General features: G+C 45.6%; 15 protein-coding genes and 1 long non-coding RNA gene across 32 annotated transcripts; 11 read left to right on the top strand and 5 right to left on the bottom strand.

Moving 5' to 3' along the window:
• Positions 1–2,169: 2,169 nt before the first annotated feature.
• Positions 2,170–8,543, top strand: sav1 (salvador family WW domain containing protein 1). Of its 2 annotated transcripts, none has more exons than XM_069160541.1 (5): positions 2,170–2,643; positions 3,542–4,129; positions 5,594–5,864; positions 5,972–6,127; positions 7,077–8,543. In XM_069160541.1, the coding sequence occupies exons 1-5, from the start codon at positions 2,550–2,552 to the stop codon at positions 7,279–7,281; spliced, it is 1,314 nt and encodes a 437-aa protein (XP_069016642.1). In that variant the 5' UTR covers positions 2,170–2,549; the 3' UTR covers positions 7,282–8,543. The 2 variants fall into 2 exon arrangements, with proteins under 2 accessions (XP_069016642.1, XP_069016643.1); XM_069160542.1 differs by having other exon boundaries at positions 2,575–2,665.
• Positions 8,544–8,985: 442 nt separating this feature from the next.
• Positions 8,986–18,155, bottom strand: atl1 (atlastin GTPase 1). Of its 2 annotated transcripts, none has more exons than XM_069160539.1 (14): positions 17,903–18,155; positions 16,247–16,497; positions 15,587–15,721; positions 14,669–14,773; positions 14,297–14,347; positions 14,109–14,165; positions 13,818–13,910; positions 13,601–13,739; positions 13,009–13,136; positions 12,783–12,839; positions 12,084–12,155; positions 11,207–11,638; positions 10,187–10,201; positions 8,986–10,093 (listed from the first exon to the last, which is right to left on the bottom strand). In XM_069160539.1, the coding sequence occupies exons 1-14, from the start codon at positions 17,937–17,939 to the stop codon at positions 9,980–9,982; spliced, it is 1,686 nt and encodes a 561-aa protein (XP_069016640.1). In that variant the 5' UTR covers positions 17,940–18,155; the 3' UTR covers positions 8,986–9,979. The 2 variants fall into 2 exon arrangements, with proteins under 2 accessions (XP_069016640.1, XP_069016641.1); XM_069160540.1 differs by having other exon boundaries at positions 17,909–18,153.
• Positions 18,156–19,127: 972 nt separating this feature from the next.
• Positions 19,128–44,514, top strand: map4k5 (mitogen-activated protein kinase kinase kinase kinase 5). Of its 5 annotated transcripts, XM_069160533.1 has the most exons (35): positions 19,129–19,533; positions 19,810–20,045; positions 23,650–23,707; positions 26,160–26,250; positions 27,467–27,531; positions 27,685–27,740; positions 27,824–27,871; positions 28,767–28,809; positions 28,887–28,959; positions 29,389–29,520; positions 29,803–29,865; positions 29,975–30,056; positions 30,643–30,759; positions 31,285–31,363; positions 32,429–32,494; positions 33,408–33,466; positions 33,867–33,934; positions 34,612–34,656; positions 34,745–34,787; positions 35,482–35,692; positions 35,780–35,803; positions 35,885–35,970; positions 36,211–36,252; positions 36,376–36,460; positions 36,583–36,662; positions 37,643–37,703; positions 38,945–39,059; positions 39,243–39,301; positions 39,593–39,696; positions 39,850–40,027; positions 40,330–40,398; positions 40,486–40,578; positions 40,789–40,859; positions 42,271–42,326; positions 43,727–44,514. In XM_069160533.1, exons 2-35 carry the CDS (start codon positions 19,938–19,940, stop codon positions 43,812–43,814), a joined length of 2,718 nt encoding a protein of 905 aa, XP_069016634.1. In that variant the 5' UTR covers positions 19,129–19,533; positions 19,810–19,937; the 3' UTR covers positions 43,815–44,514. The 5 variants fall into 5 exon arrangements, with proteins under 5 accessions (XP_069016637.1, XP_069016634.1, XP_069016636.1 ...); XM_069160536.1 differs by lacking the exons at positions 42,271–42,326; positions 43,727–44,514 and adding an exon at positions 41,489–42,263 and having other exon boundaries at positions 19,128–19,533; XM_069160535.1 differs by lacking the exon at positions 32,429–32,494.
• Positions 44,515–45,616: 1,102 nt separating this feature from the next.
• cdkl1 (cyclin dependent kinase like 1 (CDC2 related kinase)) lies at positions 45,617–52,425 on the top strand. Its single transcript, XM_069160531.1, has 10 exons — positions 45,617–45,714; positions 46,576–46,744; positions 48,161–48,282; positions 50,250–50,322; positions 50,576–50,666; positions 50,840–51,040; positions 51,546–51,628; positions 51,718–51,774; positions 51,986–52,147; positions 52,249–52,425. Exons 2-10 carry the CDS (start codon positions 46,577–46,579, stop codon positions 52,348–52,350), a joined length of 1,059 nt encoding a protein of 352 aa, XP_069016632.1. The 5' UTR covers positions 45,617–45,714; position 46,576; the 3' UTR covers positions 52,351–52,425.
• Positions 52,426–52,945: 520 nt separating this feature from the next.
• dmac2l (distal membrane arm assembly component 2 like) lies at positions 52,946–55,865 on the bottom strand. Its single transcript, XM_069160532.1, has 5 exons — positions 55,724–55,865; positions 55,527–55,636; positions 54,437–54,645; positions 53,287–53,458; positions 52,946–53,198 (listed from the first exon to the last, which is right to left on the bottom strand). Exons 1-5 carry the CDS (start codon positions 55,778–55,780, stop codon positions 53,084–53,086), a joined length of 663 nt encoding a protein of 220 aa, XP_069016633.1. The 5' UTR covers positions 55,781–55,865; the 3' UTR covers positions 52,946–53,083.
• A 104-nt stretch (positions 55,866–55,969) lies between these two features.
• l2hgdh (L-2-hydroxyglutarate dehydrogenase) lies at positions 55,970–64,714 on the top strand. Of its 3 annotated transcripts, XR_011178840.1 has the most exons (11): positions 55,970–56,170; positions 57,411–57,526; positions 59,423–59,574; positions 59,963–60,094; positions 60,185–60,347; positions 60,449–60,483; positions 60,602–60,769; positions 60,910–61,067; positions 61,162–61,293; positions 61,829–62,880; positions 63,525–63,616. XR_011178840.1 is itself a non-coding variant. In XM_069160554.1 (10 exons), exons 1-10 carry the CDS (start codon positions 56,085–56,087, stop codon positions 63,718–63,720), a joined length of 1,338 nt encoding a protein of 445 aa, XP_069016655.1. In that variant the 5' UTR covers positions 55,970–56,084; the 3' UTR covers positions 63,721–64,714. The 3 variants fall into 3 exon arrangements, 2 of the variants coding, with proteins under 2 accessions (XP_069016655.1, XP_069016656.1); XM_069160554.1 differs by lacking the exon at positions 61,829–62,880 and having other exon boundaries at positions 63,525–64,714; XM_069160555.1 differs by lacking the exons at positions 55,970–56,170; positions 57,411–57,526; positions 61,829–62,880 and having other exon boundaries at positions 59,493–59,574; positions 59,854–60,094; positions 63,525–64,714.
• Positions 64,715–65,951: 1,237 nt separating this feature from the next.
• Positions 65,952–83,286, top strand: sos2 (son of sevenless homolog 2 (Drosophila)). Its single transcript, XM_069160527.1, is given in 24 exon segments — positions 65,952–66,811; positions 72,570–72,695; positions 72,790–72,921; positions 73,015–73,179; positions 73,284–73,490; positions 75,264–75,407; positions 75,783–75,893; positions 76,447–76,545; positions 76,973–77,100; positions 77,352–78,007; positions 78,105–78,186; positions 78,276–78,398; positions 78,603–78,715; positions 79,150–79,372; positions 79,467–79,586; positions 79,664–79,826; positions 79,953–80,070; positions 80,171–80,343; positions 80,429–80,545; positions 80,677–80,941; positions 81,183–81,224; positions 81,318–81,418; positions 81,646–81,804; positions 81,806–83,286. Coding segments are annotated over 24 exon segments (3,999 nt in total). The 5' UTR covers positions 65,952–66,727; the 3' UTR covers positions 82,154–83,286.
• A 915-nt stretch (positions 83,287–84,201) lies between these two features.
• LOC138204952 (rho guanine nucleotide exchange factor 33) lies at positions 84,202–89,963 on the bottom strand. Of its 3 annotated transcripts, none has more exons than XM_069160529.1 (15): positions 89,770–89,963; positions 89,346–89,466; positions 89,049–89,093; positions 88,767–88,931; positions 88,492–88,592; positions 88,253–88,413; positions 88,023–88,143; positions 87,796–87,934; positions 87,611–87,709; positions 87,421–87,510; positions 87,182–87,324; positions 86,377–86,523; positions 85,555–86,191; positions 85,145–85,236; positions 84,202–85,074 (listed from the first exon to the last, which is right to left on the bottom strand). In XM_069160529.1, exons 3-15 carry the CDS (start codon positions 89,088–89,090, stop codon positions 84,951–84,953), a joined length of 2,061 nt encoding a protein of 686 aa, XP_069016630.1. In that variant the 5' UTR covers positions 89,091–89,093; positions 89,346–89,466; positions 89,770–89,963; the 3' UTR covers positions 84,202–84,950. The 3 variants fall into 3 exon arrangements, with proteins under 3 accessions (XP_069016630.1, XP_069016629.1, XP_069016631.1); XM_069160528.1 differs by having other exon boundaries at positions 89,346–89,463; XM_069160530.1 differs by having other exon boundaries at positions 85,555–86,188; positions 89,346–89,463.
• Positions 89,964–90,654: 691 nt separating this feature from the next.
• On the top strand, positions 90,655–93,797 carry cdkn3 (cyclin dependent kinase inhibitor 3). The gene is made up of 8 exons (XM_069160464.1): positions 90,655–90,707; positions 91,483–91,573; positions 91,684–91,739; positions 91,850–91,894; positions 92,360–92,582; positions 92,846–92,877; positions 92,975–93,078; positions 93,495–93,797. The coding sequence occupies exons 2-8, from the start codon at positions 91,494–91,496 to the stop codon at positions 93,582–93,584; spliced, it is 630 nt and encodes a 209-aa protein (XP_069016565.1). The 5' UTR covers positions 90,655–90,707; positions 91,483–91,493; the 3' UTR covers positions 93,585–93,797.
• A 793-nt stretch (positions 93,798–94,590) lies between these two features.
• On the top strand, positions 94,591–96,322 carry LOC138204950 (uncharacterized). Its single transcript, XR_011178839.1, has 3 exons — positions 94,591–95,038; positions 95,366–95,598; positions 95,786–96,322. It is a non-coding gene; the product is annotated as an uncharacterized lncRNA (long non-coding RNA).
• cnih1 (cornichon family member 1) lies at positions 96,320–101,816 on the bottom strand. 2 transcript variants are annotated; one of them, XM_069160525.1, is made up of 6 exons: positions 101,637–101,816; positions 100,553–100,621; positions 100,218–100,265; positions 98,029–98,141; positions 97,768–97,911; positions 96,320–97,302 (listed from the first exon to the last, which is right to left on the bottom strand). In XM_069160525.1, the coding sequence occupies exons 1-6, from the start codon at positions 101,715–101,717 to the stop codon at positions 97,275–97,277; spliced, it is 483 nt and encodes a 160-aa protein (XP_069016626.1). In that variant the 5' UTR covers positions 101,718–101,816; the 3' UTR covers positions 96,320–97,274. The 2 variants fall into 2 exon arrangements, with proteins under 2 accessions (XP_069016626.1, XP_069016627.1); XM_069160526.1 differs by lacking the exon at positions 100,218–100,265 and having other exon boundaries at positions 101,637–101,813.
• A 1,280-nt stretch (positions 101,817–103,096) lies between these two features.
• gmfb (glia maturation factor, beta) lies at positions 103,097–109,226 on the bottom strand. Of its 2 annotated transcripts, none has more exons than XM_069160522.1 (7): positions 109,126–109,226; positions 106,990–107,086; positions 106,794–106,843; positions 106,044–106,093; positions 105,832–105,914; positions 105,656–105,732; positions 103,097–105,094 (listed from the first exon to the last, which is right to left on the bottom strand). In XM_069160522.1, the coding sequence occupies exons 1-7, from the start codon at positions 109,126–109,128 to the stop codon at positions 105,023–105,025; spliced, it is 432 nt and encodes a 143-aa protein (XP_069016623.1). In that variant the 5' UTR covers positions 109,129–109,226; the 3' UTR covers positions 103,097–105,022. The 2 variants fall into 2 exon arrangements, with proteins under 2 accessions (XP_069016623.1, XP_069016624.1); XM_069160523.1 differs by having other exon boundaries at positions 105,656–105,729; positions 109,126–109,224.
• lgals3a (lectin, galactoside binding soluble 3a) lies at positions 108,962–113,949 on the top strand. 3 transcript variants are annotated; one of them, XM_069160520.1, is made up of 6 exons: positions 108,962–109,096; positions 110,818–110,835; positions 111,029–111,739; positions 112,664–112,752; positions 112,924–113,080; positions 113,301–113,949. In XM_069160520.1, the coding sequence occupies exons 2-6, from the start codon at positions 110,821–110,823 to the stop codon at positions 113,454–113,456; spliced, it is 1,128 nt and encodes a 375-aa protein (XP_069016621.1). In that variant the 5' UTR covers positions 108,962–109,096; positions 110,818–110,820; the 3' UTR covers positions 113,457–113,949. The 3 variants fall into 3 exon arrangements, with proteins under 3 accessions (XP_069016621.1, XP_069016620.1, XP_069016622.1); XM_069160519.1 differs by lacking the exon at positions 108,962–109,096 and adding an exon at positions 109,242–110,477; XM_069160521.1 differs by lacking the exons at positions 108,962–109,096; positions 112,664–112,752; positions 112,924–113,080; positions 113,301–113,949 and adding exons at positions 109,242–110,477; positions 112,060–112,656.
• A 1,471-nt stretch (positions 113,950–115,420) lies between these two features.
• On the top strand, positions 115,421–118,344 carry synj2bp (synaptojanin 2 binding protein). 2 transcript variants are annotated; one of them, XM_069160514.1, is made up of 5 exons: positions 115,421–115,598; positions 116,091–116,227; positions 116,511–116,606; positions 116,955–117,082; positions 117,267–118,344. In XM_069160514.1, exons 1-5 carry the CDS (start codon positions 115,535–115,537, stop codon positions 117,268–117,270), a joined length of 429 nt encoding a protein of 142 aa, XP_069016615.1. In that variant the 5' UTR covers positions 115,421–115,534; the 3' UTR covers positions 117,271–118,344. The 2 variants fall into 2 exon arrangements, with proteins under 2 accessions (XP_069016615.1, XP_069016617.1); XM_069160516.1 differs by having other exon boundaries at positions 117,205–118,344.
• A 1,078-nt stretch (positions 118,345–119,422) lies between these two features.
• On the top strand, positions 119,423–128,265 carry LOC138204943 (deubiquitinase DESI2). The gene is made up of 6 exons (XM_069160513.1): positions 119,423–119,839; positions 120,034–120,372; positions 121,724–121,796; positions 125,877–125,970; positions 126,038–126,179; positions 126,323–128,265. The coding sequence occupies exons 2-6, from the start codon at positions 120,334–120,336 to the stop codon at positions 126,557–126,559; spliced, it is 585 nt and encodes a 194-aa protein (XP_069016614.1). The 5' UTR covers positions 119,423–119,839; positions 120,034–120,333; the 3' UTR covers positions 126,560–128,265.
• A 526-nt stretch (positions 128,266–128,791) lies between these two features.
• Positions 128,792–133,792, top strand: srsf5a (serine and arginine rich splicing factor 5a). 2 transcript variants are annotated; one of them, XM_069160512.1, is made up of 8 exons: positions 128,792–128,905; positions 130,004–130,134; positions 130,231–130,301; positions 130,713–130,823; positions 131,207–131,276; positions 132,382–132,455; positions 132,539–132,646; positions 132,854–133,792. In XM_069160512.1, the coding sequence occupies exons 2-8, from the start codon at positions 130,009–130,011 to the stop codon at positions 133,158–133,160; spliced, it is 867 nt and encodes a 288-aa protein (XP_069016613.1). In that variant the 5' UTR covers positions 128,792–128,905; positions 130,004–130,008; the 3' UTR covers positions 133,161–133,792. The 2 variants fall into 2 exon arrangements, with proteins under 2 accessions (XP_069016613.1, XP_069016612.1); XM_069160511.1 differs by having other exon boundaries at positions 130,713–130,844.
• Positions 133,793–134,085: the final 293 nt, after the last annotated feature.

Here is a 134,085-nt window from a genome sequence, read left to right as displayed (position 1 = left end):
TTAACGCAGCAAACACTGCAGAATGCGTCCGCACTGATTAACTCCGAAACACTGAACATGAAGGTGGATGTTAAAGAAGTTAATACATCTCTGTTGCTCATCAACCTACAGACACGTTGACAGCAGTGACACATTTATTCTTTCACGTGCTGCACATTTAACAGCTTCTCCTCCTTTGCAGTCCAGAGGAGAACTTCTTACCGCACTACGTTTATCTGACATACAGGAAAAACTACACATCCATCCAAACATCTGATAGATTTTATTTGAACTTCAGTTCCAGGAACAAGCTGGACAAATTCATGATTATTTAACAAACTGCCAACAATTAATTTATTAAAACTTTATTTTTGATCTTCTATTAACCACCTCGCAGCCTCTCTGACTGATCTGATTTTCAACCTCTAGGTTTTAAACTAAAGTACGAGCAGTTTGAATGTGTACTTTTACTTCAGTAGTACTCTTACTTCAGTACTTTTACACCTTTGTATGAGTATGTTAATTTTTGTAAAGGCTCTCAGCTCCTCTGGTTGATCTGGTCTGCGACAAGTGAATATTAATCAGCCAGTTAATCATTCAGGCTCTCGTAGGGATTATTTAAAGCCTCCATCATTCATCCCTCTCTGTTGTTTCTAGTTGCATAAGAACGGTAAAGCGGACGTGCTGATCGGCGACCTGTACGTGGAGAACGCGCAGCTGCTGAAGGCTCTGGAGATCACCGAGCAGCGGCAGAAGATCACAGAGAAGAAGAACCACCTGCTGGAGGAGAAGATCTCCACCCTCAACAAGATCGTACGCGACCTGAGCCCGTCACCGCTGTCGTCGCTGCCGTACCACTTTTAATGTACCAGGAACCACCCTGGAGGGCAGCGACGGCCAATCACAGCCAACCAGGAAGCGTAAAACTCCCAACGTGCCTATTTGAGAACGTTTCCCACTGCAGATGCAGCCAAACGCACAAGAACTTTGAACTCTTTTAAACATGCAGTATTTTATTTTAATCTGAGCAATAATCACATACGAAGAACCAAACATGATGTCAGACTGTAAAGAGGATGTTATTTTACAGTAATTTATCTTTTTATATATATATATATATATATATATATAACTAAATTAATATTTTACTGTGACTCTACGTGTTCCGTCCAAAGAGAGAAGCCATACTGACATGAACTTTCTCCACATGGTTATCTGTGTCTGCTGAGCCTTTATGTAAAGAAGAAACACAGACTTACTGTCTGCAGTAAAAACAAATCAACAGAGGAGTCACATGATCACTGACCTTTACAAGGTGTTTGTTTTATTTAACATGAAGTGTACAGACTGTAAATGTCTGCTGAATGGCAATAATTCTATTTAAATATGATGTGTTGTAATCTGTGAAGCTGCGTGTGAAGGACTTTTCCACGAAGGTAAAACAGGGTGATGTTTGTGTTCCAGCTCTGAATAAAATACATGAATCTGTCCTGCAGGTTCATTGCTCTTTAAACACCTGAGGACTCCACTGATTTCCTGAAAATGTAGTTTAATATTTCTGATTTGTTACTTTATACTCATATTTCAGGAGGCACATTTTTATAACAGCTGTAGTAATTTTTCACCAGTGGTGAATTTCAATTTGAAATGTTTTTAGAGATTTGTGGTTCTTACAGAACAGAAATGATAAAAACATGATGATCTTATAGAATATGATGCATTACTGCAGATTAAACATAAAGTTGTTAAAATAACATTAATTCGAATTAATGCAGTGAAACACTGAGAGGGAGCATTCACTTTTACTTTTCATACTTTAATATTTGTTTTATGATAATACTCACATACTTTCACTTAATGCAGGACTTTAACTTTTAGTGGAGTATTTCCATAGTGTGTATTAGTACTTTTAGTTCAGTATAGGAGCTGAATACTTCTTCCACCCCTATTTAATGTGATGAACTACAACACTAATATTTTGGCTGCCTGAGGTGCAAAACTTTTCTCTCATATTTTCAGTGTGGAGTCACAACATGTGCATGTGTGTTCCTTCTTCTGCAGGAAGTGTTCTGTAAATGTTCTTCATCCTCATCAAAGTTCCCAGAAGCTCAAATGTCAACATGGTGTGTTTTTGTGAGTTGTGCTCAAACTCTCCTCAACAGATGGGAGGACTGTACAGAAACGTCTCCCTGTGGAGAACTGAGCCTCTCCCAGTGAGGACAAGCGGTGGATCCAAACTCTCCCGGTGAAGAACGGTGGAGGGACTGAACTTCTCCCGGTTCGGACCAGCGGTGGATCCAAACTCTCCCGGGGAAGACCGGTGGAGGGACTGAACTTCTCCCGGTGAGGATCAGAGGTGGGATCGAACCGCCGCAGCAGCAGAGACGCTCCCAGTGGCTCGAGCTCGACGGCTAACTGCTACTAGCTAGGTGGCTAACCGCTGCTAGCTCATCTAAAGCTGAAAATGTTCCCTCTCTGCGCTTCGCTCTTCGGCCGGGACGGTTGCAGGCTTGACGGATTGTGCCATGACTTTACAGCGCCGTGGTGTTGATGGTTCCGAGCCTTGAGTTATGCTCTCACGAAAGAAAAGCAAAAACGAAGCGTCGAAACCAGCCGAGGTTCACGGAAAATATGTGAAGAAGGAAACGTCGCCGCTCCTGAGAAGTAAGCAAGCCAGCTAGCTCAGGTTAGCACCAGTTAGCTAAAGTTAATAACAGTGAAACCGTAGCCAGAAAACTTGAACTAACAGACTGAAGTGAGTGTGTGGAACATTGTGAAGTTATTATGGCTCACTAGTTTGTGAACAACGGTTTAATATTGTGCTCCTAAACCAAGCTAAGTGCTAACAAGGTACTTCAGTGCTAGCTAAATGCTAACCAAATTGCTACAGGCTAGAGTAAGATAACGGATACAACTCCAACTGATGGAAAGTGTATTAAACTACTTAATAAATGACAAGCGGGTCTTTTTGTCATCTTTAATCAGTGGATTATTTTACTGAAAAGTCAAGATTAGCCTAACCCTTAAAGCTGAGTGTCTCAATGATGTTAAACAGTCTTTTAAACTGATATTTAAATTGTGACATTTTGTCATTACATTTACTTCTTAGTCCTCATCACAGCCGCAGGAAATAATCTGGAAACTCACCGGAGGTGAAGTCGCTGTAAAAAAAAAATAGGACATTACAGGAAGTTCTGCTGTAAACGTTTTATTTCAAAGTCAGAAAATGTTCTGAGCAAATAAACATAAAATAAAGTCAAAGTCAACTTTATTGTCAATCCACAATATGTACAATCCATACAGAGAGATCGAAATATTGTTTCTGGCAGTCCCACGGTGTGAAAAATAAATAACAAATAAAATATGTAACAATAAAAACAAACGACAACCATAGTGACGCTTAACTGCAGTATAAATAAAAGAACACTTTTTGTACTTTATTACTGTTGCATTAAATGTGCTTGTTTCCAAATGCAGCTCATCATACATACACGCGTTATATGGGATGTATGTTCACTTTATGTTTATGCTGACGTTGCGTGTTGTGTCACCTGCCTGCCAGATCTTATGCCCTCATTCATCCGCCATGGACCCACGATTCCCCGACGCACCGAGGTTCCTCTGCCAGAGATGGGGCCCTCTTCCTACCCGGTGGCCCCCAGCCGGGAGCCCGCGGTGTCCCGCAACAAGAGCGTCCTGCGGGCCCCCGTGCAGAGGCCCCCCCACGAGGTGGCCCGCAGGGAGAGCCACCGCATGTCGGCCCCTCCGTACCTGCCCCGCAGCCTGGGGGACCTGTCGCACGAGTACGGGGGCTCGTCGCAGTCCTTCCTCACAGACGTGAGCCCCATGTCGGAGAACGGAGACGCTGCTCGCTATTATTACCCCTCTGAACCTTATTACGACACCCAGCAGCAGCAGCAAAAGCAACAACAACAACAACAGCAGCAGCAGCAGCAGCAACAACAACAGCAACAACAACAACAGCAACAACAGCAACAGCAGCAACAGCAACAGCAGCAGAGGCAGCAGCAGCCCAGGAGGGTCCTAGACCGCTTCCCTGAGGACTATCGATACTATGAGCACAATGAACACAACTTCCAAAGAGTTCCCAGACAGCACACTCCCCCCGCCCCCAGCAGGCCCCCCTCAGGTAAACAGGAAGTGTGTTCCTTGCTCACTTTACACGGTTTGGTTTGAACGAGGGGAAGCTGAGGGTTTGGGAACATTTCCATCAGGCGATCTGTGTCTCTGAGGGACTGAAACGCATCTTGTTATAGCGGTTGAAGTTGTTTACAAAAGTGGATCAGTTCAAGATTTGAAGAGGTTTAAATATAATGGAGTTTTACATGAATGTATGATGGAGGATTATAGATCCAGTGTTTCAGTGTACCAGAGGAATGAAGTCTTTCTCTCTCCGCATGTGAACATGAGCGTGATGCGAGTGTGTAATTTCCTTCAGATGAAGTATGTCGGGGGCTGCAGGAATTTTCCAGCTCGACAGAGGAGCTTTTATTTTGTGGCGTTGTGTGCACAGTTTGATGTTGTGTGTGTGTTCGATGTTGTGTATGCGGTTCAGAGTTGTGTGTGTGTGTTCGATGTTGTGTGTGCGGTTCGATGTTGTGTGTGCGCCTGCAGTCAGATGTATCAGGCTGCTCACAGCTGTCAATCATCTGTGTTTTTACAGTTTCATCAGAGATGTTTCAGAGGATCTGAAGGATGATCTTCCTTTCATAACAACAATCCAGCGTTTCCTGTTCATCTGTGTGAAAACAGCTGGATTTTTAATTTGAGTTTAACCTACTGAATGCCTGTTAATCATCAGCCCTCTGAAGGTTGAATGCTGATGTCTCCATAACATCTGAAAACCAGTTGAAGCATGAAGTTTAGAATGTGTCTGTGTGATGTTCAGTGTTTCCTGTTGGGGGTCATGTGATGAAGTTGGTTTGTTTTTCCTGAGAGCAGAATGAGCTATTTCTGATATTCCTGAGCTGTAGTCTGTATTTCTCTGAGGGAAAAGGCAGCAATGAGGATGATGAGGAGGTGGTGAGGAGGAGGAGGAGGAGTGCGCATTCCATCCCTTTAGTCAGCAGCTCCTCCGCTGCTGCTGTCGCTCTCCTGCAGAATTTCTCAGATCGTAGCACCATTTTGGAGTCAGACTTTGTTCCTGTGACGTTCTGCTGGTCTCTGGAGTTCTCTCGGTTCCTGTGGTTTCTTTATGGGTCTCTCTGGCCTGAACTTGCAGACATGCAGTAACATCTGCTGTCTGACAGAACCACTGTGAAGTCCACTGGCGCGTGCGTGCGTGCGTGCGTGTGTCTTCGTCTTCCTGTCCAGCAGTAACATCCTCCCTCTTCCTTCCCATCATCAGCGTTTCAGGATGCTGTCCCATTAAAACTGAAAGTCAGTCAGTCTTTCAGCAGTGTTCCTTACAGTCCAGAGTGTGTGTTGACGGTCCGGAGTGCGTTAACGGTCCAGTGTGTGTTAACGGTCCTGTGTTGTCGTTTGTCCTGCTGCCTCGTCACAGTGACCTTTTTAACTCGGTACATTCCTGCTGTAAACGTTCCCACACGCTGCCGTCCCTCCGTCTCTGAACACAGATGTTTGTTTTCCTCAGGCATCGGTCGGATCCAGGCCAAGTCTCTGGGAAACCTCTCCAGCCTGACGGGGGAGGACCTCCCCCTTCCTGGCGGGTGGACCGTGGACTGGACCATCCGGGGAAGGAAGTACTACATCGACCACAACACCAACACCACACACTGGAGCCACCCTCTGGAGAGGGAGGGGCTCCCCCCTGGCTGGGAGAAGGTGGAGTCAGCAGAGTTCAGGGTCTACTACGTGGACCACATCAACAAGAGGGCTCAGTACCGACACCCGTGCGCTCCGAGGTAGACGGCAGAGAGATGATGAAAGGTTTTGCCAGAATAAGCCGACTCCCGCTGGTCGATAAAATCAGATTTATAACTACAGTTTATACTGTTCTTTTACATCCCAGCGTCCCTCGCTATGACCAGCCCCCCCCACTCCCGCCTCCTGTCACCTACCAGCCCCGGCCCGCAGAGAGGAACCAGCCGGTGCTCGTTCCCGCCAACCCGTACCACACGGCCGAGATCCCAGACTGGCTGCAGGTGTATGCCAGAGCACCGCTCAAGTAAGTAGCGACCAATCAGCTGCTGACGATGTGTCACATGCAGATGACATCACTGACCAATCAGCTGCTGACGGTGTGTCACAACAAGCTGATATCACCGACCAATCAGCTGCTGATGGTGTGTCATATACAGATGACATCACCGACCAATCAGCTGACAGTGTGTCACATGCCGATGACATCACCGACCGACCAGCTGACGGATCCAGATGATGTCACTGAACAGACAGAGTTCAGGGAGAGACACTGATTTTGTAGCTGTTTCTTCATAACTCACCAAAACTTTACATAATTAACACAAACGTATAAATCAGGTGTGAACGAACTCTCGATGAAAACTGATGCTTACATCAGCTCTTAAGCTGCTGAAGAGGAGGGAAACTCCTACAGAGAAAACAGACTGTGATTTTATTCACAGCCTGGTTTTTATAACATTTTATTTCTAAAAACATTTTGTTTTTGTTTTTTGAGAGATAAAAAAATAATCTCTGCTGTAAAAACCTTGCAAACAAGAACTTTCAACCATCTGTCTGATGTTCAGGTGTCCTGGAAATGTATTACTGCATATTTAATTAGATAACTCATTTTCATTTTTAAACAGAAAAGGTCAGAAAATGCATACAAATACCAAAATAACTCAGTCATCAGCTAGCTGTTGGCTTGTATAAAAACAATTCAAATTGACATCGGTTCTCCTCTTCTTCCAAATTTCTCCAAATTCAATTTCTTTAATGGAAAATGACGTCACTAAAATCCTCTCAGTCAGTCAGAGCTGCGAGTGTCTTAATATTGCACCTAAATATTTTTGTTTTATTGGATTCTGTCTCCTAAAAGTAGTTCCATTATCGTTAATATCTTTTCTGGCCCATCACTGCCTTGGCGTATAAAAATGAGCCTCGTGTGTGTTGATGACTCGGCGCCTGTGGAATCACTGTTCCTCTCCCGTCAGGTACGACCACATCCTGAAGTGGGAGCTGTTCCAGCTGGCCGACCTGGACACGTACCAGGGGATGCTGAAGCTGCTCTTCATGAAGGAGCTGGAGCACATCGTCAAGTCCTACGAGGCCTACCGGCAGGCGCTGCTGTCCGAGGTGGAGGCCCGCAAGCAGCGGCAGCAGTGGTACGCCCAGCAGCCCGCCAACAACTTCCTGTGAGGCCTTCCGCTGCCACCGCCACGCCTCTCTGAGGTCGCCGCCGCCTGGGAGCGGTCGCACCCTCCTCTCCAATCATCACCGACTCTGAAACCAAACACATCTGTGCCTTCGCTTGATCCAAATATACCAGTGGGAGTCCCCACCGCGCATGACAGCGTACGAACCCGCACGCCGAGCCGGATTTTCCCGCCCGCCAACCTGAGAGCAGAAGAGTGAAGGAGCTGCTCTGGATGCTGGAACAAAACCAATCCTGAGCTTGTGCCTTTTTTATTGAAATGTTTCTGACGCCGTGGAAACAGCAGCTTCTTCATCTGAAACATGTTTAGCTCGAACCTTTTACCTGAAACGGAACCATTAATTGACCTCCTGCAGACTGGAGACGACAATCCTCCGACATAGCCTCAGGTCTGATTGATGCAGCTTCAGGTCTGATTGATGCAGCTGGAACTTTTCAAACACCAAGTTTGCCAAACAAGTGGAAATTCTCTTTCTCCATGTTTGACTCTTTCTGGACTTTTCTTGCCTTATTTTTATGGACCGACATGTCTGCTCAGATTTAATGCAGGTTCACGGAAGCGTGTTTCTACTGATCACCAATCAATCAGCTGTTCAGATACTTGGAAGTGTTTCTCCTGTGTGACACAGTTTAATGAGAGGAGATGGAACATTTCTGAAATCCTGAAAGACTTGTTGACCAGGTGATGTAGAACACCAGGCTTCTCTTCATCGCATCTTTTCACAATGATGTCATGACCTTTTTGGATTACAAATCCAGACCTGCTGTCAGCAATAAAGTCTGCAGTGATGTCATCAACACTACCGTTGCTGCTTCCTGCCGCTGCAGCTCGATACAAATATATTTTTTAATAATCTTTAACTTCCTAGAGACTCTCATCTCGTGTTGTTTCCTTTTCACTGCAGCTCAATGACCTGCTCAGCTAAACAGGTGCTGAACTTTGACCCCGAACACTACACACTACAGACTGGACATGACAGTGGACGTCTGAAAACTGGGCCCCCATGTGGAAGTGCCTTAAAGTGCATTACCACTGAGGGCCACTAGGGGCTGTCTCCAATAACTCCCATGTAAAAAGCATCCACTGCTCCTGAAATACAAAGTCAGTAAATGTTTCCAGTCATCGTGGTGTCATTCGATAAACTTCCTCCTTCTGATCAGAGTTCTGGTCCTTCTGGAAATATGCCATCATTCATTACATATTAGGACTCTTAACACGCATATGTTTGGGGTCGGGGCTGGGTGATTGACAGGCCTGGGGGTGGAGTCAGGTTTCTGGTATATGTGGGCGTGGCCAATCTGACCAAATCCGATCGTGTCCTGACGGTTCAGGTTGGGAACGACGTGATGTGTCAGTGAGTTAAACACCTGCTGCTTCTACTCCTCCTGTTTCTGTTCTTTTGCTCAACTACTTCGATAAACTCGTGATCTACGAGCTCATTTATATATAGAGCAGGGATCCAATCACAGAGGCTCACTTGAGATGAAATGTAAAGCTGGTGTCGCGAAATCCGATCACACCGGGATGGATCTACACTGCAGGTTTGAACAGGGTCTGAGAGGAGCACTTAGCCAGCTACGTGAGGATAAATATTCAGTGTTGAATAACTCAAACAGCTTCAGATGATTGTCATGAACGGGTTAAGATGAATTTTTATTTCTGAAAAAAAACTCAACTTCAGTCTGGATTTCATTAATTTGGTCCAACTTTATTATTTATTTGTGTGTGACTGAAATTTTGCAAACGTGTGTGTGAAAGTAAGCAGAGCTCTCCAGGAGGCGGATCGACTGAACCTTCGGTCCTCTGACGCTGCTCCACATCTGGACCTGATGAAGACGACGCTCCAGGAGTGAAGAGTTAAACTGATGAACACAGACCTGAACAGGAGTCTGACGGGGATGGCTGTTTGTGAACGCCTCGCTTGGGATGCGGAAGACTGAAGACGCTGTGTGTGTGTGTGTGTGGGTGGGGGGGGCTGCAGGAGACAGACAAGAAGACGCTGCTACACATGAACAGTAACAGTCTGCTCAGCCAGACTCGCATACCATGAAGTCTTTCTACTAACACACATACACAAGCCCTGTTCTCCCATCATGCAACACTCCTGCACGTGAAGATGATGACAGACATGTGGAATGAGGAGCCTCTGTCGCCACGCCTCGTCACGCCGCAGAGAGCTGCATTCCTCAGACCAGCTCCCACATTCAGGAACAGACACACATACACACACACACAGAGGATCTCTGAGACATGATGTCATCACCGGCTGCTCTCGAGATGTGAAACCATTTTTACATGTTGTGGAGCAGCAGCTTGTCTTCTGAAGACTTCCTGTCGGAGAGCTCACGGACGAAGACACGAACCAGCACCCACGCTGACGCCGCCGCGTCACTTCACAGACAACGTTGGTCCTTTAGAAACACCACGAAACTTCAAGAACAGAACGAGCGGCACGAATGAGGGCGTCAACGTTTGGCTATAATCTGATGGAGACGGGTGAGATGCAGAGCTGACAGGAGGGCGTGGCCTCCCGCACAGTGCGTCTGTACAGGTGTGTATGTGTTCACGGACACACAGGTGAGATGAGCAGGAAACAGTCGTTACAGGGAGGAAGAGCAGAGCGCCTCCTCCTCCCTGTCCATCCGTCCCCCTGATGTCCCTGCTGTGTTCTGTCCCTGTCATCAGTCCCTCTTCTTGTCCGTCTCCTCGGCCGCCTCGTCCTCCTGCGGCCCGGGGAAGGCGTGGTGGTACAGGTGCCTGTGATTGGCTGCTACGTTGTACAGCTTGTAGAGAGCCTGAGGAGGGAGGAAGAGGAGGTGGAGTCAGTTCTTCATCCAGGAAGTCATCATCAAAACATTGTCACGGCTGCTGTGAATGTTCACACTCACCTCGTTGGTGCTCCCCTGCAGCAGCGTGAAAGAAACACATAGGCGTGAGTGTGCATGGACACACAACGCAACACACAATCAACACACAACACACAGACATCATATGAAGCTGCTCCAATAAGAAAACATTAGTCATATGATGGATCTGAGCTGATTTAAAGGAGGATGTCGCCCCCTGGTGGTTCACAGAGACATCGTTACTAAACTTATGATGTCATGTTATTTATCTTAAAATATTAAATATTATTAATAAGCAGCAGTTTAAAGTAAAGATGAAATTATTTTAATCAGAAAACAGAAGATTTACTGTAAATAATGTGAAAATGACAACAAACAATCTGAGTTTCAGGTATCTTTTAAACAATTGATTAATTAAAGAAGAAAATAATATGTCAAAAAAGTCATTATATTTAAATATAATATTTTTGCCCACTTGTTGCCTTTATTGCAGCTGAATTTCATACAAACTATGAAGTTTATTTAATCTGAAGAGGATTTATTTCTTTTTGTGAGTGAAAGATAAACATCCTTACACCCTGAAGGTGTTATTTTACAGGTAGTGTCCTGATAAAGAGCCTCTAAGCTGGTTTTAGCTGCTAAATCACATCTACAGTTAAAAAACTAAAACCTACACCGAGGCTATTTACACATTTTACCTGGTTTTACTTTTTATTTGATTTTCGATAGAATATTATTTATTTCATTTATAAAAAAAAAATTTTAAATTGTTTTTTTACTGTATTTAAATATTTTATTGAACTTTTAAGATATTTTTTGGACAATTTTGTTATGTGTTTTAGTTGTTCTTAAATTTTATTTTAGTATTTTAATAACTCTTAATTCCTTTGGTGTTTCCTCATTAATGTTTCCTGAGTTCTGTTCTTTATAATAGATTCACTGATGTGTGTGTGGACATTTGTTGTGCGTCTGAGGAGCTGTTTGTGGTGTGCAGAGGCTCTTATTAATAACTAATTCATTTTGATGACCGTATTGATCAGGTGAGACGGTATCTGGACCTACCTGGTCCCACAGCGCGCCGGCCACCTGGTCGATGACGGCTCCAAGCTCCCGGTACTCCCCGGAGTAGCGGATGTAGGCCCAGGTGCAGAGCGTGATGAGCGCAAGGCCCAGGATCATGTTACACAGGCTGGCGATGATGTCCACGCCCACAAAGCCCGTGATGCCCGCCGCCACGTACATGACGAAGATGACCACGAATAGCGTGGCCGGCGTGCGGGCGGCGTGGAAAATGTTCTTGGAGTCGTTGTGCTTGATGTACTGGACGAACACCTCGTCGATCTCCGCCTCCAGCTGCTGCAGGTACCGCCGGCTGAACTCCTCACCCCCCATCTTCTTTACGCCCCGGAACACCTGCAGGGCCTCCTCCCGGATCACTCCGTGCTGGGCCTGCAGCTCGGTGGGTGCCAGGAAGGGCCGGTCCCCTCCGCAGACCTGAGGAGGAGCAGAACTGGTTAGTGAGGAAGGATCAGAACCGGTCAATGAGGATGGATCACAACCGGTCAGTGAACCAGTCAGTGAGGAAGGATCAGAACCGGTCAGTGAGGATGGATCAGAAGCGGTCAGTGAACCGGTCAGTGAGGAAGGATCAGAACTGGTCAGTGATGATGGATCAGAACCGGTCAGTGAGGAAGGATCAGAACCGGTCAGTGAGGAAGGATCAGAACCGGTCAGTGTTGATGGATCAGAACCGGTCAGTGAACCGGTCAGTGAGGAAGGATCAGAACCGGTCAGTGAGGAAGGATCAGAACCAGTCAGTGAGGATGGATCAGAACCGGTCAGTGAACCGGTCAGTGAGAATGGATCAGAACCGGTCAGTGAACCGGTCAGTGAGGAGGATCAGAACCGGTCAGGTTTATGAAGGTAAAGTTCTCCTCACCCCCTCCATCTTCTTGTTGTACAGATCCTTGGCAGCAGCAACAGCAGCCAGATTGTTGGCTTCAGCTGTGGCCTGATGGAGGAGGAGGAAGAAGAGAGGAGAAATGTGTTAATTATATAATATAATCTGATGTTTATCTTCCTGTATAGAAGTGGATGTATTTAAATGGAGAGAGACAGAGATGTGATGACTGATTGGTGTTTACAGTCTGCAGCTTCTCACGTCACCAACAGGTTCGGAGTTTAACTTCTGTTTAAGATAAGTTGGACTGTTTCATTTCATTTAAATGGACTTCAGGGTTCAGTTGTTGAGATAATTAATGACATCACGTGTTGCACACTACTTTTCTCCTTCCATCACAGAAAAACATCATAATTTCACATGCAAAAACTCATTTGATCACATGTGATTGTGCACATGTGGAGCATGTGAAACATGTAGTTCTGGAACATTTTCATGGTGTAATATGTAAAGCTCATGTAGGTTTTCCCAAATATTTGTCTCATGTATCATGTTGCAACAAATGGTAAACGTGTCATAATGTGATAAACATGGGAAACGTGTGTTTTCTCTGTGAGGGTCAGATTAGACTGTTTCCGTGAACTGTTAGTTTTGAGACTTAAAGACAGAATCATCATCATCAACCAGAAGATCTTTAAAATGAGGTTGTATGTAATTATTAATTTATTAAAAGTGTACCTGTAACATGGACTTTGGATGTGGCAGCTCCTCTCCTTGGTAGATTTTAATGTACGCCTGAAACATAATAAATATATTGTAGAATCAGTTGTATTTAATGTGAAGAAACAAGCTCCTCTAGCAGATCTTTATACACCTGATAACATGACAACATGACTTCATTGAAACGGAGACCTTTTAACCAATCAGAGCGCAGCGTGGATCCGTCACGAATGTTCGTTCTCACCTTGAAACACTCCACCAGACCTCTGCAGGTGATCTTACTGCCGTTGATCTCCTTCACGTCGATGTTCTGAGGACTGAGGAGCCACGGAACCAGAACCTGCAGGTTGTTGATGAACTCTCCGTCGATCTCTGGAGAATATGAGTAGAACCACAGGCGAGAGAACGGAGTGATCCAAGTTTGATGGAAGTGAGAAACATGAGCAAACTGGAGGACCAGACGTTCCTCTTACTTAAATGAACTGTTTTAAAATCCTCTTAGATTCTCTGTAAAATGTTTTTCAGAGCTGGTTTTCTTTGAAAAATACTGTTTTCTGTTTATTTCCTGCATCCCTCCCGATCACCACCAGAGGTCCTCAGTCCCTGTCCTCTGCAGGCCACGCCCACCTCCACCTGCTTCCTGTCTCACCTGCAACCACTCTGTGATCAGCAGGTCACTAAATATTCTCTCAGGCTGTTTCCTGGTTTAAACCCTGCTCCCTTTTTGGTTTTTCGACATGCGACTTCATATTGTTTTATTTCACATATTTTAAACCCTGACGTCCAGCTCGAATGTAAAGTCTGCCTGCTGAGAGGATGTCCTGCAGAGACGTTACCTTTGATTCTGCCGTCGAAGTGCGGGTTGGTGGCCACCTTGAGTCCGGGATGAGGCATCAGGAAGCAGGAGATGTTGGTGAAGCAGGAGTGGATGTGTTTCCGGACGTTCTGCAGCTCTTCGTGTTGGTTCTCTGAGATCTGAAACACCAACAGGAGGTTTCAGACATGCAGTGAGCAGCAGAGCCTGCAGGGGGAGCTGAAGAGCTACAGACTGACCTTCAGCCTTTTCTCCAGGAACTTCATGCCTCCTTCCTGCCCATATGGAAACTCGTAGGGAAAACTCCAGTCTCGGACCAGGAAGATCATGGACTGGAACACAAAATGCACCACATGAATCATCAAGAAGCTTCGGTTAAACTGCCTCCATCGCAAACCTCAGTTCGACAGTTTAATCTTAGTCCAACATCTCAACCTCGGTTCAACCTCAGGCCGACGGTTCAACCTCAGTTCATCCTCAGGCCGACAGTTACTCCTGCTGAAATACTTTATGTTTTATCTGATCGGTACCTGGAACGGTTTGAGGAACGTCTCCTCCATCGCCAGCCGGCCATACTCCGTGAAGAGCTGCAGTAAGAAGAAGAAAAGACACACGTTTATTCAACATGTTTTTTTTCACCATCTGGATTAAAGTCTGTTCTTTGTAACAGGATTCATGAAACACACGTGTCTCTTGGGTTTGAATGTGTGTTTCTGACCTGCAGGTGCTGAAGGTCGTCCTCCTGCACATTCTGGGAGATGTTGTAAACCTGAAAGACATTGTTCAGTCACAGATTCATTCAGTATCTAAGAAGAATTAATCACATCTAAAGTTTAGAATGTAAATATTCTGTAAAATATATCACATTTTAATAAAATGTAACTTTACATAATATAAACAATTATTGATGTCCCTCCATATAGAGACTTGGAGCACCCGTGTTACAGAAGAGAACCATCACAGTGAGGAGGGTGCGTCCTCCGAGGACCATGAACGTCTGCACAGTTTAATGTGAATCCATCCAGTTATCTCGGAGATATTTCAGAAAATACATTCATAAACCTACAGATCTGTGTCCAGCTGTTCGTACCTGCATGGAGCTGATCATGGTGCTCAGAGCGAACACGGTGGCCGAGTCCCTCAGAGTGGACTGACTGTCAAACGTCCCCTGAGTGTCCATCAAGAGCACGGCGACCTAAAGACAAAGACGGGAGGAGACGGTGATCTAAAGACAGAGACGGGAGGAAACGGCAACCTAAAGACAGAGACGGGAGGAAATGGCAGCCTAAAGATAGAGACGGGAGGAGACGGTGATCTAAAGACAGAGACGGGAGGAGACGGCGACCTAAAGACAGAGACGGGAGGAGACAGCAACCTAAAGACAGAGAAATTAGGAGACTGTGACCTAAAGACAGAGACGGGAGGAGACGGCGACCTAAAGACAGAGACGGGAGGAGACGGCGACCTAAAGACAGAGACGGGAGGAGATGGTGATCTAAAGACAGAGACGGGAGGAGACAGCGACCTAAAGACAGAGAAATTAGGAGACCGTGACCTAAAGACAGATGGGAGGAGACCGTGACCTAAAGACAGAGATGGGAGGAGACCGTGACCTAAAGATAGAGACGGGAGGAGATGGCGACCTAAAGACAGAGACGGGAGGAGACGGCGACCTAAAGACAGAGAAATTAGGAGACCGTGACCTAACGACGGAGACGGGAGGAGACCGTGACCTAAAGACAGAGACAGTGACCTAAAGACAGAGACGGGAGGAGACAATGACCTAAAAACAGAGACGGGAGGAGACGGTGACCTAAAGACAGAGAAGGGAGGAGACGGTGACCTAAAGACAGAGATGGGAGTGACCGGAGTGTTTTTAATTCTCATCCTGACTTTGATGAAATACATGGAGAGAATCAGTGGATCTGGATGAAGGTTTAATTAAAAGTTAATCTGGTATCTGTGTTTAATGATGACCTCACTCCTCTATGTCTCTGATGTCTCTCACCTTCCTCCCGTCCGGTTTGTCCACCAGGAAGACTTCGCTCCAGATCTGGATCCCGGTGGTCTCTCTCTCCGAACCCCCCCGCCAGGAGAAGCCGGTCAGCGGCTCTTCTGCCTCTCCGAGCCAGTCTTCAGCCGCCTGCAAGAAAAACGCTTCGACGGGTCAGTTTATCTTTCACGGTGGTTCAATCCATTATATTTTAATCAATGTGCTTTATTTAATAAGCTGCAATCACAGAATAGGACTTATAAATAATATAAATAGAGAAATATATGGTCAGACTACTGCACCACTACAGATCCATGTTTAACATGTTTATGGAACTACAGACAGATGATATGATGGAGGTTCCTTTTACTGCAGGGCATTATATTTTCCATTATTACTTTTATTTCCTGACACTTGTCCTGTTTTTTTTTCTGTTGTTTTCTGTTTTCCTTCCTGTTATTTTTGTTTGCTGCCTTTTGAATTTAAATCATATAAACATGTTTCGATGGAGTTGTTAAACCTCCAATCAGAGAATGTTCCTCTGTGGTGACATGAAACTTCTTTTAAATACAGATGATGATGATGATGATGATGATGATGATGATGATCACGGTGTTGGATGTTCCCCAGCGTGTTCTTCTGTCGGTATAGAACCCTGTAAGTGCTTGTACTTACTTGGTTGTACATGTAGCGCAGCATGAAGTCCATGAGGAAGGACTTCCCCTTCCGGAAGGCGCCGGCCACAGAGATGGCCACCACCTCTCGGTCCTGGACCTCCTCTGCCAGCAGGATGCGGATCAGCGCCGCCTCGTCCAGCTCAAAGGTGTGGTCGTCTTTCACCAGCAGAACCTGGATGGGTCGGGCCCGTCCGTCAGGCTCCTCCTCCTCCGAGCTCCAATCATACACGGTCTTATCACTGAGGGACCCTGGAGGGGAGGGAGAGGAGGGTTACTGAGGAAGAGGACGGTTACTGAAGAAGAGAAGGAAAAGGAGGGTTACTGAGGAAGAAGAGGGTTACTGAAGAAGAGGAGGGTTACTGAAGAAGAAGAGGAAGAGGAGGGTTACTGAGGAAGAGGAGGAAGATGAGGGTTACTGAGGTAGAGGAGGAAGAGGCGGAAGAGGAGGGTTACTGAGGAAGAGGAGGGTTACTGAAGAAGAAGAGGAAGAGGAGGGTTACTGAAGAAGAGGAGGAAGAGGAGGGTTACTGAGGAAGAGGAGGAAGATGAGGGTTACTGAGGTAGAGGAGGAAAATGAGGTTTAAAAAGTTTCACAGAAATGAAAGAACATCTGATTTAACCAGAAAATGAGCTCAGATGACATGATGATGATGATGATGATGCATTCAGTGAAAGTGGGATGTTATTATGTGAATGCCTAAACTTCCATTAAAGGAGGAAACAGTTGAGTCCACTCTTCCTCCTCCTGTGAATAGCCGATCAATACAGTTAATAAGAATGAATCTTCATCCTCTCAGATGTTTCCGGAGCTTTCAACCAGTGACTAAGAGTGTTTTCATCTCTGCTGTCTCATGCGGAGCTGCGGGATTTTAAAATTCTCCTCCTGTGAACATCCCTGAAGATCTATGATGTTTGTTTAAGTGATTTTATCCTAAATGAAAGCTGTGACAGATTCAGGAGGCGGTTAGGTGTTTAAAGATTAAACATGGTGAATAATTTAATCCTCCCCGGTTTCCTGTCAGCCTACTGTCTCCAGAGCAGAGCAGGCCAAGCCTGGCCCGGCTCGGCCCGGCCTGGCCCGGTGAACTTGATAGTGCAGCTGCAGATGTTCGAAGATCATCTGCCTGAAGTGGGTCAGAACAGATCAAGTCTCTGCCTCCTCTTCCTCCTCATGCAGCTCTTCATCCCTGCAGGCCTGAACTGAACCCACCACGGACCACTGTGATTCACAGCCTGCTGCTCACCTCCTCCATCAGGGTGGAGGAGTGATGATGATGATGATGATGATGGTGGTCCTGATGAAGATGACAGCCTGTTTACTGATGCAACATTACATAATTAGAAGCCACCACACAGAAGGAGGTTTTCCGGCCTTGTGGGGACCTGCAGCTCCATCAGGGAACCACTGAACATGTTTAAAATCATAAATATATATTTTCTGTCGGTATTAATGCAGATAAACTGAATCCCGGTGATTTTCTGTATCGTTTCCTCCAAACAATCAGACTCCGCTCTCATCTCTGTCGCCAGTAGAAGCAGCATCTCATCATGGAGTCTGAGATAAATATGATTAGCTGCTCCCGCCCTCCGCTCGTTCAGGAACATACGAACATGTATGTGCTGAGGAGAAGCGGAAATGTTCTCCGGTACGTACACTCACCCCAGCTGTCTCTGTCCGGTCGGTGCTTCATGGTTCGGTCCGTGTGTCCCGGTGTTGGTCCGTTAACGAGTGGTCATGAGTGTCGGGAGGATGCTCCGTCTCCACCTCAGCGATGCTCGGATCAGAGGAGGATGATGGAGCTTTTTATTCCCAGCGTGATGCAGGGCTGTTGCCCGCCGACAGGGGGCGCTGCTCTCCTTCCTGCGATGCAGCCACAGCTGAATAATGCAGTGAAATGGATGCAGGTCTCAGCTCAGAGGAGAAAACAGTCCGACTGCCGAATGGGAGGCCGCAGCTGCGACTACAGCCCGCTGTCAGCACTGTTGCTATGGAGATACTCTACCTACAGTTCCAGTTTTGGACGGCAGGGAGCGGTAATTACACAGAGATAAGAACAATGCTGCCTTCAGGTACACGTGAACTTTTAATGGGTCAACGTGCCGACGGTCATTGAAGAGGTAAAAACATAAGATTGTAAAATAAACTGCACATAGAATTCAACATTTTAATGGTAAAAAAAAGACACGTGATGAAATTTAGATACATTTGACTTTTGCACAGAAAGTTAAATTGTTTTAAAATGTTTAAAGATAAATCTTTGTTGACTCGCTTATTGATGAATCTGAAATGTGAATTTACAAAAATCATCTCATTCTCAGAGAAATAAAAAAATATTATTATGAGGCTACTGACACCACGGTGGAGCTGATTGTTTCATGTATGTTTGGGTGGTTTCATTTATCACATAACAATGTGTCATATACTGTATGTGGTCATTATGGGCTTTTAAAATCTTAATCTAACAGGAAATTATAGGGTCACTGTTACTAATGTAATAAATAAAGTGGAAGGAAAATAGTGCAGTATATTTAATGTAGTTGAGTTAAGGTGCAATGGAGCATAGTCAAGTAAAGAAAAAATACTTTAGAAATTATGCTTGAGAATGAAATTTTTTCAGTTTATGGGATGAAACTCAAAACTTCAACCAGAAGCAGATGCAAACAGTTTACAATAAATGAAATGTATTTTCAAATGTTAATTGTTTTTTTATCGACTCGGTTATATAAAAAAAAACAAAAAAACATGAATATTCTTGTCATATGACCCATGTTGTAATAATCTTTTTTTTTAATCGGTTGTTGTTGAAGGAGTAAAACTTTTGTTGTGGATTATTTTTCCTGTTGCGAAAACAGGTCTTCCGAGGCGCTCCTGAACGCAGCACCAGAGTCCTGCGACTCCGCAGAGGGGATTAGCGACACACTGTTGCTTTTACGGACGCGTTTTCTCTCAGTAAATTGGAAATTAACGCGTTATTTCTGTAGTTTATGGTTGGTTTTCTCCATGTGAGTGTTAGGCTTCTCTAAAACTATCCTCGGAGGGAAATGACAAGCCCACGGAAGAATTTACAGCGGGTGTCTTCGCGGGGATTGAACGGGACTGTGCCGTCCGTGCTGCTGTGAAAGAGACGGAGTGAACAGCCAACTGAAGTTTACTCCAGTTTCCTCGACAACAAAAGGGGGCTCCACGTCTTTCTCTGCAGTTATTCGACGCCATCTCGCCGCTGAACGCCGGGGACAGGTTTAAAATGCAAACCGTGCTCCTCCGCCGGGTTTGTGTCGTCAAAGGTACGAACAGTTGAAGTTAAGAGACGGACGCGAAGCTAACTTAGCTAGCATTAGCTGGATGGATGCTAAACCCCGAAGTGGCTCCGGCTATTTGCTGGAGTGACCCCAGTGTTTATGCTAACGCTGGTTAAATTTTTCTAACTTTACTTTGAGCGGTAAATGAAGCTGAACTAAACTCTAAAGTTTCTGTTGCTGTAGTTTCAGATGTCACGATAAAAACTCGTCTGTTTCTCGCTGTTTGTGACTTGTTTCTGCAACTTTTTCTGCGTCCCTCAGGTCATGGATCTCGGACAGGGGCCCTCTGAGTGACACCGATCCACTCGCTTTCAGGACTATTTGCCACACCAACCCGCCGACACCAGATTGGACCAACTAGATGTAAAAGCTGCTCCGGTGGAGCCACCATGGATCTGTTTCCCCGGCCGAGCGGAGAAATCCAGAGGAGGAACCCGCAACACGACTTCGAGCTCATTCAGAGGGTCGGAAGCGGCACATATGGAGACGTGTACAAGGTACCGAGCAGCTTCTGGTTCCCACAGTCTGTCATTAGAGCTGCACGTGCCTTCACTTGCATTTAATTAATCAGAACATGTCATTTAAACCAGACTTCTGCAGAAATATCGGCTTCACATCATCTCGACTGCATCGGTTTAAGTTCAATGACTCGGTGGTTTGTGTTTTCCTGGTTGTGCAGGCTGCAGAACTTGTTCTGGTGAAATGAAATGTTCCTGCATCATGCAGCTGTGTTGTAAAACTGATCTAAATCTACAAACGTACTTCAGTATCGATGACAGGACTCTTTATGTGATGTGTTGCAGACTGTTACCACATGTAAAGAACGGAGAAGGAACAAGGAAACGTGCTCGAACTGCAGCACATCCACTTTGACACGGTTTTAAAATGACAGTTGATAGACAGAAAATTCACGGGATTTGCTGCTTTTCTTTGTCTCTGGTCAAAGAAACAAACAATATGAGGACATCATCTTTTTTTTTTTCCTCTGAGGAGTTGTAGATTATATTTTTCCTATATTTTTTGACATTCATATTAAGTACAGTAAAAGATGATGAAAGCAGCTTTAGTTTCCTGATAGGAAGTACGCACCTCTTCTTTTCTGCAGAAATCTGAAGAAAATACTCCATAAATATCACTTTATTCTTGTTATGAATGCAGTTTGATTATGCAGGGTTTTCTCTAACAGTACAACGCCGAGGTGTTTAATTTTTTTTATTATTGTTGCAGACAGTGTACATTTGATATATGATATGATATGATAGTCCATAATAATGTTAAAAAGCAGAGGTTTTTTTTAGTGCGATGACGTCCCACCTCGACCACAGCAGCCGAGTCCTGCAGACGCCACATCGGTCTCTGGTGTGTTTGAGTGACAGCTTCAGTTTTCTGTTTGGCTGCAGCGAGAATTTGTTTTCTTATTTTGTCCGTCTGTCTCAGACAAACCGTCTGATGGTTCTGATAGTTCAGCCGGTCCGTCATGGCCTCCCTCCGCACAGAGCCCCCCCCACCTTCACACACACACACACACACACACACACACACACACACACACACACACACACACACACACACACGCACCCCCCCCCCCCCCCCCCTCCCCGTGGAATGCAGCGCCTGGTATTCTCCCGGAGAGGAGCGCTGCTGCAGTGGGCTGCAATCTGATCGGGCCCCTGTCTAAACACGCGTCTCACCATGGGTGTGTTCTGCTCTGACAACGGAAACACCCCGAAGTGGGAAAACTCCTCCTCCGGCTGCCGTGCGCAAGATTTAAACCGTTTGTCACCTGTGAGGATTTATTTCACGCGATTACAGACCGCATCACATCTTCTAACGGTTTACTGCAAAGTGTGGGACATAAGTCGTGCTTTCATTTTGTGCCAGAAATTTTTTCCTTAGCCAGACGACTTTAATTCGGGCAGGAAAAAAAAGAAAGAAGCAGAAGCCGAAAGCCTGCAGTTCCTCATATGTCCACTAGAGGTTGGGTCATATACTTATGACTTTAACATCTTGTCTGTAATATCGAACTCGAGGGTTCAGAACAAAAGCTTACTGACCAATCAGTGACGTCCCTGTTGGTCGCCGCTTACAAAAACCTGCAGTTCCTCGAATCTCCACTAGAGGCTCCAGCAGTGAGTCGGTCCCCTCAAACCAACATGTTACAATAAACATGTTTACAGCAGAAATAAACATGTTTATTGGTTCTTGTTGAACATGTTTACATCCTGGTACAAACAAGGTTTCGGTCTCTAGCTAATTTCCCCGTTCACGACAACTGTACAAAGTTTTTATGAAGTCTCGGTTTAAACCGTATTAAGGATTAAAGTTGCGATGGCTTGAGAGCGGGGCTGCTTTGACTGACAGGTGGGTGGAGTCACAGGTGACAAGCTGCCTGTAGCTTTCAGGCTTCCTCAGCTCCTCCCACAGACCATCTCTGTGACCATTTTTGGATCAGCCGAGAGCACGGCTTCAGGAAACCTGAGGTTGACATCACCGAGGCTACTTCCTGTTTTTTTTTTTCATAGTGACGGAAGGTCAGCTGACTGAGTCTCTTTCAAGTGAGCAGGTTATTGATCTCTGTGTTGATGTTCATGTTGAACATGCTGCACATGTTTCACTCACTTTATTGACAATGTTTCAGTGAACAATTTTGCATCCTCCTCCACGTGATGGGCCTTTGTTTTGGATGTCGAGCTTTTCTCCTGATTATTTCATTAAAGAGACGCCACTGTGACCTGTGACCTGTGACCCGACAGATGTCAGACACACCTGTTCGTTCTCAGTCCGATGGCTCTCTTATCAGATCGGGGTTTGTTGAAGGCGTCCTGTCTGCTGCATCACGCATGCGAAAGCTCGCAACTTCCTCTTTTACTTGTTCACTTCTCAGGTCGGTCACCAGTTTCTTCAGGAAGTGTTCAGAGAGATGCAGGTTGCAAAGCGGTCGTCATTAACCGGCGTCCACTGTTAAAATAGAATCATTTCAAAAACCCTCGAGCTGAATGCATAAAGGTGTCAGATCTCACACACACAGACCGCGGGGTGAGCATCTATGTCAGCCTGCAGGTGAGCTGATGGCTGCAGGGATTTTTATCTGTAGATCAGCTGCAGGGTTTATATCTATAGATCAGCAGCACCGTCCACAGCGCTGTGAGGTGCCTCGCCGCAGGGTTTTATGGTTGACGCCTCCCTCAGACTAAACCACATCCCGTCTTGACCTCCTTTCGTCGCCTTCGGCTCAGAAATTTCACAGGAGACGAGACACTTTTAAATAATAATTTGCCTCTGCACACTCTCGGTTTTGAACGTGAAGCTGCTGATGCACAAATACTCGTGGGGGTGTTGGTCAGACTCTCCACTCTGCTTTACATTCAAATAAAGTAGAAGTAACCAAACATGGTATTAATGGAGTCGCTGAAGCAGGAGCTGAATATTTTTCACGGCCTTCTCAGAGGATCAGCCGAGTGACATTCATTGGTTTAATGCCCATGTAGGTCATCGGGTCATGTCCTGTCACTTTTATTTAGGCCCGCAAATTTGTACTTATCTGCTTCTTTTTTTTTTGCCCGCTTAAAGTCAGTACAAAATATCATATAAACATAAAAACACGTTTGAGTCACAGTTCGATTTTTTTTTTTTTTTTTTATAACGAGATAATACAGATCTGGATTGCAGCAGTAAATGAAATCATTAATCTGCTGGTTAATTAATCAAACATTTGGTCCAATAAATGACCATCAGGATACTCTGTAGGTCAAAGTGAGATCAGATATATGTTTTGTTCCAACCATCAAATGAAAGCAGCAAATCTTCAAAGTGAGGAGCCTGAACCTGGAAGTAGTCGGTGTTTATTTCTTCTGTCTTGTGTGTTCAGTGTTAATCTTTGATTAATGGTTGAAAGCTTTAAAGATTTCTTCCCTCCGTGTGTGTGTTTTGTTGTTAGAATTAAAAGATGAAGATCAAGCTGCACCTCTGCAGTGTTTGTCTTCGATAACTGATTTAAAGCTGCAGATTTCTTCTCGCCATGTTTATTTATTTATTAGAATTAAAAGATGAAGCTCAAGCTGCAGCTCTGCGTGGTTTAAAACCCTCTGTGATGTCTTTCAGGCTCGAAACATCCAAACAGGAGAACTGGCTGCTGTGAAGATCATCAAGCTGGAACCAGGTAAGACTGATCACCTTCATCTTCTTCTTCACCGCAGTCCGAACGGCTTGAAACAAATTAAATTTCCAGGGTTGTGATTTAAATGTGCAGAAAAACAGTATTTCTATTACTGAACTCATCGACGCTGATCTCTCCTCCACTCTGAAACATTATTCTAATATATTGATCGCAGGCTAGAATGAGGGAGAATATAATTATTAGAATATAAATGTGTATCCTGCTGCCGTCTCTCTGTCTGCGTGCTGGTGACCCAGTGACAGAGTCGGGACCATCCGGATTAGTGGGATTACTCCGAGCTTTGTAGCGGCAGCAGCCAGACAGCTCAGCTGATTAGCGGGAGATTCACTTCTGTTTGTTTTCTCTTTCATTCATCTCATCACTATCACGCCGCCTCCGATTGGATGTGCGTGTGCAGAGAAGCCCATCAGCATCATCTGGTTCAGTGCAAATTTAAATTGATACATTAACAATTACAGCACGAAGCACAGGTGATGATATAAACATTTATTTATAAATAAGTGAGAATAAAATCACATCAAGGCAGAAAAACACACCTTCTGATAGGAAGTCTTTGGAAGTTTGTGAAAGAAATTAAATTGGAATGTTTTTATTTTATTTTACTGAACGGGTAAAATATAAATCCTCAGTTCATAAATAACAAAATAAGCTCCAGTAATGTCCAGATGTGCCTCCGCAGTTATAAAATGATTTACAGCAGCGTTCCAGTTGAACTACAAAGATTATCTGGTAAAAAAAAAAAATCCCTTGTTCCTTCACATGTGCGTTAGTTGCGCAGCTGTTAAAAAAAACCCAAACCTGTTCATATTTGCTTTATTTTTTGTGTGACGGACGGAGGATTAACCGATGCAGATAATCCTATTTGAGAAGGAAACTCTTTTTCTCACTGAGCTCCACAGTAAACAGCTTTGGGTGGACCGAGCTCTCAAAACAGGTTTGACCGGGAGGAGCCGGTATGCAGGCAAGTGACGGGGAGACGGAGACGGGAGGAGCAGGGGAGTGGCGACGCACTCCGGCTGCAGAGCTGCTTCATCAGATCAGTGACCGATTTAGAGTCGCTGACTGTCGACAGGACCGTTTCTCTCTCTTTCTTCTTGGCCGTTCCCAACAACAGCACATCTTGTTTAACCTCTGTTCCTATTGTGAAAGCGTTCGAGGCGCCGCTGTCGTTGCAGTTCCCATCGCAAACTCCGCTGTGGCAAATTTCTTATTAGTTCTGTCACTCATAGTCAGCCGGGCCCTCCTTCACGTCATGACAACCAACCCCTTTTGCTCCGCCAGGTCTTTCCTGTTTTAAATAAAATGATATCAATGAGGCCAAACTGCGGGTAAAAGGTTTGAACGTTCAGTTTGAAGTGTGTTGAGATACTGAATTGAAAGTTGCGCACCGTCACAGCAGAGGGAAGCTCTCGGTCTAACAGGAAGTGGCTCTCCTCTCCTCGCACAACAAAGCAACACCGAGACCACTCGCTGTATTTTAGAGTCACCGAGTTGCGCTTTGTGAAATGTTTGTGGCTCCTCGAAGATGTGCCGATATATTTAACTGAACGTCAGACTCCACGGTAACACATGCACTTCTCGTGGTGTTTTTCATAATGTAGAAATCTTCTTGATCCTCTGCTGGAAATTTCCAGTTTGTTGTTTATTGTTTGGATCATCGGACCCGTGGAACATTCCAGTCAGACTTTAAGCTCACGTGAGGGAACATAAACCTCCCAGACCGGCTGAGAACGGGCTGCTCTACCTCACCTGGTACTGAACCCGACCCTGAACCTCACCGGATCCAAACCGGTGATGCTGGGAGGCGGAGCCTCAGAGGTTTCTGGAGGTGTCTCTGGTTCTGGATTACTTTAATGGACCGGGAGCTGGTCGTTCTGTTGTGTCTGAAGGTCAAAGTTCAGTATTCTCAACACTCTGACGTCCAGAAGATTGTATAACGGTGTCAGCCTGCTGTATGCGGATTAACCGCCCTGACTGGACTCTGATGGTGTCAGTAATCTGCTGCAGGACCATGTTCAGCCTGCAGAGTCTCGGCCCATTAAAGATGTGGATGCGGGTCCATTAAAGATGTGGCTGTGGACTGCAGTGTGCGGTGACACCATGCTGATGGAGGTCTGAATGTCTCTGCAGGGCTTCACATTCTTCTGTCCTCTGACTTCCTGCAGTGTCGGAGTCTGAAAGTACAACGTTCCTTCTGTTTTATGATCCACTGCGTTCACAGATGAAATCTGGAACCACAGTCAGAGCGTGACTTTTATTATGGAAAGTTTTTCAGCTCACGACCTTTCTACCTCATATTTACTCTTCAGTGGTTCTTCTGTCAGTATTTCACTTCACAAACATCATAAATGATTTCAGGTCCCTGGAGTCGTGTCTCCTTTCAGTTCTCTCCACAGAAAAAACAGAATAATTTATTGTCCATGTGTGTTTCCAGGGGACGACTTTTCCATCATCCAGCAGGAAATCTTCATGGTGAAGGAATGCATGCACCACAACATCGTGGCCTACTTTGGGAGCTACCTCTGGTAAGAGCAGCTCACTGGACTCCAGCAGCTCCGTCACTTTAATCCTCCTCCGTATGGCCCTGCCCTCCTCTCTGTCCCCGCCCTCCTCTGGCTGACCACGCCCTCCAACGACTGGCCCTGCAGTCATCTGTCCACGCCCTGATCGCTCTATCCCCGCCCTCCTCTGTATGTCTGTCCCCGCCCTCCTCTGTCTGTCCCCGCCCTTCTCCATCTGTCCCCGCCCTCCTCCATCTGTCCCCGCCCTCCTCTCTCCATCTGTCCCCACCCACTTCAGTCTGTCCCACCCTCCTCCGTCTGTCCCCGCCCATCCAGGGCAGGGTGGAATGCAAACGTACCTTTCGGGAGGATTTAAAGAGCTGCTTCCTGAAACTCACAAGGCATTTAATGAGTGAGTCACAGCAGCGTGTGAAAGAATGACTCAGCCCTCTGAACCGGGCCAACGGGTGCTGACTCGGCCCCTTTCAGAGCCAGGCTGCTGTAATGGAGCCGGTGGGTAGAGGAAGTGGGTCCGGTCCACCCACGGCTGCGCCGACCTCCAGCAGGTTTAACTGGAATACAAGTCTCTGAACTGCTTTTATAAGGCTGTTGGTGCTCATAGGTTCTCAGCAGGGAGGTTCTGGATTGGCCCACCACACAGACGGGTCACAGTTAATGAGCACCATATTTTATTATACAACTAAACTCATCCTATTAGAAGCTACACTGTTTGTTTGTTCGGGGATATTTAAGTTTCCTGTTGACCTGTTTGTTTATCTGAAGTATTTTCAGTTAAAACTGTCAGCGGTGATGAAGTCGTCACTCGAAGTTTTAATTTAGCTTTTCTACTTTCCACTCTCATGTCAGACTTTGTGGACATAGTTACAAAACCAGCCAACACTTTTAACACCTGTGTGTGTGTGTGTGTGTGTGTGTGTGTGTGTGTGTGTGTGTGTGTGTGTGTGTGACCACAGGAAGTCACCAGCAGCTTCACACTCTGCAACTCAACTGCACTTTGACACATTTAACTGTATTATTACCTCCATCTTTCCACCTGTAAATACTCATCTCTATCGCTCACGCAGATATCTTAGTCAGGATTCCCTGATTTTTTTATTTTTATTCTTATCTTCATCCTTCTCCATTATAAAATGATATTTTTCTTCCAGTGTAAGTGTTGTGCTGCTCATCAATGTGTTTGTTGCTGACTTGGCGTTTTTGTCTCCTGCTTCCCTATCAGTCGAGAGAAGCTGTGGATCTGTATGGAGTACTGTGGAGGAGGCTCTCTGCAGGACATCTACCACGGTGAGCTCCTCACATCTAGTAACTAGCATGACGTAGTCACGGAGTCCATCCTGACTTTGTGTGTGTGTGTGTGTGTGTGTGTGTGTGTCTCTCTCTCTCTCTCTCTCTCTCTCTCTCTCTGTGTGTGTGTGTCTGTCTGTCTGTCTGTTGCAGTGACGGGACCTCTGTCGGAGCTTCAGATCGCATACGTCAGCAGAGAGACCATACAGGTGATTTTACCTTTACGTTTACACAGTTTGTCAAACGGTCTGTATCTTCAGTTGAACTCAGTCCAGCATCATGTCCTCTGCAGGGTCTGGGCTATCTGCACAGCAAGGGAAAGATGCACCGGGACATCAAGGTAACACACACACACACACACACACACACACACACACAGACACAGACACACACACACAGACAGACAGATTAGAGGTCCTCACACAGCAGCAGTTGCGACAGGTTGCTGCACCACTTAAATGTTCACTTCAGTTCTCAGTGATGAAGATCTTCTCACCCTGGTGGTCCTCAGTGGTATTACACTTTAAGGCTTCAGTTGTCAGACCCGGAAGCTATGTCCACTTTCTTTACATACAGTCTGTGGTGGAGACCCGAACAGTTGTGATGTCACCTCTGTTCCTCACAATTTGATTGGTTGGCACCTTTCAAAATAAAGTTTGCTTTTTCTTCTTTCTTTTTCTTGATATTCTGTGTGGAAGTCCTCATGACAAAAATAACAGTTAGAAAAATTATACGGATGTGAATTATCCCATGAAAACAAAATAAAACACTCCCCATGTATAAAGACCTTCAAAATACAATCTTTGTATTAGAAAAAGATAAATAAGTTGCAGCAGCAACTTCAAACTCTTCGTGCCTCTGTAACGCCTCCTCTCACAGAGCTATGATGTCTCTGTGAGCTGCGGACTGACGTCACAGGAAGAACAGAAGTGAAGGTGAAAGTTCGCCGCAGGCCAGCACTCGTGTTGTCACGAAGGTCAGGGCCGGACCCATTATCTCCTCTCAGCTCGACAGCAGAGAGCACTTCCTGTTTCCTGCGCTCTCACCGCAGGATGCCACCAGAGCGCCTGTCAGTCACGGCCAACAGAAACACTGTGAGAGAGTTTCACTGGAAGTCCAGAGAGCAGATTTACACACGGGGAACCGAACCAGTGGACTCGCAGCAGCTCAGCGTTATATAGCTTCCAATCATCGTGCTAGATTTACTTCCTGACTCTTATCTTCCTTCTTTCCAGGGGGCCAACATCCTCCTCACAGACAACGGAGATGTGAAGTTAGGTAAGTGTCCTCCCACTCTCTGAACTCAGTCATGTGTTTGTTACATCATCTGAACAACCTGTCGATCCTCGTTCCAGCTGACTTTGGAGTCGCAGCCAAGATAACCGCCACCATCGCCAAGAGAAAGTCCTTCATTGGAACTCCGTACTGGTGAGTGTGTGTCCTCGTGAAGCAGCTTCTGGTTTTGCTGGTCTGGTTCGGGAATATTTTCCATCCGACTGAGTTTTATAACCAGCACTATAAATCCTCTTCAAATCTGGATTCAGGCACTCAGAACGACCTCATTTCATCAGCTGCATCTAAACAAGCGCCCCTTCCTCTCTCTGACTCCTCCAGTTTCCTTCTGTATCAGCAGAACAATGCACCAAACATTTCTACTGAGAGAAAAGGTTTTACCCAGAATCCTTCAGCTGTAGTTTGACACCATTTGCTGCTGGAAGTGAAGAGACCAGTTCGGTCCCACAGCAGCAGACAAGTACCTCTGAACTCCCGGCAGATCCACTGAGCTCCAAATGCTCCGTCGGAGCGGCATGTGTGAATAAACGTCCCTTCTTCCTCGTCTCTGTCCCAACTCTGTAGGATGGCTCCTGAAGTCGCAGCGGTGGAGAAGAACGGCGGCTACAACCAGCTGTGCGACATCTGGGCCGTCGGCATCACGTCCATCGAGCTGGCCGAGCTGCAGCCGCCGATGTTCGACCTGCATCCCATGAGGTGAGTTCGCTTTTTCCACCTGAGAGGGAGCAGTCAGAGTCTCCGTCCTGCTGCTGTCTCCTCGTGTCTCCTCTTCACATCTCCTCCCGTCTCCTCCTCACTTCTCCTCTTCACGTCTCCTCCTCGCGCCTCCTCGCGCGCGTCTCCTCCTCACTTCTCTTCAGGTCTTCTCCTCGCGCGCGTCTCCTCACACCTCCTCGTGTCTCCTGATGAATGAATGACTTCTCAGTGAGTTTTGTTTCCTCCTCCAATCTCCTTCATGCTCCTTTCTGTCCTCCTCAGGGCCTTGTTCCTGATGTCGAAGAGCAGCTTCCAGCCTCCCAAACTAAAAGACAAAAACAAATGGTGAGAGTCTCTGTGACCTGAGGTGGTTCTGGTTCTGTGTCCTCCGGTCCCTGGATCACATCAGCGGGACTCAGCGGCGTATTAAAAACGGTCTCATGTCGTCCTGCAGGTCCGCCGCCTTCCATAACTTTGTCAAAGTGTCTCTGACGAAGAACCCAAAGAAGCGTCCGACCGCGGAGAAACTTCTGTCGGTGAGAGGAATCTGTTTGTGTTATTAAAGTGAAGAAATGTGCAGCTGAAGTGTTTCTCTGTTGCTCTTCCTCCTGATGAAGTAGTGAGTCTCCGTGTTTGTCTGAACTGAGCTGCTCATTTCAGACTCCGTCCTCCAACTCTTCACTTGTTCTTCTAGTCAGTGTATTAAAAATGGGAGCAAAGTTCAGCTCACACATGGTTTCAATTCTTAGACCTCAGTCGCACTGGAAACACACTTCTACTGTTTCCCCCGTTTCTACTGTTTCCCACTGTTTCCCCCATTTCTACTGTTTCCCACTGTTTCTCACTGTTTCCACTGTTTCCCCCATTTCCACTGTTTCTCCTGTTTCCACTGTTTCTCCCGTTTCCACCGTTTCTACTTTTTCTCCTCTTTCTACCATTTCCGCTGTTTCTCCCGTTTCTGCTGTTTCTCCCGTTTCTACTGTTTCTCCTGTTTCTTACAAACCCAGCTGCTGATTAATGCCGACCCTGTAGATTCCTCCTGAACTCCTCGTCCTCCTGGTTCTACACTCCTCCATCAGATCAGGACGTCCGACATGTTTAACCCCGTGTTGTTTCCTGCAGCATGTGTTCGTGGCCCAGACCGGTCTGACTCGGAGGCTCGCCGTCGACCTCCTGGACAAGATGAACAACCCCGACAACCACCAGCATTACAGCGAGGTGGACGACGACGACCTGGAGGTACGGGCCCGGCTGCATCTCCTTAAGAAGCTGAGAGATGAAATCAGAAATAAAGATGTTTTTGAGGCCGTCTTGTTGCAGATTAGTGATACGAATGATTCAGTTGTTAAATGTGATGCAGCTTCTCATAGTTAAACTGTCACTGCAGTGGATGTAAATATCAGAACAGAGAGCTGAGTCTGATCTCATGCTCCCCTCCCCCTCCCTCTTCATTCTCTCCATTGACATTATTATTCCAACTGGACTCGGCCTCACATGCATGCGTGTGGCAGCCAAAGAGGTGGTACCAGCTCCTTTCTCCTTCAGACAGCAGCAGCTTTGTCTCAACACTATTGACTGAAAGCAGTGGAGCTGCTTTGAACAAGCAGCCTCTGGGAGGAATAATAATAATGTGGCGATGCGGGAGGAAACGGCTCTCCACTCTGCTTCAACCGATCCTGCTAGTTTCAGACTTTCAGATTAGTTTGATAGATGATAAGATAATAATGAGCCTGATGACTAATAAGCGAATCTCTTCATCTGCAGCCGCTCTCTGCTGTCAGACACACCATCCGCTCCACCAACAAGCAGGCCAGAGCTGAGAGGACGCGCTCAGAGATCGACTGTAAGTGAACAAGAAGCCCCGCCCCCTGACGTGTGTGTCCCCTCCCCCTTGTCATTGGCCGACCTGTTGGTCAGGTGTTCAGGTTGACAGGTCTGATGGATGTCTGCTGGTCGTCCCTCTAATCCTGCAGCCCTGCTGGTTCTCCTCCTCCTCCTCAGTGTCACAGTTACCTCCACAGAGAGAATATGGATGTAGAATCAATAACTCCATAGAGAGAACATGTATGTAGAATAAATAACTATAGAGAACATGGATGTAGAATCAATAACTCCATAGAGAACATAGATGTAGAATCAATAACTCCATAGAGAGAACATGGATGTAGAATAAATAACTATAGAGAACATGGATGTAGAATCAATAACTCCATAGAGAACATGGATATAGAATCGATAACTCCAGAGAACATGGAAAAATAATAAATAACTAGAGAACAGGGATGTAGAATCAATAACTCCATAGAGAACATGGATGTAGAATCAATAACTCCATAGAGAACATGGATGTAGAATCGATAACTCCATAGAGAACATGGATGTAGAATCGATAACTCCATAGAGAACATGGATATAGAATCGATAACTCCATAGAGAACATGGATATAGAATCGATAACTCCATAGAGAACATGGATGTAGAATAAATAACTATAGAGAACATGGATGTAGAATCAATAACTCCATAGAGAACATGGATGTGGAATCAATAGCTCCATAGAGAACATGGATGTGGAATCAATAGCTCCATAGAGAACATGGAACAACAGCTATTATTGAGATGATCCTCCAATCAGAGACTGTTTAACAGATGAGAACCCGTCAAGGAAGCTGTGTGTCTTTTGTGGTTGTAGATGTGGTGGTTGTGGTGGTGTCATCAGTGTAGGACGGTGTAACAGTCCAGCGGTGGAGATACGTCATCTGTCTTACTGCAACTCTGTGTGTGTGTGTGTGTGTGTGTGTGTGTGTGTGTGTGTGTGTGTGTTACTGTAGCTGTAGCTGTGTGTGTGTTACTGTACTTCCTGTCTGGTGTTCTCTCACTCCTGTCTGACCTTCCCTCCCACATGAAGCGAACAGTGGATCAGACGGAGGCGGGCGCTTGTCGGGTGTCTCTGAGGGACAGAGGGGGTCAGCAGGTCAGTGCCAGTGTAGTGAGACGGTGTGTGTTTGTTACTTCAGTCTGAGACTTACAGAGGACGAGGATCATGTTGGAGAGGAACGCAGCGCTGGCTGTCAGCAGACTGATGAGGCTCTGCATGGAGCTGCATGGAGCCGCATGAAGCGACTCCTCCCTGTGGTTCAACTCGATTCATGTTGAATCATGTGCGACTTCCTGGTTCCTGTCAGACTCAAACTAAATCACAGTGAAGATTTCCACGAGTTCTCTTTTATCAGGACCACCAGAACTGAACACTGATGTTCTAGTCAGCCTCACAGAACCGGGTCAGTGCTCAGAGCAGATCAGCTGGCAGGAAGTCAGACAGAGGAAAGCATAGTCAGATTTCAAACCACAACGTGTTCGGTGGATAACGCAGGTCATCAGTGACATTTTGATGATCTATAACTTTCTTGACCCGTCTCACCTCCTCTGTGTTGTTAAAACTGCAGCATCGCTTTAACGCAAAGCATTCTGGGAGAAACATCTGGATTCCTGAATAGTGTTAGTTTGTTAATGAAGCTGATTGCGTGGAGAGTTTATCTGCAGGTTGGTTGATTCCCATCACGATTGCAGCCGGATCACATCGTTATTATCCCGACGGATGGACCAGTACTTCCTGTTCTGCTCAGTGTCAGACTGCAGGACCTCTCAGCTGAGAGGCTGAAGTAGCTCGTTCAGTCTGAGACGGACTTTGAGTGACAGTTCGACTCCCAACACTTTACACACCCTGTGTGTGTGTGTGTGTGTGTGTGTGTGTGTGTGTGTGTGTGTGTGTGTGTGTGTGTGTGTGTGTGTGTGTGTGTGTGTGTGTGTGAAGTGTTGGGCTCTGACGCCCTCTAGTGTTGAACGTGTGTACAATAAATGTAAAAGTCTATGTTTGTCGTTCACAGTCGACAAGCTGCAGTTTGAACCGCCGCTGAGGAAGGAAACAGAGGCTCACACTGAGATGGTGATTATCATCTTCATCACGTCTACCTGTTTCATCATCTTCATCACTTCTACCTGGCACATCATCTTCATCACTTCTACCTGTTACGTCACCTTCATCACTTCTACCTGGCATATCATCTTCATCACTTCTACCTGTTACGTCACCTTCACCACTTCTACCTGTTACGTCATCTTCATCACTTCTACCCGTTACGTCACCTTCATCACTTCTACCTGTTACGTCACCTTCATCACTTCTACCTGTTACGTCACCTTTATCACTTCTACCTGTTACATCACCTTCATCACTTCTACCTGTTACATCATCTTCATCACTTCTACCTGTTCATGTTTCATCACCTGTAGAGGAACTAAATTAATAAACATTTAAACCTGTGTTTTTATCTGCCTGTCAACAGGATGTGAGTAAAGATACAGACTTCCCGTCCCCCTGGAGTCCCTTTGCAGAGGGAGGAATAACAGCCAGGTAAATCATGGACACTGTCGCCATGGGAACTGCTCCTATTTACCCCCTACCTCTCTCTCTGTCCTGAGACAGAGAACAAACTCCTGGTTATCTGCTGTGTTTATGTCTCTCATTAACCTGCTAACCTCCTCCTGTCCGTCCTCCGTCTTTCGTCCACCTGCAGTTTGCAGTTTGAAACGTCCTCTAAGCTCCTCTCGTGCTTTGACTGTTCTTTTTTTTTTGTCCTCTGCGTCCTCTCGGCTGTCGTCTCTCTGTCGTCTCTTCCCTTCCAAGGAGTCTTCTGAAAAGCGTTGAGGATGAGTTGTTCCAACGGTAACACTAACACTGTGTGTGCTCGCTGTAGTGACCTCCTCCATCCAGTCCCCCCCCCCCCCCGCCAACCCTCCTCCATTCACCATGTGTGGTGTGGTGGTAGCTGTAGATCCAGACTGAGAACATTGCGGTGTACATGACTGTCGAACTACAGCGTCCAGGGAACTTTATTTCTTAGAGAGGCGGCAGCTTTTTTTCTGAAGGCTGTCTGCAGCTCTTATTTTGTTGAACATGCAGAGTGTTGACAGGCCTCAGACAGGATTTATCAGCCGCTCTGCTCCAGAGAGACACGGAGGGTTTACATGACGTACTCCTGAGACTGACGAGTCTCTCTGTCCTCACTCATCTCTCTGTCTATCCTGCAGGGGACACACTGCCCATCTGGAAGACGCCTTCGACGAAGTAGAGCTGTGAGTTTTAGCAATAGATTAAATTTCATTGTAAATACAGAATTATTCATTATTTCAGTCGACATCTGTCTAAAAATATCTATTTCAGGTTGACTATGAAGCCCGGAGTTCCTCCTCCTCTTCCTCCGAAGGTAAGCTCTGAAGTCAGTCCTTTAAAATTCACTATTTTTCAGTAAAAACTGTCATCGGCAGAAGCTCTGCAGGAAGTATCAAAGTCTCCTTTCAAAATAAAACTTTATTACCCAAAATAACAACCATCCGGGCTCCGCCCCCTCTCCCCTTGCCATCAAAACAAACTGCTGCTAGGTAACCGCAACAACAGGAAGTGACAGGGTTTGTGGGAAATATGAATATGTTCATTGAGTTTTCTCCACGCTTCCAGCTGTAAGAGACTGAACTTTGTTTTAGTGTTGAATTAATGTGATTTAAAAAGCATGTAAAGCTCTTATTTTGACAGCAGATGAAGCCTTCATGTTCTATATTACAGTCAAAGACGGTCTGTTCTGGAAAGATGCGACACTTTTTATCACTCTGAGCCCTGTGATGGTTCTATAAGTTCAACACAGACAGAAAAACACATTACGAGTCAGATATTTCTGGGATGTGCAGCAGGGTTATTATCACAGAAAATCAGCACAGATTACTGCAATATTACTTTAAAAAAAAAACTAATTTCATCGTCATTTTTGGCAAAATCTACGGTAAAACCAAACCTTTCTGATCAAAACAATCACAAAATAACTGCTGAGCTTAGGGGATATTTTCATCTAAATGTTTCAAAGTGTTTGGAATAAGGACCGAACTGTTCCCGTGGTTTCCTCTCAGCCTCGGTTAAACAGCTCGTCGGAGGAACTTGGCCTGAACGACGAGCGCTTGCTGACCGTCCGCAGGTTCCCAAACTCTGAGAATGGACCGGGCCAGGCGGCCCGCCGACAGAGCACCCCTGAGCAGGGCAACAAGGGAGAGAACTCGTCTCCAGACTTCCTGTCGGTCAGCGTCAGCAGCCCCGGCCTCCTGTCCCACGCCTCCGACCCCGGTGAGTCTCTTGTCCTCGCTTCTCCTCGTCGCGTCTCGGCAAACGAAAGCGGGTCTCGTATAACCGAAACCTGTCTTACTTTACAAGCTCTCAGCAGGTCTGAACGTAAAGGTAAGACCGCCTGACGTGGATCCACGTTAGCGTCGCTGATCCTCAGGCCTTCCTTCACTTGCCGACTCTCTGTCCCGACAGATAACGACTCGGACGGCAGCGTGAACGGAGAAAGTTCCAAACCGCCTCCAAACCGGCAGCACCGCAAAGAGAAGAAGGAGTTCCCAGTGAGTCCAAACGTCTTTCACTTCTCTTCTTCACTTGAAAACATCTCACTGGGAGCCTGTAGATGTTCAGCATCTCTGCCGGGCCTCCCTCCGAAAACTCAAATATGACGTTTGTCCTCTGACGGCTGGAGAATTTGTGCAGAACATTTAAATCTTCCCTGACAGACTCGCACAGAGTTTGTTTGTCTCGTTGTTGAGGCTGCAGCTAAATTTAACATCATTGTTGTGTCTCCTCCCCAGAAACCGGCCATCAATGGGCTGCCTCCCACTCCCAAAGTCCTGGTGAGTCAATCATCTCTCTGTTCCACCTCTCTGTGGTTCCACGCCCGCTCCGTGGTTCAGCCCATTTAAAACCTGTTTCTCTGTGGTTCGGCCCGTTTAAACCCGGGCTGCTGTGTGTTTCAGATGGGAGCCTGTTTCTCTAAAGTGTTCGACGGCTGTCCGCTGAAGATCAACTGTGCCACTTCCTGGATTCATCCGGACACCAAAGGTACCTGCAGGGCAGCGACGTCACAAACACAAACACGTTGTCATCACGTTTCCGTTATTTGATGTCACGTTTCACAAACACACGGTCATCGTGCTTTATTTAATGTCACGTTTCCCTCCCAGATCAGTACCTGATCTTTGGAACGGAGGACGGGATCTACACGCTGAACCTCAATGAGCTGCACGAAGCCACCATGGAGCAGGTAACACCACCTGACGGTTAGCACTCACTAAATATATACAGTGGTGTGAAAAAGTGTTTTCCCCTTCCTGATTTCATTATTTTTTTGCATGTTTGTCGCACTTAAATGTTTCAGATCATTAAACAAATTTAAATATTAGTCAAAGATAACACAAGTAAACACAAAATGCAGTTTTAAATGAAAGGTTTTCTTTATTAAGGGAGAAAAAAAAAACCAAACCCACATGGCCCTGTGTGAAAAAGTGTTTGCCCCCTAAACCTAATAACTGGTTGGGCCACCCTTAGCAGCAACAACTGCAATCAAGCGTTTGCGATAACTTGCAATGAGTCTTTTACAGCGCTGTGGAGGAATTTTGGCCCACTCATCTTTGCAGAGTTGTTGTAATTCAGCCATATTGGAGGGTTTTCCAGCGCGAACCGCCTTTTTAAGGTCATGCCGCAGCATCTCAATAGGATTCAGGTCAGGACTTTGACTTTTTTTTCTCCCTTAATAATAAAAACCTTCATTTAAAAACTGCATTTTGTGTTTACTTGTGTTATCTTTGACTAATATTGAAATTTGTTTGAAGATCTGAAACATTTAAGTGTGACAAACATGCAAAAAAATAAGAAATCAGGAGGGGGGCAAACACTTTTTCATATATATATATATATATATATATGAATATATATATATATGAATATATATATATGAATAAGTCAGAGCAGCTTCTTCCTGCTTTTCCTCATGAGAACGTTTTGTTAAGCTCCTCCGTCTTTAGGGTCTTTACATGCTCGTTTTGGCACAGATGCAGTTCGAACATTGGCCCCATTCAATAGATTGAAGCAGCGCAAAGAGCTGTGCGGGCCTGCCGTGCTCACTTAAGAGTGTCTAAGCTGTGATTGGACGGTCAGAGGGAGGCGTTCGGTAAACATTCACGTGATAGATGACCTCCCGTCTCTTGTCTCTGAGCTCTGACGATGAGTGTTGTCTGTGTCCAGCTGTTCCCCAGGAAGTGCACGTGGCTGTACGTCATCAACAACAACCTGATGTCTCTGTCAGGTGAGTGACATTCCCGCCAGCCTCCCGCTTCCCCAACCTGTCATAACCTGCTGCTGCTGCTGCTGCTTCGTCCTGCGTTATCTGGCTGCCCCTGAAGCCAACACGACCACCCCCCCTATTTCCCCACCCCCCTTTCACACACACACGTGTGCAGCCCTGAAATAACGTCAGCTGACACACTCTGCAGTGTGTCAGTTGTACTGATCTCTGCAGCGTGTGTGAACCGGCTGCAGGCGTAGTTCATTCCTTATATTCACTCTGATTGGCTGAGTGAAACCACGTGACGGCAGCCCGTCGACGAGCCCGTCGTCCTCTCGGCGTGACGGCGAGGATGGATTACAGCTGCAGGTCTACTTTCACTTTCATCCGTCAGCCTCTCGGTGTACTGAACCTCTGTTCTCTTCTCCTCTTCCCTGGACTCTGTCCATCCTCCTGCTGCCTGGCTTCATCTGATATTCTACTAACCGGCTCCATCAGAAGGTAATCCCGCTGTCACCATCATCATCATCACACCCCCTGTCCACGTCTAACCTAACATTAAACCGCTTCACATTAATAATTTGGATGTTAATTTAAATCCGTAGATGATTAACTCAGATTTACTCTCAGGGTTTATCTGACCTTCATCACATTCAGGTGCACCTGAGACACCACAGCTTCACTCTGACTTTTTATGCCGCTGTTTTTATAGCAGACAGTTCACAGTTTCCCCATCAACATTTTTTTTTTGTACTCATTTTGGAATCTGTGACCTTAAAATTCTGTAAAACACAGCAGAGACTCTCACTGAGCTGTAAAAGAAATGTGAAATATCATCAACATAAAGAGAGTCTGTCACAGAGTGATGGATCAGAGATGCACCTCTGGTCTGCACTTCTGTTTCAAAATAAGAGCCCTCTAGTTTCACCCAGTGTCTAACCATATAAATGACGTGTTTCCTTCAGGAGGAGTTTGAGGGGTGGGGGGGGGGGGTGTTAAAGAGGAAACACTAGATTTTATCAGTTAAATCTGACCTGACACAAACACACACACACTAAACTGCACAAGTCCCTGTATTTACACAGCTCTCACACCACCTCTAGTAAGTTCTCACCCTCTGGGAAACACTGCTGTATTTTTGGATATATGTTGTTGTGGTAGTAGTCCATACTTATGTTATCAGTCTAATCACTGCCCTCCAGCCCCCCCCACCTCCAGAAACTCCCTCCGGTCTGTTGTAATCAATCTTCTCTCCTCTGCAGGGAAAACCTTCCAGCTGTACTCTCACAACCTCATCGGGCTGTTTGAGCAGCTGAAGAAGCCCGGCCTTGCCGCGCAGTTCCAGACACACCGCTTCCCCGACAAGATTCTACCCAGGTGAGGTCACAGCACTGACAAGGTCACAGCAGCCCCCCCCCCCCCCCTGCCCCCCCCCCCCCACACACACACACACACCCTCCCCCACCACTCTGCAGCATCTTAACTGTTTGGAACAAACATGGCTGCCTCCAGACATCCTTTACAGACTCAGATCACGACTCTGATTGTTTCCCTCCTCAGGAGGTTCGCCCTGACGACCAAGATCCCCGACACAAAGGGCTGCCACAAGTGCTGCATCGGTGAGTGACCTTTGACCTCATGACCTCTCAGGTGTGTTTACCTTCTCCGTTACATGAAGGAGAACATGTCCACTCTGTCATCGCCTCCTTTATTCTGTCCTGTTAACCTTAATGACTGTTCAGGATACTCGGTACTAAGACTTTAAACTGTCCACTCTGTCATGGAGGACATACGTAGATCTTACGTACGTAGATGTTATGTACGTAGATCTTGTGTATGTAGATGTTATGTATGTAGATCTTATATGTGTAGATCTTATTTATATACTCTTTAACTGTTGTCGTCCCCAGTGAGAAACCCGTATACGGGCCATAAGTACCTGTGTGGGGCGTTGCAGTCTGGGATCGTGCTGCTGCAGTGGTATGAACCCATGCAGAGGTTCATGCTCATCAAGGTCAGTATTCAGTTTCACTTTAATGAACTAGTCTCTCCTCTGAGCTCACGTTTGATACATTCTCATGAGATGGGCTCTCTGACCTGTTTAAGCTCCTCCCACCTGCCTCGTTGACCTCTGACCCCTCCCGTGGTCTCTCTCTCCCCGCCACAGCACTTTGACTTCCCCCTGCCGAGCCCGCTGACGGTGTTTGAGATGCTGGTGGTCCCGGAGCAGGAGTACCCTCTGGTGTGTGTGGCCATCAGCCTGGGAACCGAGCCTGGTCAGGTGGTCCGCTTCGAGACCATCAACCTCAACTCCTGCTCCTCCTGGTTCACCGAGATGGGAACAAGTGAGTCTGACTCCTGCTGCGTTACACAGACGGAAACATTTAAAGATGCTCTCTGGTTCACGGAGGGGACAATGAGACACCTGGAGACATTTGGAAATGGATCCACGGCAGGGATGCTCCTTTTATTACAGCTCTGATTCTAAAGTTCTGATGTCCTGAGGAGGAGAAACACTGATTGCTCTGCAGCCTCCGATTGATTCTTTAGTACTGATGTTATGCTGCCGTACCACTACATTTGATAGATTATTGTCAGTGTTGTCAGGAGAACTGGACTGTTTGTGATGCTCCTGTCCTCCCTGCAGGTAACCAGCAGGTGGATGCGATCCACGTGACCCAGCTGGAGAGAGACACGGTGCTGGTGTGTTTGGACCGTAAGTACAGCCTCAGTGTGATTAAATAGTTCCAAGTTCAGATGTAAATATCTCTCTAACAGTTTGTTCATGACATCTTCTCCTCAGAAAATCTGAAGATCGTGAACCTGCAGGGTCGACTGAAGTCCAACAAGAAGCTGGCGTCCGAGCTCAGCTTCGACTTCTGCATTGGATCTGTTGGTGAGAGACTCTGCCTACTTCTGTGTGAAGAAACACAAAAACACGTGCCGTTCATGTTACTGTAAATCCAGACACCTTTTAAAGGAAATATTATTTATATACCAGCAGGACACACTGAGCTACATGAAGCTGTTTTATATCCAGCAGAGGCTCGTGTTAATGTCTCACTAGTTGACCTTCATCGGCACTAACTCTCCTCCTCTTCATCAGTGTGCCTTCAGGACAGCGTCCTGGCCTTCTGGAAGCACGGCATGCAGGGAAAAAGCTTCAAGTCCAACGAGGTACAACGCAACTACTGCAACACAAAATAACACAATATTAACAAATACAACACAATATTTACAAATACAACACAAAATGACAAATATAACACAACACAAATATAACAATGACAGAAATATAACACAAATATAAAACAATATAACAAATAAAACAAATATAAAACAATATAACAATGACAGAAATATAATAATAATAATTCAAGTTGATTAGAATACAGATTGATATTTCCTATCTGCAGTGTAAACCCTGTTTCAGTCCTTTAATCAGAGGATTGATCCTAAACTGGTCTCCAAACATCAGTTTCAGTGGCGGTGATGTTTCTGTGTGACACGCTGCAGGTGGTGATGTTTCTGTGTGACACGCTGCAGGTGGTGATGTTTCTGTGTGACACGCTGCAGGTGGTGATGTTTCTGTGTGACACGCTGCAGGTGGTGATGTTTCTATGTGACACGCTGCAGGTGGTGATGTTTCTGTGACATGCTGCAGGTGTGATGTTTCTATGTGACACGCTGCAGGTAGTGATGTTTCTGTGTGACACGCTGCAGGTGACAGCAGGAGATCCATCCTCAGGTGCAGCCTCAGTGTGTCTTTGTAAGGTCCAGGTAACGACTGTGTCCTCCTCACGCAGGGATTCAGCGTGAACCCGATCATGAGCTGCACCCAGAGGAACAATAAAGCCAAGATGTCAGGGAGGTGAACGTTGTGTTTTTATGAAAGCCGATCCGGCCTTTAGAGAGGCGGCCGTGTCAGACGGGGTCCCGCAGGCCCGACCCGGTTCCACAGCGCGACCGTGAAGAGCAGTTTTGAAATGTCAGCGTCCATGTAAAATTCATGCACCGTCATGAAATAAAGGCGTCACGCAGCAGCTCTGAATAATTCAGCCTTTATGATTCCTTTGAGCAGCGAGGCGGTGACCGGCCGCCTGCTGATCCGTGTTCTGGTTCAGACTCAGCAGATCAGTTCTCTGCTGAGGCCAAAGACTTACACCTCGCAGGTCCCCCCTCCACCCCCACCCCCCATCCACCCCACCCACACACACACACACACACACACACACACACACACACACACACACACACACTGTATCTCCCATCTGTCAGCAGTGTTCATGTCAGCATGCTTTAACACTGCAGAGTTGGGACATCCAGAGAGACAGGGACAAGACAGGTGCCCTGCTGAGAGACAACTCCTGATCGTCATGGAGACAGATGACTGACATCAGCTGAATCTGATGATTTTCAGTTATAAAATAAAAATCATATTGAAATTTTTGATTTAACACAATGTACGGGACATATAAACACAGTGTCTGACGCAGCGTGCTGAATGCTCACGTCCTCTACGTCACGCGCCGTTCTTCCTGCTCTCCCGTCGTACCCTGAACGCCTCACCTGTTTCTCTCCCTTCCAGGTGACCCAGGAGATCTGCGATCCCAGCAGAGTGTTCCGCCTCCTCGGATCCGACAGGTTGGTGCCGAGCTGTTCAGACTTTTAGTGCACACGCAGAGCGGCGAGTGGAGGAGCTCCAGCTGGGAACATCTCCGAGGGGTTAACAACAGGAACAGGAAGAAGAAACTGATCAGCAGCAGCTTCTTCCTGCTGCTGTGATTTATTCTCCTCCATGAGACCCTCTGGATCAGAACCGTCCTCGGGTCTCTCTGGTTTTCATCACCTGGAAACCAAACAGCTTCCTCACCTCCCATGTTCAGAGCCCACACGTCTCACTGCACTGGTCTCGACTCGACGACTGTTAACAGACGTCCAGAACCTGAATGATGTTTGAATGATAGATACGGAGAAAGACAGAAACACATTGGAGAAGCTGCATTTAGAGGATGTTTAAAGATTCTGCTTTATATCAGATAATTACTCACTTGTTGATTTCAGAGCAGAATTGGACTCACCGCATCTTTTCTGATAGTTTCGTGTTTAAAAAGTCAGCAATCAGTGAAACTGACCGACAGAACCTGAAGTCAGTTTAAAGTCACAGAACATGAACATGTTGGAAATGTGGACGTCACTCAACATTCAATCAATCAATCATTGTTATTGACCGATCAGCTGATCATCTCCTGTAAAAGAAGCCTCTGCTCAGGCTGATGTGACTCTGTTCCCACACACACCAACTGAGCGTGCTCAGCGGAGGTGGCTCTCCCAGCGGTGCCACCCGGCGTGCCGTCTCTCCGCTGCCTGGTCCTCCCATGTTTTATTCACCGCTGCCGGGGCAGTGCCAGCCGGGTGTGAGTGTGTCTCTGTAATTTCATCTGATGGAACGGACAGTATGGACCGCTCACCTGTCAGCACCACGAGACAGAACCCGCAAGGTTCTGACGGTCCGACTGTCATCCGGCTGTTTGACATGCGGCGACATTACGACTGCCGGTACCGTCGGTGAACGTCAGAAAGTTGGTGGTTCTTCGTATCATTTCTTTACTTCCCGTTTGATCTCCCGCTGCCTCAGAACCATAAAACGTGTTTAATTCATGTTATTTAAAACAGAATATGGATCAGACTTCAGTGTTTGAGGCAACTGCTGATTTACATCTTTAATAAGATACAAGACCGGTTGCAGCTGCTTGGAGGATAGAATAAATCCAACCTGTCAGACTTCCTAGATCGATGTCAGTCATTTTTACAAAAGGAGACGAGCTTCAGCAGCAACGATTAGACCCCGTTAGTGACGGATCTCTGATGGATGCCGGCGAGGTGAAGGCTCGTTCAGGAAGTGAAACGGAGTTGGATTCAAAGTTGGATCTGTTGGGTTCCTGTGAAAAGTTTAGATTTCTGTTAAATAGTAGAATGCATGGTGCTGATATTAAAGGTTGTGGTTCTGTTCACTAACTGCTGGTCCTGCGTGTGTTCTGTAGGGTGGTGGTTCTGGAGAGCCGACCGACCGACAACCCGACAGCCCTGAGCAACCTCTACATCCTGGCCGGTCATGAGAACAGTTACTGATCCTCGTGTGGGAGGAGTCTGTGATGTGAAACAGTTTTTTGAGAGCGCTTGTTACTGATCACAGGATGTGCGGGTCAGCGGAGGAGGAGCCTCAGCCAGGTGGAGTGATGAGTCGCCTTACAGCAGCTGGTCAGTGATGAGGAAGATGTTACAGCAGCACATGGACTGTTCTTCCTCCTCCTCCTCACTCATTGTATTAGAGGTGTTACAGGTTAAAGTGCCATTAAGACTCACAGGAAGTGAGATTGTGTTAGAAACACCAGGAGAGCTATTATGGTCTGTTCTCATCACTAACGATCAGTTGGAACAGGACCCCTCCAGCTGGGGTTATTTAAACTATATTTATTAACCTCCTCCTCAGTCAGAGGGCGTGTTGGATTTAGCAGTGTGAGGATTAACTACCTAGTTTTTACTGCTCTGTAATATAGTGTGACCTGCTCTGTTTTAGACCTCATGTAATGTTCATGTCTCTTTTATAGACCTCTTCTTCTCCTCTTCCTCCATCTCCTTCTTCTCCTCTTCCTCCATCTCCTTCTTCTCCTCTTTATTTGCACCATATCAGCACTTTTGTACATTTTTTATTTAAAATAAACCGACAGAATGAGGGACAGCTTTTATTAACATCTCTGCATTCCCTTCGCAAAACGTTTAATGTAAACTGTTTTTTGTAATAAAAAAAAAACTGTTGTTGTTACCATGACTACGTGAATGTGCTGTGGTTTGTGTGGAGGGATTGGAGCGGCGGTGAGGAATGGGCGTCCGGTGGGACGATCAGGAAGACGAGTGACTATTAATCCCATCGTGTCCCTGTTTAGTCTGCCTCTCCTCTGACTGAGCGCCTCTAATTGGTCTCAGAGCGGCAACATCAACGCTCCTGAACGCAGCGCGCCGTCCTGCTGACTGATGTGATGTCAGGCTCAGGCGGATCAGGGAGTTTGGATCGCTGAGATGGACTGAACATGTCAGAACTCTGTGATGATCAGAACCTTAAGATGTAATGATGAAGATCAAGGCCAGTGCTCCTCTTCCTCTCTGCAGGCGGCTGCAGGTCACCTGACTGTTTGTTTTGACCTCTGACAGGAAGTCTCAGGTGGGAAAACCAGCTGGAGTCCCGCTCTGCTGGAGGAAGGGGCGGAGCCAGCGGTTCCCATGGGAACCACAGAGGAGCATTCACAAATGTGTCTAGCTGCTCAGCGGGAGACTGCACAGAACAGGACGTATGGTGATCATACCTTCAAAATAAAAGCAATACTCACGGATTAGCTTGAGTGGATCAGCTGGTTGTTTTTATTACGTTTTTATGCCGTTTATTGTGCTTTTATTATGTTTTTTTTCTTTTAAATTCAATATAAAATACAAATGTTACAACAAACTAATTTGTCATCCACTTTAAGGATTGCTATTTTTGTGCAAGAAAAACACAAGTGAGAAGACATAAATTTTAACTTTGAAGATAAAAGCAGACACATTTTAGTTTGTTCTGTAACTATCACTCTGTTTCAACTTTGACAGTCAGAAGAGACCGGCGTCACTTATAACAGCCACGTTTTAAAAGACGATAAAATATTCATCACTTTGATCTACGTAGTTAAATTTAGGTTAAATGTTTTGTACTGAAATTAATATATTATTCAGATCAATAACAAAAACATCTGACAGAAAATGATCATGTTTATAACGCATTGAAACAAAGGGAGTTCCTGCATGTTTTATTTTGAAAATCAGAACCGGAAGTGAGGGTTCAAACTGTCCGGCTTGTCTCTTTAAAACAGGAGCCTGTTGCAGCTACAGGCCAGTAGAGCTGTGATCGGGCTGCTCACAGGTCGGTGTCCGGAAGAAGAGGAAGAAGAGGAGGAGCTTCCTCCTGCCTGAGAATCATCTGCAAATATTTCTACAGAAAGTAAGTTTAAACCTTTAATTTGATGCCAAACAGGAAGTGTTTTACTGAAATATTTCTCTCATAAACAGAGATGTGTCTGTTGTGACTTGTGTTGTATGAAAAGTGTTTTTTCATCGTGTGAAATAAGTTAGTTTTAAAGATGTGATCTCAGCTGATAAGTTCCTCTTTGAACTCTTTAATATATTTAATATTCAGTGTTTGTCAGTGCATCACTCTGATTTAATTTCCCAGCTCTTCCTCCTCCTCCTCTGTTATTGTGAGCTCTCCATGTCCCTTCAGGGAAATCAAACAGCACACTTTGCATTGCAAATGTTTTCATTACGTAATCCAAGTGTTGGAGATGGTGTCGAGTTCCAGAGAGCCGTTAAATCTCTCAACGTTTTGATCCCAAACTCAGCAGGTTAAACTCAGTCTGCATGGTGAGATGATGTCATAGATGTCACATGATCTCCCCACAGTTACTCTTCATCATTTTAACCACAAATATGAATTTAAATAATCTCCATGATTTAAAAAAGCTTGTTTTCTTCAAGCTTACAACTCATCATTCAGACAGCAGGAGGTCAGATCACCCTCCTCTTCATCATCAGGAGGTCAGATCACTTTCCTTTTCATCATCAAGTCAGATCACCCTCCTCTTCATCATCAGGAGGTCAGATCACCCTCCTCTTCATCAGTAGGGGTTCAGATCACCCTCCTCTTCACCATCAGGAAGTAAGATCACCCTCCTCTTCATCAGGGGGTCAGAACACCCTGCTCTTCCTCTCTGCCCCCCGCTGTGACTGAGACTTTCCCTTTTTAAATTATTGAATAATTTATGAATTAATTAATTGATATCTCATGTCCCTCCTCTTCCTCGAGGATGGAGAAGTACGAGAAGATGGGGAAGATCGGTGAGGGCTCGTACGGCGTCGTCTTCAAGTGCAGGAACAGAGAAACGGGGCAGGTCGTCGCCATCAAGAAGTTCGTGGAGTCGGAGGACGATCCCGTCATCAGAAAGATCGCTCTGAGGGAGATCAGGTTGCTGAAGGTACGTCTGACTCCTCCTCTTCCTCCTCACATCCACGTTTGAACTGTTCAAGTGAAGAAGGTGAAATATGAATTCATAGTTATGTGATAAGTTGAAACAATGGTAAATGGTCTGCACTTGTGTAGCACTTTATTACCTTTACAGTCTCAAAGCGCTTTTACATTCACACACTAATGAGACTGAGCTGCCATGCAAGGTGCCCGCCATCAGGTGTACATTCACTGAGGCAACTTGGGGTTCAGTGGCTTGCCCAAGGACACTTAGGCATGTGGACAGGAGGAGGAGGAGCCAGCGATCGAACCACCAACCTTCCGATTAGTGGGCAACTTACTCTACCATCTGAGCCACATCCACTCAATGAGACAGTTGTTTAATAAAGTCGTGCCTTTCATCATAATTATGATATATTACGTTAAAATTACAATTATGAGATAAAGAGTCATTATTATGAGATGTAAAGTAAAAGTTTATCGTTGAAGCATCAGATTTTGTTAATAATATTTTTTTTTTATGTGAGAATGATCAAATATTAAAATCATGAGAAAATGTCAACATTTTTAACTTAAATACATTTTCATGGCTTCAAACTCCTGATGTTTATCCTGAATCTCACTCAGTCTGTTAATTAAAGAAGCTCATCTTCATTCTGTCAGTACTTCAGTCTGTTCTTATTTCAGAGCTGCTTTATGATGTTTCCTCTTCTGGTTTCTACTTTTATTGAATATTTTACGTCCAGTTTTTCCAGTGTAACGCCGTGTTGCTCCTCTGTTGTGTCTCCATGAAGTTCATCCTGCAGAGCGGAAACACTTTAAACAGCAGAGTTACAGAGCTGCAGTCGCACACAGGAGAATCATCTTTATTTGAATACCAGAATATTAAAAACAGATGAAACAGACTCTGTGTTCAGGTCTGAAATGACAGATTTAAACCAGGATGATGTGACTCCTCCTCCTCTGACTCTGTGATGAAGGCTGAACCTGTTTCATGCTGCAGAATAAAGATCAGAGATGTTCTGCTGCTTTAATCAGTTGTACGGTAGAGGGAGTGTTCGTGGCATGCTGGACACCCGGAGGTCATGAATAGAGCCGGTCGTCAGGGGCGACAGCATGTTTATCACCTGCTGCTGGGAGTGAGAGACAGGAAAGGATGAAACACTCCGACGGGCAGCTCAGTGATCTCAGTGATCTCATTGATCTCAGTGATCTCATTGATCTTATTGATCTCATTGATCTCATCGATCTCTGCTCTCACTGATCTCAGGGATCTCGTTGATCTCGGGATCTCGTCGATCTCTGATCTCGTCGACCTCTGCTCTCGCTGATCTCATCAATGTCAGTGATCTCGTTGATCTCAGTGATCTCTTTGATCTCAGTGATTTGTCTGTTTCTGTGTTTCTGTTTGTGTGTTTGTGTGCAGCAACTGAAACACTCCAACCTGGTGAATCTGATCGAAGTGTTCCGACGTAAACGGAAGCTCCACCTGGTGTTCGAGTACTGTGATCACACTGTCCTCAACGAGCTGGACCGCCATCCCCGAGGGTGGGTGGTCTCTATATATACATACTGTATATATATACTGTATATAAGAGGGTGGGTGGTCTTTATATATACACACTGTATTTATATATTGTATATAAGAGGGTGGGTGGTCTATATATATACTGTATTTATATACTGTATATAAGAGGGTGGATGGCCTTTATATATACATACTGTATATATATGCTGTATATAAAAGGGTGGGTGGTCTCTATATATACATACTGTATATATATGCTGTATATAAAAGGGTGAGTGGTCTCTATATACATACTGTATTTATATAATGTATATAAGAGGGCAGGTGGTCTTTATGTATACATACTGTATATATATGCTGTATATAAGAGGGTGGGTGGTCTCCTCCATATATACATACTGTATATATCTACTGTATATAAGAAGATGGGTGATCTCTATATATACATACTGTATATGTTGTATATAAGAGGGTGAATGGTCTTTATATATACATACTGTATATATATGCTGTATATAAGAGGGTGGGTAGTCTCTATATATTCATACTGTATTTACATGTTGTATATAAGAGGGTGGACGGTCTTTATATATACATACTGTATATATATGCTGTATATAAGAGGGTGGGTGGTCTATATATTCATACTGTGTTTATATGCTGTATATAAAAGGGTGGGTGGTCTCTATATATACATACTGTATTTATATAATGTATATAAGAGGGTGGGCGGTCTTTATGTATACATACTGTATATATATGCTGTATATAAGAGGGTGGGTGGTCTCTTCCATATGTACATACTGTATATATCTACTGTATATAAGAAGATGGGTGATCTCTATATATACATACTGTATTTATATGTTGCATATAAGAGGGTCAGTGGTCTTTATATATACATACTTTAATATATATCGACTGTATATCTACTCTATATAAGAGGGTGGGTGGTCTCTATATATAAATACTTTAATATATATCTACTGTATATAAACTGTATCTCTTGTATATAAACTGTATATAAGAAGGTGGGTGGTCTCCTCTATGTATATCTACTGTATATAAGAGGGTGGTCTTTATATCGACATACTTTAATATATATCGACTGTATATAAACTGTATGTCTACTATATATATATATATATATATATATATATATATATATATATATATATATACTGTATATCAAATGGTAGGTGGTCTCCTCTATGTATATATACTGTATGTATACTCTATTTATACTGTATATATACCATATATAAAGGGTGTATCTCCTCTATATAAACTGTATATAAGAGGGTATCCTGAGGGGAGGTTCACCTGGAGTCACCTGACCAGAGTTCAGGTAGTTCACTGACATGTTGGAGATGATTTCCACCATCATCCATCTCTCTGTGATTAAAAACAGATAATGAGATTATAGAACATGATCAGAGGTATTGATCGGTGTTATTATCAGTCCATTGATCATTAAAACAGCAGCAGTCTGACTCTGTGTTCTCTCTCGATGTTATAACATCTCCCTGTCGTCCGGCGCTCGCTCCATCTCTCTGTGGTACGCTTACAGTGATGCTCTCCCAGAATGCTTTGCTGGCAGGGAGCCACATTTTACAGGGGGCGTGGTGGAAGCCTCGGGCCGGAGAGGGTTCACAAGAAGACAAAACAACATGGCAAGAAGGGGCGGAGCTTGTTATTAATTGCCAGTCACGAGGCTCGAATTAGCCGTTTCCCCGGCAACGTTGATAGAAGGCGGCCCCTGAGCCAACAAAGGAGCAGTGTTGAACTCACAAAGGGGATGGGGGATGAAGACGAGAGGGAGGAGTCTCCTCTTCATCATGAGAGGAGCTGGTTTCAGACTCCTCTTCATCATGTGAGGAGCTGGTTTGGACTCCTCTTCATCATGAGAGGAGCTGGTTTTATCTTCCTCTTCATCATGAGAGGTGCTGCTTCCAGCAGATTATTAATGGTTTGTTTCCTCCTGCAGCGTCCCAGAGAACCTCGTCAGAAACATCACGTGGCAGACGCTGCAGGCCATCAACTTCTGTCACAAACAGAACGTGAGTTTCTCCTTCCAGCTTTCCTCCTGATCCTCCCCGCAACCCCCCCACTCCCTCTCATCCTCCTCTTCCTCTTCTTTATGGCTCCTCTTTAACAAGAATTCCTCCTCTTAGTCGACCAGCAGTTAAAGTGTCACTGAGACACAACAAACACTGGGAGACATCTTCCTCCTCCTCCCACTTCTTTATAACCAGCAGTTAACCAGTCTTCCTATGTGTGTGTGCGTGTGCGCATGTGCATGTGTGTGTTCAGTGTATCCATAGAGACGTGAAGCCGGAGAACATTCTCATCACCAAACAGCAGGTCATCAAACTCTGTGACTTCGGCTTCGCTCGAATCCTCAGTAAGTTCAGAGGTCATCCACCGCTGTGACATCATCAACTCTTTCACACTGATCATAACTTCAGGGTCATCAGGTTTTAAACTGTGTTTAAGTCCCATCAAACTTCTAATATCAATTTAATAATGATCCACTGAAGTGACTCCTGATGTCTCACGTGTCCGTGTTCTGATCAGCTGGACCGTGTGACTACTACACGGACTACGTGGCGACCCGCTGGTACCGGGCCCCCGAGCTGCTGGTGGGGGATACTCAGTACGGACCCCCGGTGGACGTGTGGGCCGTCGGCTGTGTGTTCGCCGAGCTGCTGTCGGGGATCCCGCTGTGGCCCGGGAAGTCAGACATGGACCAGCTGTACCTGATCAGGAAGACTATCGGTGAGCTCCGCCTGATGCAGGGGATTTTGGGAAATGTGTCGCTGCTACAGGCCGAACAGTTACGATGTCACAGATTTCACGCTCGGTGGCGCCACTTCTGTCACTAATCCGGAACTGCAGCGGTTTTAGACTTCACTTCCCAGAGATTCAAACAGGGTGTGATGTCACTCAGGTGTAGAAGAGTGAGCCTGCTGCATTAGCTCCGCCCACCTTCTCCAGAGGACTAAATGTTAGCAGATGAGGACATAAATTCAACATTCATCCATCAGGATGTTGGTTGTGAATATGAGGACTTGTTGTTCTTTGGATGCTGATTAATATTATTTTTATAGATCAGTGAGAATAAAATAACATTAAAAAAAATAAACTCCTATTAGAGACTGATGGGAAGTTAAAAATGAAATAGTAAATTGTTTCAGAAATAATAACACCAAACTTACCGTCATTTATTCCCATAATTATTTAAAAATAATTGGATTGTTTAAACGGTGCCTTGATGTTGCAGGAGACCTGATCCCTCGACACCAGCAGGTCTTCAGCAACAACCAGTTCTTCTGTGGCGTCTCCATCCCAGAGACCCAGGAGATGGTGAGACAGACTGCCGCTGTCATGACTCAGCAGAAAACTCTTTTAATACTGTTACAAACCAGGATAATAATGTTAATGTTCCTCTGCAGGAGCCTCTGGAGCAGAAATATCCCAACCTGTCATATCCAGCTCTGAGTCTGATGAAGGTAACATCCTCTTCATCCTCAGTTTCAGCTCCTCTCAGACACTTTACAACCAAACCGTCACTAAAAGTGCTGCATCAGTCAGGAAGTGCTGTGTTGTGTTTGTATAGTTCCTCCTGCAGGTGTGTTTATAATGAGACCTACTCGCTCGGGTGTGTTTCTAATCAGACCTACCTGCTCGGGTGTGTTAATAATGAAGTGTGTGGTGCTGCAGGGTTGCCTGAGGATGGACCCGGCCGAGCGGCTCACCTGCGAGCAGCTCCTGCAGCATCCGTACTTCGACAGTCTGAGGGAGAAGAGCGACTCCACGTCCAGAGAGCAGGACCGCTCCGGCAACAAGAGGACGCGGTTACCACGGAGACACCTGCCCGCCGGGGTGAGCAGCCTTCCAGACTGATGACAGGGCTCTTGGCTGGTCATGTGACCTGTGTACGCTCTCAGTATAACACCTCCACCTGTGTTGTGTTGTGTCTGCAGTATCTACCACAGCTGACCAGCAGCAGCATCTTTCCAGCACTGGACAACAAGAAGTACTACAGCAACCTGCGCAAGTTCAACTACCACCTGCCCAACATCTAGACCAGGTCCTGGTCTGGGAGGAGCCTGAACACAGGCAGCAGGTCCTAGTCCTGCAGCAGCTGGTCCTGGTCCTGATCCTGCTCCTGCAGTAGGTCCTGGTCCTGGTCCTAGTCCTGCTCCTGCAGCAGGTCCTGGTCCTGGAGGTTTAGTTTCTCCCCCGGGCGTGTGGGTGTGTCCGTGCTGCTGTCAGTCTTTGGTCTCCTCCCGGTGTGTCTCCTCAGACGTGTTGCTTCCTGAACGTACCTGAGGGGATCACATGTTAAATATCCATGTTGAGACAAGGAGCAACATGCCGCTCTGATTGTAGCTGCAGAGAGACTGATGGTAAAACTGCCTCGTCCTGTTTGCCAAACCTTTTCTACTGATGGACTCTGATAAGAGTGACACGTTGTTCAGAGAGTTTAGATGTACGTTATCATGTAGACATAAGCTATCTGTGGAAGACATATTTATTGGATCAATCTGTAACCTCGACATTTATCATTATCTCTGAAACTCTCAGGATGTTTCCTCTGTCCGTCTGTCTGTCTTCATATTTATTACAGATGCCAAATTAATCCAAACAGAAACCACTTGAGTGAATTCTTCAGTCTGCTGTCTGTATTCACACAGATGGATAAACTTTAATAAACAGTGTCAGCAGTGTGAAGAGCTGCAGCTTCTGTTCAATGTGCAACACTAAAACAGCATTTAGAATCAAAGCTCTACATAGGAGCAGGAAGTGGAATGTCGGTCAGTCCAGGTCCAGAATAAGGTCCAGCCGAGGGAGAGCCGTCTGCAGTCTGTCCACCGTGGTCTGTCTGTCGGTGATGCCGGGCAGGTCGCTGAGCAACAGGTACTCAAGGTTCCTGAGGAGAAAACAGCTGATCAATAAAACAATTACATTCTCTATTGATACACGTTTGGTTCCTCTGTTGAGAGGTGGTGACCTCTGACCTGAGCTGGTGCAGAGCGATGACTCCTTTATCCGTCACGTTTCCACACGACATCACCTCCATCATGAACATACTCTGCTGCAGGTTCTGGATGGAGCTCAGACGCTCCAGACAGCCGTCCTCGATGTACATGCACTTATTCAGCTTGATCTCTTCTAGGTGCTGCAGACCCTCTGCAGGGATACACACAATACACAACACATTACAACACAGACACACATCAGAACATTATTCAACTTGATCTCTTCTACATGTTTCAGACCCACTGCAGAGATAAATACACAAATCAGAACACACAGATGACAACAGCTACACAAAGTAGAGACTGACTTTACTCCTTTGTGTTTGTGTGTGTGTCCTCCTCATCCTCCTCCTCCTCCCTCCACCTCCTTGTTAACACGGACAGAATCACTTTCAGGTGAGGACTCGAGGTCGACCTCTCGTTAACACACTTCATGTAACATTCAGGTGTTCTGAACTCTAAGAATCTTTAATGTGAACAAACTGGTTAGTGTTAACGAGCTCAGAGAGGAACATGTGAACGGACTGGTTAGTGTAAGGGAGGAATGTGAACATGTTGATGGTCCACAGAGAATCATGATGCTCAGCTGGTTTAATAACTTGGCTCCTTCTGGAGTCTGTTTGGACTGGTCAGGGTCACTCTGGGGGGACGTCCTGGTTGGTGTGTGTATGAACATGTGTGTGTACGAACGTGTGTGTGTTATCATGTGTGAGCTCTGAACCACTGTGTTTGTGCAGTTTTGGTCTGAAAAAAGATCACAAGTATTTAGTAGTACCACCAAAAGAAAAAAAACAGTGCAGCGTTATTACTCACAACATTAAATTATCTTTTGTCTACTGGATCAAAAATTCAATGAGCCACCTCCACCAACCAAAAAAGACTGTTTACCTGCTAAAGTGGCAAAAATCTCTGGAGAACTTCTCCACCGAGTGTTTCCAGCATTTTTAATCACACAAATACGTCAACTTACTCTCAAACAAAATGAATACAGAAGATAAAAGTTTGAGCTGCCGTCAAACTTGAAGGCCAAATTTTGCTTCGTTTTCCAACTTCAATCAAATACTGAACGTAAAAAGATGTTGTTTTTTTTTTCCTTCTAACAGAGAGGTTCTGCAGGCGTGTCACTGACCCAGGTGATCAAACCCTCGGTACATGATGCAGGACTCGGTGGCGTCTATCCTCTGGATCTTGTAGCGGCCCAGTGGCCCGGTGGGCAGCCCGTTGTAGTCGTGATGCCAGCGGTCGAAACCCTGAAACTTCACTTTGGCGCCACATCTTAGCAGCCACTCGGCAGCGGCCCGGTCCGGTCCGACGGCTTTGATCCTGTCGTGGTCCACCCTGAGAGAGAGCAGACTGTCAGACAGGTGCTGACGTCAGAGGAGACAAAGTCCAGCCAGCCGGCCGTCTGCCAACGGGACATTTATTTAACTTGTTGGTTGAACAGCTGATTCTCACCGTGAAACGTCTCTTTTATTTATTAATGAATTTGTTTCACTTTCTGAAAAACTTTCAGCCAAAGTAAACAAATAAGAACAACTCTGACAACATGATGACAATATTTACATCTGATATGAAACACAGGATTCATAAAAACACAGAAACACATGATGAAGATAGTTTGTACCCGAGATCAGTGGAAACAATAATCACATATAAACATACTGTAGGTGACCTGTGTTTCCCCTGGATCTTGTAGCCCAGACTCTCAGGGGCCACTTTATTAGGAACACCTGCAGTTTCATTAATCCAATAAAAGCTCTGATATTAAATCTGATGGATGGATAAATAGATGGATCATAAATAAAACCCTTACCCGAACTGTGCAAAAGGCAAATAGTCTCTAAAGTCTTGAATCATTTGGGAGGTTAAAGAAAAACACTATTTACAGATATATTTATACACATAATACCACCACATAATATTCTAGTAAAATATAATTTAGGGTATAACTAAGATATAATAATAAATAAAAGGAGGGAGCAGAATATTAGCATCACTACCATCTATAAACTCAAAGCTAACAAATATAATTTAATTAAATTGAGTCAATAACAGCTGATCATTATCATCAACATAAAACAGGTGTTATGGCTGGACAGGTGCGTCAGATATCAGGTGTCCCTAATAAACAGATCACAGAGCAGCTCTCGGTGTATATGAGCATTAATAAGTGTATGTGATGAAGATGAAGAGTCCCTAATGACCGGAGTCTTCCTCACTTGTTGAACACCGCGTTGAGCCACCCCCAGAAGTTTCTCCGCTGCGTGCCGCTCACCGCGCGCCGCGCTGCGCACATCGCAGCCCGCGACCACAGCGTCATTATCGTGACCTGAAAGAGAAGCTGCGCGCTCACACAGACGTCACCAATGCTCTGATTTTAGCGGGAAAACATGTCGCACATTAAATAAGCCCTTACCTGTCCTCTAACACCTGACTGTTTACTTCTTCTTTTAAGTTTTATGGCGGATGGCATCCAACGAAAGCATTACCGCCACCCACTGCATTGGAGTGTGTACCAGAGTTACCTGACTGTTTACATTCGAGACGCGTCCATTATTGTGAACTTTCACCCTGTGATGTAATCAACAACGTGCCCTCCCATTGGCTGGTTGTACTGACTTCCTCCTCTGCGCGGGGCGTGGCTCGGTGTTATATTTCAGGAAGAGCGGCAGGATGGGAGTGAGCAGGAGGAGGAAGCAGCCTGCAGAGCTGAAGAGGACGCGATCCGATTCGGCTGGAGGAGGAAGAGGTTCTGAGCTGCCGTTAAAACTGAAACGATGATCCGGATTCTCAGCGCCGCGTCCGGTAGAGCTGCAGCGGCTCCAAGGTGGCTGAAGGACACCCCGAGCAGACAGATGCACAGGTGAGACTGACGTTACGGCAAAGCACGCAGTTTGTTACAGGAAGGAGAGGAGGTCTGGGTCTGATCCAGGTGTGTGTCTGATCCAGTATTTAATCTCGGTGTTAGACCACTTCAACTGATCCAGTTTGTACCAAGGACACTCAACATGTCTGTCCTCTGTCCACACTCTCTAACATGTGTCCCTCTGTGTGTGTGTGTGTGTGTGTGTGTGTGTGTGTGTGTGTGTGTTTTCTCTGAACAGTAGGACTGTCTCCTCTCTGTAGTCAGGTGCTGGTTTTGAACTGAGCCTTTAACAGCACCATATGTTTCCTGTTACATGATCATAGCGGGACGATGACGTCTGGAGGTAGTTTAGTGGTTTTATTTGAACAATTAAAAACAGTTTGGAGAGAAAAACTTCCCACAAACAAACAAAAATCCAGTTTGTAATAAAAAAAAGAACTGAGAATGAAATAATTCAGATTGAAAACAGAGTCTCTGAACAGTGGAGTTTTTTCTTTATTGTGTCTCAGAAAGTTCTTGTTAGAATCGGACATTTTCGGTTGGAATTTAACATGGTTTCATGAACAGAATCCTGAAGTCTGAGACCAAACCCAACAAAACTGTTCAGAATCTCTTTTCAATCTAAATAAGTTATTTGTTTGTACTTAGAATCTTGTTTTTTGACTCCAGTTCCAGAAATCTGCTCTAAAAACTCTTTATGCTGCAAAAAAACACACAAAGCTACATTAAACTGAAATACAGAAAGATGAAGTTATTGATTAATCAGAAGGAAGAAACTGATCCATTTCTTTAGTCCAGGAAGAGCTCAACAGTTTCATCAGACTTTATCTGAGAGATTAAATGTTCCAGATTTAATTAACTGCAGCTGGACAAGTTTTTACATGTCCTACTTGTTCCAGTCGTTCTGTTGGCGACGGGATTTTCACCTGGAGCTGCAGGTCGTCTGTCTGTCTGTCTGTCGAAACTCTGCCTGGTTCTGATTCTAAAAGTGGACCATGCTGAGGGTTCTGGATGTAAACGTTCTCCAGCAGAAGTCCGGAAACACTTCATGATCTGCTGGAAGTGACATCATCACTCTGACTCCGCCCCCTCGGTGTTTGTCTGGAACACCTGGACTGATAAACAGATTGAACAGGGCTTCCCCTGCTGGCCCGGTCATTGAACCTCTGACCTGAATATCCTGCTGAGTCAGCAGACTATCAGAACCCTCTCTAACTCTGAGCTTTGTGTTTTCCAGAACCTGTGATGTGGCCGTGGTCGGCGGCGGCATCGTGGGTTTGGCCTCAGCCAGAGAGCTGATCCTGAGACACCCGTCACTCAACTTCATCCTGCTGGAGAAGGAGCCGGAACTTGGTGGGTTGAGGGTGGAGCTTGGAGGGTGGAGGGTGAACGAAGGGTTAAAGTTCAGAGCGGTGGTGAACGAAGGGTTAAATGTGTCCCAGTGAACCTGAACAGTGTTCAGGAAGTCTGTTGTTGGATCAGTTTGAACTTTAATCTGAATCTGTTGGCTTGAGTCCCCACTGACAGTCTGACCTTTGACCCTGTCGTCATGGTTTCACTTCACATCCAGTCTGCAGAGACTCAAACACAACCAGAACCAACTGCAGGAAACAAAGATGGTTCTGAAGAGGAGGAAGATCTTCGACATGTTATTGTTTCATCCTGACTAGAGAACCGAACCGTCGGTTTATAGATGATAAATAGATACATTTATTGATCCCTGGAGAGAAAGTCAAGTGTCGTAGCTACAAGATACATTACCAGTCAAAAGTTTGGACACACCTTCTCATTCAATGGTTTTTCTTTATTTTTATTTTTTTCTACATTGTAGATTAATATGGGAGAAATCCAAACTATGAAGGGACACGTATGGAATTATGTGGTAAACAAAAAAATGTTCAACATATTTTAGGTTCTTCAAAGTAGCCACCTTTTGCTTTGATGACAGCTTTGCACACTCTTAGCATTCGTTCAATCAGCTTCCTGAGGTCGTCACCTGGAATGGTTTCCCAACAGTCTTGAAGGAGTTCCCAGAGGTGCTGAGCACTTGTTGGCTGCTTTGCCTTCACTCTGCGGTCCAACTCATCCCAGACCATCTCAATTGGGTTTAGGTCGGGTGATTGTTGAGGCCAGGTCATCTGACGCAGCACTCCATCACTCTACTTCTTGGTCAAATAGCCCTTACATAGCCTGAGGTGTGTTTGGGGTCATTGTCCTGTTGAAATCCAAATGCTGGTTCCACTAAGTGCAAACCAGATGGGATGGCATGTTGCTGCAGAATGCTGTGGTAGCTGTGCTGGTTAATATGGTGCCTTGAATTTTGAATAAATCCCCAACAGTGTCAACAGCAAAGCACCCCCACACCATCACACCTCCTCCTCTATGCTTCACGGTGGGAACCACACATGTAGAAACCATCCGATCACCTTTTCTGCTTCTTACCAAGACACGGTGGGTGGAACCAAAAATCTGAAATTTGGACTCATCAGACCAAAGTACAGAGTTCCACTGGCTTAATGTCCATTCCTTGTGTTTCTTGGCCCAAGCAAGTCTCTTCTTCTTCTCGTTCTTCTTCAGTAGTGGCTTCTTTGCAGAAATTCAACCATGGAGGCCTGAGTGGACCGTAGAGTGAAGGCAAAGCAGCCAACAAGTGCTCAGCACCTCTGGGAACTCCTTCAAGACTGTAGGAAAACCATTCCAGGTGATGACCTCATTAAGCTGATTGAAAGAATGCCAAAAGTGTGCAAAGCTGTCATCAAAACAAAAGGTGGCTACTTTGAAGAATCTAAAATATAAAACATATTCTGGTTTCTTTAACACTTTTTTTGTTTACCACATAATTCCATACGTGTTCCTTCATAGTTTGGATGTCTTCAATATTAATCTGCAATGTAGAAAAAATTAAAAATAAAGAAAAACCATTGAATGAGAAGGTGTGTCCAAACTTTTAACTGGTACTGTACATTAAAATACAGAATTAGAGATACACAGTGGTGTATGTACAGATGTGAACAGGTCTACAGGTGTGAACAAGTGTGAACAGGTCTGCAGGTGTGAACAGATTTACAGGTGTAGGTACAGTCACATGAATATTTTCAGATGAAGTGATTCCATGGAAACGTTCTCTTTTAAATTGAACTAGAATCTAGAGAACTGCCTATTTGTGTGTGTGCAGCAGTAAACCCTCCTCTTCCTCCTGTGTTTGTTTATGTTTGTATTGACCCTCCTCCTCCTCATCTGTGTCTCCAGCTGTCCATCAGAGCGGTCACAACAGCGGAGTGATCCACAGCGGGATCTATTACACTCCGGGTTCCCTGAAGGCCCGTCTGTGTGTGAGAGGAGCGACGCTGGCCTATGAGTACTGTGACAAGAAGCAGCTGCCGTACAGGAAGTGTGGGAAGGTGTGCGCTGCTGTTTTCAGCACAGCTAACAGTGTGTTTACTTTACTATCAGCTGAGGGCACACGTCCAGAGTTTACACTGATAGAAACACACTATCAGACACACGGATGAAACACATGTTTATTCACTAAACAAACCAGAACGGGGAGAGGGGCGGGCGGTTATATTTTTTAAATATAAACTTCTTTTAATAAAGAAAAAACTAAGTTCTCTCCTGTCTGATGAATGTAAAGCAGCTGTAGGAGAGGATAAAAGACACAAAACTGTAAATGTCAACAGACTGATTAAAGACTGACAGAGGACGACTCCGAATTTAAACCGGATTCAAAAACAGAGTCAAGCTGTGATCCAGTCCAGGACGTCCCATGCTGTCTCTGCATCTCTGCAGCTCATCGTGGCCGTGGAGCAGGAGGAGATCCCCCGACTCAAAGCTCTGTACGAGCGCGGCCTGCAGAACAACGTGCGTGACCTCAGCATTGTCGACGCCAATGGCATCAGAGAGCGGGAGCCGTACTGCCGGGTAAGAAGCTGTCTTTGGGTTTATGTGAGATGAATGACACGAGCTGTTGAGGCTGACGGAGCATGTCCTCGTCTCCTCGTGTCCTCTCAGGGCATCATGGCCCTGGACTCCCCCTACACCGGCATCGTGGACTGGAGGATGGTGGCGCTCAGGTACGCATCCGACTTCCAGGAGGCCGGCGGCACCGTGGTCACTGGGTACGAGGTCAACGACAGCTCCATGGTAACGGAGAGTCCAGCTGGGAGCAATGAAGGTAACACACCTGTCCTGTCACACACACGTGTCCTCTGACACACCTGTTCTGCACTCTTTGTTGAAGAAGAGCTTCAGTTAACAGTTTGATTCTGTTTGCAGGTCTGAAATATCCGATCTCCATCCGAGACACGAAGGTAAGAAACAGAAGCAGTGTAATGTTCAGACGTGATGTTCAGATCATAATCTTCATACGTGATGTTCAGATTCTGTTCGGTCCTTTCTGGCTCTTATGCATCGTGTTTGCATTGCCAGGGTAACGAGGTGCTGTGCCGTTATTTCCTGACCTGCGGAGGTCTGTACTCGGACCGGTTGTCTCAGATTTCCGGGTGCAGCCGGGAGCCACGGATCGTCCCCTTCAGAGGAGACTATCTGGTCCTGAAGCCCGAGAAGCAATACCTGGTCAGAGGGAACATCTACCCTGTGAGTCTGCTGCACCTTCTCGGGAGACATTCATGTCCTCAGAGTTCAGAACCATGTCGCAGGGTGTCGGTGAGCTGCAGCCTCGACCTGTTCCTTGAGCCTGCACTGACTCCTCCGTGTTCTGTCAAATGTTCCGGCAGGTTCCCGACCCGCGGTTCCCCTTCCTGGGAGTCCACTTCACCCCGAGGATGGACGGGAGCATCTGGCTCGGCCCCAACGCCGTGCTGGCCTTCAAACGGGAGGGTTACCGAGTATACGACTTCAACGTCCGCGACTTCGTCGACGCCCTCTCCTTCAGGTGCAGCCGGGAGTCACTTCCTCTTCCTGTGTGGTTCTGGTGGCGTGATGCGTGTCGGTCTGTAACGGGTGGTGGTTGCATGTCTGTGTTGCAGGGGTCTCCAGAAGCTGATCCTGAGGAACATCACGTACGGAGTCGGAGAGATGTACCGCGGTGTTTTCATCGGTGCTCAGGTTAAAATCCTGAAGAAGTACATCCCTGAGATCTCTCTGAGCGACGTCCTCCGGTAAGAACACCACATTCTCTATATATATATATATATGTATATATACACATGCATACAGTGGTGTGAAAAAGTGTTTGGCCCCTTCCTGATTTCCTATTTTTTTGCATGTTTGTCACACTTAAATGTTTCAGATCATCAAACAAATTTCAATATTAGTCAAAGATAACACAAGTAAACACAAAATGCAGTTTTTAAATGAAGGTTTTTATTATTAAGGCAGAAAAAAAAATCCAAACCCACATGGCCTTGTGTGAAAAAGTGTTTGCCCCCGAAACCTAATAACTGGTTGGGCCACCCTTAGCAGCAACAACTGCAATCAAGCATTTGCAATAACTTGCAATGAGTCTTTTACAGCGTTGTGGAGGAATTTTGGCCCACTCATCTTTGCAGAGTTGTTGTAATTCAGCCACATTGGAGGGTTTTCCAGCACGAACCGCCTTTTTAAGGTCATGCCACAGCATCTCAATAGGATTCAGATCAGGACATTGACTAGGCCACTCCAAAGTCTTCATTTTGTTTTTCTTCATCCATTCAGAGGTGGACTTGCTGGTGTGTTTTGGATCATTGTCCTGCTGCAGAACCCAAGTTGGCTTCAGCTTGAGGTCACGAACAGATGGCCGGACATTCTCCTTCAGGATTTGTTGGTAGACAGTAGAATTCATGGTTCCATTTATCACAGCAAGTCTTACAGGTCCTGAAGCAGCAAAACAGCCCCAGACCATCACACTACCACCACCATATTTTACTGTTGGTATGATGTTCTTTTTCTGAAATGCGGTGTTACTTTTACGCCAGATGTAATGGGATACACACCTTCCAAAAAGTTCAACTTTTGTCTCATCAGTCCACAGAGTATTTTCCCAAAAGTCTTGGGGATCATCAAGATGTTTTCTGGCAAAAATGAGACGAGCCTTAATGTTCTTTTTGCTCAGCGGTGGTTTTCGTCTTGGAACTCTGCCATGCAGGCCATTTTTGCCCAGTCTCTTTCTTATGGTGGAGTCATGAACACTGACCTTAACTGAGGCAAGTGAGGCCTGCAGTTCTTTGGATGTTGTTGTGGGGTCTTTTGTGACCTCTCAGATGAGTCGTCGCTGCGCTCTTGGGGTAATTTTGGTCGGCCGGCCACTCCTGGGAAGGTTCACCACTGTTCCATGTTTTCTCCATTTGTGGATAATGGCTCTCACTGTGGTTCGTCGGAGTCCCAAAGCTTTAGAAATGGCTTTATAACCTTTTCCAGACTGATAGATCTCAATTACTTTCTTTCTCATTTGTTCCTGAATTTCTTTGGATCTCGGCATGATGTCTATCTTTTGAGGATCTTTTGGTCTACTTCACTTTGTCAGGCAGGTCCTATTTAAGTGATTTCTTGATTGAGAACAGGTATGGCAGTAATCAGACCATGTATGTATGTATGTGTGTGTATATATATATGTGTGTTGCGAATTCTTCACGGACAGAGACAAAACGGTTACGACGCTCTTATTTTGAAACTTTATTTTGACGCCGCGAACTGTTTCCGCTTCCGGTTGCGCTAATCGTATATGCTATGCAGGACTGACAGTTTAGTCAGATCGAGTCATTGATGATGTAAGTCATAGTACTGTAACTTTGGATTTATGTGGTAAAACGGTTCCGTTTATAACTGTACTTATGCTCTTAAGTGCATTTAGTGTTAGTAAGTGTTTGTTATACAATTAGCCGTTCAAATAATAGCCCAACGTTGAGCAAAGTAGCTAATCTGGCTAGCGAGCCTGTATTCCTGTGAATGTGTGTATTAATGCTTAGTTAAGGTTAACTGTTGGTGATAATTCGGTTCTGTAATTCGCTTTCTGTATTTATTTCAGAAACTCCATCTGTCGATACATCTATCTATCAATCCGTCCATCTGTCAATACATCTATCTGTCAATCCATCCATCTGTCAATCTGTCTCCAAGTTAAAATACTGTATGCTAAACTCAATACAGTAACGTGTGGAACAATCAGATGTCTGTGTTCTCTGACCGGAACCCTGTAGTGGTCAATATTCATCTTTACACCAGTCTCTCAGGGGTCGAATCCCCAACAATATGTATGTGTGTGTGTGTGTATATATATATATAGATAGATGTGTATATATGTGTGTATATATACACACACATCTATCTATCTATCTAGATAGAGGTGTGTCTCTATGGACACACAGCAGCAGGTTTTGTCACAGCAGGAAGTCTGGTGTTGTTTCCTCTCCAGGGGTCCGGCGGGAGTTCGAGCTCAGGCTCTGGACCGAGACGGGAACCTCGTGGACGACTTTGTGTTTGACGGCGGTGTCGGAGACGTCAGCAGCCGCGTGCTCCACGTGAGGAACGCCCCCTCACCGGCGGCCACCTCCTCCCTTGCCATTGCAGAGATGGTCGCAGACGAGGTGGAGAACCGCTTCTCGCTGTAGAGGAACATCCGGGTCGCCATGGTGACCCTGCGTGAGGTCATCAGAACCAAGCTGTCACTACCTCAGTGTGACCTTGTGAATCTGGGGTCGGGCCTTAAAGTAACGGCAGAACACCAGAGGGGGAGGGATTTAGCTCTGAAATAACGTCATGAGTTACTGTCAAAAGGTTCAGCTACAACTTTTATATATTGAATATTTAAACGGAAACACCGTCTGCTGAATGTGAACTGTTTTAAACTTTTCTTTTGATGAGCTCGTTCGCTTTGTGTTTGTGGTTTGAATCTTGTTTGACTGAAAATCTTCAGTCCTTAAATTATGTTTAGTTTTCAGATAGAATTTAAAAAGTAATTAAAGATGTTAGATGATTATGATGAGATGTTGAAACTCTCAGTTTAACGCACAATCGAGGCTACAGGACGCACAGTTCACGGAGAAAGACTCTGGTTCTTTCTTCATCTGACAGTTTTGTATGAAAGTAATTTAAATTAAATACTAAAGAATACCTGTTTGTTCTGTGAGGCAGTAATTTAATATAATTTGCACTGTCTCGCTGCCTTTTAGGCCTCTAAACTGATCCAATAATGTGGCTTTAAAATGAGTCTCTTGCTGTTATTTCGTCCTGTTTATTGACAAAGGAATGTTAAAGTATTTTTCCAGGAATATATATTTTTCAATATAACATGCTCAGATGTTTGTGTCATGTATTTTTCTTTAGGAGGAGAAGGGAGACAGAAAGTAACAATCGGCTTTAAACTACTTTCATGTTTTTAGTGCAGGTTTTTTTTCACTCCAGTTTGTCCACCAGGGGGCAGAATTACAGCAACCAGCCTGGTGTGCGTGCCCGTGCGTGTTTGAGAGAGAGGTCAGGTTGTCTTCATTTTTACTGGTGATACTTGGATTATAGCTGCAGATAAAATGGGTCTACATGTCCAATAAAACACATTCAGTAATGTTTTTACAATACCATAAATAAATAAAGGTTGTTGTATTTTCACTGCTTTATTTCTCTTTTTTTTGTTTTACACTGTGAGTGCACACAGAGGAAGTACATTTACTCAAGTTGATATTGACTAGTATCAACTCCATCTTTTTTACATTTTGTAAGATTTTACACTGATATGATAAATAATAATGGTCCAAGATTTGGTAAAATTTCATGTTTTTATTTTAGAGAGTAAAATCTGCAGGTAGGACCTAAAACCTCCACGAACAGGTCAAAACAAACTTCAAGGAAAACTCTGGACAATTTAAAGTAGTTTGACTTTTCTACAGCAGTGAAATGTACCTGAATGCAGCAGCAATATTAATACAAAAATATTCATAAAAAAAACTTCAGCAGTGAAACACTGACGGGGAACATTTTACTGCACAGTGTGTACTTTTACTTCTGATACTTTTTAGTACATTTTGCTGATAATACTTCCATAAGGATTTGAAAGCAGGACTTTAACTTGTAGTGGAGCATTTTCAGTGTGGTATTAGTACCTTTATTGAAGTATTTTCACAATATAATATTAGTACTTTTACTAATAAAAGACTGTCCTGCAAGGAGATAGTGTATATATACAGTCTACATATACAGTACAGTGTACACAGTGTATATACAGTATACAGTATATACAGTACATATACAGTGTATATACAGTATATATATAATATATACACACTATATATACAGTAAATAAACACTATATATACAGTATGTACACATTATATATACAGTATATATATACACTAAATATACAATATATACACTATAGTAAATATACAGTATATATATAGACAGTAAAACACTATATATACAGTACATATACAGTATTTATAAAGTATATATACAATATATACACACTATATATACAGTAACTATACAGTATATATATATATACACTGTAAATATACACTATATATACAGTATGTACAGATTATATATACAGAATATATATACAATAAATATACAATATATACAAACTATATATAGTACATCTACAGTATATATATATATATACTGGTCCAAACATATATATATATATATACAGTAAATATGCAGTGTATATAGAGTAAATATACAGTATATAAACACTATATATACACAGTATGTACACATTATATATACAGTATACAGTGTATGGGTCCAGCCTTGTTTTCTTTCCGTCCAATAAAACGTGAAGTTACGCCGCGTGCGTGGCTGACAGGACGCGCGGCGCACGGAGCGGCAGCAGCAGACAGCCAGCGGAGTTGGTACGAACATCTTCGACTTCTCAAACCAAAAACACCGCGGCTGCTCTCCGGCGGCTGCGCGCACAGACATGCCTCGGACTGCCCACCGTTTGGGGAACTTATGCTTCGGATTTCGAGCCTGATTGCCGCGGAGAAGATGACTAAAGGCGAAGCGAGCAGTGCAGGAGAAAGTGTGCCTTGTTCGGAGCGGAACGGGTCGTGTGCCACAACATAGAAGTCGGAGTGCATCGAGGCCAGCAGCAGCCTGTAGCGCTAGTTAACTGGTCGGCTACCGCTAGCCTGCTAATGTTACAGGTGTTCAGGCAGCGAATAACCAAACGGAACTTGTAGCTGTAGTTAGCTGGCAGCGAGCCGGGCTCCCGCGTCTGGACTCTCCACTGAACTAAACGTGCCTGTTTGAAGCTTTTTAGCAAACGCCAAGTAGCAAGTAAAACACTTAGCAGCGTTGTTGTTAGCCGTTAGCTTTTGAGTTAGTAACTGCCCCGTGTTTACAGCAGCAGCGGGCTAGCCACATTAGCACCCAAGCTAGCGAGTTAACTTTATTGCTACATGTGCTTATTTTCTTCTGTAGCTGATTTTTTTTTCTCTGTTTAACTCGACCCCGGACTCGCAGTGTGCTTTAGTGTCACTGTTCGTACTCGCAAGCGAGCCCGTGTGAGTTTTTCCACCGTGCCTGCCCTGGACTGACCCACCCATCAGGACTATCTACCCGGGGGCCGATGCTGACGGTTCAGCCCGCAGCACGGCAACGCCAGGAGCCGCTACAGCGATGCAGCCCCAGCAGATATACGACTTCTCAAGTGACGAGAACAGTCACAAATGGAGAGGCCTCTTCGTGCAAGCTTTACGAAAGGTACCACTGACAACACTACACTCATTAAAACCTGTCTTGAGGACACGATGAGCTGTCTGCGGAATACACACACCTCGGCTAACACACACAGTTGTGTTGACAGGTTGTTCTGAAAACTCACAAACACCTCCGAAACATCATACTGACTATAATCTTATAATCAAATCAGAGTCGGACTGAACTCATCGGAACATTTGGTGTTTAGTGATCACCGCTCAATGCTGCAGTGTTTTGTGATAATCGCACCACTGAGTCCTCTGCAGTGGGTATTCAGCCAGTCTGTCACCACCATGACTGTCTCCCTCAGTTCTTTAGAAGAAGTACACCACGGTGAATGGGTGGTGTTGTCTCGCGGTGCTGCAGGGTGGATCTGGGTGAAGCGCCGTTGGTGGTGTGTCGCTGGCACGTCACTTGTCTTTTCCGCTGGAGTTCAGCGTCACTCTCATCAACATTCATTGAAACTTTGTGTGCAGGAAACTCTTGAACTTTAATGTCCTCAGTCAGCAGGACGACCTGTATCACTTCCTTTTTGACCGTCCTTCGGTTTCCCTCCTCTTGCATCATCTTGGCATCACCCGGTTTATTTTCTATTTCTGTGCACCCTCCTCCTTTTCCTCTTCATCCCTCACTCCTTCTGCTCAGACTTGCTAAGTCATGACAGTCTGACTCCTGACCGACAGCACACACTCATCACTGCCGTCTGTTCTGTTTGGAGGTCTCCAAGCTGCTTTTACTTTGAAAGGGGTGTGTGTGTGTGTGTGTGTGTGTGTGTGTGTGTGTGTGTGTGTGTGTGTGTGTGAACCTGTGAGGTGGTTGGAGCTTTAAAGAGTCACTTGTTGGAGACGGATGTTTCAGTGTATAAGGACAACAGAGAAAACTGTGCTGCTGATTTGTGTGTGGTTTCAGGTTTACCTGAGTGTATGCTGTGTGTGTGTGTGTGTGTGTGTGTGTGTGTGTGTGTGTGTGTGTGTGTGTGTGTGTGCGTGCGTGCGTGGACCTCATCTGTTGCTGTTTCTTCTGTTACTGATCGTCACTTCCTGCTTTAAAAACAACACAAAACGGCAAAATGTCCTTAAATCTCTAGTTATTTAAGGAGTTGTTGAAGTGAAGCTTCATACTTGGACTCGCATGACTGCGCTGTAATAACTCACACTTACAGTTACTACAGTGGAAGCGGCATGTTATCTGGAGGTGGAATCGACGTGTTTGTGCTTCTACAACAGATGAAAGTTTCGCAGAACGAGTTTATTCTTGCAGCAGTTCTTCGTCCTCTTCTTCACGCATGTTCGCGCCGTTGTTTGATGAAGCAGGCGAACCACCTTCTTTCCTTCTTTAAATCAATAACAATCAGCGGTTTTCCTGCATTCGTTAGTTCATATTATCCTTCAAGGAGCCTCCGTTTAAGTCTCCGCGTTTCACTACTGACAATTAAACTCTGACTGCGACCTGTTCGATGGGATATTTCTACAACGCGACGGTTATCAGCTGCGTGCTGACGGAGGGAACAAGCCGTGCAGCAGCCCTGTGATTATAATTAACGGCTCTGTTGTTGCCTGTTTGTACTCCGCTAGAGAAGCTGTGATGAATCAGGTGAGGCTGAGAGCAGGTGGCGGGGCCGCGCTTGCCTCGCTTCCTTTGTCCGGACTTGCCGCCAGAGCGCCGGAGGGGGGAAAGCCTGTCACGGACTGACGCAGGAGCGGTTTGTTTTGGTCGTGACAGATGATGACTGGCTGCTTCACAGCTGTCCAATCGGGGGGGGGGGGTTCCTCGTCACAAAAGGATGACACCATCCCCGACTGAGATCTGTTGTTAGGAGGACGGGATCAGAGACTGTTGATGAGGTGGTCAGACCCGGAGGTGCATCACCGGGAGAAACACTCATCAATCACACGGCGGCAGTCCGCTTTTATTCATATTGGACAAATTCCTCTAAACTCCAGTGGAAAAACATTTCTCATGGAGGAGCTCCATTTGCAGCTGTGCCGCATTTCTGTGCGCAGCGATTGTCGTGTCCCCGCCGATGAGCTTTGCGTTGGGGACACTTTCAGTCCACCGCTGTGCGGAGTTCGAGCGGCGTGGACAAGCATGCCAACATGTGTCGCTGAGGTTACACGACCACTCCGGTCTGCGTGTTGCCTCTCTAACCCCAGGGAGCAGCAGCTCTCGCTTTGAGCTGACCCGCGCACTTTATTTCAGTCACATGGTTTTGTTGACGAGACCGAGCCGTCGTCATGTCAGCATCGCGATGTATTTCAGCCTCCTGCTGCCTCCGCCGTCTCCATCCTCTCGTATCTGCAACGGTTCACCGTCAGATACACCGTCAGAAGGAAGCGCTTCCATTGTCGGTGACGGGAAGTGACACAAAAACACATGCCTTGGATTCATCAGCTGTGACACTCACGTTTCTGTGAAGTCTCCTTGTTTTCTGCAGCCAAGACCGGCCGGGGGTTTTATTTTCTCTTTCGATTTGATGAATCAAGAGCTGACAGAAGTCTACACAAAATAAAATGTAGACTCGTGTTTCCTGACTAAAAACCAGCCGTGCTTCGTCACGAGATTTATTCGTCTCTTTATTTTTATGACCTCAGCTCCACCTTTTATCTGCCTCGTCTCAGATCTTTCATCACGCTGCAGAGGAAAAACTCACCCGAACAACGTCACTGACGCAACGACCTGCAGTTAGTCTGACTCACATTAGACTTATTAAATCATCCATCATGTTATTTTATTCATTTGGTACCGCTGTGTCAGAAAATGAGAAGGTAAAGGGATGATGATGATGCCCAGGGGTGGATATACGCGTGCATGACATTGGTTGTACAGATGTAATATAGAGATGACCTGTAGGGGCGGTGTGGAGCTATGACGGTGTTTTGTCCCCCTGCGACCTCAGATTGACTAAAGTAGTGACTCTCTCTCGACTGTCGCCATGGTTACTGTTTACATCAGGTGAATCCTGATGTTCTGATTGTCTCCTTGTTCCTCTGGTGCGCCCTCTAGTGGAGTCCTCCAGTAACACTCAGAGGACCGAGTCAGTCAATGTTCTCCGACCTTTTAGAATCATGTTTTTATATTGTTGTGTTCAGAAGACTCTGTGAGAATAAACCGCAGACTCTTCACTGAGTCGAGCTGCGATGATTTATTTGTTAATCATTTATTCAACAACGTGTCAGACATCCTCAGTTGTGCTTCTCTCTGTCTTATTAAACAGTAAATTGAGCATTTATGAAGTGATGTTTGGGACAAAACAAACAGTTTTTCAACTCTGAATCATTTTACCGTGTTTTCACAAACAAAATGAACAGAGATTAATAACTATAACAATGTTCATATTTGAAATGTAAAGGACAGTTGCGGCGAGTGGATGTCATGACTCTCTGCTGGTGGGTCCATGACACATGTTCATTTCTGCACACATGAACTCGGTGCGTGTTCCTCTGGATCACAGAGACACTGAGCATACGTGTGGGAGGTGAAGCGGTAGAAGAGCAGGTGACATCATCTGCAGCTGGATGATGTGGTTGTTTCATCTGCAGGTGAACGTGTGTGTTGACGACAGGATGTTAACAGCTTGTGTTTCCTGTGCAGCAGCTCCAGGCCGTGCGTGAGCACACACACACACACACACACACACACACACACACACACACACACACACACACACACCGCCTTTAAACTCAGGTTAGAACACAGAACCATAACTATGAGCATCATTCAGACAGGACGGTGGTTGTAGGAGCGCGGGGTCACTGGGTCAGGTCATGCTGTTAGCTGCACCTCTACATCCTCTGTGTGATCTGATTGTGAGCAGGGATGGATACATGTCAGGGACCTGTGTGTGTGTGTGTGTGTGTGTGTGTTTACTTGTGTACATAATGTATGTGTTTGTTTGTTTGTCTGTCAGTGCAGTGTGTCCAACAGTGTGTCGGTCTCTTTGTCTTTGTTTTTCCCTCCTGCATGCATGTTGTGTGTGTGTGTGTGTGTGTGTGTGTGTGTGTGTGTGTGTGTGTGTGTGTGTGTGTGTGTGTGTGTGTGTGTGTGTGAGTTGATCTCTGCCCTGTGGCTCCCCAGACAGTCTGGTTGTAATGGCAGATGATGTCATGGAATGAATCACAAACAGTGACACATGCTCGGGTATAATAACAAGCCCCACCCCCACCACACACACACACACACACACACACACACACACACACACACACACACACACACATTACCTGCAACCTGAGCCTGCTGCAGCCCCTCATCCACAGCCAGGAGAGTCGTCAATTGAATTAGAAATGTTAACCCTGTATTAACGGAGAGCTCTCTGTTATTACCTCTCTGCTGTCTCTCTCACACACACACACACACACACACACACACACACACACACACACACACACAATTGATCAGGCTGTGTGTTACAGTGATGTGCACAAAGGTTAGGTTAGGTAGTTACTTTACTAATCCCCGAGGGGAAATTTTTTTCGCTACAGCAGCATACAGAAGCAATAAGATAATACAAAGCATCAATACAAAGAAGGTGAAAAGGGATGCGAGCTGATTATAAAGCTGCATGCGTTTGTCCCTCTGCAGCTCCTGAACGCACCATCAGAGTCTAAATGATGGCCATGTTGAACCTCTGAGGTTTGGATGTTTGGACAAAATGAAAAATGATAACTGTCAGTGAACATATCAGACCTGCTGCCGATTAGTTTTGTGTTTTCACTGGAAAGACGTGCAGGTTCTATTTTCGAGTTGTGTCACAGTCGTGTCTGCTGTAGTTCCTCTCATCTGCGATCCTCCTGGCTTCAGCTTTGTGCGTGTTTGTGTTTGCTTGTGTTGCTCCGTCTGCCGTCCTGTCATTGTTGGAGACAGAGGACACTTGTTGGATGGCCGTCTCTGAGGGGAATCCCCCTGAGTTTCAGCGGTGACTCACTCCCCCTGCTGTCCTCTGGAATCTGAGTATCCATCTCAGAAGCTACTTCTGCTTTGAAGAGTGTTTTTTTTTTCCGAGCAGATTTCATAAGTGTGGAGTATTTATTATTTATATCCACTGAGGGAGTGTGAAGGCAGAGCTGATGTAGAGGAAGGAGGTTCCTGCTCCTCCTGGTTAGAAAGGAGGAGCCATGGTCCCCTCCCCTCCGCTCCCCTCCCCCTTTCTCAGGACTTCCTGCTGCATTCTTCTACACAAAGTCAGAGAAGAAGAATGCCGGCTGACCTTTGACCTCTGCGCTAACATTCCATTCCTCCATGTGTTTTGTCGTCATAACGCCCCTCTGTATGATGTCCCCACCCCTCCTCCTTCAGGCTACTATAACACTATCTGAACTGACAGCATTCCTGTGAGAGGGCAAGGCCCGATGAAGAGGGTGGGGGTGTGGGGGTGTGGGGGTATGATGAAGGCACGCCCTCTGTCATGCTGCCTTCACCCTCAGGTGTCAAGGTGTTACCCTCCAATCATTATTACATTTCATTTATTCAGACAGTGCGTGTAGACACGAAACATGAGATAACAGAGCAGCAGGGGAAGGACACGCCCACTCAGGAATCAACCTCCTGGCTCACTGGTGACAGCATTTTAAGCTCTAACCACTGGAGTAGCTGGTCAACCCTCTGTACGTGTTTGGTTTGTGATCGTCTGTAACTGCAGTCCTGACTTCATTAAACAGGAAGTGCGATCAGTTTCAATTCGCCTCAACAGAGGACAAACAACATAAAAACTACCGACGAAGATCTTTCATGTCTCTTGCATGTGTTTGTCTCCGTCTTCCAGGTACAGACGCAGGTGCACCCGAACCTGACGGCGAAGGAGGACGCCCTGCAGCACATCGAGGAGCTGATCCTGCAGCTGCTCAGCATGCTGTGTGTGGCCCAGCCGCGCTCCGTGCAGGACGTGGAGGTGAGTGTTCTCTGGAAAATCAACCTGCGAAAACGCCCAAACGCATTCCCGACGTCATGTTTTAAAAGAGGTCAATAACCGTCTCTGTCCACAGGAGCGCGTCCAGAAGACCTTCCCCCACCCCATCGATAAGTGGGCAATCGCAGACGCTCAGTCGGCCATCGAGAAACGGAAGAGGAGGAACCCTCTGCTCCTCCCCGTGGATAAGATCCACCCCCTGCTGAAGGTAGGGATGCCGGACAGATCAGACGGTGACGTGTCCTCCGTCCGACACCGGGACGTCTCCGAGAGCCCTCATGTTTCCTCTGTCCCTCCGCAGGAGGTGCTGGGCTACAAGGTGGACTATCACGTGTCCCTGTACATCGTGGCTGTGCTGGAGTACATATCAGCAGACATCCTGAAGCTGGCAGGCAACTACGTGGGCAACATCCGCCACTACGAGATCTCTCAGCAGGACATCAAGGTGTCAATGTGTGCAGACAAGGTGAGCTCTGGGGACATCAGGAGGACAGAGGGAGGACAGAGGGAGGTCGGTCTCCGCCGATCGCTGCAGCTGATTGGCTGTCTCCGATGTCTGTCTCTCCCTAGGTGCTGATGGACATGTTTGACCAGGAGGAGGACATCGGCCTGATGTCTCAGTGCACCGAGGAGCCGTCGTCCTCCGGGGAGCTGACGTACGACGACCTGGTGAGGCTGGAGATCGCGGAGGAGCGGCAGTACCTGAGAGAGCTCGACCTCATTATCAAAGTGTTCCGCCAACACTTCCTGTCCAACCCCAAGATCTTCGCAATGCAGGTGAGTGAGGGTCCAGAGAGAGGGAGGGGGGAAGGGTCACAAAGAGACCTCTTGCTGAGTTCCACACGTTAATGTGACCGCTGGTACGTGAACATCTGTGATGTCACCACGGACCTGAAACTGGAGCAGAGAAACGGCAGATTTTTGAGGAACAAAATCTGCAACACGCCCGCTCACACGGTGCGAGTTTCTCCTTTTCAACACGCTGTGAGCGGCGTGTTGTCGTGTTGGAGAAGCCTGTTGCCATGGCGCCACAGTTCAGGTGGTTCACAGTGAATGTTTCCCCTCAGGAGGTCCCAGTAGAACTCTCGGTGTTGACAGTCTGACTCTGGGAGACAAATTCACAGTGACACAAAGAAAACCCACCTGGTGTCTCCTGACCTGACCTCCTTCTTCTTCGGTCTTGGACGGTGAAGCTCTGCCTCTCTTGAAACCTGAACGTCACTCAGACCACCTCACCCGACTCGTCGCTTCATCGCTGTAGACTTTCTGCATTTCAAGGGTCTCTGTGACCTCACAAATGTTCACGTACCAGTGGTCACGGTAACATTCTGATGTTGATCAATAACTCAGAATACTTCCTCCTCCTTCCTCCGTGAGCATCACTGTGCTGCGTTCAGGAACTCTCTGAACTGTTTGTAGTTAAAATGCTGAAATCATTACATTATTGTTTATTTCTTTATTTCTCAGCACTGTTGATAAATTCCGTATCACACTTGTAACATACAACATGATCCTCCATCTCCTCCTGTCAGCCGCATGAAGGTGTCAGGTCCTCCTCCTCCTCTAATCAGCTGTGAGCAGCTTACTGTAAATCCAGCTAATAAACAAACAGTCAAGTTTCTTTCCATTTAAATCCAGATCAGCGAGATGGCTTCCAGATTACAGCTGAGACTCTGTAATCGGCCGAGTGCGACTCCTGGAGTTGAAACACTTGTGTTGGGAGCTCTGAGAGACTCCAGTAGAAATAAAACATCAACATGAGGCTGCGTTATCTGAAGGAGGTCAGCAGAGGAGCTCCCTGAAATATCTCTGACTGAGTAAAAGTTTCAGGTCTGTCATCTTTGGACTGAACCGCTCTGTGGACATCTCAGAGCCGGGTTCAGATTTGTGCTGCGTCTTGGCAGACATAACTGAGGTTTATTGCGGCGGGGTCTGCAGATGTTGTTCCTGTCTCAACATAATTACACGTTCTGCATTCCTCTGGGCCTTACAGAGGTTTATCCTCCTCACCCAGATCCCACCGCAAATTACACAACCCAAAATATGCACGGCCGCAGCGACCCGTTAAACTCAACTTTCCAACTCCTTTCTCTGAGCACCGCCCCCACAGCCCCGCCCCCTTCCTCCACATCCCTGCCCTCTCAGGTCTCATTACACATGTAATTTGTACTTAGAAAGATAAGAATGTGTTTCCAGAGGTCACGCCTTGTGTCAGACTCGGCTGCTCTGGTTCTGAGCGCAGAGGAACCTTCGACCGAGGCGTTTCGGTTGCTCGTGGAACGTCGTGTTTAAGCGGGAACCTACAGGATTGAAACGCGGAGACGAAACCTGCAGTTCTTCAAACGGCCACTAGAGGCTCCAACTGTGAGCTGGTCCCCACCACACTGTAAATACAAATGCACATAGCGTCCAGGTCTGAACAGTGAAGCCTTTAAAGTGCAGTACCACTGAAGACCACTAGGGGCTGGTGGCCCTCAGTGCCAATGTAACCTGAATATAGCGGTCCCTTCCCTCCTTCCGCTGACCTCTGACTCCGTCTCTCCTCTGCAGGACGCGGAGGTGATCTTCAGTAACATCCTGGACATCCACGAGCTGACGGTGAAGCTGCTCGGCCTCATCGAGGACGCCGTGGAGATGACGGCGGACGGCAGCCCTCATCCTCTGGTGGGCAGCTGCTTCGAAGATCTGGCAGAGGTACAGTCTCTGTCCGACCTGTCAATCATCCGATGACCATGTGGTCCAATCACAGAGAGCCGCTTTAAAACAAGAGTTTAGTTTTACTTTGTGATGGTTAAACTGTGAAACTTTTTCAGGGTTTAATATCTACAAACTTATTTCGTGAAGAGTTTAAAGGAGAATTCCTGTCAATCATGCCTTCATGAAGCAGTTTGTTTTAGTGATGGAGAAGGAGCTGGTGACTGACGTGTATATTAATTGATTATTGTTCATGTGTGTCTGACATGTATATTAACTGATTATTGTTCATGTGTGTCTGACATGTATATTAACTCTGATTGTTCATGTATGTCTGACATGTATATTAACTCTGATTATTGTTCATGTGTACAGGAGCAGGCATTCGACCCCTATGAGACCCTCTCCCAGGACATCCTCAGCAGGGACTTCCACGAGCACTTCAGCAGCCTGATGGCCCGACCCACCGTTGGACTCTACTTCCAGGTAAGACGGTTTTTGAGCAAGGCAGTGAAGCTGCAGGTCCAGAGTCAAGACACATTTACACTGTTTCTGCTGTCAGTCTCCTCCTCCTCCTCCGAGTATGAGTGTATTGATTTGTCTATCAGGGGACCAGGGGATTTAAATGGACACAGTGATGGGTTCTCCTCTCCGGTTACCCTGCGTCTCCCTCACACCCCTCCCTCTTCATCTACTGGCCTCCTCTATCTGTCTGAAACATTTTCATTTTCCTTCACCGTGTTCCTCTTTTTATTATGTGAATTTCTGCAGTATTTTTTAGAGTAATGTCCCTATTTTTCACTCTAAATCTTCATTTATGATCACAAACATGAATTGAATTTACTAAATACGTTTGCATTCTTCTTCTGCATCAGAAAATCAAACTTTTATTGTTTTGATATTTACATCACTTGATTTTGACTGGAGGGAAATATGTAACTTTTATTTTACATGGGTTGCCAATGTTTCTTCATCATCATCATCATCATCATCACCACCACCACCATCATTGACCGTTCTTGTGTGTCTTTGTGTCCAGTCTGTAGCAGAAGGCTTTAAAGAAGCTGTCCAGTACGTCCTCCCCCAGCTGATGATGGTCCCAGTCTACCACTGTATGCACTACTTCGAGCTCCTGCAGGTCAGTCATAAACATTTATTCAGGTTCATCATCAATAACCAAACATACTGGTTTGACAAGAAACCTTTCAGTTTTCCCAACAAGGCTTTTATTGTGAAACATTTGCAGGAAGTCGTTGTGATTGAAATCAACACTTTACAGGATTGATTAATGAAAACAGGAGGATTTATACAGACTTTATTGAATCATAATTTTTATAACTGCACTGTAATAAACAGCACTACCCTCCTGCTGGTAACACCAGGGTACTGCAGTCAGCACTGTGGTCTGATAACAGTTATTATTATTGTAACACCACTTTCCTACGGTCCTTAAACACGACACATATTTAACAGACTGAATCCCATCTGTCCCACTGAGTCATCACACCAACAGCTGCTCCACCTGACATGTTTTTTTTTTTCTCTTCTTCTTTTTCTTTTAACAGCAACTTCAGGAGCGCAGTGAAGACCAAGACGACCGAGAATGTCTGAAGCAGGCAATCACAGCTCTACTCAACCTGCAGTGCAGCGTGGAGCGGATCTACGCCAAACACCAGCCCCGCAGAAAACCCGGGTACGACACACACGCGCAGATACATATACGCTCCCTTCTGGACCGCTCCACTAATACTCAGTTTGTCATCCTGTTTTTTATCAGATGTCCCTTTTACCTGTGAACATCCAGTGGTTCAGACCTGCTCCATGTGTTTTATCACACATCTGATTTAATGTTTGAACTCTGCTCTAACTGCTGTTAATCCCCCCCCCCCTCCCCCACACACACACACACACCCACCCACCCATCCAACCCACCCACCCCCACAGTGAGCCCATGTACCGCCTGTACAGCCGGCAGGTGCGCAGCAAGCAGCTGGCCATTAAACGCATGAACGAGATCCAGAAGAGCATCGACGGCTGGGAGGGGAAGGACATCGGCCAGTGCTGCAGCGAGTTCATCCTGGAGGGGCCGCTGCTAAGAGCGGGCGCCAAACACGAGAGACACAACTTCCTGTTCGACGGCCTGATGATCAGCTGCAAGGCCAACCAGAGCTCGCGACTGCCCGGGTCGGGCAGCGGCGCCGAGTACCGCCTGAAGGAGAAGTTCGTGCTGAGGAAGATCCGCATCGTGGACCGCGAGGACTCGGCGGAGCTGCGGCACGCCTTCGAGCTGATCGGCAAAGACGAGAACTGCGCGGTGTTCTGCGCGCGGACGGCGGAGGAGAAGGCGGCATGGATGGCGGCGCTGGTGACCCTGCAGTACCGCTCCACGCTGGACCGCATGCTGGACACGGTGCTGCAGCACGAGGAGCAGGCGCACCCTCTCCGACTGCCCTCCCCCGAGGTGTACCGCTTCGCCGTGCAGGACTCGGAGGAGAACATCGTGTTCGAGGACAAAGTGCAGAGCAAGACGGGCATCCCCATCATCAAGGCCGGCACGGTGGGGAAGCTCATCGAGAGGCTCACCTACCACATGTATGCAGGTGAGCTGCTGTTGCTGCTGCTGCCACCGGCGGCTGCACACGACCTGCACGTTCATCCTCCCGCGTTCGGCGTCTAATCCGCCTCTTCTGTTTTCAGACCCAAACTTCGTTCGAACATTTCTCACCACGTACCGATCGTTCTGCAAACCTCAGGAGCTGCTCAGCCTGCTGATCGACAGGTACGCCTCCTCAACCGAGCAAGACGATGCCGTCTCCGATCCAGGTGGTGACGTCGCATCCTGAGATGTTGTCTTGCTTCTTTTGTCAGGATCGAGATCCCCGAGCCGGAGCCGACCGAGGAGGACCGGCAGGCTCTGTGGAACGGCGACCAGCCGATGGCGGCCGAGCTGCAGAGGTTCAGGAAGGAGTACGTGCAGCCGGTCCAGCTCAGGTACCGCCGCCACTCAAATCACACTTTTAATCCTCTTTTATGATTTTAGAGAAGAATTCCTCAGAGTGCGAAAACTTTATTCACTTCTAGAATAAAGGTGTGTTTAACAGCTGTCAGGTGACCCCTTGATGTCGATGTACGCGATCTGTCTTTATAGCAGAATATTGAGCGGTTCCGTATAAAGACCGAACGTTCTCCCTGCAGGGTTCTCAATGTGTTCCGTCAGTGGGTCGAACATCATTTCTACGACTTTGAGAACGACCCGGAGCTGCGTAGTCGGTTGGAGGAATACATCACCAGCAAGATCCAGCTGCGAGGTCAGCCTCCCACTCAAAACATCTGTTTACACAGACGTGCTTTACCGCGCCTCTCTTTCAATTCTTGATTCTTTTATTTTTAAATTATTAATCCTTTATTAAACATTATTAAAATCACATCTCGCCTGAACAAACTGAGTCACAGCTCGGATGTTTTATCGCGACATGAGAAGACACCGTTTTGAGTCTTTATTTGGAGAAATGCTTCCATCAGTGACCTCCCTGATGTTCACACCGTCTGATATTAAAGAACAAGCAGTGATTTTATTGTTTTGGACACATGCGTTGGCACAGGAAGTGAAATGTGGAGCATTAGAAGCTGACGTTTTTAAAAATATTTCTCTGTGTAACTTCCACACAGTAACAGAACTGTGTTAAATGAGGAAGTGGAGCTTTGATTTATGTTAACGTTTTGTTCGCTTCCTCATTTCCAGGGAAGTCTATGAGAAAGTGGGTGGAGTCTATCAATAAGATCATCAGGAGGAAACTGCAGACACAGTCGAACGGCGTCAGCCACAACATCACCTTCGAGAGCTCTCCTCCTCCCATCGAGTGGCACATCTGCAGAGCCGGACAGCTGGACTCCTTCGACCTCATGACCCTTCACCCCATAGAGATCGCCCGGCAGCTGACCCTGCTGGAGTCCGAACTCTACAGGTGAGGCACCGCCGGAGAGCAGGAAGTTAAATCTAAATCCGTTTCTTTACTGAAACGCACGAATAAGATCAAAAAAACAACTCCTGATCCACAGAGCCGTGCGGCCATCTGAGCTGGTCGGCAGCGTCTGGACCAAAGAGGACAAAGAGAAGAACTCCCCCAACCTGCTGAGGATGATCCGCCACACCACCAACCTCACGCTGTGGTTCGAGAAGTGAGTCGTAGCTCCTTGGGTGGATCTGGGACACCCGGTCCTCAGAGAAGACAGGCCTAACTGTGTGTCTGTTTCAGGTGCATCGTGGAGACCATGAACCTGGAGGAGAGGACCGCCGTGCTGTCACGGGTCATCGAGATCCTGCAGGTCTTCCAGGAGCTCAACAACTTCAACGGCGTCCTGGAGGTGGTCAGCGCCATCAACTCGGTCCCGGTCTACAGGCTGGACCATACCTTTGAGGTCAGTCCGCCTCCCACACTGTTTATAGACCTGGTTGTAGTCTGTGGGTAAAGTGTAATACCGCTGGGGGCCACCAGGGGCAACAGACTCCCACTTTAACATGTGAGACTGGTTGTAACTCTGCAGGCAATACCAGAGAGGAAGAAGAAGATCCTGGAGGAGGCCGTGGAGCTGAGTCAGGACCACTTCAAGAAGTACCTGGCTAAACTGAAGTCCATAAACCCGCCCTGTGTGCCTTTCTTTGGTGAGTTCAAACGGTTCACTGTGACCCACCGTTCCGGTTCTACCCGATGACTGGAGCGGGTCGGACCGTGCTGAACACCTCCACCTCCCTCCGTCCTCAGGGATCTATTTAACCAACATCCTGAAGACGGAGGAGGGAAACCCAGACTTCCTGCGACGCCACGGTAAGGAGCTGATCAACTTCAGCAAGAGGAGGAAAGTGGCCGAGATCACCGGGGAGATCCAGCAGTACCAGAACCAGCCATACTGTCTGAAGGTGGAGCACGACATCAGGGTGAGAGCGCACTGCCCATCAGCCTGCACCTTTTAACTCGCAGCACACATCACAAACTCACACCGTCCTTCCTGTCACCGCTCAGAGGTTCTTCGAGAACCTGAACCCGATGGGGAACCGCAGCGAGAAGGAGTTCGCCGACTACCTGTTCAAAACGTCTCTGGACATCGAGCCTCGTAACTGCAGGCAGGCGCCCCGATTCGTAAGTCCGGACCGGGAGAATGCACGATTCGGAAATTATTTTATCTACTTGTTGAGTTAAACGTCCTCGTCCCCCCCCTCCTCTCCACCACCACCACCAACAACAACAACAACAACAACACACACACACAGCCCAGGAAGACCATATACAACCTGAAGTCTCCAGGGATCCGGCCCGTGCGAACGTCTACCTCGGGCACCCTGAAGGGACACCCCGTCCCCCTGGAGAGGGAGCCACCGCACAAGATCACCTTCCGGAGCATCGCCGAGACTGAGCCAGAGACGCCAGCGTCCGCCTCGGTGCCCACCTCTCCCAACACGCCCACCCCCCCGCAGTCCGCCTCCTCTGACCTCTGCTCAGTGTTCATGGAGCCCGACCTCAGCAGCTCCTACGGAGGTCAGCTGTTCAGTTTTTTAAATGTGTTTACGGAGCTGTCGGACAGTTTTACTCATTAATGCTCTCAGTAGGAGAATCACAGCATGTTGTGTTCTATGTTTGGATCTCACTTCGTATGACATCATCATCATCATCATCATCATCATCAGGACAGATGGAGCGCTGCACCGTGATGCACACAGCAGGAGGAAGATGAAACCTGAACCACACGTCCGTATTAAATCCTGTTTTTATTTTTCAGGCACTAACTCCATCTTCGCTTCAGTCCTGCTGCCGCCCTCCAGTAAGTCTCTTCACGTTCTCTTCATTTTTCATCGTCATGCTTCGTGATGCACAGCGTCTCTCTGACCTTCATCCTCTCTCCTCTTCCTCTCAGAGTTCCAGTCGGTGTCGTGCAGCAGCCTCCATCAGCTGGGAGAGGAGCTGAAGCCACCTCCTCTGCCACCGCGAAGGAAGGACGCCATGTCTGAGGCCAAAGTAAGAGCAGCTACCCACACACACAGATCACTTTCAGGTGTAAAAGGAGACGCAGGTCAAAGGTCAAAGATAGGAGGGACCCCTCAGATTATCTGATGTCCCCTTGTGGGGTCCTGAGCCTTATCTTGGGCCCCCTCACCTGTATCCAGGACAACACGTGTTACAGAACATGTTTAACGTGTGTGTGTGTGTGTGTGTGTGTGTGTGTGTGTGTGTGTGCACACCAGCTGAGCTGCAGGTCCGACAGCCCTCCTGCCATCCCCCCCCGGCTTCCCCCCACCCTGCCCAGGATCCAGCCTCGAACACCGGTCTACAACGGCCCGCCCATGGACGGCCCCCTGCCCAGCCCTCCCCCTCCGCCACCGCGGGACCCCTTGCCGGACACCCCCCCCCCCGGTGCCCCAGCGGCCCCCCGAGATCTTCATCAACTACCCCCTGAACCTGCAGCCGTCCCCGGTGGGCCGCTACCACTGGGACTTCAGCAGCTCGCCCAGCTCGCCCAACACCCCGCCCAGCACGCCGTCCCCCCGTGTCCCCCGCCGCAGCTGCCCCCTCAGCGCCAGCCAGAACAGCCTCTGCCCGCTCCCCGTCCCTATCACCGCGCCCCCCGTACCTCCCCGACACAACTCCAGCCCACAGCTCCCCAAGCTCCCGCCAAAGACTTACAAAAGGGAGCTGCTGCCGCCGCCGCTGCACGGCCTCTCATTGGTGGAGAACGCCGACAACAGCCAATGAGGCGGAGTCAAAGAAAAAAAACACTGCTCCCACACTCTTAACTCCACCCACCCTCCTCTGCATCGCCGCCCCGCCGTGCCTCTCAGGGGATCAGTAGCTCCGCCTCCATCTAAACCCTCTGTGCCAATGAGAAACCAGTGTGCCAGCGAATGAACACAAAGAGTGTCTGATGGTTCTCCCCCCGCGTCCCCCGGGCCGGGTGACCGTGGGGGCGTGGCCTCTGTAGCCTCTTTGCCATGCTTTGTTTCTTTCGGGCATTGACGTCCCGTGGACGACCTCTTCTCGACGCAGACGTAGCTCCGGGCGGCGCTGCAGCAGACGTATCTCCGGGCGGCACTGCAGACGTTTTCCGAGAACAGTTGCCAAAGTCTTACTTCTTGCAGGGAAAAGGGATTTTGTTTTTTACGCCGCCGCTGTGGCTCCGCCTCCTCACCTGCACACTGTGACTGTTCTTCTGCGTCAGGCCTCTCGAAACGTTGCCTTTACAAACCCAACAGTGGTGACCTCTGACCCCAGCCTCCAGACGGGAAACCAGAACACTCCATTTGCACATCGGGGCCGGGTCAAAGTCAGCAGGTCAATAAATCCCTCTGAGGTGCTCGACGAGGGACGTCTGCCACGATACTGGACAGCACCGGGACCCGGGACCTTGATCCTGATCCGGGTCCTAATCCAGGTCCTGAGCCAGGCCCTGATCCAGGACCCGGGTCCTGACCCAGATCCTGACCTGTCCCCTGATGGACCGCTGTCTGACACTGTGCTCCTCCCCTAACTAAGCCCACCTCTTCTTCTGTGGTATTAAAGCATCACTGTAGGCGGGGACAGCGCCTCCCAGTGGCTGCTCCACATGAAGAAGAAAACTGTCTCTTCGTCTCCTGTCCTCCTCTTTGTGTCTCAGACAGACAGAGGTCTCCTGTCCTCTGTCCTCTCCTCTGTCCCTCTGTCCTCCTCTGTGTGTCTCAGACAGACTCAGATGTGCCTTTTACTTTGTTTTCTACACAAACATCAGACGGTGTTCAAATGTTTCCTGTGATGTTCAGAACAAAGTTACACGCTCTGTACATGTGTGTGGATGTGTACATAGAACATGTATACACTAATCAATCATTTGTATAAAGTGACATTTACCCTCATCTGTCAGTGTTTCCTCATGAACACGCAACAGACACACAAACACACAACAAATACCCAACAAACAAACAACAGACACAAACAAAACAACCACACAACACACAACGGTCACTAACACACTCACAGACAATCTGCAGGAGGACACAGACAAGCACACCCTCAGCTGGTTAAAGCAGTGAGAAGAACCCAGTCCAGTCCACCCAGCACCTCCTGCTGCTCCTCCAACTCCACCTGCTCCTCCTCCATCTCCACCTGCTCCTCCTCCTCCACCTGCTCCTCCTCTTATCTCCACCTTTTCCTCCTCCTCCACCTACTCCTCCTTCTCCACCTGCTCCTCCTCCTAAGGACCTTCAGACTGAGCTGCGCTCAACAACTCTGTTGTTCTCACAAACACTTTGTGCACTTTAGTCTGAATGTTGTTGAGCTGCAGCTGTTGTTGTTATTGTTGTTGTTGTTGTTGTTATTGTGTTTGTTGGTGGTGGTGGTCCGTGTGGAGACGCTGTGGTTCCATAGAACTGTTGGACTCACTGATACACACACTGAGGATACTACTCTTCATGCACCCCCTCCTCCTCCTCCTCCTCCAGATGTTGTTCCTCCACCCTGACCCAGCGGTCAGTTCTCCTCCAGGTGGCGCTGTAACAGTTAGTTTGATGGTTTGTGGCCTTTTAACTGCTTTGTATTAACGGTCTGATGAGATTAATAATAAATCACCTCCTATTTTATACTGAAGAATACTTCACCTGTTCTCTTTATTGACTATATATACATCATCTGGTGTCATGTTTGGAGGAGGAGAGGAAAAAGAGGAGTGGGAGAGGAAGGGGAAGAGGAGCGGAAGAAAGAAGAGGAGGAGAGGAAGAAGATGGGAAGAGAAGTGGAAGAAGAGAGGAGGAAGAAGAGAAGGAGACTGAAGATCTGTGAAAAAATTATTTTATTCACTTCAACCTTTTATTCCTGAATGTGTGATTCAGGAGCTGGCTCGTGGACCCTCAGTGATCCTGAAGACTCCTGCTGAGAAGTCCAACTGTCCTTCATCTCTTACAAACATGTATTCATCACAGGACAGAGACGTGCCCTCACAGCACCGAGCACTGAGATGTTTTACTAGGTTTTTAGATAAATATTATAAAGATAAAAGTCAATAAATGACATGAAATGCAAGTGTAGTTGAACAGAACCAGATCCTGTCAGCAACCAGAGAAACCCTGAAATATTTAAATATCTTAGAAATATCCTAGCCTTTGTGCTAAGCTAAGCTAACCTGTAGCTCGTTAAAGAGCTTGTTAAGGAGCTGATTACAGAGACGTGATGAAGACCTTCTGAATATCATCACATTGATCCTCTAAAGTAAAACTGTTCCTGTCTTTAGAAATATGTTCATACAGTTTCAGCTGTTGTGAAAACATCTGGAGAACAGGAAGTGAACATCTGGATCATGCTGCTCATTAACTGGACCTGTCCTCAAACTGTCCATCATGTCAACGTTTCAAACATCTGAAACATGAAACCACGACCGCCTCCTGTTCCAGGCTCCTGGAGGGTTCAGGAGCTTCCTGTCTGTCGGGCACTTCCTGTCTCACTTCCTGGTTCACACGTCATGTTCTGTGTGCAGCAGTCTGTGATGAGACTCGTCTCCGGGGAGGACGTAAGAGGATGGAGTAGGTCACACGGTGCTGCAGGGTCCCTCACTGTCCTCGCTGTCGTCCCACACCCCTCCTCCCCCTCCCCCTCCCCCTCCTGAGGCTGCATGATTCCCTCTCTGCTGGGCCGGGCCAGGTCGGAACACGCTGAGGAGCAGTAGGTGAAGGTTATTGATCAAATTTTACACTCGGACTGATGATGCAGCTTCAGCGTTACCTCAGACTCTCTCTGCTCGGGGGGAAGTTCTGGAAGTTGGGTCGGATCGGGACGAAGCCCGGTCGGCTGTCCTTCTCTGGAGCTGCATCGGCCTGGAGGACGGAGAGGTCCAGAGGAGCAGGGACGGAGGAGGTGATCACAGGACATCTTTGTTATGAAGGTGGTTGTTATTTTATTATGAGCAGTACTTTATCATCAATTATAATAAATGATACTTTTATATCTTTTTACTTCTATTATTACATAATCTCAGAGATGGTTCTGGTTCAAAAACACATTAAAGCTGCTGCATGTAGAATTTTTATCTCACAGACTTGCTGCATCTGTTCACCACCGGGAGGCGCCAGAGTTCAAACAGATTTGAAAAGAATCTTTGTTCAAACAGGATGTTTCACTGACACACAAGGTACCTGTTTGGATGGGTCGTCCCAGATGGGCCTGAAGGCACTCTTGGGATGGAGCGGCGGCGACCCTCTCCTGACGCTGACCAGCCTCGACCCGTAGGAGGAGACGAGGCACGGTGCTGGCCCGTCCTGGTAGGGTCTGGCGGGCTTCCTAAGGGGCGGGTGGGGGGTCAGTCGGGGGATCTGCCACCTCACACACACAGTCCGTTCTCTAGGGCTCTCTTTGGGCTGCTGGCTGTACGACGGCTTCAACAGAACCGGTACCTGGCTGTCCTCCTCCTCCTCCCCCCCGCTGTGGCTGCCCAGCGCCTCCCTCTGTAGGGTGCCGTCAGGGCTGCAGGAGGTGACGGAGGAGTAGTCAAAGGCGGAGGTGTCATCGGGGTCCGTCTCCCCGTCCTCCAGGCTGTGGTTGGTGGGCGGAGCATCCTTCCCGGTGAGCTGGCTGAAGGTGCCCTGACCCGAGTCGCTGTTCTCGCCCCATCCTGCGGCTTCTGGGGTCAGCAGGGAGCAGTAGGCATGGCCACAGTCATGGGCGGGCTGGTTCGGGGCCGCCCCCTTCCTCCTCACCGGGCTGCAGGACCAGCACTCGAGGCGCATCGAGTGGCAGCCGTCCACCCCGTTGGTGAGGCGGACGCCGTCTCTGCTGGGGGAGGAGACAAAATCAGTCCCAGGAAGCCAGAGGGACGGACGGGGGACATGTCTCAGGGACGCTGTCAGCCGGGGAGTCTTTTAAATTTATGTGTAAAAACATGCACAAAAATCCACTTTTTTACAGGTTAATCTTGCTGAAACTTCTGAGTTTAAACGCCAGGAGGGGGCAACGCTAACCTCTGGGCTGCAAGGTGAGACTCCTCCCCCGTGGGATGAGACTCCTCCCCCCTCGGATGAGACTCTCTGGTCTGATGGGACTCTCTGGTCTGATGACTCCTGCTGCAGCAGGTTGTAGAAGATGTACCGGCTGCAGCATCAGAGCAGCTGATGTTCATTTAAAAAAATTTAAACTGTTAATGATCCACAAAGAGATTTTCACAATAAATCTCAATCTTATGAACCAGAAAATGTGTCAACAAATAAACAGAAAGTTTGAGGGTTCAGAAACGCTGTAAAATGAAGAAATCTTTCATATTGATGAATCAAACTGAATCAGATCAGCTGCATTGATCAGGGTCACTCCTCTTCAGAGGTCAGAGTTCCTTCAGTTGTTTCCTTCCACTGAAGCAGCCTTCAGACGACACTCACGTGGATCTGATCGACTAATCAGCTGATCCAACAGGCGATTAATCAGCCGTTGGATCAGCTGGTAGGAAACATCAGAACTGAGAGAAATAAGTTTGCTTTTGTTCTGAACAGAGGTTCTTTCTCTGCACCGTTAAAGACTGAAGGTTCTGAAGCGAAGAACCTGGAGTTCTGAAACACTCTGAGGAAACTGGACCAGCTGGATCAGGAGCACTGAAGGTGATCGGACCGTCAGCAGATCAATAACTTCATCAAATATAGAAGTTAATGTTTGACTTTAGACCCTCAGAGGATGTTTTTAGAATCAGGATCAGAAGATTAGGTTTATATCAGCTGTATAAATTAATAATCTGATGTCATCATGTCTCGTCCTCCTCGTCCTCCTCTTCCTCCTCACCTTTGCCCCTCCTCCTCCTCCTCCCAGCGGACCTCCTCCTCCAGGATCACATGGCAGCGGGTCAGGATGCTCCTCAGCGCCCGCTCGGTTCCCAGCAGGAGGCTGCAGTCCGGATGTTCTTTTCTGGTCCACTGCAGCAGGTTCTGGAGGAACGTGAAGGTCATCGCTGAGTCACCTGATAACTTTATTTAAAATGTCCGGAGAGCATCGTTTCAGAGAGTCTGAGGCTGCCGACTCACCTGGATGTGACTCAGGTAACCGTGGAGACGAGCAACGGGCGCCAACAGCGATGAGAGCAGCTTCATCTCCTCCTTCTCTACCTGTCCTCCCTGTGGACACACACACACACACCCACACACACACACACACACATCAGCATCTCCGCTCTCGGACACACTCCTTTCGGAAAGATGAGAGATGGCGTCGTACCTGCAGCTTGTGGCTCTTCTGGTTGAGCCGGTTGAACTCCAGCTGGATGAAGGAGGCCAGCGTGGTCGTGTATCCCACGTACATGTCTGAGAAAGCTGTCTGGACGAGCAGACGGAGGACACATGAGACACCGTCCCTCTGCGTTCAGGAGACATGCTGACCTTCTAAAAAGAGGCGTGTCTTACGTCGTTGTGTCCGATGAGCTGCACCAGGATGTCTCCCACCAGAGACTTCCAGTGTTCGGCCGACAGCCTCTCCTGCAGCGTGTTCCTGAACGCCACGTGTCTCTGCTGCAGCTGCTCCACCAACTTCAGGTATGTCTGACTGGATCAACAACACAAACATTCTCTCTGACACCATGCAGGAAAACATGTAGAGCTGTGAACAGGTGTGGGGGTACACACACACTCACTGAGGCTCCGCCCTCATCTGGAGAGCTGCGGGACTCTGGTACGTGTTGTACAGCTGGTTTAAGGTGGACACGTACTCCCACTCCGAGTGGAGCAGCTGCATCGCCACCTGATGACGAGCGTCTGGAGACGAGACGGGACAGGCGTCATACTGCAGAAAGTAACAGGAAAACTGTGTCCTCGCGTGTGTGTGTGTGTGTGTGTGCGTGTCCCCTGTGATGTCAGAGCTCACCTGTGCCTTCATTCAGTCCAGCTTTGAGTCCTTGCAGGAAGCAGTGGAGGAGCAGCTTCCCTCTGGACAGACCAGCAGCAGCAGAAGGAGAAGAAGAAGAACACTCGCAGGGAGGATGTCCACCGGCCGATGATGACATCGCTGCAACCGCTGCATCACCACTGCAGGACACACGTCAGGTTCTCAACAACACCAGGATGCATCTGCACACTGTTACACACTGTGTTGTTTTTTGTTACCTGTCTCTTTGTTTACATGTGCAGCTCTTTGCATCCTGCTGAGGTCGAACACTGCTGCTGGACAGCTGCACGACCTGAAGACTCATCACCCCCAGCTCCTCCTGCAGGATCACACACACACACACACACACACACACACACACACACACACACACACACACACACACACACACACACTTTATTTCTCAGAGACTCTGTTACACCAACATGACGTCCTCCAGGAACCTCTGAGAGGCGGTGTGTGACAGCGGTTTGTGTATTTGGGTCCGTCTCACCCTCAGTGCCTCCACCAGCACCTCCAGCCGCAGAGCCTTCTTCTGGCAGCTCCTCCGGTTCTCCTCCAGCTCCTCCCTCAGGTACGTGTCTCCATGTTGGATCTGACTGAGCTCCCGCAGAGCACTGGTGAAGCCCGTCCTCAGCTCGGAGACCATGCTCTGCAGCTGCAGGGAGGAAAACATTAGAACAGGAGCGTCTGGTGGGACTCCATTCTCTCTCTGCTGCTCATTTACAGCTCAGAGTTTAAAAGCAGGCCGCTGATTAGTGAAGGTGCAGAATACCTTGGAGATCTCCGAGACGAGCTCGGCCTCCTGAGGCTTCATCACCTGCAGACACACAAACAAGCCAGTTGGCAAACACTCGCTGGTTAATGTGTACCAACTTCAGCCGGTACGATCTGATCGTTGCAGAGAGAAACCAGAATCCTCCAAACATAGACGAGATGTGGCAGCAGACCTCTCTGAATAGATGCACACAGGTTATACGAAATATACATTTACATCATATCTAGAATGAAGTTCACCAGATGAGTGAGAGGAGCGTCAGAAACCTGATTTGAGGACGTATTTGTCGGCTACCTGCTCAGATGTCGTCCTGCCAGCAGCCCCCTCTGCTAAGGAAGTGTTGAGGCAGCCAAAGAGCTCAGCCCTGCAGGGGAAACGGCTGCAGGAGCCAAGATCCCTCCTTACCACTCTGCTGCTGACAGAAGGACAGGCCAAGGATCAGCAGAACACAAACACGGAGAAAAAAGGCAGAATATTTACATTTTAAATGGAAAATAAACCAGAAAAATGTATTTAAGCTTCTATTTGATAAAATGTGTAGAAATCATAATTTTGCTGCAGACTGATTTACATTCCTGCCACTTAAAAACATCTGATATTATTCCCAGACATAATTATAATGTTATAATGAGTCCAAATATCCAACAATCCACAAAAAAAAAGAAGAAAAAAAAAGAAAAGACTGATTGTTGAAGAAGACGGTGTGAAAGCAGCTCACCTTAGTTGAAGGTATTCAGCAGTATTTCTCCTCGCATCTGAAAAAGATGCAGTGACTACTTAAATCCTTTAAATTCCTGTTTTCTCCCGGTTTGCACCTCCGAGGTGAAACTTGGTCGGTGGAGCCTCGTGTTGTTCTCTGTGCTGCTCTGCAGACAGCAGATGTCCTGCATGACGCTCTGAGAGCAGCGCTGTCATTCACTGAGGAGGCACCGTGCACACGCTGCACACTGAGGGGTGCATTCACTGTCTTACTGTCTTTATGTAGTTCACATCGAAATGAAACAAAACACGATTTAAAAATGATGACTGAAACAATAAGATCTGATTTAAGATTAAAAATAAAAAATAAAAAATAAAAAAACAGCTGTTCTTTTAAAATAATAAAAAAAATACAATACTTTTGGCTATAGAAATTAATTGTGCAAATCATTTTTGGTAAAAGTGATATCCAGCAGTGTTGTGTGCACAATACTAAACAAAATATATATATCACTGTAGTAAACCATATGTAAATATTTACATATTTACTCACCATTTTTAATTTATAGCCTGTTTAATTCTATTGGTGGTAATTTGCTGTTGTTTGACTTTTATAACCGGAGTCTGGCGGCTGATAAATTATTTTACCGATTTAAAGAGGTTAAAGATAATCAAACACGCAGTTTCTGTCATAAACATCAATCAAATTCACGATTATTTGTTTTTTGTAGAATGTTTCCAAGTTTCAGGGACGTTGTCGCCGAGTATCCGCTTCACTCCGCCCGCCTTGTTGACGCCGTAGAACAAATTGAGCGTATATTGTCAGGTTTGTTATGCCGTGGGGCGTGGCTCATGGTCGGTGCTCGAATCTGATTGGTTGCTGTCTTCATGGCGTTTTCAAATCGCAGCTGCTGCTGACAGAGCTGTCAAAACAGCAGCGGTGAAAGAGCGAGGCTGGTGAGGAACAACGAGAACTACACGTATTTTCTGTGTTTTTATCCACTTGTATGATCCTCCGGAAAGACACACGGCTCTTTATTCTTTCCAAGTGACTTTTAGATAAAAGTTTTGTTGAATATTGCCTCTTTTATTCTCCGTTTGTAACAAATTAGCTGCGTAGCTAATGTTAGCAGTCTGCTCATCAGTTCTGAGATTACTGTTTATTATTTCACATAATTCGCGGGTTTAATGGAAGTTTAATATGTTTTTATTAACTTTATAATATAGTATAATAGTCAGAGTGTATAATGTTTAATTTACAGCTGACATGTTGGTGTGTAGCCTCATTTAAAGACCATGTTAGCATTTTTTTTGTGCAAAATCATATGTTCTACAGCACAGTAAAATGAGGCCTTCACATTATAATGACGTCATGGATAAATACTGCCTTTTTGTCAAGTTAGAACTCCAACAATAGAAGCATTTCTTACACTTTATATCACTGCCAATAACTTCCAAAGTAATATGTGTTCAGTTAAACCTCAGAGACTTTAAACCTGCATTAAAATAAATAAAATAATCCATCCCAGAAAACTTCAGTTTTAGTCTGAGATGTGACATGTTGTGGTCTTATAGTGAAGATCACTGTGTCCACACTACAGGGACAAAAACAAAGCATTTTCAAAGTCTGAAATATTACTGATGTTCTGAATATTATTGTCATTAATAAAATAAATAAAACGACAGGTATTGAAGAGAAAGTGCTGAAATTAAAACTCGCTGCCGCCCGCAGGTTTTGAAGAAATGGGGACGAGTGAGTTTGATTCTTCCTCTGATGACGAGGAGGTCGGAGAGGAGCCGCTGACTCCCTTCCACATCTCCTGGTAGGTTTCTGGAGGTTTGTTTCTGAATACACAACAGTTTTTAATTCTAATAATGTAAAAGACATATAAGATTGTTAATATTCAGTATGTTTTATTTTTTTTGCGTTCAGGTTGCCGCTGTCTGCAATCGAGTGCTCACAGTTTCTTGGAATCTGTGCTCTGCCAGGTAGAGTCACACTTTATTTTATTTACAGTTTACTTTAGTTTGTAAGGTTTTTAATAAAATATGAATATGATATAAAATCCTCCATTTCATTCACTTTCTCTTGACTTCAGGTTGTAAATATAAAGACATCCGCAGGAACCTGCAAAGAGACGTCGGTAAGACAAACTCAGTTCTTCTGGAAGTTCACGTTAGTTTATACAAACACACCTTAGTATCTAATTTAAACATTGAGATTTACTTTACAGGATGTGAGTTCCTGAATCTGCTGCTGTAAAGTTATCTCAGAACACCTGTCTGTGTTTAACGCGTATATAAAAAGATTCATTTATAATGTGACAGAAGTCTGATGTTGTTCTGAGCTGATTTTTAATATCCAAATGTTTGGATAAAATTAAATTCACATCCAGCTGAAACATGAACTTAAAACTTCACTGTGTTGTTTTTCTTTATAAGTAGTTTGTTTTTTAGCGTATAGATTGTTCTTCTAACCAGGTGACACACATCTTGACCAGCTAATAATCAACTGTTTCCCACCAGAGTAAAACCCTTTCAACTTCCTGGTCTGACATTAAAATGTGCAGGCGACTCTTATTTTTGTCGACTTCCTGTGTTGTCCACAGAGGAGCTGCAGAACCAGGGCGTGCAGGACGTGTTTGTTTTGTGCACCAGGGGAGAGCTGAATAAGTACCGGGTTCCCTCCCTGCTGGAGGTGTACCAGCAGCAGGGCTTCAGCGTCCACCACACGCCCTTCCCCGACGGAGACGCTCCCCAGCTGGAGCAGTGCTGCCAGATCCTGGAGGAGCTGCAGCTCAGCCTGGAGAACAACCGGACCACGCTCATCCAGTGAGTCACATCATCACAATTAAAATAATAATAATTTAAAAAAAATAAAAAGAAATTGCATCAGGGCTAAAAAATATAAACAGGAAGGGAGAGTTTCAATTCAATTTTATTTATATTGCACCAAATCACAACACAGGTTATTTCATGGCACTTAACACATTAACACAGATGACATCTCTTCGCGTCCCCGGGACATCTCTCATTACACAACCGTTCCTCTTTAGTCATGTGTTTGATGGGATTTTGTATCTCTCCCCTTTCAGCTGCTATGGAGGCCTGGGACGATCTGCACTAAGTAAGAGAGTTCTGCTTTTACTTTGAAAGTCGTCCCGTGTGATCTGTGTTGTATGTAGCATCAGAGCTGTAACGCATGGCTGTTTCCTGCCTTTCAGTCGCCGCCTGTCTCCTGCTGCTGCTCTCTGTAACCATGACGCCAAACAAAGCCATCGAAATCCTGCGGGAGCACCGAGGAGGAGGAGCCATACAGACGGTGAAGGTGAGAGGCCAGACTCCTCTTCCTCCTCTCTCTGGAGGGTTTAAAGGAACATTTCGCTGTTTTAAAACTTTTGTTTTGAAACCTTTTTACCATTGGACTCCATTAATTCCATCACTCTTTCACAATAAGACAGAAACACAGTGGTTTCACCTTTCAGCTTTTTATTATTCTGATGTGGAAACTCGGATCCGGGTTGTCCCAGTTTTCAAAGGTGCATTTTGTTGTTTGTGATTATTTCTTTAACAGTTAAGAACAGTAAAAATGATTAATTCCCCATATTTACAAAAGTTTTGTGTCATTCAAACATTTTTGTAAAACCTTCCTGTGTTTATTGTTTCTGTGCTGAAACCTGTCAAATCAAAATTATATTTTCTGTTTTAATTGTTACTGACATGTTTTGTTTTTTTCTCCTGCAGCAGTACAACTTCCTCCACGAGTTTCGTGAGCGGTTGGTGGCGTACAAAGAGAGCAGAGACGTCTCCACAGAGCGATCTGTGTCTCGGTGATCAATGATCCTCGCCTCCAATCAGCAGCCGGGAAATATTGATCTCTGCTGATTCTTCTATTTCTGATTAAATAGATTCTTAAAGAAGTGCACTTTAAAATGATCTGATTATAACGACAAAAATCAATATATTAAATAAAAGACTGGATCACATTCTGCTGTTTTGATGTTTATAATGTGTTTAATTCGTTTTTATTATAAACGTTGAGACATGTTCTGTTTGTGCTCTTCTGTGTGAAGGTGAATTAAACTGTTCAAGAACAATATGTTGATGATTAGAAGGAAATATCCAATCAGCTGCACTTTGAGTCAAATGATCTTGTATGAAATATTAAAATAATTGAAAGCTTGTGATTTAAAAAAAAAAAACTAGGACAAAAAGCTTCGTAGGTTCTCGGTATAAATATCTTTCTGCTGACTCGCTCTTATAAAACAGCTGATCAGGAGTTTATTTCTAACTTTGACTGGTTTATCTGTTAAATGCACAATATGAACCTCAATATCAACAAAAAGACTTCAAATCACTAAAAACTCGAACATGATGCTGAGGTCATCAGACAGTCTGGGGTCTTTGTTCAGTCCTTGGCCCTGGGGTGTCACATGATCCGGGGTCACAAACTCTGAGAGGTGCAGCCTCTTTGGTCAGTAAGAGTCTGCAGGGAAGTGAGCGACTGGTTTTATTGTCTGTCTCGTATTTAAAGATGCTGTAAAGCAAATTCCAAGATTTGCTTCTCAGTACATTATATACGTGTGAAATGAGTTGCTGAGTGAGTTTGTCTCACTGAAATGTGGAGTTAGACCGTTAAACAGTTTCTCACCCGTCTTCAGCTCAGTTTTTTTTTAGGCGGAGCTAAAACCTAACCTATCTACGTCACAACAACCTATCTACGTCAGATCACAGCCGGTTTATATAACCTTCTGCATGGCTCCTCCTCTCACAAGGTGAAACGTTATAAAAGCCTGGAGCTCATTTGCATAAGAGGTCATCCCACTGGACTTCAGTTCTACTCCTGCTGGAGTCAGATTGTTATTGTACATCAGCTAGCTGCTACAGGATGTCTCCCTCCACCCGCAAATCTTTCGTGGAAGCAAGAACCTCCAAAGCAGCGCTGCATCGCTATTTAAATTCCCTACTGATGAAGGAAAAAGAGGTGGATTGATTTCGTGAAGAGCCTGGCTAAAGGAGACCGTAGGATTAACACCAACAGCAGCCTCTGCAGTGATCATTTCACAGCGGATAGTTTCAACTTGGACCGGAGACGGACCGAGTTCACAGACGCACCGCTTCTCCTGCAGCGCAGAGCCGATCCGAGTTTCACCCTCACGGCCGTTCATCTTCCGCTCGCACCGGCACCGTCCACCGCCGCCGAACCGCGCCGGGGCGCCGGACCGCCGACCGTCTCCGCGCTACCACCGGCAGTCTCGTCCACCACTGCCTGCAGTCCACCACTCAGCGTAAGTTCTAAATTTACCACAGTAACGCTGCTACATTTAGCCCGCGGTGCAAACTGCTAACGTGATTTTACTCGGTGTAGAATAACTTTATTTTCATGAAATGGGAGTTAATGTGCTAATTATCTTGTATTGAGCTCGTAGCCGAGCAGAGTTCAGAGAAAAATGCTCCGATAACCGCGAATTGTTTTATGCGTGTCCATCTAGCTCCGATAAGGAACTATAATATACGTAACTGTATTTTACATGTCGGGGTGATGTTAAACATGGACCAGAAGAGATCTAGTCCTCCCGATTAATGACGGTTGTTATTTTTGTACTCTGGTGTAGTTACAATCACCGACCCTCTCGGTTACATGTACCGGTACCGGTCTGGATAAACGAGCCCGACTACATGTGCAGGAGGCTGCAGGGAGCAGGTGGAGGAGGAGGAGGAGGGACATCAGTGAAAGAGAAAGACTGTCGGCTCGACCTGAGCAGGTTCAAAGTTTGGATTGACGTGATATAATGAATTGACATGTGATATAATGCAGCATTGTTCATGTTGCAGTTACAGAACTAAGGTAACTCCTCGCTCTTATTATCTCTACTATTGTAATGCAGGTGCGTTAGAAGTAGTTGGAGAGCTCACTGTCTGCTGTCCAGTTTTACTCCTGTGTTACAGCTCAGGGGGACAAGCTGGATTTGATTGCATCTATATGTTTCACTCATTGGACAAATAAATTCTAATTCTATTCTGTTTTCACAAAGCAGGCTGCTCCGTCCACCAGAGAGACAGAGGACCAGTAGGACATCATGCATAAAGTCACCGAGAGGTTGGATGTCAGACAGAGCGCTTAGTGGGGAAAAGAACTGCAGCTACAGGACTGTCATACAGAACACTGAACACCTTCCAGCGAGTGGGCGGAGCTTCAGGTCCTTCAGGCGACACGCCCCCCCAGTCTCAGAGCAGAGAGGACTGATGATTTTCTCACGATTTCAAACCCTAATTTAACAAATTTGTCTTGTTTTTTTTCATTCAAATTTGGATGGGTAGTTAACAACCCATACTTCTGTGGTGTGATGAACTTAAAACTCATTTTCATTTCTACTTTACAGCATCTTTAAAGACTTTTTAATAGAAAACTGAACTCTATTCAGACATGAGTAAAACTGAGAATATTAAAGTCTGAGCAGAGATGTGTAATAATCCATTTTTAGTTATTAATCCATCTGTAGTTATCTGTAGTTGATAATCTATCTAGTTATTAATCCATCTGTATTTAATAATCACTGAAGTCCACATTAACCGATTGGGATCTTTTTATTCAGACTCATAAATCATTTCCTACATTTGACTTGATGGGATCTAAAACATAAAAAAATGATAATCCTTTTCCCTGATAAATTTACATGTTGAAATAAATACTCTAATATCAATGAACCGTTGTCTGATGGCCTCTAAACGAACGTCTCCAGGTTCAGATTGTGGAGACGAGTGAGGCGGTGCGGAGTGTTGGATGTCCGGAGGACCCTAAAAACATGGAATAAATAAACAAGGTGGAATATTTGGTGTTTGAAACACAGAAACGGACTGAGGAGGTACGTTCAGCGGTTTGGCACGTCAGCAGTCAAAAGCAGAAGAACTAAAGCGTGTCAGGCTGGTTGGAGCCTACCTCAGTTGATAGACAGCTGCAGAAGGGGCGGGGCTACAGACAGGTCTCACTGAAAACAAACAGGGGTCATGTGATACGTCCGTTTGATGCCGCAACAACCACCGCGATTGTCCTTGTGCAACACTCAGTAATAAAAGCCCCACACTTCACATTTCAGAGCAGAAGTCTGTTGTTTTAGTGCTGCGAACCAATCAGCTGACGGACAGCTCAGATTCTCTCTTGATAAACACACCCTGAACATGTCTAGCTAGTCCGTAAACACACCGCGATGGGAAAAAAGAAAAACTAAACTTTATTAAATCCCGAGCATCAAAAATCACCACACCATTAAAAAATAAAAAAGATAAACTCTCCGTTCAGCTTCGTCCTCAGAGATCTATGAGAGGAGCACTGCGACCAGTCCGGAGACGGATAAATGTTTCTGACGTGAGGGAGGGAGGGAGGGGGTGATGGGGTCTCCAGCAGGTCGAGCGGTCCAGCACTGAGATCGTTGCGTCTGGTCGTCCACTGTACATGCAGCTCCTCCTCTTCCTCTTCCTCCTTCTTCTCTTCTTCCTCCTCCTCCTCCTCCTCCATGGTCATGTTTAGGAGCTCACCAGAACGTAAATCATCCTGTTACACAGAAAGGAATATCGAATACTGTAATCATCTGAAACAACAACGGTGCTGTTGTTTAAATATGAAGCTACAGTTAGCTTAGCATGAGCAGCTTTAAAGCTAACATTAATGAGCTGTTACATCATTCATCTTTAATGCAGGGAATCTCTGCATGTTTGGTTTGTTTGTCCCTCATATCTCAACACGTTTAACATTAATAAACTTAAATAAAAACCCACAAATAGTTGTTTCACACTTTTTGTCGTGATTTAAAATAAGATTAAAAAAAAATAATTTGTTAATTATGGAGGAGTTTATTAGTTCTGGACAGAACTAGGCTACTTTTCCCCTCTGCTTCCAGTCTTTATGCTAAGCTAAGCTAACCAGCTGCCGGAGGCATTCTTCTCATCTACCTGATGGTTGCCGACTGAGACGTTACATTTTTAACACCCTGTGGGGTAGAAAAAGATAAAGACGTACCCGTAGAGATAGTAGAAGAAGGACAGCAGGTAGAAAGCCAGTTTGCACCAGCCTTCTTTTTGACAGAACGCCAGGATGTCGGCGTTCATGATGGTCGTGGGGTCGTAGAGTCCCGGACAGCTCATCACCGGTCTGCTCATGTACCTGCGGCACAGGCGACAACAGGTGTATGTGTGTGTGTGTGTGTGTGTGTTAACAGGCTCTGCAAACGCTCACATCCATCACATGTTCTGTTTTCACCCACACGGGACGGGCGTGTACCTCCACACGTGGTAGGCCAGCAGCGGCAGGTTGAGACAGAGGGTGAGCCACTCGGCCGCGCAGAAAAACATCACGCAGAAGAAGAAATGGATGAGATACTCCGGGAGGACGAGCTGCGGGAGAGCCACACACACACACACACACACACACACACACACAGACAGACAGACAGACACACAGACACACATACACAGAGAGAGAGAGAGAGAAAGAGAGGGTGAGACGTCAAACTCGGCACAGTCAGCACTTTACACATCTCCTGCTCTCATATCCTGCTCTGGATTTGATTTTCATTCTGAGACTTCATTGTCTTAACGTGGAGGCACATGGACCGATGCAGCGACTCGATAAAGAGGACAAACGGTTTGAAGTTACAGGTCCTCAAAGTCCTTTTTACAAGACGGACTACCGAGACATTTAAAAGAGACGCACATCTGGAAACTGCAGAGAGAAACAAGTGATGAGGCTGCTTCCTGTTCCATTATTACTCATTATCAGATGTGATAGAATACACACTGCTCTAATAACACTGATTTAATAACACTGCTCTGTAATTATCTGTATCGTGAGAAACAGGGTGAAAAAATATTCAGAATGTGATTTTTAACACTGAAACGTGTTCCATGTTTACAGTTCTTCTGATTTCTAACTGTTCATCATATGAGCTGCTGGTAGTTTAACATGAAGTTTAACAACATCTGCTGACGGATCAAGTTTATTTAACTTCTACTGACGGATTAGGTTGATTTAACTTCTACTGACAGATCAGGTTGATTTAACTTCTACTGACGGATCAGGTTGATTTAACTTCTACTGACGGATCAGGTTGATTTAACTTCTACTGACGGATCAGGTTGATTTAACTTCCACTGACGGATCAGGAGGTTTATTTCTCACCCTGTTTGTACATTTGTGCATTTAAACATCATTTGTTTTTATTTGCAGTGAGGGTAATGAACTCCCTGATGAACGGGTGGACCACACAGCGGAGGCGGGAGGGAGGGGGGGCATGCTGCGAGCGCTAGCAGTGCTGGTGCAGAGAGTCAGGGCTGGTGCGGGGGTTCAGGGGGGCAGATGGAGGCACCACATGGAAGCCATGCATTCAGAAGGAGCAGAGGGCGGAAGGGCGGGGGCAACCAACAGCCCACAGATGGAAAGGTGAGGGGTGTGTAGGGGGAGGAGGGGGGAGGGGGGCTATAATGAGCTGAGATCCTGCACTGTGCTGCCAAATAGAAAAAACCTGCACACAAACATGTGCTTACTGACCGACAGTCCTGACGAGACAGGCCGCGGTCGGAACCGCATACCGGCCTGCATCATTGATTAAACATGGAGAGAACCTTTCTGACTAGAATTAACTCCTCCCATTGGTGAAAACCCACTGACCAATCACTGGCCCCAAAATACTGCTGAGCTGCAGAGAGTTGCAGCCATCTGCTCTGAACCGCAGGTGTTGGGAGGTCCGGCCAACATACAGCATCTTATTCTGCTGACTGCAGCCTCCACCTCACAGAAAACTATAATTATATTAATAAATATATTATCATTAAAATGAACTTGCTCACACTGAACCACAACCTACAACTCAAAGCAACATCTGTTCAAAAAGCTGCTGTTATCACTACGAATCAGAGCCTGTGATTTAACAACGTCTCAAACTTAAAGAGAGTTTACTGTAAGCAGTAACCATCGCACTATATGCAAACAAAGGGTAGGTTGTCATAAAGATCATGCATGTTCTGAGCATTTGCAAGTCTTTTCAGTTAACAGCTACGCTTTAGCAATAATCTGTAATAATGGAGACATTATCTGGAAGAATATTGCCGGCATGTTCATGAGAGCGATGGTTTTTATTCCATAAAAAAAATAAGTAAACAAACTTTAAAACATGGATGTTAGTTAATCTTTTGGTAGTTTTTAAATAAAATGTTTCCAAGCTGCACTTTGAGGCCGACAGCAGACAGAATAACTCACATCAAATTTATCTCCAGAAATTAAGAATAAAAAGAACACTTAAAGAATAAAAACCTACAACAGTGAGAAACACCTTGACGCACAGGTGGCAGGGTGTCTACCCTCGCTGACCTCTGACCTCCACGCTGAGATTAGTTAACTGAAAAGACGTTTGCAAACACTTCCCCGTGCAACATGAGTCGAACTGAGCGGGCAGTTTAAAGATTGGTACAAACCTTTAATGCAATTTTGACTCTTTTTATCTTTTTGACCTTTTCAACTGTCTTTTTGCGGTTAAATAAATAAAAACAAAAAAAAGTGTAAAAAAACAAAAAAAAGCAGATTAGGAAAAAACAAAACAACAAAAAAGGCGTTAGAGTTTGAATTCATCACAGGCAGTTATTTAGCAAAACAGTGCAGAAAAATGTCAGAAACAGAGAGGTGGATAAAGTTACAGTAAAGTAGAGAGAAGACTTTTCAACAGAGCAAATCTGCATGCAGTCATAGGGGCCAGGAAGGTGTGTGTGTGTGTGTGTGTGTGTGTGTGTGTGTGTGTGTGTGTGTCACTTACCGGATTTAAAGTGTTACACTGATCTATAGGATTCTTGTAATCAGTCTTCAACTCATCGAATGCTATTATCTGCAGAAACAAAAGAAAACTTTAGAGATTTGTGGTTCTTGCAGAACAGAATCAATACAAACATGATGATTTTTATAGAATATGATGCATTACTGCAGATTAAACTAGCCAGAAGGACACTAAGTAGTTCAAAATAGCCTGAATGCTCATTAATGCAGCAGTAATATTAACAGTAAAACACTGAAAGGCAGCGTTTACTTTGACTTTTCATACTTTAAGTACATTTTACTGATAATACTCACATACTTTTACTTTAGTCAGGACTTTAACTTGTACTGGAGTATTTCCACAGTTTGTATTACTACTTGTATTTCAGTAAAGGACCTGAATACTTCTTCCACCTCTGGTCACTATTCTACTTGACTTAGGTAAAGTTTCTGTCATCATCTAATCGATATTCGTCACAAATTGTTTCAGCATTTTATTCAGCGCTTCCTGTTATTTATTTGTAGCATCAAATATCTTCCTAACTGCTCTTTGGACGTATATTTTATTCCATGTCATGTGCTTGTAAATTAGTTCTTCATTTACATAACATTTATTAAAGGAGTCATTTCAAAAGGTTCAGATGTGACATGTCGGGAGTCACGTGACAGCACAATCATAAACGTTAGCTAAGCCTGCTAACTAGCCGGCTAGCTGCTAGCGCAGCATTGCCTTTTAGTTTGACCCATCTTGGTGAGTTAATACACGTTTTCTTTATCTAGACGATGTTTAATTAAATGTGGAGGACGAGAAAGAGGATAATAACATGACGCTTAGGTACAAATACTGCCCGTGTGGATGTTTTCGATGCTAACTGTTTTGTGCTAGCCAACGTTTCCTGAAAACTGAGCGCGCGGCTGCTTCGCTTGGTTACGGGTTCTGTCAGGACGTTGCTATGAACCGCTGTGAGCTACGTAGAACCCGAGAACATTCCGGGTGTGTGGCCGCCCGCCCGGCCTAGCCTGAGCCGGGCCAGCTTCCTTCGCCTCCTTCCTATCAGCCCCCCCCCCCACCTTTAATGTCTACTTACATGCCAGATAGCGAAGAAGATTAGCGCCGCCGTGAGCAGCAGCGCGAGCATGTAGCAAAAGGCCGCGAATGTGAACGCCATTTTCCCGGTTCTGCTGTTCGGTTCCTGGCTCGGTCGGCGGATGATGCAGGCAGCTTCCAGCCGAGTTCAGATTTGTCAGCGTCTCTTCTTCTGCAGCGACACTTCAGCTTGCTGCCATCCTTCATTGCTGCTTTACCGCCATCTTCTGGATTGTTTCCTCTTCCATTCAAACCTTCATTCATTTCACTAATCAACATTTTTCTTGTTTTATTGTTTGGAGTCTGGTGCTTTTTATTCTCAACCACTTTGAAGCTGCTGTTCTACTCACAGATCACATATATTACTGTTTAATACACTGCAATAACATGTACTGTCCCTGATATGCGAACAAATAAGTACATCTCGTGGAAATTGTTGACTTATTCAACATATTTAATGCTCTTTGCTCCTACAGATAAATGGTCTCACATTATCTTTAAACCTTATTTCACTTCTTTTTTATCTTTTTTTTTTTTTTAGGTTTTTCAGAATCAGTGACTGCAGGCTGCCCAGAAGAAAGGTTTGGATCTGGAAAAATTTAATCTATAAATGTGAAATTTTGCTGATATTGAGATTAAACTGACAAAGTAAAATAATGAATAAAATAGTGGAAATGACTTCGAAGTTACTAAAATTATAACGTGCCCTTTTAGAAACTTTCATTTTTAGTCTTTACCGGAAGTGTGAGTGGGATAGATTGTGTGTGTTTTACACTTGGTGTGGCGACTGCACTGCCTTATGGATGTCACCACCTTTAACTACAGCCACGTCTTCAGCTGTATAACTGCGGAAGCGTTCCGGATCACGTGACCGAAGCGGTTAGCATTTGTGCTAATCAGGTTCACCGTAAGATTAACGTTCAAAATTAAACACGTCCAAAACAAGCTCATCACGGACCCTCAACGGCATCCGTACATTTATACAATAGTCATATTCAATGTTCTAGTGGACACCGCCGATCACCTAGTTTTTAATAGTGTAAAAGTAACAAGTATATCCGGCTGGAACCTCCAAAATAAAACTTATATCAAAAGAAGTCGGTTTTTTTTAAATAGTTTGATTAAAGTTATTATTTTGCAATTATGTTGCAATTATTATTTTAATACATGTTTTTAAAGTAAAAGCTCCATTAAAGGCTGGACGATAAATAAACTTACAGTAAGAAGTAGTTTTTCTGTAAATCTTTAGTCTAATTAATTCATATTAATGTTTAATATTAGATAAATGTTTTACTTATTTAGTAGGTAATTATTCACCATTTAATTTACTTATTCTTGTTCATGCATATAGTGTAGATTAATTAACTGATTGTGTATAAGTACTTTACTATATTTATTTATTAATGAGGAAAAACTGTTCACGTGACCAGAGCTGGACCAAACATGGCAAGAACATCAGAGTTCAACATCGTTGTGATTTTATTTGGACAACAGGACAATAGCCACTTTTATAAAGTATGGGAAAATACAAATCTTATGTTTCACTGATGCCATGATGCAGCAGGTCACGACCGATGTTTACACGCGTTTTATTTAAAAAGAAAAGAAATCAGAAGAGAGATTTGATCGGAGAGGACACGAAACATCTGTAGGTTAAAGTTCACCACATGAGATCCACAGAAACATCCTCCCAGCGGATCGAGTGATCGACAGACAGTTTGTCCCATAGAAACGAAGTGAGTGAATGTGTCAGGTGAAACCGAGACCGGATGTTTAAAGAGTTCATGTAGCAAAGAAACCGACAATGAGTCTGAAGGATTGTTTTACAGTAGATCTCCACATTTTAGAGGTTTTAGAAAAATAACCAAGAAACATCCAAACCAGCACGTTTCAGAGGTTATATATTCCCAAAGGGTCCTAAAATAAAAACAACTTGAGGAAGTTAAAAATAACATCAGTGTAAATCTTTCATTTGTCAGTAGACATCTCAGTCATGAGATTACAGTCATGTCCCATAATCCGTCCTGACAATAAATCACAGATGATCTGCAGGAAATGGTTTGATTGTGCGTACAGATCACTGTTTGTTTGTTTGTTTATTAGAAGCAGGACGACGCTGAAACAAACAAACAAACAAACACTTTATAGAAAACATTAGTGTCTTGTTTTCATTTTGGCCTCGTGGTTTTTTACGTGATTTTCCTCCACCGAGCTGATGTTAAGCTTTTATTAACTGAAGTCATCCGCATCTCCCACCAAACCTGGAGTAGTTTAAATCCGTGCAGCTCTAACGCTGTAGGCGGCGCCCCCTGCTGTTCACCGCTGCTAATCCCTTAAAAGCTGCTGTCTCTGAAGAGAGCTGCCCTGATTTAAAAGAAGCTTCAGAGGATTTTCAGCAGCAGACTGTTGTCCTTTTAGGGAACGAGTGATGACAGAGTGACACATTCTGGTGGCTCTAACTGTCCTGCAGCATTTAAATTAAAACTTAAACCTCAGAGTCCAGATTCAAGGCTGAGGGTGTCCAACGCTGAGCTGCTGCTCCGATCTGTGTGGAAACACGTCCCGGTGCTGGTCTCTACTGACCGGGTCTAAAAAAGAAAAACGAAGCAGAACATTCATGAACACTGAAAAGAGCATGAGGCTCAGTAACAGCTGACCGCCTGCCTGCAGACACTGAGTAAGACGGGTTAACGTCGCCCTGCGTACCGCCTCTCAGGACCATTCAGGGTTCATGTCTGGAATGTTTCAGAGGAAGGTCTGTTTCCTGTAGTGTTGGGAATATGCAGGTCAAAGGCAATACCCACAATGCACTCTGTTTTCTGTCTACACAGAGATGAGAAGATGACGATGAGGATGCAGCTGTTCATCTGCGAGCACACGTTAAACCACACAGAATGCTGAGGTCTCTGCTCTGTACTGAGGCTTGGTCACCAGAAGTGGCAGGAAGTTTCACAATAAAAGGAGATGAACGTTTACCCGACATACAAACATCAGAAAAAACAAACAAAAAAAAACTACACAAATCTAAAAGGAAGATGCCCTCAAATTCTGCAAAATGAAAAAAACACCAAGAGGTGAAAGTAAAAGAGTGTAAACTTATGAAGGAAACGGTTGTTACGATGCCTTTAAACGCTCCTGAATGAACGCGCTTCGACGGGCGGAGAGATACGATCAGGTGGTGTTCCGAGGCCTACGGGAGTGTTAATCAATACAGACACACAACTGGCACATGGAGAGACTGACGGGAGACGGAACAGATTTCAGCTCTCTTCATTAGTCATCTGACTTGAACTGAACCTGCTGGAAACGAGGTCGGACACGCGGAGGATGGAGACGACGCTCTGGATCCTCCTTCGCGGCCGCCGCCTCCCGACCACACCGACACTTTTAACGGAAGAAGCCCAGTTTCTCTCGGAGCCACTCCTCCGTCAAGTCCTCCGTGTTCCTGATCTCAAACACCTGGAGAGGCAGACAGAGACGGTTCTCCTTCAGCGGAACAGTCACAGAACAGATGGACGATAGCAAAGTTAGGAATATTGTCGATCAGTCCGGAGAGCGTTCCTGAACGCAGCACTGACTTCCAACACTTTCCGCTCACGGCACGTGGAAAAAAAACTTGCCCGTTTCATTTCAACGTGCCGTGAGCGGGTATGTTGTTGTGTTGGAGAACCCCGTTGACATGGGGACACAGGTCAAGGTTGGTCTGTGTGCAAAACAAACGGGAAACTGAAACCAAGTGACAAAGAGGGATAAAGAAGAAGAAGAGCACAGACAAACTACAGCAGGGAGGGAAGGACAACGAGGGACAGCTGAAGCTGCTGTTGATCAGTAACTTTGAGTGATTCCTCACGAAGGTTGTTGCTCCTGCTGCTGCGTGTGCATCACTATTTTCAGTTCGGAGCAGGACACGTAGCTGCCTTTTTATATATATATATATATATACACATTTGTGTAAAGGGCGATGTTTAGCACCCCGCGCAAGCACCACGTGGTTTTAAAGACTCGTGAAGCTTCACTCACCTTGGTCAGCTCCACTGTTTGCACCAGCTTGTTCTTGCTGCCCGCGTACATCATCTGCTGCTCCGGTCTGCAACCTGCTGACAAACGTTTTAGTTTTTTTTTTTAGTTGAGGAAGCCCGGGACGGTTTCATCCTGTGATGAAGCTCTGAGTGACGGAGAGAGAGATACTCTCTTACCCGCTGGACTGGAGAAGATGAAGCAGAGCGGGTAGGACACGCGTCCGTCATCGTGGTGGTACTTATAACTGTAGACGATAAACGTTCCCGGAGTTAAGAACGTGCAATGTTTTACAGCAGGAGGAGAAAACCGACACGTTAACAGCTGATCAACATGCCGGCGAGGCCCGGAAATCATTAATATCTGTTCAGATCAAACACTGGAAGGATATCTGGGCTGTCTCTCCGGCAGTTCGTCCTTCAGATCGTCCGGGGAAATGTCCTGAAAGGAGACGGACGTTTAGCGAACAATTGGGTTCAGGGAAAAATCAAGAGAATTATTAAATCTGTTGATTACCAAGAATCAGATTTATTGAATCTGTTTATTACTGAGAATTAGAGATTTATTAAATCTGTTTATTACCAAGAATCAGATTTATTGAATCTGCTTATTACTGAGAATCACAGATTTATTAAATCTGTTTATTACCAAGAATCAGATTTATTGAATCTGTTTATTACTGAGAATCACAGATTTATTAAATCTGTTTATTACCAAGAATCAGAGATTCATTGACTCTATTTATTACTGACAATCACAAAGATTTATTAAATCTGTTTATTACTAAGAATCACAGATTTATTAAATCTGTTTATTACTGAGAATTAGAGATTTATTAAATCTGTTTATTACTGAGAATTACAGAAATTTATTAAATATGTTGATTACTGAGAATCACAGAGATTTATTAAATCTGTTGATTACTGAGAATTACAGATTTATTAAATATGTTTATTACTGAGAATTACAGAGATTTATTAAATCTGTTTATTCCTGAGAATCAGATATTTATTAAATCTGTTGATTACTGAGAATCACAGAGATTTATTAAATCTGTTGATTACTGAGAAGGTGATCTCCTGGAGGAATTATAAAAATGTATAAAAGCCGAATCGGCTCTTTTCAGTAATAACGGACGTACCTCGTGTTCTTCGTCCAGAATCACCAGCTGCTTGTCTTTATCGATCTTCACTGAAGGACACAAAGACAAACGTGTGAATCATTCGCTCCGTCACAAATGTGTCTGCAGGACAAACAGAAGCTAGACTTTATAAATTCAGCGTCTCGGAGGATTAAAAGGATTCTGACACTGTGTGGTCAATCAACATGTCACTTACTGATGATGGCGGCGTTGTTGGTCTCCTTCCTGAAGCGGAACTCCTTCAGCTTCTTCACCAGATCTTCGTCCACGTCACAGACCACCAGGGACTCGCTCTGACCGGAGACACGCACACGTCAACAGGTCGTGTTAAGACACCAGGTTAAACGCCACCGCTTGTTCTTTTATATGGTAACCTTTGACCTTTGAGGATCTCATGCAAGTGGAATGTCTGGATCTCTACATCCCTGATGGTCCACAAAGAGACTGTTTATGATTCCAGGATACTTACACATGTATGATCATATTTACACATGTATTAAAAAATGTCCCCTCTGCGATTAATAAAGTAACTACCTAACCTAACCTATGATCATATTAACACATGTATGATCAGTGCTGCAGCATGTAAAACATTTAATGTGACACTGTAATGTTTTCATATTAATTTATTTAAGGAGTTTCTTCTCATTAGAACTTTAATTGGTTTTCATACATTTTAATTTCTGTACTTCAGCATGTCTCAATAACGAAGCTGGTGAGAAACTGTTCAGCTGTCTCCTCCTCCTGGAGACGCTGCATGAGGAGGTCTCCGTTGATCAGCTCCAGGTGCGTGTGTGTGATCGGCTCCAAGTGTGTGCGATCAGCTGATCTGCTCCAGGTGTGTGATGGGGCTCTGCAGCAGGAGACAGCTGTTCTTCGGTGAGGTCAGTGGGGAGATGAGTTACATCGATCTGCACACATCTGAACTTTACTCTGAAAGTTTCCCTGAGCTGACAGGGGATGGTCCTCCGATCCGACGGCTTTAATCCAGAGAGGAAACAACAGAGCAAATTTGACAGGAGTCTACCTCCGTCAACTGCGTTACATAACTCCAGGACAAAAACCCAAACTCTCAGGAGTCTCTGCAGACTCTCTGAATGTATAACGACACCTCGAGCAGATGGCGACGGGCGGGAGGGAGGATTTCTGGAGCTCAGCCTCAGATCTCTGCAGATTAACACGGAGAGCAGGATGCACACAATCAAAGCTGCACTTCTGCTTGCAACACTCTGGCTGCCAGTTCAACCAGGAAAAGAGAGCCGGATGACTTCCGGTTAATAAAGCAGCTCGTGGTCAGCCGGTGAAGCTGGAACACGTCCTGCTGAGGAGAGACTGTCAGGACACGCAGTCCACCCACCCGTCCTGGTGAAGAGCAGCGGGCCAACAGATCCACGAACCCGACGTGTTCAAACACATCGCCGACAGTCAAGCTGCCGCACTGCCGGATGTCCGACAGACAGGGCTTCAAAATAAAACCCTGCACACGGTCAATGTCCTACAACATCTGCCCACTTTCTAAAACTCTTCATCCAAACATCTACCTGTCGTCATTAATATTTCTTCCATTAATCTATAACTTTGTCTTGTTTTGTCTGATCAACGGTCCAATACCAAACCACTGTCAAGTACAATTCAGAGGTTCTTGTACTTCAGTATTTCCACTTGACTTTATACTTTTACTCTCCTACATTTATCTGCCTGCTGTAGTCACTTTTCTGATCAATATTTTATACCTAAAATATCTGATCAGTTTCTGTTAATTCATTAATACACAGATTTGCCGTCTCAACAGTATCATGTGTTGAAAAGTAATTAACTCCACCAAACCCCAAATTATCAGTTCTGTAATATCTATAATAGATATCTATAATGTCTTTAAATCCTACTTTTACTTATTCAAATATAGTCTGGAAGCTTTCACATTAAAAACTGATATCATAACATAAGTGATGCAAAGTGTTTACATTTCTTTAAATATAACTGAAAAACAATACCTTTGCACATATACAATGTAGTGATGCTCTAAAATAATAATAATAATAATAATAATAATAATAATAATAATAATAATAATAATAATAATAATAATAATAAGCGGTTTGTGATTTTATTTTGAAACCACCCCGGGAAGCCCGTCCCTTTTTATCCGCCCCGCCTTGATAGACTGAACAGAGGGTGGAACTAATGCTAGGCTAGCGGGCTTACGCTAGCCTTTCTGCTACCTGACTTTTCCTCAATAGTCCCCGAAACTTCACGTTAGCTCAGAGCACGCGGTAAAAACGTAGAGACGAACGTGACAACAGGTGAGTAGCGGGAAACCGGAGCGACTTACCATCGTGGTGGAGTTGGAAAGGCTGTGAAGCTGCTGCTGCTGTTCGGAATGCTGAGGACGCGTTCAATGTTTTTTTGTCTTTTCTGCTTCACATCATCTTGTGACGGTTTGACCAATCCCACAATTCCTCATTCCCACAATCCCTCAGCGGCGTCCCGCCTTCATAACTCACCCTCACATCTCTGCGGCTGTAAAATCACCAGTATGTTTTATAATAATTCAATATGTCGAGTTTTATTTTAAACATATCTATCCATTGTGTTTGACCAGTCCCACGGGTTGTGGGACTGTGTAAAGAGACTTTACTCTTGTTTCGCTGTATCTCTGCTGTACAATCGCCAGTTCATTTTGTATAATAATTTAAAATGTAGTGTTTTACTTTTTTTATAAAACGATATTTAACTGACCCGTTCAAAACTTTAAAATAATCCACTCCCGTGTAAATAATTAATTTTATTTCATACAAAAATGTATTTTTCTCTCTCCTATATTTGAGTGTATTTTTCTGTATTCACAGTAGGTTACCTATGTACGTGTGCCCTGACACCTCCATCCTCAGATCCAACAGGGGGTGCGTGTAAAGAGGCCAGGTGAAGGCACCTGTGACCTGAGACTGAGTAAAGGAGTTTATTACCTCTCATCTCTCTGAGCAGCTTTAAACGGAAGCTACCGGCAGTTATTAATCACCAAATGTTCCTGCTGTGATGTGTAATTAATGTTGTCACACTTTTATGTATTGAACCGCCTTTGTGATGTGTATAAATGAGTTATTGATCTGTTCTTAATTGTAATGTATTGATTTTTATCTCAACTGCTTTTTTCCCCTATAAAATAAAAATAAAAAAAAATTAAAGTTAGGTCAGAATCAGGTCAAAGTTGGGTTGGGATGTAGTTTTTTTCAAATTCATTTTTAATCAATAATCATCAGTAATGTGAACATAAAGACTGGTGGGTAAAAGCAATAAAATAACAGAATGAGGAAAAGACAACAGTCACAATTTTACCACATCTAAAACTAAGACGATATCCTGTGGCGTATCGCGGTACGATAAAATATCGACATAGCGCCCCGCCTTGGCGTTTTTTGGGAAGGTGTTCAGGAATGTGTCGTTTGACTCAGTCCTCACAAATGCGGAAGGCTGGCCGCGTGTGTTTCCGCCGGGGCGCGCCCACCCTTTAAGCATACGTCACCAATGAAGCGCATGCGCGTCCTCCCTCCTCCAGAGTTGTGAAGCTGAACTTGTTAGCTTTCACTTGGCAAGCTACGTTAGCCGGCTCACCGGTCCCCCGCAGCTGGATCAGCCCTCTCTGCCGCCCGCTGTCTCCGTGAGACGAGTCCGTCTTCTGACCAGGTAGCGCGAAAACTCATCCTTATGTCTTTCTTACGGGTCTGTGACGCAAAAAATAAACAAACGAGCCAACGTTAAGTAACAGTTAGCTGCTGTTAGCTAGCTCGGTAGCCAACTCTGTAACAACACTTAATGAGGTATTTTACAACAGTTCCCCGCTAACGAGCAGCCTGGAGGCGGTGTAGAGTGGTTCTAGTCGGTCTCCGTGATATTCCAGTTCCGTGGAGCTGTTCTGACTCTGACTGGACGGGTTTTGTGGACCTCCATAAGAGGATGGAAACAGTTAGTGTGTCTGACAGCTTGTTGTTTTAACGCCTGATGAAAGTTGTTCTTTCTGTTTCAGATCATGGCGGATTTCTCGGTGAGTTTTAAAGATTTCCCAGCATGCTGTTCTGTTTTATTTCCAGGGAGTTTCCTGGTTGTTTAACAGATGTTAGTTGTGGACTAAATCAGCCAACTCCTCTCTTCCCCACTGTGAGATTAATAAAGTCTAATCTAATTTAATCTTCTCTTCCTCCCCTCTCCTCCTCTCTCCTCCTCCTCCTCCTCTGTAGCTGTCTGATGCTTTAGGTGATGATGCCCCGAGCCGGGCAAAGAAAATAGGCAACACAAACCCATCAGCTCCTGCCGGCAATCCTCCACTTCCCTCTAACCCGGGATGGCCCGGTTCCGCTCCAGGAGCACCCACCCAACCCTCTGCTCCAGCGGACTTTGGTGGAGGATCATCGGGCCCGGGGGCCCCAGGGCAGTTCCCATTTCCCTCTGGTCCTGGAGCACCGGGGCAATACCCAGGACCTCCTTCAGCCCCCGGGGGGTTCCCCCCAGGTGGTGGGTTTCCTGGACAGTATCCACCAGCACCAGGAGCTCCGGGCCAGTTCCCCTCCAGCCCTGGAGCCCCGGGCCAGTTCCCTGGGCAGTACCCCCCTGAAGGAGCTCCAGGGCAGCTACCTGGAGGCCCCATTCCTTACCCAACAGGACCGTTTCCTTCTGGCCCCGGTGCCCCCCCTGGGCCGTACCCTAATGTGCCTTTCCCAGGGGGTCAGCCCGGAGGAGGAAACGGCATGTACGGACCGGGAGGTCCGGGGGCCTTCCCCCCTCCTGCTGGCCCTGGCTCCTTCCCGGCATTCCCTGCTGGAGGCTTTCCCCCAATCCCACCGGGATCCTGGGGACCAGGAGGAGGCTTCCCTCCTGCCCCTGCACCCTTTGGACCCGGTCCTGGTCCCATGGGTCCGTATGGTGGTCCTGCTGCTCCAGGAGGCTCACTGGTGAGTACAACCTCTCTGAGGGTTCTGCTGCTGGATGCTTCTCTCTTCTGGTGTGTTTGTTCTGGTGGTCAGTGCAGCATGACCTGGTGGTGGACAGACGCACACACACACACACATACACACACACACACACACACACACACACACACACACACAGACACACAGACATAGTTTCCTCTGCTGCTGCTGGGAGTTTCTGCAGGATGGTTATTATTTTATTATCATTTCATATCTTGGGCTCTGCTGGGGTGAAAAGCAAATATAAATCAGAATTAATTCATATTCTAAAGTAGTTATAAAAATGTATTCTTCTCTTTCAGCCCAGATATAATCCACCTTTTTATTGAAACATGAACTCAACTTTTCAAAAGGACGATGACATCAGCTGCAGACAGGACTTCTGGTTTGATTAGTGCCAAAGACTCCATATAATCAGTATAAATATTCAATATAAATATTCAGTATAAAGCACACAGCTAAAGATTGAAGTCCATCTGATGTTCTGTTTTTAATATGATCCCATGTTTCCCTTTGATGTCCTCTGATCATCATGCTGTAATTCAATAATTAATTAAAGATGTCTGTTGTTTTCTTGTTAAAAAGTACAGAACATGTTTTTCTGTCTCTGCCTTCAGTAATAATCTGTGACATGTTAATAAATGGAGTTGAAGATAATGACTCATTGGGGTGTTGCTGCAGGAACATAGGCGGGGTCAAAGTTTTGAATAATATTCAACCAAAAGTTTCTTTATTTCCTGACATGAAGCACGTTGACGTATTTGAACAACTTTAGATAAAATTACAGATAAAGAAAAACACAATTTTTAAATTTTTAAGGATGTTTAATATGAACTGCATTTCATTTCAGAACAGCGAGGACACTAAATGCTCGGTGATGATTTAAAACGTGAATATTTCTTGCAGATGTTGCCGTACGATCTCCCACTTGACGCTGGAATCATGCCGCAACTTTTAATCACGATAATCGGGGAGCCGGTGCCCGGTGCCGACAGGTAGGACCGTCAGGACGGGGACACGATGATCTACCTGCAAATATGAGAAACTTCTTTAGCATAAAGATAAAAGTGCTGCACGATGACAGTCATCTTCTAAAGTTACATATTATCCAGTTAGTTAATTTGTTCAAGGAATATAAATATATGTATGTGTGTTTGTTTTTGCAGGTTCAATGTTGACTTCATCAAAGGTTCAGACGTCATCTTTCACTTCAACCCTCGATTTATGGAGCAGACCATCGTCAGGAACTCCAACCTGGGAGGATACTGGGGGCCGGAGGAGCGCGAGGGCGGATTCCCCTTCGTTCAGGGACACCAGTTCGAGGTGAATTAACATCTGGTCCTCTCGCTGTTCAACTCACATGTTACATGTATGTTTACGTGCTGATGTGCCACAAAGACCCAAATTTAGCCAAAGATGTGGGTCAACTTTCACAATCAGGATCTGTACTGTATTGACTGATTATTGACTGATCATTGATTGATTATTGACTGCTTATTAACTGTTTATTGACTGACTCCACCACCATGTCTGTCCCCTGCAGCTGAAGATCCTGGTGGAGGAGGACATGTTCAAGGTGGCGGTGGACGGCAACCACCTGCTGGAGTACGAGCACCGGGTGGGCGGCCTGGAGGAGGTGACACTGCTGCGGGTGTGCGGTGACATCGTGCTGCACAGCGCCGCCCCGAGCATGATCTGAAAGGAGGTGGAGGCATGGCGCGGAGTCTGAAATCAAACACTTTGAACGAAGGCGGAGGGCAGCGTCTCGGCGGAGAGACGCCACTGTCCTCCCGACACGTCTCTCGGAGCACATGAACGCAGACGAACGCAGGTCTGCTCGTTATAATCCTTCTGTTTTCTACTGGATCTCTTTTATAGCCTCATCCAGTTTTATCTTAGGACATCACCGTCGGCAGGAAGTTTGAAGGAAAACGTAATTTAATGTAAAGATTGTAAAGTGCGATGTGTCCCAAACATTTCCCAGCAGTGTGTTTACGTGTGTGTTCATTATATCTGCAGCATTATGAACCTCTGAAGTATTTTATTTCAACTTCTTCCAGCTCACCTTTCTTCAAGAGTCTTCAGTTTTAATTCTCCTGAGATCTCACACTGAACCGATTATGATTTCATGTTGAAGTCAAACCTGACGGTGAAAACAGAGGCCTGAATTATGAAATAAAACTGTGGGGAGGGAGGGGAGGGATGTGGTGGGGGGCGGGGGGGGGGGACTTGCTGCCAAAGACTTGGCGGCTCCAGTCGTCTCAGATTGTGTTAAACGGAGCGACGAGCTGCTGGAAGCTGTTTGATTCAGAGCTGTAACGTTTCCTGAGCTGCTGCCTGCACGACAATAAACTGCTTCCCCCTGGTCACCCTGTGTTTCATCCAGCAGTGGGAGGAGCTTGATCCTGTTAGCAGGAACCACAGGTGGCAACAAGTGTATCACACTCTTCCCACCTGTGGTGCGCACACACACACACACACACACACACACACACACACGTTCACTGGTCAGATTTAAACCTCACTTGGGATAAAAAAAAAAATTTAAAATTTTTTTTAAAACATCCAACTGACCAAAGCCGAGTCATTAAACGCATTATAATCATCTGTTATTGTAAAAAAAAAAAAAAAAAAAAAAAAGAAGAAAGAAAATACATAAAAACAACCAGGAACATTATCACTCTTTATATAAATTAAACAGAATCATTCCTCAACCCAACTGAAATTAATAGATATTTACAGTCACATTAATGAGACGGTGTGGTAGCAGGGAGCATAAAGACGCTGTATAATCCACCACATATTTTAACTCACGTTACACAACATTTATCTTTCACTTTATGAAGAAAGATGTCTTCAAACTCATTAAACATGTGATGCATTGTCCTGGATCAGAGTTCTATAAATAATATCAAATTTTAAATTTGCTTTACTTTCACCATCCACAGCATTAAATGAAAATCCAGTATTAGAAGTATGTATTATTGTTGTTTTATTTATACACATCAATTGTGCTTTAAATTTAAAAAAAAACATAAATAAATAGAAAATTTTAATTAGGATGGTTGTAATACAGAATCAATATGAACCCCAGTTAAAGTCTAGTAAAACTTCAATCTAGTATTTAAAGTGTGCAACAGGTTTAATAAAACGACTCATACATATTAAAAGTATTACAGGACAGTGTTGACAATAAATAACAAAAATATGAACACAACACTTTTGTTTTTGCTTCCATTTTTTATGAGTTGAAGTAAAAGATCTGCATCTTAGAAGTTAAAATGTTCACAGATTTTAGTCTGAAAACTTTAACTTCAACTGCAGCAAAAACACAAGTTTTTGTAAATTTGTTTAGGATTGTAAGATTTCCAGAAACTGGAGCATTTGTAGTTTCGTTTTTCTATTTTTACTTAAGTGAAACATCTGAAAAACTTCTTCAGTGATAGTTGCCGTAAATAACGTGTTATCTGCGGGAATTTTAATCCCTGATCTCTGCTGTGTAGTTTAATATTTTTACATTATATTTTTGATTTTTAACTGAACATAGAAATACTTCAGTGATAGTTGCAGTAAATGACGCTGTTCTCTACTGTGTAATTCAAAGGTATTCAAAGGTCGACCTGCGGTTCCGTGAGTATCCGTCAGGGGGCAGCACAGCTACGACCTCCCGTCAGGAGGAAGCGAGCCGAAACTCTTCAATGAGTTCACCTTCACTTTAATAGTTTGTTCCTTTTATTTCCTCCGCAGTCTAATTTAATCGTTCTGTATTCGGGCACCATGAACGGCTCTCTGCACTCCGCGGCCGGCCTGGTGGACATAAAACTGAAGCGGGGACCGGCAGGTAGGAGCTCAACTTGTCGGCAGTTAGCAGCGGTGGTAGCACTGATAGCAGCTAGCCAGCTACGTAGCAGCAGAAATCAGCGCTGTGAAGCTAACGGCTAACAGGAGAGCGACAAGTGATTAAACGTCCCAGCAGCGGGTCTTTTTTGAGCGCCACGCCACACATTTAATTAATCAGTTTAATGTCGAATATCACGGATTTCTGCACTTTGAAGGAGTGAAAAGAGTTTAAAAGTGGATGAAGTGGTGGCCTGTCTCCCATTTATTCAGCTGACATGTTTATGTAACTGAAGACGGTGTCTTGTGAGGGACAGGTCGCTGCTGGACCTGTCCTCCGTGGACTTTGGTACTCAGATAAATGTAGGGATTGATCAGCAGCTTTTGACCTGCTGAACAGCTTGTCTCGGTCTCTCTCTGTCTGTCCCTGTCTGTGTCTGTCTCTCTCTCTGTCTGTCTCTATCTGTCTCCGTCTCTCTCCGTCCCCGTCCTCCAGGTCTGGGCTTTAACATCGTGGGGGGGGTGGACCAGCAGTATGTGGTGAATGACAGCGGGATATATGTGTCCAAGATCAAAGATGACGGCGCTGCAGCGCTGGACGGACGTCTGCAGGAGGGAGACAAGATCCTGGCGGTGAGACACGAATCATGTGTCATATCCGGAGTCTCCTGCAGCAGGAAATAAACTTTAAATTTTAAAATTATTATTGATCTGAAGTCTGATCAGATTGAAACATGGATGATCTCATTAAAGGTTCTGATGAGTTTATTATTATTATTATTATTATTATTATTATTATTATTATTATTATTATTATCATCAGAAACACTGCAGGTCTTTCTTATTGATCTGTAGTCTGATCGATTGATGATCTGGTTCTGGGTTCTGATGAGTTTATTATTCGCTGGTGTTTCAGATAAACGGAGTGGAGCTGGAGAACCAGACTCACAGAGCTGTGGTGGAGCTGTTCAGGACGGCCGGGGACGACGTGGACCTCCAGGTCCTCAAGAAGGTACTGGCTGTTTCTGATGCTTTTAATGAGTGCAGTTTAAAAACCGTCTGCAGCTGTCCTTCGCCGCATCACTGAGTTGCGTTCAACAGCACCCATCTGAACCTTCTGATGCTGCTATGAGTCTGTTTTATGTCCTTCATGTTTCGTTTTTATTTTTTATGTTCTCTTCATGTACATTTAAAACATTACTGCAGTTAAGAACCAGAATATCAGTTTTGTGATGTGTTCTTCCTGACTGTCCTCCAGCCGCGTTAATGTTTCTTCTTCTTCTTCTTCTTCTTCTATTTCTTCTTCTTCTTCTTCTTCTTCTTCTTCTTCTTCTTCTTCTCCTCCTCTTCTGTGTTTCAGCTAACCCGTCACATCAACGGACCAAGCGGCTCGCAGCCCGACGGTCCGCCCTCCATCTTCTCTCCGGTCCTCCTGGTGGCGTTGGCCGGAGCCGCTAGCATCCTTTTATTCTTTTTCATGCGGCGCAAGTAAGACAAACTTTTAACGAGCCGACAACGTCTGTACGTTATTTTAAGATCAGAACTTTGCTCAAGGCAAAAGAAGGGAAGGAGGAAAGAAGGATGAGTCAAGGTTATTTTCTGATTAGCAGGTGACGAGTTTCTCCGTTTGTTTTGACTGATGGAGCTTCTCAACACCTTCATATGCAAACAGATGACTTTAACTGGAGGAGGAGGAGGAGGAAGAAGAGGAGGAAGAAGAGGAGGGAAACATTCCTGCTGCCCCCCAGTCTGAACCCAGTCGGTCGAGTCAGACCGACACCGGCTGCAGGTCCATTTATTGCTGACCGGTGTGAGAAGAAGCCTTTCAGACTTCAGCGGTTTCATTTTCATGTTTTTTTGGTGGGGGGGGGGGGGGTCACATGACTCTGTGCCTTTTTACCTGTCCCATCACAATAAGAGCAGCGAGCCACATTCTCCCAACTGGGACCAAAATGAAAATCAACCCACGACACTTTTTTTTATTTTAGCTGATCCAGAAAAAGACCAAAACTACTGAGGACGTCCATCTCAGAGCGCCGGACGTCCTCGTCAACCCTTTAAAAGACCAGAACTAACGAGTCCGTCCATCTCAGAGCGCCAGACATCCACAGTCCTCATTAACCCTTTAAAAGCAGCTCACACGGATGATGAAGACCAGACATTTCATAAAACACCTGCTACTGTCAGCTAACATCAGTTATACAGTTAGTGCATCGTTCCGGGACTACTTTCAGCTGCGGATGAATACACAGTCACACACTGAGGGCCACAGAGGGAGAAACTCTCATCAGACAGTACACTTCAAATCACCTCACTGGGTGGTTTGATTATGTCGACAGTTAAACATTCAGCAGACTGAAAACTAAAAACACTCGTTCAAAGTTTCACCAAGTACTTAAACTTTTATTTTGAAGGAAGGGACCCATGTAAAATATCCCCTTCTATAAATACATATTAACCTGATGTAGGTGGAGGCCGGTGCGATGGACCGACAGATGAACTCTGAGAAGCAGCTAAGAACCGACAACTTCAAATGTTTTTTTGTTTTTTTTGCACTAGCCACAATCATGACGTCGTCCAGCGTCGAGCAGCTGGACGTCTGTCCGTGTGAACGTCAGCGTTCGTCTGTAAATACGTTTCCTGTCGCTCTGCTGATGGTGAAAATGTGCACGATGCCAGAAGCATGAATAAATTATACAAATACTGTGTGTTTGACCTCCAGGCACCCAATAAAATTCATGTTGAATTCACTTTTATTTACAGTCTTTTATTTACAGTTGTTTATTTACAGTCAGTTATGTACAGTATTTTATTTGCAGGCTTTTATTTAAAGTCTTATTTACAGTCTTTTATTTTTCCATATTTAATTTACAGTTGTTTATTTACAGTATTTTATTTACAGTTGTTTATTTACAGTATTTTATTTTACAGTCTTTGATTTCAGTCTTTTTTGGTTCCACCAATAGAAAACGCCACAAAAAACAACAGCGTGTGAAAATGAAACCTTCATTATGAGTCAGTTGATTATAAGATGGGATGTATCAGAGGCTGATAAAGTCGAGATGATGACACATACAGCAGGTTAAAAGGTGAAAAAAAAAAATAGATTTACTGAATCAAAACGGACCTGTTCTATAATGAGCGACTCAGTTTGTTATTTTAATCCAGATTTAAATTAAAATTGTAATATTTAGAGGATTATTAGGAGTTATAAGGCTCTACATTTTACAATTTCAACTTAATTTCGTGATTTAACTGTTTACAAATTGAGATTTAAGAGTTAAGTTTAGAAGTGTTATACCACAATTATGAGAAGTTATTTTGTCTTCATAATTTTGACATTAAAATGAACTGTTGTCTGTCTTTGTCTCTTAATTTCACACTTTAAAGTGAATTCAAGGGAACAGTTTTCAGTTCCGATTTTCTCATTTAGATTAAATCAAAATAATGATCATCTATCTCTGTTGTTTGTATTGATAATTTAATTGAAAACCGATTTGATCAGCAAGTTGAAAATCAGAGCAACACTGGATGTTGTCGGTTTATCTCCAAAATAGAAGTGGTTTAATGTCAGAATAAAATGCAGAACCTGTTGTTTTATTGCATTTAATACATAAAACTAGATTTCAGATTTATTTTACTAAACTGCAGCACCAGTTTGATTTAGAGCAGCCGAAGGCTCTATAAAGTGTTATTAATAAAAAAAAATATTTTAGGTAATGGATCCAGTTTGATGTGAAACAGTAAATTGTTGTATTAATATAAAATCTCTGCTGTAATAACGGATCCAGTTTAAAACAGTAAAATGTATTAATATAAATATGTGATGTAATAACGGGTCCAGTTTAAAACAGTAAAATATATTAATATAAATATGTGATGTAATAACGGGTCCAGTTTAAAACAATCCTCCACTGTAGTGTTTTGTAACCGACTGTCTTCCTTCCTCCCACCAGAAGCTCGTCTCCATCGACTGCCCGGAGGCAGAGATGATGTAATCCACCGAACCCGGATCAGCCCCGCGCTACACGGACACTGCTCGGCTACTTCGGGACTTCCTGGATCCCATCAGAGAGGCTCCATCGGCGGCTGGTCGAGGTGTCATGTCGCGGAGCGGTGAGCCCACCGTCCTCCCCCCCCGGACCGGCTGCTGGATGCGGGCCAGCAGCAGCAGCAGCACCAGCCGGGGTCGCTGCCGGTGAACCGGACTCCCCCATCAGCTGTAATTAATCAGCGGAGTCCTCAGTAAGCTGCTTCGTCCTCCTCCGTGTGAACATGGTCCTCTTCCCGCCTCCTCCGTTGACATCAGTCCGCTCTAGCTGTCCGTGTTAATGACAGGAGGTTTCATGCAGGCCATCGGTGTTGGTTCTGGACCTGCTCACCACCCTGATCCGGTGCTCTGATCTGATGCTCTGCTGTTATCACATTTCTGCCTACAGCCTGCGACCATTTCCATATCTCTCCGGGGCCCGGGGCCGGGCCGCGTCCCTCGCCGCACCTCGCCTCACCCTGCCGGGACCTGAGCTCCATGCGTCCCTGACCTGACCTGCTATCATGTCCCGGTGACTTTACTCCGAGCCCCAGCTATCTCCTCTCGACCGTCTCTGTCTCCGTGTCCCTGCGGGGGATGAGCCTCCTCCAGCCAGCCGCCGCTCCCTCCGTCCGCCGCGTGGCCCCGTGACTCCTCCGGGGTGGAGGCGCCCTCCGCCGTGCACCGTGGAGCAGCTCCGGTTTACACCATGGCCAATGAACCTGTCATCCTCAACGTGTATGATATGGTGAGTTCACGTTTCTCTCGGTTTTACTCTTTATTACAATCTTCTTTATGTCCATGTTTCTACTCAAAGTTGTCACGTTAAAAACAAACATTTTTACATGAACTCTGGTGCACAGTCACACCCTCCCTCAAAGATTTACTGCAACACTAACTGGAGAGGAGGCAGCATGGTTTCTGTAGTGTGTCCCAGTGTGCAGGTTCAGTCTGCTGCAGAGGAGCAGGGGCATCTGGATCAGTGTGTGATCTCTTACATCTGGATCAGTGTGTGAACTCACATCTGGATCAGTGTGTGATCTCTCACATCTGGATCAGAATAAAGTTTTTATCTATTGGTGTTTCAGACACAAAAAAATAAGAGATAAGGTCATAAAATGTAGTTTTATATTCAGGCCTGAGAAACAGAAGCCTCCCTCTGACCTCTGTCACATGATCTGGACACAGACATAGACACACGTAGGCACACACAGAGACACACAGAGACATACAGACATACACATCTACACACAGACAAACACACACAGAGCAGGCAGCAGGACAACAGTCCTCTTTCAGCCCTCTAACTGCTCTTTATCGTCCTGCTGACAATCTGCAGCCACAGAATCAGAGCGCAGCACTGATTGTTTCTGACATGTTATCAGACAGTGAACGTCCTCCATCAGAGTGAACGTCCTCCATTAGAGTGAACGTCCTCCATCAAAGTGAACGTCCTCCATCAGAGTGAACGTCCTCCATCAGAGTGAACGTCCCCCATCAGAGTGAATGTCCTCCATCAGAGTGAACGTCCTCCATTAGAGTGAACGTCCTCCATCAAAGTGAACGTCCTCCATTAGAGTGAACGTCCTCCATCAAAGTGAACGTCCTCCATCAGAGTGAACGTCCCCCATCAGAGTGAATGTCCTCCATCAGAGTGAACGTCCTCCATCAGACAGAGTGAACGTCCTCCATCAGAGTGAACATCCTCCATCAGACAGAGTGAACATCCTCCATCAGTGAAGCCCTCCATCAGAGTGAATGTCCTCCATCAGAGTGAACTTCCTCCATCAGAGTGAATGTCCTCCATCAGAGTGAACATCCTCCATCAGAGTGAATGTCCTCCATCAGAGTGAACATCCTCCATCAGAGACTCTGTGCAGGTTTACAGGTGAATCTTCTCCACTTTAAAACAACAACAACACAGACTCAGTTCCTGCTGACAGGAGGGGGGGACTGCTCCATTTCACCATTTCAGGTGTCAGTGTTGGATCTGCTCATCTCTGACTCCTCTTTCTCTGTGTCTCTGTGTGTCTCCATGTGTGTCTCTGTGTGTGTCTCTGTGTGTCTCTGTGTCACTGTGTCTCCGTGTGTCTCTGCAGTATTGGATCAACGAGTACACGTCCAATCTGGGCATCGGAGTCTTCCACTCTGGCATCGAGGTTTACAGCAGAGGTGAGACGTCTTCATGTCTTCGTGTCTCTGAGGTTTACAGCAGAGGTGAGACATCTTTGTGTCTCAGAGGTCGGCGGGCTGGACTCAGACCTGCGGTCAGGTCTCTGTGCTGCTGCCCTCACAGATGAAGTGTGGTTGTAGGAATGAAGGTGGAAACAACATGACCTTCTTTTTGTGGTTGAGTCACTGAGAGGTTTAAAATAGAGTCAGAAAGCAGCGTGAAACTGGATCATGAGGATCCTTCATGTCTGAATACTGTCAGCACCAATAGGTCCGATGGAAGAGACATAGGGCCTGATTTACTAAAGGTTTGTGTGTGTAAAATCACGTGCAAACTTCACATCACCCTTCAAAAAATGTCCAAGCAGATCTACTAACGACGTGAGGATTGCTTCTTTCAAATGTGCAATTTAACACATGTTGTCCATTTTGCGTATTTGCCTGAATGCATATGTAATATTGGGCGTTTCTACTTGAAGGTGCAAAATACTGGGAGGGAACATGCAAATACAACAATTTAGCACCCGCAAATATATTTACTAAACCTGAAAGTAGAAATAGGAGAAGTGATTGCGTGTGTATTTCAGTACGAAAGAAAAGCACGTATTAATCAAGTGCGCAAATCTGGAGAGACGGCTGCTCTTATTGCGGTGAGAAGGAGATGCAGGAAAACTAAAGAATACGCCGAGAACGTGGTTTTCCACCCGTTTAACCCTCGTGTTGTCCTTGGGTCAAAATGACCCGCAGCTGTGTTCAACCAAGTTCTATTTTATTTTCATATTTTTTTGGGATCATTGGTGACAAGGAGGCTGTGAGGGTTTCTTTAAAGAATGATGACCAATGATCCCAAAAAAATATAAAAATATAGAAATAAAATAGAACTTGGTTGAACACAGCTGCAGGTCATTTTGACCCAAGGACAACACGAAGGTTAAACATTTATGAGATGTCAGAGGCAAAAAAATATTTCAACATATCGTTTGTCCAGCGATGACATTTCTGAACTGAACGGTGATATACAGCCAAACAACAAGGAGGAGCCACGTAATACCAGCAATTAAAAAATGTTTTACGACTCTGCATTGTCCTGCCTCTGGGTCATTCCAGCGAATCGCTGCTTGGATATCGCATCCAGTCCCGTTATTCAGGTGTGCTGTCATGGGTGCTGAATGTGCCCCGCAGAATTAACAGGTAGATAAGGTTCCCGAGCAATCACAAGGCACTGAGTGGAGACTAATTCACCTGTCCATCACAGAAAGAGCTGGACCTGCTGCTCAGTGTTTGTTAGGAGCATACACCTCCTGTTGTATTGCCGACGTTTTATTATAATCTCCTATATATCGTTTTGTTCTTTTTATTCTTATATTTTTTTAATTTCAATCGGATCAGATTTTCCTTTTCCTTTTGCGGTCGTTCTGTTAGAACGGCTGGAATCACTTTAACACACACAAACCCCTCATTTAAATACAGCGATTTGCACCTGATATCAGTGACATAAATACTCTTTGTAAATGTGCAAACTTTTGGAAAAAACACGCAACTTAGTACCCTTTATCGTAGTAAAACAGGCCCATACTCTCTCTGTGAATTCAGCAAATCTGTCTTCTAACATCCAGACTGTTTCTGTTTCATGAAGACATGAAATTAACATGAATTTAACATGAAGAATATAGAAAAACTCCCACTGCTTGATAGACTACATAACAAGCATGAATGTATTAAATCTTTCCACATATAATCATCTCTCAGAAGGAAGCTGTGAGAAGCTTTTTAAAGTGTAAAGTCTGGTTCTGTCGGTCTGAAAAAACATCAGACCGTTTTTACAACATGTACTTTATTTTATACTTCAGCAGCCGGTATTATAAATCACTCCACAGCTTCTGGTTCTGCTTTTTCTTTACTATAAATATATCTACAGTGGGTACGGAAAGTATTCAGACCCCTTTAAATTTTTCACTCTTTGGTTCATTGCAGCCATTTGCTAAAATCTAAAAAGTTCATTTTATTTCTCATTAATGTACACTCAGCACCCCATCTTGACAGAAAAAAACAGAAATGTAGAAATTTGTGCAAATTTATTAAAAAAGAAAAACTGAAATATCACATGGTCATAAGTATTTAGACCCTTTGCTCAGTATTGAGTAGAAGCACCCTTTTGAGCTAGTACAGCCATGAGTCTTCTTGGGAATGATGCAACAAGCTTTTCACACCTGGATTTGGGGATCCTCTGCCATTCTTCCTTGCAGATCCTCTCCAGTTCCGTCAGGTTGGATGGTGAATGTTGGTGGACAGCCATTTTCAGGTCTCTCCAGAGATGCTCAATTGGGTTTAGGTCAGGTGTCTGGCTGAGCCAGTCAAGAATGGTCACAGAGTTGTTCCGAAGCCACTCCTTTGTTATTTTAGCTGTGTGCTTAGGGTCATTGTCTTGTTGGAAGGTGAACCTTCGGCCCAGTCTGAGGTCCAGAGCACTCTGGAAGAGGTTTTCTTCCAGGATATCTCTGTACTTGGCCGCATTCATCTTTCCTTCAATTGCAACCAGTCGTCCTGTCCCTGCAGCTGAAAAACACCCCCATAGCATGATGCTGCCACCACCATGTTTCACTGTTGGGATTGTATTGGGCAGGTGATGAGCAGTGCCTGGTTTTCTCCACACATACCGCTTAGAATTAATGCCAAAAAGTTCAATCTTGGTCTGATCAGACCAGAGAATCTTATTTCTCATAGTCTGGGAGTCCTTCATGTGTTTTTTGGCAAACTCTATGCGGGCTTTCATATGTCTTGCACTGAGGAGAGGCTTCCGTCGGGCCACTCTGCCATAAAGCCCCGACTGGTGGAGGGCTGCAGTGATAGTTGACTTTGTGGAACTTTCTCCCATCTCCCCACTGCATCTCTGGAGCTCAGCCACAGTGATCTTTAGGTTCTTCTTTACCTCTCTCACCAAGGCTCTTCTCCCACGATTGCTCAGTTTGGCTGGACGGCCAGGTCTAGGAAGAGTTCTGGTCGTCCCAAACTTCTTCCATTTAAGGATTATGGAGGCCACTGTGCTCTTAGGAACCTTGAGTGCTGCAGAAATTATTTTGTAACCATGGCCAGATCTGTGCCTTGCCACAATTCTGTCTCTGAGCTCCTTGGACAGTTCCTTCGACCTCATGATTCTCATTTGCTCTGACATGCACTGTGAGCTGTAAGGTCTTATATAGACAGGTGTGTACCTTTCCTAATCAAGTCCAATCAGTTTAATTAAACACAGCTGGACTCCAATGAAGGAGTAGAACCATCTCAAGGAGGATCAAAAGAAATGGACAGCATGTGAGTTAAATATGAGTGTCACAGCAAAGGGTCAGAATACTTATGACCATGTGATATTTCAGTTTTTCTTTTTTAATAAATTTGCACAAATTTCTACATTTGTTTTTTTCTGTCAAGATGGGGTGCTGAGTGTACATTAATGAGAAATAAAATGAACTTTTTAGATTTTAGCAAATGGCTGCAATGAAACAAAGAGTGAAAAATGTAAAGCGGTCTGAATACTTTCCGTACCCACTGTATATAGAGACAAGTGTTTTACTAAACTAAATATATTTGACTGTTCAGTGAACTCTTTCATCCTCAATGTTCAAGTAACTGTGGTGAAATTAAAGTACAACGTTTACTTCTGAAGAATATAACGAAGTAAAAGTACCTCAGCATGTGTTTAAGTACACCACACGTGTAGAAATACTTCATCCTTTACAAGTGAGAATGAATGAGAAGCAGACTGAGTGTTCTCTGATGAAGATGCTGCTCCTTTGTATTCATCACTGCTGTCAACACTTCAGAGAAGCGTGGATGGTTTAATCAATGTGTTGATTCATCCTGATCTTCATCTTCATCATCATCCTCTGTTCTTCATCTTCCATCTCTGTTCTTCATCTTTAGCTTCCTCCTCTGTTCTTCATCTTCATCCTCTGTTCTTCATCTTCCTCCTGTGTGACTCCAGCTGACCTCTGTTCTTCATCTTCCTCCTCTGTTCTCCCTCTTCATCTTCCTCCTGTGTGACTTCAGCTGACCTCTGTTCTTCATCTTCCTCCTCTTCCTCAGAGTTTGCATACGGCGGCCATCCGTACCCATTCAGTGGCATCTTTGAGATCAACCCCGGCCACGCCGGCGAGCTGGGGGAGACCTTCAAGTTCAAGTGAGCACAGACACGGTGACGTTGTGAAGGGTGGAGGTCGGAGAGCTGACTGTGTTTCTGTCAACAGGGAGGCCATCGTCTTGGGAACCACCGACTTCACAGAGGACGACATCGACAAGATCATGGAGGAGCTCGGGAAGGAGTTCAAAGGGAACGCCTACCACCTGATGCACAAGAACTGCAACCACTTCTCCTCCTCGCTGTCAGAGGTCAGTCTGAGAGGCGGATTCACAGGGAGAGAGGCGGAGTCACACAGGGGGTTCATTTAGTTGGTTTAGTTTAATGCCAACGTTGGTGTCCCCCTCAGTAAAACGTCTTACAGCAATAAAATGGCTGCCCTCCTTGTTTCCAGCTGCTGTGTGGGCGGGAGATCCCCCGCTGGGTGAACCGGCTGGCCTACTTCAGCTCCTGCATCCCGTTCCTGCAGAGCTGCCTGCCGAAGGAGTGGTTGACCCCGGCCGCGCTGCAGAGCCACATCAGCCTTGGTCTCCACAAGGAGGAGCACAATGAGTCCAGCGACGACGACCCGTCTCCGTCCGCCGCTAGCGGATCAGGCTCCTCCCACAGCTGCCGCCACACCAGGGTGTGACCTGACCCCTGAACTCTGGACCTTCCTGACACTGCTGCCATGGCAACAGTGGACCTGAACAACCATCTGACCTCATACTGTCTATCCTTCGAGGGAAGAGGCGGGAAACAGTGTCCTCCTGCAGAGAGACCTGAGAGACCTGCTGAGACCTCAGAGACCTGCAGAGACTGAGACATGCAGATGGACTGATGACCTTTGACCTGAGGCTGCAGCTCGGCCTCCTGTAGATCTGAAGTTTGTATTAGGTTTTTATTTTCCACAGACGTTAAACCCCGTCCGCCTTGTCCCTGCCTGCCTTCAGAGCTGCTTTAGAGACACCTGACAGAGACGTTACCTGGAAACTCTCACCTGCTTGTCCATTAACCTCCATGTGGCCTTCAGTGGATGTCGTTGACTCACCTCTCTGTGTGGACCATGTTGGAGGCTCGGCAGGTTAAAGAGGACTCACTGCTCCTCCGGCTCCCAGCGAGGGGACGTAGTGCATGTTGAAGGACTCAGAGGAGACAATGGAGACACATGGAGACACACAGAGAATGTCCTGCTGCTACTCTGACTCATATCCACTTTTTATCTTTTCTATCCACTGATCTTTATATTACAAACATACATTTACACCCAGAGATTATCTATCATTATTATAGCGATGATCTACAATTATTATTATAGAGATAAACTATAATTATTATTATAGAGATGATCTGTTATTATTATTATTATTATTATTATTATTATAGAGATGATCGACGTCTTCACATCTTTTACAGTTAAAATATTTCAGGCTGAGCTGCAACACAAACAACTAACTCAGTGTTGTCCTTCAATTGCAGACTTTGTTGGAAAACAGACTCAGTTAGAGGTGGTAAAGTCTCATGTCTGTACAGTACATATGAAGCTGCAGCCGGTTAGCTTAGCAAAGCACACAGACAGGAAACAGCTCACCTTTCCAGCTCACAGTTGAACACATCATGTCCAGTTTTCACCTGTATAAACAGGTGTGGTTTTCTCAAAAGGTCTCAGGTTTTAATAGATCCACTCGACTACTGTTTCCATTCTTTATGCCAAGCTAAGCTAACTTAGCTGCTTTCCTATCCACCCTGCAGACGTGCAAGTGGTATTGACGTTCGGGGATATCATTTATTTATCTATGTATTTTTTTCTAATGAACATTTAAAGAACAAACAGTTTGAATTCATTTTACTGCAGTAAAAATCTGATTCAGTTGTTTCTGATCACAAACAGGTAAACAAACACAGCAATGACAGTTTACTACTCTGAATAACAAGCTGGTGATCAAACTGAGGAGGATGAGGAGGTGTTTCGAGTTAATTTGAACTCACCACCCTCTGCTGTGTGTTGATTGACAGTGTGTGTGTTGATTGACAGCTTGTGTGTTGATTGACAGCTCCTCTTTCTCTCTCAGGAAGGAATCACCTCCCGTTTCAGTTCCAGTTGACTCGTCCTGCTTCTTGAAAGAGGTCGATGGTTATATCCTTATATCTTTCTTTGTGTTGTGTTCAGGTTCTCTGTATATCTTCAGTTGGGGGTGGGGGGTGTACAGTGGTCAGTATTAATGCTCAGAAGTGTTTCTACAGAGACAGCTTCTGTTTTCTATCGTACTGTGTCCACCTGAACCTTTTCTTACCCTAATTTGAGATGATAGAACTAAAATAAACAGATGGATGACACACAGATGTTGTGCTTCTTCTTTTCTCGCCACAAATATGAGAACAGGTGGACGACGTCACGACCATTTACACCTTCATATGACAAACGTGTGAGTCTGATGTGTTTTTATGGTTTTTAGCATCGCTTTGATAAAAAAAATTCTACTAGACTAATGGACTAAATCCTTCAAGTCTCCAGTAAATATAATATATTATATTATAAACGATCACATATTAACAAAAGAAAAGAGACTATATAAATGTATGAGCAGGAAATTAAAGATAAATCTTAACGATGAATCATTCACAGCTCTGGAGTTTAGTGTGGATACTTCTGAACTGGGTTGCCAGATCTGGGTCATATCCCCCCTTTTTAATATCACATTTATATGGTAATTAAACTTATTCTATTGTATTTCATCTGGTGATGAAGTTCCCCACAGACGGATGTGATAATCGGTGTGGACAGAACCGGGCTAACGCGTTAACTTTAACCGGGTTAAACGTTACGTGAAACAGAGGACCTGGCAACGTGAAGTCAGCAGCGGCACCACTTCCGGTTCCTTGCTCTTTGGACTCACTCGCCATTTTGATCGAGCCGAGCAGAGACTCTGTTGAAGTTGCTGCTAACCACCGACGTCAACAACAATCCCGGAGCAGCTTTAAAGGAAAGAAAAAACGGGTAAGGCTGTGAATAAAGTGTCCGTGAGTGGTTTGAACAACTTTATTGTTTTTTTAAAACGGATAAGCGTCGCGTAGGAACTCGTAATTATCTCTTTGTGGCTAACATTAGCTTTGCTCGGCTAACTGAAGGCGACCTCGAGGCGAGCTACAACAACGACGTTGTAGCCGCGGGTTAAACACATATTCTGCTTTAAATTAACCCGGTAAAACTGCACGGTATCTGGCATAGCTTTAGCTTTCTCCTCTCAATTTTGAACTTTTTATTAAATGACGAGGTTTAAAGTGAGATTGTGTAACGAATGTTAGCAGTTAACACAATGTGTTCTCCCAGGAACGGGCTGTAGGCTAACTGGGCCTCAAACATAACGCTGCACTCATTTACCGCCACCTGATGCTGGTGTAGAGACGTGTTGAACTACTTGGAAAAAAAACAATTCAATGTTCTTCTTATGTGCTGTTTTCACATTATGCTAAAGTTAGCACCCGATTCTGCACTAAAGGATAAAATGAAGGGAAACTAGACTTCCAGCTCTGAGCGACTGACTCTTTATTTTCTGCTCCTCTTAATTCTGCAAACGTGTTTTAGATATTTTATTTAAAGCCCGATCTCGGCATGGAAACCAACTTTGAAAATGTGAAACTTTTGTCGTATTTGTGAAAATGAAGCAAAGGGACTTGTTTTTGTTGCATGTAGACTACATTAAACCTGGTCCAGATCTAAAACTACTACATTTAGACTGGTCGACCCCGGACTAAATTATTAAAATAGGTTTCAAAAAGTCGTTAAATCACAGTGTCTGATTCGTGAAATCTTTAGTCTATTTTTAAAAGTGCACGTTGTTAAGCATTAGCTCTTAAGCATTAGGAGACCTAAAAATGGAGAATCAAGTTTCCCTCTAATTATAATTTATGTTCCAACTGGATCATAGATGTTGAATCAGAACTTAAAACCGGAGTTTACATTCATGTGATAGATTTGGAAATTAGATAGTGAGTCTACATACTGTGATAGATTTAAATTGAATACAGAGTTAGTCAACAGGCTGTCTCCTCATGCCCTGGTTACATGTTTATCATCCTACACTTTCTTCATCAGACAACATGAGTGGCTGTCGTGTCTTTATTGGCCGTCTGAGTCCGCATGCCAGAGAGCGGGACGTGGAGAAGTTCTTCAAGGGGTACGGACGGATCCGGGAAATCAACCTGAAGAATGGATTCGGTTTCGTGGTCAGTATCGCCGACCGCTCCGTGAAAGGTCCGACGAGGTCCGATTCTGCCGCGTTTTTCATGAACATGAAGTCACGTGTTTGTTCTTCCTCTCAGGAGTTTGATGACCACAGAGACGCAGACGACGCTGTGTACGAGCTGAATGGCAAAGAGCTGTGCAGTGAACGGTAAGCATCTTCATTTTATTATCTTGTGTATAACTTCAAGTAAAAGGCGAACACCTTGTTTGAAGACAGTGGATCTTTTTGTGATGACTGTTGATGGAACTGAAAGAGGTTTTGCATATATTTTATAAAAACCGTCCGTTTGGACCGTGAAAAGGATAGAAACAGAAACCGAGTGTTTGTCCTGAATCTGGGAGGATTCCCTCATATTCTGCAGGCTTTTAACTCAATAGTCACTGTCACGACATCACTACCGTGTTTAGGGTCGTCCATTTAGTGGAGTGTAAATACACCACCTTTACATCATCCCACGCAGACGGATGAGTAACTACCCAACTGTAAACATGTCTGACACCTTCACGCCGACTCTTTGTCTGAACCATCTGAAGACCCACTCGCCATTGTTTGTTTCAGAGTCACTATTGAACACGCTCGCTCCAGAAGGGGACGGGGCGGCGGCCCGGGGATGGGCCGCTTCAGCAGCAGCAGCAGCAGCTATCGGCCCTCTCGCAGCAGCGGATCCAGGTACAGCGGTTCTGACCCGCAGTAAGTTAGACGGAGACGCTCATCAGGGTTTGTTATTGGAATAAAGTTTGTGTCGGGACAAAGCAAAACATTTCAGTGTGTAAAGACCTTAACCGACCATGTTCCTTCTACAGCGAGCACATGTGTCCTCATTCAGTCACTGAACTGCGAGTCCGTGTGTGTCCTCACACACATACTGATGAGTCTTGACAGCAGCTACATGCATGTGACAGAAAATGCATGTTCAGAGACTCGTTTGTGATGAAGATGAGCTGCCGGCTGGTGACATCAGACATCCAGCAGGAACGCGAGGACACACCGGCTGCAGTCTGCATGCTCGAGACACGTCCTCAGGCCCGTCTGTCTGTCTGTTGTTTGTGCAGGTATGGCCCCCCCGTGCGGACCGACCACAGACTCATTGTAGAGAACCTATCGTCTCGGATCAGCTGGCAGGTAGGACGTGACGGGATGAACTCCCCCCGCAACACACTGTATATGACCAGTTTTCTAGCGAAGCCGGGTCACTTTGTTTTAAAGTCACATATGAACATATTTGTATAGTCACCATCAGAAGCCCCCCATTATGTTATTTCCACACAGTGTCATGTTACTGCTGATGATAGGCTTTAACGTCTTCATGTTTTAACAGCTGCTCTGATGTGGTCTCCTTTTATATCAGAGGTGATTAAACACCCTCCACGGGGGGTCACAAAGTGTGTAGCGCCCTCTGCTGGTTGTTTTTTCTGAATAGTGTCCATTTGGTGCCTCTCCTTACACGCAGTTGCCGCCGGTCTAAAGTCTTGGCTGGGCCCCGTAGCGGGTGAAAGTGGTCTAGCGCAGGATACGGTAGCCTTAGGAGGTCCGTAGCCACAGTCTGGAGGTTCTGTGGGCTGGCATCCCCGACTGCTGTAACCCCCCTCAAATCCACGGTCCCTACACTCTCCCATTTGGGTCTTTTTCTGTTGCTGATGGAGCTGGGGGGGTGTTGAGTCGGGCGCACACCCCTCCCCCTACTTGCTCTCTGGTGGTTCCTTACTTGTGGAGGCCGGATGCTGGGTCAAGGCCGAGGGCGTTTCTCAAGGGCTTAACACTGCATTGGTTCCCATTTGCTATTTGGACAAGTGGCTCTATGCTAATATCTTCCTGGGTTTGGAGCGGTAAGTAGCATAAAACTCATGTGATTGGGTTTGTTCCGGGTCGGGTGGTAACGGGGTGTAGACATATCATGTAAACAGTTAATGTGTGCTGAGTCCAGAGTTTTAACTTTAAATAAGTAAAGATGTTTCCTGTCAGGAGCCTCTCTGAGGAGGAGAATTTGGTTTCTGCTGACGAGCTAAAAAAGAAAAACAAAATTTAAGTGTGACTAGAGATAAAAAAAAAAAAAAAAGTTGTGGCTCTTTGTTTACATGGCCTCCGCCGACAGGGGAGCTTTAACACGTCAGCAGTAGATAGTCTGTGTGTTGCTGCTCTGTTCTCGTCTCCTCCTGCAGGTCTGAAGGCTCTCTGTGACCTCCGACCTTCCTCCTCGTTACTAATCCTGCTCTGTGCTTTTATATAGGACCTCAAAGACCTGATGAGAAAAGCAGGTGAAGTTACCTTTGTGGACGCGCACAGACCCAACAAAAACGAAGGGTGAGTTGCAGCTCCGCTTCCCCTTAAACCCCACCCCCTCCCTGCTGGTCAGGCTGTCTAATCACGTCTCCACCCAAACGCAGGGTGGTTGAGTTCGCCTCCCGCAGTGACATGAAGAACGCCATCGCCAAGCTGGACGGGACCGAGCTGAACGGACGCAAGCTGAAGATCTTCGAGGACAGCCGGAGGAGGTGAGTCTGCTCCCATCTGACCCATGCTACGCAGTTAGCTTAGCATAAAGACAGCAAGCAGCTGGTCCCGTTCAGACAGCAGATGATGATGGACAGCTGCAGTGATGCTAAGCTAACTACCTCTGGCTTCATGTTTGTTTTATTGTTGTTGTTGTTGTTTGTGTCTATAGCTGTGCATCACATGTTGTAACCCCCCCCCCCCTGCAGCCACAGCAAGAGCCGCTCCCGCTCCCGCAGCTACTCGCGCTCCAAGAGTCGCTCCAGGAGCCGGAACCGCTCCAGGAGCCGCTCCAGGTCTCCCAGCCGCACCCCCGACAAGAAGACGTCTGGCGGGGGCAAGGCCAAGTCCCCCTCCAGGTCCCGGTCCAAGTCCCGGTCTAAGTCCCGGTCCAGGTCTCGCTCCCGTTCTCCCGCTCCGGATCAGGACAAACAGTCCCGCTCTCGCTCCCGCTCTCGTTCCCGCTCCCGCTCTCGCTCCCGTTCCCGCTCCGCCTCAGCAGACAGCAAACACTGAGGGTGAAGCCTCTGAGGGCGGAGCCTCTGCAGGGGGTGATACAGACGGACAGTTGGTCGCTGTGGCGACGGCATGTGAATTATTTTTCTTTTTAAATGAAGGGAGAGATTGTCGAGATAAAAGCGTAGTTTTCTGTAGTTCTGGACGTTCTTCCACAGGAGGACCGTGTCTGTCTTCATATCCCCGGCTCTATGAAATCGGTGCTGATGTCCCTCAGAGACATCCTCGTTCGATTCCATCCACTGATTCCCCCTCCTTCCCCCCATATTGCATTCACATGCCCAGTTATGTGAACAGGAGTTTAAACATCTCAGCCGGTGGTTGTTTCAGTTGGAATCTTGCATTATGATTTTTATTTTCACTGAAGACTCGTGTTTCTGATCCGTGTTTTATTCAGTTGATCTCCTTCTGTGATGCGTTCAGGGTCCGTCTCTGACTGTCAAACACCTGGATGTGATGATGTCTTTTCTTTCTTTTTTTAGTGATGTCCTTTATTTTTTCTAAGACTTGTGAACGTGGTGGAGATGCACGTCTGCGTTAATAAAACTTTCACAATCTGTTGAATCCTTCTGTCCTGCAGTGATGACGTCGCTCATGTTTCAGGTGGAACCAATAAAATGTTTGATTTTAAACTGTGTCCGTTTTTCATGATGTTTCTGTAACCGTTTGAATTATGAAATGTTTGAGTTACATAAATGAAGCAGAAGTACAACCCGAACACACCTGGATGCAGGATGTGAGATCATCACAGCTGGATCTCAGGTGGTCCTCTGAATGCCGTCCCTGACTTCCAGTATCCACACGAACATGCTATTAAAACAAGATTTAGTGTGTCCCAATACTTGGTATGTTAAGGATGCCAAAAGTACCAGGATGTTCGACTACATGCATGCAGTCTGCAGGTCGGCATGATACTATAGCTGTT

The sequence above is a fragment of the Embiotoca jacksoni genome, unplaced genomic scaffold, assembly GCF_022577435.1.
Source record: "Embiotoca jacksoni isolate LCO1_2020_lvr unplaced genomic scaffold, fEmbJac1.0.p SCAF_27, whole genome shotgun sequence".
Taxonomy (NCBI): domain Eukaryota; kingdom Metazoa; phylum Chordata; class Actinopteri; family Embiotocidae; genus Embiotoca; species Embiotoca jacksoni.
Note: the sequence above shows the minus strand (reverse complement) of the source record. Positions and strands in the feature narration are given on the sequence as shown.

What these genes read in the sequence shown, in the direction of transcription:
- dmac2l (XM_069160532.1), bottom strand. Translation starts at nt 55,780, where the DNA reads ATGCCATCCGCCATAAAACTTAAAAGAAGAAGTAAACAGTCAGGTGTT. An exon ending in CTCAACGCGGTGTTCAACAA is followed by an intron (nt 54,646 to 55,526) that starts GTGAGGAAGACT and finishes GCTCTCTCTCAG; the next exon opens with GGTGGACCACGACAGGATCA. An exon ending in ATCGCTCTGCACCAGCTCAG is followed by an intron (nt 53,199 to 53,286) that starts GTCAGAGGTCAC and finishes TTTTCTCCTCAG; the next exon opens with GAACCTTGAGTACCTGTTGC.
- atl1 (XM_069160539.1), bottom strand. Translation starts at nt 17,939, where the DNA reads ATGAAGCACCGACCGGACAGAGACAGCTGGGGTGAGT. An exon ending in CCATGATCAGCTCCATGCAG is followed by an intron (nt 14,348 to 14,668) that starts GTACGAACAGCT and finishes AATGTCTTTCAG; the next exon opens with GTTTACAACATCTCCCAGAA. An exon ending in ACGACCTTCAGCACCTGCAG is followed by an intron (nt 14,166 to 14,296) that starts GTCAGAAACACA and finishes TTCTTACTGCAG; the next exon opens with CTCTTCACGGAGTATGGCCG.
- map4k5 (XM_069160533.1), top strand. Translation starts at nt 19,938, where the DNA reads ATGGATCTGTTTCCCCGGCCGAGCGGAGAAATCCAGAGGAGGAACCCG. An exon ending in CATATGGAGACGTGTACAAG is followed by an intron (nt 20,046 to 23,649) that starts GTACCGAGCAGC and finishes GATGTCTTTCAG; the next exon opens with GCTCGAAACATCCAAACAGG. An exon ending in TACTTTGGGAGCTACCTCTG is followed by an intron (nt 26,251 to 27,466) that starts GTAAGAGCAGCT and finishes CTTCCCTATCAG; the next exon opens with TCGAGAGAAGCTGTGGATCT.
- LOC138204952 (XM_069160529.1), bottom strand. Translation starts at nt 89,090, where the DNA reads ATGAAGCCTCAGGAGGCCGAGCTCGTCTCGGAGATCTCCAAG. An exon ending in TGGACTGAATGAAGGCACAG is followed by an intron (nt 88,144 to 88,252) that starts GTGAGCTCTGAC and finishes TCTCGTCTCCAG; the next exon opens with ACGCTCGTCATCAGGTGGCG. An exon ending in GGGACGACCCATCCAAACAG is followed by an intron (nt 85,237 to 85,554) that starts GTACCTTGTGTG and finishes TCCGTCCTCCAG; the next exon opens with GCCGATGCAGCTCCAGAGAA.
- cdkl1 (XM_069160531.1), top strand. Translation starts at nt 46,577, where the DNA reads ATGGAGAAGTACGAGAAGATGGGGAAGATCGGTGAGGGCTCGTACGGC. An exon ending in CAGCTCTGAGTCTGATGAAG is followed by an intron (nt 51,775 to 51,985) that starts GTAACATCCTCT and finishes GTGGTGCTGCAG; the next exon opens with GGTTGCCTGAGGATGGACCC. An exon ending in GGAGACACCTGCCCGCCGGG is followed by an intron (nt 52,148 to 52,248) that starts GTGAGCAGCCTT and finishes TTGTGTCTGCAG; the next exon opens with TATCTACCACAGCTGACCAG.
- synj2bp (XM_069160514.1), top strand. Translation starts at nt 115,535, where the DNA reads ATGAACGGCTCTCTGCACTCCGCGGCCGGCCTGGTGGACATAAAACTG. An exon ending in ACTGAAGCGGGGACCGGCAG is followed by an intron (nt 115,599 to 116,090) that starts GTAGGAGCTCAA and finishes CCCGTCCTCCAG; the next exon opens with GTCTGGGCTTTAACATCGTG. An exon ending in AGGGAGACAAGATCCTGGCG is followed by an intron (nt 116,228 to 116,510) that starts GTGAGACACGAA and finishes CTGGTGTTTCAG; the next exon opens with ATAAACGGAGTGGAGCTGGA.
- srsf5a (XM_069160511.1), top strand. Translation starts at nt 130,009, where the DNA reads ATGAGTGGCTGTCGTGTCTTTATTGGCCGTCTGAGTCCGCATGCCAGA. An exon ending in TACAGCGGTTCTGACCCGCA is followed by an intron (nt 130,845 to 131,206) that starts GTAAGTTAGACG and finishes TTGTTTGTGCAG; the next exon opens with GTATGGCCCCCCCGTGCGGA. An exon ending in AGACCCAACAAAAACGAAGG is followed by an intron (nt 132,456 to 132,538) that starts GTGAGTTGCAGC and finishes ACCCAAACGCAG; the next exon opens with GGTGGTTGAGTTCGCCTCCC.
- gmfb (XM_069160522.1), bottom strand. An exon ending in TTCTGGACGAAGAACACGAG is followed by an intron (nt 106,094 to 106,793) that starts GTACGTCCGTTA and finishes GTCTCCTTTCAG; the next exon opens with GACATTTCCCCGGACGATCT. An exon ending in CTGCCGGAGAGACAGCCCAG is followed by an intron (nt 105,915 to 106,043) that starts ATATCCTTCCAG and finishes AACTCCGGGAAC; the next exon opens with GTTTATCGTCTACAGTTATA.
- LOC138204943 (XM_069160513.1), top strand. Translation starts at nt 120,334, where the DNA reads ATGGCCAATGAACCTGTCATCCTCAACGTGTATGATATG. An exon ending in TCCTCAACGTGTATGATATG is followed by an intron (nt 120,373 to 121,723) that starts GTGAGTTCACGT and finishes GTGTCTCTGCAG; the next exon opens with TATTGGATCAACGAGTACAC. An exon ending in CATCGAGGTTTACAGCAGAG is followed by an intron (nt 121,797 to 125,876) that starts GTGAGACGTCTT and finishes CCTCTTCCTCAG; the next exon opens with AGTTTGCATACGGCGGCCAT.
- l2hgdh (XM_069160554.1), top strand. Translation starts at nt 56,085, where the DNA reads ATGATCCGGATTCTCAGCGCCGCGTCCGGTAGAGCTGCAGCGGCTCCA. An exon ending in TCCAGCTGGGAGCAATGAAG is followed by an intron (nt 60,348 to 60,448) that starts GTAACACACCTG and finishes TTCTGTTTGCAG; the next exon opens with GTCTGAAATATCCGATCTCC. An exon ending in TCTCCATCCGAGACACGAAG is followed by an intron (nt 60,484 to 60,601) that starts GTAAGAAACAGA and finishes TTGCATTGCCAG; the next exon opens with GGTAACGAGGTGCTGTGCCG.
- cnih1 (XM_069160525.1), bottom strand. Translation starts at nt 101,717, where the DNA reads ATGGCGTTCACATTCGCGGCCTTTTGCTACATGCTCGCGCTGCTGCTC. An exon ending in TCTTCTTCGCTATCTGGCAT is followed by an intron (nt 100,622 to 101,636) that starts GTAAGTAGACAT and finishes TTGTTTCTGCAG; the next exon opens with ATAATAGCATTCGATGAGTT. An exon ending in GAGTCAAAATTGCATTAAAG is followed by an intron (nt 98,142 to 100,217) that starts GTTTGTACCAAT and finishes GCTCTCCCGCAG; the next exon opens with CTCGTCCTCCCGGAGTATCT.
- sav1 (XM_069160541.1), top strand. Translation starts at nt 2,550, where the DNA reads ATGCTCTCACGAAAGAAAAGCAAAAACGAAGCGTCGAAACCAGCCGAG. An exon ending in CCCCAGCAGGCCCCCCTCAG is followed by an intron (nt 4,130 to 5,593) that starts GTAAACAGGAAG and finishes TGTTTTCCTCAG; the next exon opens with GCATCGGTCGGATCCAGGCC. An exon ending in TATGCCAGAGCACCGCTCAA is followed by an intron (nt 6,128 to 7,076) that starts GTAAGTAGCGAC and finishes CTCTCCCGTCAG; the next exon opens with GTACGACCACATCCTGAAGT.
- lgals3a (XM_069160520.1), top strand. An exon ending in CTGCTCCAGGAGGCTCACTG is followed by an intron (nt 111,740 to 112,663) that starts GTGAGTACAACC and finishes TATTTCTTGCAG; the next exon opens with ATGTTGCCGTACGATCTCCC. An exon ending in TTCAGGGACACCAGTTCGAG is followed by an intron (nt 113,081 to 113,300) that starts GTGAATTAACAT and finishes TGTCCCCTGCAG; the next exon opens with CTGAAGATCCTGGTGGAGGA.
- cdkn3 (XM_069160464.1), top strand. Translation starts at nt 91,494, where the DNA reads ATGGGGACGAGTGAGTTTGATTCTTCCTCTGATGACGAGGAGGTCGGA. An exon ending in ACTCCCTTCCACATCTCCTG is followed by an intron (nt 91,574 to 91,683) that starts GTAGGTTTCTGG and finishes TTTTGCGTTCAG; the next exon opens with GTTGCCGCTGTCTGCAATCG. An exon ending in TGGAATCTGTGCTCTGCCAG is followed by an intron (nt 91,740 to 91,849) that starts GTAGAGTCACAC and finishes TCTTGACTTCAG; the next exon opens with GTTGTAAATATAAAGACATC.